This window comes from Danio rerio, chromosome 3 (assembly GCF_052040795.2).
Source record: "Danio rerio strain M-AB ecotype USA chromosome 3, GRCz13ab, whole genome shotgun sequence".
Lineage (NCBI taxonomy): Eukaryota > Metazoa > Chordata > Actinopteri > Cypriniformes > Danionidae > Danio > Danio rerio.
The window spans coordinates 59,908,331-60,037,500 of NC_141023.1; the positions used below are offsets into that span (position 1 = coordinate 59,908,331).

Consider the following 129,170-nt stretch of genomic DNA (forward strand, 5'->3'; position numbering starts at 1 on the left):
CAACGCTCATGCATTCAATGAAACAATCCAGTGGACTCACCAGGATAACAGATGTCTTTCTATATGCGCGTGAATAAAATACAGAATAAGTGTGCTTAAGTAAAACAAGATGTGTAAATGTGTTATTGTTGCTCGCATTCTCTTTCTCTTGTACTGAAATCAGACGTCATATGATGTTTGATCACGTGGCTTCATTCATGAAGGATCTACGAAGCGGCTCATTTAAAGGGGCCGCATATCTATCCATCTATCTATCTATCTATCTATCTATCTATCTATCTATCTATCTATCTATCTATCTATCTATCTATCTATCTATCTATCTATCTATCTATCTATCCATCCATCCATCCATCCATCCATCCATCCATCCATCCATCCATCCATCCATCCATCCATCCATCCATCCATCCATATATATATATATATATATATATATATATATATATATATATATATATATATATATATATATATATATATATATCATTGTATTTTAAAATGATAAACACCTTTTAAACCAATTTCAGCATTATTTATATCATTTATAGCATACATTTTGCCTGAAATTTGCTTTTGAACTTTTAGCTTTTCGAACTTTGTTTGCACAGAAATTGTTGTCATATTTTATTCTATAGAATAAGCCTTTACCAACTTAACTTTAATGTAATGTAATTCCTGTGATGTAGGAATAACAATAATATTTTATTTACAATTATCATGATACAGTATAAGTAAAAGAGTGCAAAAGACTGAGAAGGCCTATGGTTTACTGACAAAAATATTGTTTTAACTATTTGTCTATGCTTTTTTTCTATTGAAAATGTCTGTTTTAAAGTAAAACCTTAAAATAATGGTCCATTAGTTAATGTTAGTTACAACTTAAACAGTTAACAGGGGAGAGCGGGGCACAAGGAAACACTTTTTGGTTTTGTCCAAATAATGAACAAAGTTATGGGGTTAGACAAACCCTATTTTTTGTAAAAACAAAACACAAGCCTCTCCTAAATGAGCACTGAAATTATGATCGCCGGACATATGGTTTCTCTACAGTATTGCCAAAAGCGCCAGGAGTAAAAATTTTACTATTTACCCCACCTGCAGGGCAGGTTGTAACACATGCATAATTTTACACAATTTAAATTGAGTTAGGCGACGCAGTGGGTAGCACGTTCGCCTCACAGCAAGAAGGTCACTGGGTCGATTCTCGGCTCAGCTGGTGTTTCTGTGTGGAGTTTGCATGTTCTCCCTGCGTTCGCATGGGTTTCCTCCGGGTACTCCGGTTTCCCCCACAGTCCAAAGACATGCGGTACAGGTGAATTGGGTAGGCTAAATTGTCCATAGTGTATGAGTGTGTGTGTGTGTGTATGTGTGTATGTTTCCCAGAGATGGGTTGCCGCTGAAAGGGCATCCGCTGCGTAAAAACTTGCTGGATAAGTTGGCGGTTCACTCCGCTGTGGCGACCCCAGATTAATAAAGGGACTAAGCCGACAAGAAAATGAATGAATGAATGAAATTGAGTTACTTTAAATAGCTATATTTCCTCTGTAATTTGCTCATTTTTTAAATTCTACATAGTGCAGTTTATTTATTTATTAGATGAACACATTTGAATTTATTTGCATTATTATCCATTATTATACAATGCATTTATTGGCATTATTAGCAATAAATAAAAATCAATAAAAATATATTAAAAACATTTTAATATAAAAAGTTAATTAACATTACATTCAAAATTAAAAAATATATATTTTTTCTTAGTTTAATTGGTGTCCAACAGTGTGTGGCTTAATTGTAACACCCTTTTACAACTAACCCCTCTGTGTCATGTTTTCCTCAAAACTGGCTAGAAGTCACTGTGTGTTTCTTGCATGTTTCAAAATGGTTTCATCTTTAACCCAGAAGACAGTGATCACAACAACATAAGGTTTTACGTACATGCTTTCACAGATTTTTTTAAAATAAAAAAAATACCCACTATAATAAAAATACTTTTATGCTGCAAAAATGGTTTCTCCTGTACTTCTCATCTAAATTTCGCCAAACTTTTTCCCTAATTGGCAGGAAAACGTCTGCTGACACTTCGGTAAAAATCTTGGAAGCATGCCATGGTTAACCCTGAGCAAATACCTTAAAACTCTGTGTTATGTTTAACCCCGAGTTACTTTGTGCCCTGCGCTCGGAGAGTATGGGTTTAACCAGCATCCTGGCCAAATTTGCCTACTGGCCTCTGTCCATCATGGCCTTGACCAAACTGATAACCATAGTTAAGTGCGAGCTTAGACTTCATTCGTTCATTTTTTTTTCGGCTTAGTCCCTTTATTAATCTGGGGTAGCTACACCGGAATGAACTGCCAACTTATTCAGCATATGCTTTACACAGTGGATGCCCTTCCAGCTGCAACCTATCACTAGGTAACATCCATACACACTCACTCACACATACACTACGGGCAATTTAACTCACCCATTTCACCTATACCACGTCTTTAGACTTGTGGAGAAAACTGGAGCACCTGGAGGAAATCCACACAAACATGAGGAGAACATGCAAACTCTACACAGGAATGCCAACTGAGGCTCAAACCAGCGACCTTCTTGCTGTGAGGCAATTGTGCTACCCACTGCGACACCATGGTGCCTATGAGCGTAGATTGGCAGGGAAATCAAGAGCTTTGCTTTCAGCTTAGTTCCTTGATTACCACAACAGATCTGCCTGTCAATCTCCCGTTCAACTCTTCTCTCAATTGTGAATAAAACTCGAATATACTTAAAACTCCTCCACCTAGGGCAAAGACTCATTATTAATTATTATTGTTATTTTTTTATTAATAATAATATTATTATTAGTAATAAAAGCAATAATGACTGGAGAGATAATTTCAATTGAAACTACATCCAATAAGTAATAAATAAATGTTTAATAAATAAGTATTTAACAATTTAACTTTTTTTTTTTTACAATTAATAAATGAACAGAATAGGTTTATTTAAATTATTAAATAAAATTAATACAATAAAAATTAAAACTGACCCCAAACATTTGACTGGTAGTGCTGGTATTTGCTAAATGGTTGAAAATTTTCCACTTCAAAAAACAAAAAACAAAGCGACCTTTAATTGGCAATGCACAATAGCAGCTTTTATTAACACTACATGTAAAAAAAAGGTCTCATTGCATTTTAATATTTTTCTCTCTCAAAATGTGCCATTAAGAAAAAAAAACATATGGAACATTAAAAACATGTAACATTATAAAAGCTACATTTGGAATATTTCAGTTTAAAACTGCATGCATTTTCTGTTACAATGATGTATATGCTCTGAACATGTGACCAGCATCAGGTCTAAGAGGGACATCTTGATAGTACAAAACACCTTCCTTGGCAGGCATATGCCAACAGCCCATATTTTATCAATCATTCATCCATTAAAAGTAAGAAAATAAATTAGATAATAAAAGTTTCCTCTTTAACAACATTTAAGAAAATAACCTTAAACCTAAACCACGCTATCCAAGAGAGTTAAATCATAAAATCACATCTTGCTGAAATAAGCTCAAAGAAATGATGGATTCGCAAAATGCAGGATGATAATCAGTTTTCATCTCAAAATAAAAAAGAAAGTTGCACAGCAATGTAATGAGATGGTTCTGTTAAAGACACCAAAGGAATAGTTCACCCCAAAAATTATTTCTGACTGGTATCAGAGAATCTTATGATACACTATCTGTCAAAAAATTTGATTGATGACAGCCCCGCCCCTTAAGGCGGGACTTACGAATTTTCCCACTCCTTTCATATAAACTTTATAATTCCAGTAACTAGATTCTTATCTATTTAATTAAATTAAATAATATATTTTAATTCTGGTAATAAGGTTCTTATCAAACTAATTAAATCATATTTCCAGTAATTTAAATGTAATCAAACGAAAATACTAAATTTATTGTAATCTGAAAATAACGGTAATTGTATTCTAATCAAATCAATTAAATTATATATTATAATACTTATATTCTAATCAAATTAATTAAACTAAAATATAATATTGATAATTAAATTCTATCAAAATGAATTAAATTCTTTCTGTAATTAGAACCATTATTATATTTTGATTATATTATTATAAATATATTATTTAGATTAAAGTGTTAATATTATTGTATTATATTAAATTATGAATATAAATATATTACTTTATTTTATAATTAGTAAACTGTCACTATAAACATTTCCTTATGTTTAACCTTATACTTTTCGCGGTTTCTGTTATTAGATCATTTATTATACTATAATTAATCAACTATTACCATAAACATTTACTGTTCAGCCTTATACTATTCTGTGTTTCTCCTATGTGTTTGCTGTATGTGTGCGTGTGTGTGTTGAAAAGGTGACAGCCGACGCTTTGTTTCAGTAGAGCTTAATGCAAACAATAAATAAAATAATTGCCTACGTTAAATTTTGTCCCTATAATTTATTATTATTATATTCTATCGCACTGTGTTATCCAGTGGCTTTATGTGTAACATATGTACAGCATTAACATGATTGTTTATCATATATCATATAATACATAGAATATAATATAAACAAACAATTATACAAAAATCTATTTTTGTTTTGTTTATGGAAAAACTGAAATATGTTATTCTACGTTATATTGATTTCCAGTTGTATTGGATATCAATGCACTATGCAATTTAAGGTCGAGAGTAATTTTTAAACATATTTGACATCTCTCTTAGTAATGACTATCAAACATTTTAATATTATAATAAATTAATTATGTTTGATTACATTTAAATTACTGGAATAATAATTTAATTCGTTAGACACAAATCTAATTACCGGAGTTATAATATACCATTTAATTTATTTAAATAGATAAGAATCTAATTACCGGAATTCTAAAATGTATATAAAAGGGGTGGGGCTTAAAGCGGAAGTCCCAGCTTAAAGGGCAGGGATGTCATCAATCACATTTTTTGACAGATGTTATATCATAAGACTCTCTGGTATCAAAAAATGTCCCACATATCCTGTGCACTATATTTTAAATCAACTTAATAAATGATATCATTGTACGCATCAAAATTAAGCATAGTGCTCTGTTTACTTCTAATCTAGATGCTATTTTGTGCTCTCATGATTGCAAAACTCTTTGGCTTAATTGATGTAAGGTTTGTTATGACATGTTCACACAGAATATTTGAATGAAAAGTAAGAAATGCATTATTTAATAATGATTTTAAACTGAACGCATTCCTCACATAGACATTTAATCATTTCAAAAGATTAATACACGAGTCCTACTAACTTTTTTGTAGTTGTGCGTCTTTGATGTGTCTGGACACAATATACAAAAGAGTGTGTTAAACATTCTGGTTAGTATCTACTATTGTGTTACACGCACGCACGCATAGACGGAATGTGAACATGAATAAATGTCATGCATCATTTTCGGTCAAACTATTCCTTTAAAGGCTTTCAGCAGCAAAAGTATAAGGCGAAACCTTAAACGTTAGACTCTCATCAGGACCAAAACGCACAGCACAGTGTCATTTAAATAGGCACAATGGCCACTTCAACCAATTATCAACCATCAAAGTATGTACAAAAATATATATTGAAAAATAAGTTCTCTCTCACCAAGCATGACTCATTGCACAGTTGGATTCTTGTGTTCACTTCAAGTGTTTACCAAAAATCTCTCGCCTTCCAATCACTTTCAAATGAGAAGAAACGCACTGACACACTACAGAGTTTTTGCGGGCACACCAATGAAGCCCAAACCATCTTTCTCAAGCAGGATCATGACCTTTTCAGGGCTCTTTCAGATGAGAACCGCTGTCTACATTGAGCGAGTAAGGCACTAAAATGGTACGGTAGCTATGCGGGACAGAGCCCAGGCACTGCAGGCCCAGACTACATCCACACACAGACACTGCTTTTCCCTGGAATGTGTCCGGAAAGGTCCATCAGTCATTTGGCACTATGGAGCTCCAGTCTTCTCTGGGCCCGTCTGTGTGTGCTCTGAGGGTGCTGCCATTTCAGACAGTGCATCTGGTAATTCATGCAGAGATTCTGATATCTGACTGGACGATGACAGGCCTGAAGGCTCTGATGCACAGCTGTGCTGTGTGGATGAAGTCTGTGGCACACACTGCATTATAGTGTGGTGTGCAAGCAGTTCAGACACATGGTAGTAGGGCAGGAAAGATCGCTCCACAGCACAGTACCGCATGGCCAGGTGTGTGTGCTGCAGAAGAAGAGGGAAACGGGAGGTAAAGTAGAACACAAATTCATCAGGTATGGTTCCCAATGTCTGCTGGACGTCCTCCGGTAATTCCCGGTAGTGGTGTTTCTACGAGAGAAAAGATTGAATAATTCACAATTTGTTAAAATAGACCATCTATTTTATTTAATAGTAGTTTTTTTTCTTTGCTACACAACATTTCTAGAATGTTAAAAACAGAACCTTCTATGATGGTTATTTTTTTGTATTGTCAATATATATTTAAATTAAAACGTACCTTATTTCTCATGGCACGTAATAGATCTCTGACCGATCCACCTTTGTAAGAGCGAAATTTGCGTAGATCTGTAAAAAGGAACACTAAATCAGAGTGGTTGGCAAAGAAGTTTTACATGAAATCTTATATTAAAGAGCCCCTATTAGGGGTTTTTGAAAATGACCTTCCATGCAGTGTGTAACACAGCACTAATAAAGTGAAATATCCAGCCAAGGTTCAAATCTGAAAGTGCACAGTGTTTAAAACTATTGATTCATCTTTAAAGGAGTAACAAGTCTTTAGCCGTGTTGGCGTGACATCGATACAGAACTCAAGCCCCGCCCATTTGGTAAGTGTGCAAACCTGGGAAAATTGAAACCTCCGGATCTGCCCACAAACACTATAGCAGATCTCAGTTGAATCAAGTCGCATAAATGCTGTGCTCTGAAGTGTAATCGAAAGTTAGTGTTATTTTTCCTACCCAAACATGTTCATGGATCAGTTTCTTCCTCCATTTCACAAGTGTAAATAAATGCGATTAAAATGGCTGCCTTCTTGTTTTCTCTAGCTTGCCATTTATGTATTGTGTTTTGTTACTTGTAACCGCTTGTACTGTATCTGGTTAACTCTTTATATTCTCACATCACGTCCAAAGCCATGTTGAAAATGCAACGCGTGCTGCTTTGTTTACGAATTTCAACGCGTTTGTGAGCTCACAACCTACTGCCATTTGTCATCAATATGGCCACCGTCAGCTGTTCCTACACATGTGCAGCGGTCAAGTTTCAAAATAGTTCAGCTTTTGCCACTGTGTGGATTAATACTGAATGTATGTCTTCGTTTTTACCTATGGTTAAGAATAGAGCAATATGCTGGTGTTTAACTGCACTGCTTTAATGCACTCCTACATTGGGCTCACACATACAATCTACACTCTGACTACTTGTTGATAAGCCATGCTGGGCATTTCTTTCGGTCTCGTGCTGAATGCAGACAACCAATCGCAACAGACTGAGTCATCGGAGAAATCAGTGCAGATTAGCATTGCACTAAGGAGGGGTTTAGGAACAAATGAATCGCATGAACGAATTATATGGGAGTCACTGGGATAATTAGGTAAAAATAAATACATATTATAAAATATATTTGCATAGATATTAGCCTGTTGTTGGAGACACCTAAAACCAAACTATGACCCTTTTTAATGCATAATAGAGGCTTTTTAAGAAAGAACACTTGAATAATGGATTTAACTTTTAAGTGTTAAAACAATTAGAAACTAAAGTCAGCAAAAATCCAGAGCTCACCAGTCTGTAGAGGCACTGTGATATGATCCCTCCAATCACCTTTCACCACCACCCGTCCTCCTCTCTCTAGTTGTCTCACGATTGGTCCATCTAATGGCTCCTTCTCAATTCTATCGCTCACATCCTGAGAAACAGAAACAAAAATTGACATTTGTCATGACAATTAACTTTATTATTGTCATAAAGTTTCCTGTGATCCACCTACAATATTATCATCAAAGTGTGTCAAAATTAAAAACTAAATGTCCATTTCTACCCTGTTTTGACCCTCTAAATTGAACATGGTCCAGACATGTCTCCTGTAAGAGTTCAAAGTAAAGGACCTCTGTTTTGACTGGGTAAAATATTTGCATATGAAATAAATATCACAAACAAGCAACCTTTGAAACGGGATTATGACTCCAATTAACTAAACAAGGAAACTGTGGACTGGACAGTAAGGGCTGCACAAAATATCATTTCAGCATCGATGTCTCAATGCGAGCATGTGCAGGATTGTTAATGATCAGTAATAATGAGTAAAACTGTTGGGTAACGTGTACTTACTTTTTGAGTACATTTAAAAATGTGTACTTTTAATCTTGCTTAAGTAAATTATTTCTTTGCTACATTTGGCGGCGTTCCTAGATTAATGTCAAATGATAATAAATATGATTCATGACTTGTTTGCAAATATCGCGAGACACTGCATTGGAAAGGTTGTGTTGCGAGAGGTTGCTACAGAGATGAGTGTCCTGCTTTCGGTTAGAGCACGTGCGCATATGTTGGAATGATGGCTGAAGTGGAGGAAGACATGCTAGTTTATACTGCGGTCATGCAGTATAACAATGGTGTTTATATATATATATATATATATATATATATATATATATATATATATATATATATATATATATATATATATATATATAAATATGTGTTTGTGTGTAAAGTCAGAATTATTAGCCCCCTATATATTTGTCCCCAATTTCTGTTTAACAGAAAGATTTTATCAACACTACACATATTTTAGCCATGATGACAGTACATACTATTTTACTAGCTTTTTTTTCAAGATACTAGTATTCAGCTTAAAATGACTTTTAAGCTAGGTTCATTCGACAAGTTAGGGTAATTAGGCAAGTCATTAAGGATGGCTTATTCTGTAGACAATCAAATATTAATAAAATGTTTATTTAAACATTTTTAAAATGTAATATTTTAAAAAGAAATTCACAGGAGGGTGAAAAAATTAATATATGTATGTATATATATATATATATATATATATATATATATATATATATATATATATATGTATGTATGTATATGTATGCATGTATGTATATATATATATATATATATATATATATATATATATATATATATATATATATATATATATATATATATAGTTGCATACCGTAATAAATTCCAAATTCTCCTCCTTGCATTTAGATCCTTAAATAGCCTAGCTCCCTCTTATCTTTGCAACACACTTGTCCTCTACATCCCTACTCGCTTACTACGTTCCTCTGACTCTGGCCTTCTTGCTGTCCCTTGGTACCACCTCTCTTCAATGGGGGGCAGATCATTTAGTGTCATTGTACCAAAACTTTGGAACTCTCTACCACGCTCACTTTGTTCTGATAGTATCAAAGAATTTAAATCTTTACTTAAAACTTACCTGTTTTATGAATGTTACACTTCTGATTTGATAAACTGACCACTTTGTTTGATCAACCTGTACTCTGCATATTTGACTTCTTGTATGTTTGTGAACCTAATCTTGTCCTAATGTCTGTTCTACTATCTTTTTGTTACATTTACTGTAAAGTGTCCTTGAGCTCTGGAAGAGCCTTATATAAATAAAAATGTATTATTATTATATAACACACTGTCTGTGTTAGGAAGAATAACAGACGGGTTGAGCTCAAAATAACACAAAATGCGTTATCATTATCTAGACACATAGGTGTGTTAAGAAATAACACAGGTTGTGTCCGATTTCAGAGCTTATTGCCCTGTGACCTATTGTTTTTTTTACTAATGAATCAATGGACGCCTCACAGCAAGAGGATCCCTGGTTCGAGCCCCGGCTGAGTCAGTTGGCATTTCTGTGATGAGTTTGCATGTTCTCCACGTGTTCGTGTGGGTTTCCTCCAGGTGCTCCAGTTTCCTCCACAAGCCCAAAGTCATGCGGTACAGGTGAATTAGGTAGGCTAAATTGTCTGTAGTGTATGTGTGTGAATGGGTGTGTATGGATGTTTCCCAGTGATTAGTTGCGGCTAGAAGGGTATTTGCTGCATAAAACATATGCTGGCAGTTCATTCTGCTGTGGCGACCTCAGATTAATAAAGGGACCAAGCCGAAAAGAAAATGAATGAATAAATAATGAATCAACAAACCTGAAAGAAATGCAGCTGTTTTTCAAGACTCCAGAAAAAGGGGTGTTTCAGCACTCTGTCAGCCGAGGGTCTCTTCTCAGGCTCCATGTTTAACATCTGTTCAATCAGGTTTCGGGCCACAATACTCTCTGCATGACACAGCAGGGATAAATACATGATAAAAATGACTGCAAAATACATTTTAGTCTAAGATGAGCTGGTGCTTTGTAGTGCAAGAGGTTGCGTGGTGGTCTTACCATGTCTGTTAGGATCTAAGTGGTCCAGAGAATAGGCACCAAGTAAAATGTTTGCTTGCCGTTGCAAGGATTTTCCAAAGGGGTGGAAGCCTTCAGATACCACATAATAAAACACACATCCTGCAGAGAAGATGTCCACCATGCAGGTCTGAAATATCAGAAAGAGGCCAAAATGTCATTATCTAGCTAACCAACCTTTCTAGACTACTCAATCGGGATTGGGGCAATTGATGCATTAAGAATTTTTGTCAATTAGCAGATAAACAGTTCATTGCCACTGGAAGCCAGTTTCATCTTGCTTGTGACTTTGCACCTCTATTGTCTTTGATTTCTACGCAACATTGCATTGAGAGAAAATTGTTACCTGACAACGTCTGAAAATATGGACAAATGTAATTATTTCTAACATTATCAGGAATTCAATTGAATTTAATTATGTGTCATGCACTAACAATGAACAACATTTCACAACATGAACACTAATATATTTACAAGTTGTCTCAACTAAAGTGTGGTCATACTAGAGCTTGAGCTTGGAAAATTCTGCTGTTTGGCGCAGAAAATGGTACAGGATAAAACAAGACATCAATTAGACATTGATAAAGCAGGTAATCGCTCTGTATTTTACATTTCTGTACAGAGAGGTCAGTTCACAAGCTTGATCTTTCGGATGCAGCAATGTGCAAAGCTTGTCACACGAGGGGCTCTATTTGAATGATCTTGGCACAAAGTCTAAAGCGCAGGGCACAAAAGCATTAAGGGCATGTCCAAACACACTTTTGCTATATATTGCGCCAGGTATATGATAGGGCCCGAGCTTGCATTTCAGATTTGTTGCATTTCCATGAATGGAAGTCAACGTATTGTGCTAAACATTGTATTGAACAAACACAAACAATATACAAAAAGATGTGTATGAGTTCAAATGTAAAGAATCATAACAAGATGGATAGTTTTTAATAACTATTGTTAAAAATATAAACCTTCCATTACAGTGTTACTAACGATTGAATTCATGCACAAAGTGTGGCCACTTAATAAAGGTTTGATGTCAATTATTTAAGTCTTTGCATGTTCCTTCTTTTACCTCTAGATTCCACTGATCAGTGAAAACAAGATAAGACGGTGATCATTTTAAAACGCATACATTTTGATTTAGTTCCACATGACATCTACATATTCTATCCTCTAGCAGTAAAAAACAAAGCATTATGAAAATACACTATTTTATTTTGGAGACTCTGGTGTTGGGTTTTAGTGCAGACAAAGTGAAATTTAACCTTTTGAAAAGGAGAGCATGGCTATCTCTCGTCTTTTGGACTACTGTGAATCATTCCCTTATTTGTCCATTGATATGACCTATACACAAGCAGTAGACTTTTGCATGGATGGCAAGCACATACATGCGCACATACCCAGTGAGCATGACCCATCTCAGGCATTTTAGTGTGTATAGTGTGGATAGAGAGCATTTTTCTGGAACTCAAAATAAATGCAAGTGTGGATGAAGAACCTTTTTTTGTGTGTGTTTTGAGCATGAATGGGTTGATGGTGTAAAACTGATACACAGCTTGGTGTTCGAGCTCTTACAGGGTTGTGCTTTGCATCCTCACTGAGTACTTCAGGAGCAATCCAGCCCTCGGTGCCTGGCACTCCTGACTTCCTGCTGAAGCTGTGTCTGCCCACTGCCAGCTTCTTACACAGGCCGAAGTCAGAGATCATGGCCTTCACACGTCCATGCATGTTCGGCATTGACACCAGGATATTGTGTGGCTTCAGATCTCTGTGGACTACCAAACCAAGAGAAAAATATTAATGCTGCATCAAAAATATAAGTAAAAATAAAAGAAATATTATTACGAATTATTTAACCACAAAGGTCTGTCTATTAAAAAAAATGTATTACAGATAATATTTACCTATATTAAGAGAATGTAAATGAGCCAGTCCAGACATGGTTTGCTCTAGCAGTGTCACTGGCTCCAAACCGTGACGGTTAAAATCCTTTCTTTCCACATACTAAAAGTGAATAAACAAAACAGTAAAATAATTGAGCTAAATAACAGTTACAGTGCATCCGGAAAGTATCCATAGCGCTTCACGTTTTCCACATTTTTTTATGTTACAACCTTATTCCAAAAGGGATTAAATTAATATATTTCCTCAAAATTGTACACACAATACCCCATAATGACAATGTGAAAAAAAAAAATTTTAAATTAAAAAAATTCAAATTTTTAAATTGTTGTAAATTTATTAAAAATAAAAAAACCTGAAAAATCACATGTACATCAGTATTCACAGCCTTTGCTCAAGACTTTGTTGATGCACGTTTGGCAGCAATTACAGCCTCAAGTATTTTTGAATATGATGCCATAGCTTGGCACACCTAACTTTGGGAATTTTTTGCTTATTCCTCTTTGCAGTAACTCTCAAGCTCTATCAGGTTGGGTGGGAAGCTACACTGTACAGCCATTTTCGGATCTCTCCAGAGATGTTCAATAAGATTTAAGTCTCAGCTCTGGCTAAGCCAATCAAGGACATTTGCCGAGTTGTTGTGAAGCCACTCCATTGATATTTTGGCAGTGTGCTTTGAGTCATTGTCCTGCTGGAAGAAGAACCGTCGCCCCAGTCTGAGGTCAAAAGCACTGAAGCAGGTTTTCATTCAGGATGTCTCTGTGCTTTGCTGCATTCATCTTTTCCTCTATCCTGACTAGTCTTCCAGTTCCTGCTGCTGAAAAACATTCCCTCAGCATGATGCTGCCACCACCAGCATGATGAGTGGTGCCTGGTTTTCTCCAAATGTAACACCTGGCATTCACTTCAAAGAGTTCAATTTTAGTCTCATCAGACCACAGACTTTTGTTTCTTATGGTCTGAGAGTCTTTCAGATGCCTTTTAGCAAATTCCAGGCGGGGAGTGTCTTCCGTCTGGCCACTCTACCATGCAGGCCTGATTGGTGGATTGCTGCACAGATGGTTGTCCTTCTGTAAGGTTCTCCTCTCTCTATAGAAGAATGCTGGAGCTCAGACAGAGTGACCATCAGGTTATTGATCACCTCCCTGACTAAGACCCTTCTCCCCTGATCACTCAGCTTAGATGGCCGGCAAGCTCTTGGAAGAGCCCTGGTGGTTCCAAACATCTTCCACTTATGGAGGATGGAGGCCACTGTTCTCACTGGAACGTTCAGAGCAGCAGAAATTTTTCTGTAACCTTCAGCCTTGTGCCTCAAGACAATCCTGTCTCGGAGGTCTACAGACAATTCCTTTGTCTTCATGCTTGGTTTGTGCTTTGACATGCACTGTCAACACTGGGCCCTTATATAGACAGGTGTATGCCTTTTCAAATCATGTCCAATCAACTGAATTTACCACACGTGAACTCCAATTAAACATCACAAGAATGATCAGTGGAAACAGAATGTACATGAGCTCAAGTTAGAGCTTCACGGTAAAGGCTGTGAATACTGATGTACATGTGATTTTTCAGCTTTTTTATTTTTAATAAATTTGCAACAATTTCAAAAAAATCTTTTTTTTACATTGTCATTATGGGGTTTTGTGTGTAGAATTTTGAGGAAATAAATTAATTTAACTCAATTTGGAATAAGACTGCAACATATTAAAATTTAGAAAAAGTAAAGCGCTATCAATACTTTCCGGATACACTGTATATTTTACAAAATTGCATTTAACAAAATGTTGGTAGCATTTGAAAAAATAATGATCCAATAGTTAATGCTAGTCTACATGAACAATTTTGAACAACATGTATTAACCAGTTCAACATTTGCTAATGCATTTTTTGAAATCCATTTTTAAAATGCATTTGAAAACAAATGTATTTAAAAAGTTCACATAAGTTAATGCACTTTGAGTTAACATGAACTAACAATGGACAGCTTGATTTTTTGAACTACCATTAACAAAATGAGTAAAATAAATACTGCAATAAATGTATTGCTCATTGATGGTTCATAGTACATGCATAACTAATAGACCATAAAAATAAACAATGTATGGTAGATTGTGGATGCTTTGCAAACTTTTGCATGAAGTTAAAAGTCCATTTGTAACTCTCTGAATTAAAGGGATTTAAATTTATATTTTATTAAATCGTGCTTGGGAGGCTCAGTGATTAGCACTGTTGCCTCATAGCAAGAAGGTCGCTGGTTTGAGTGCCAGCTGGATCAGTTGGCATTTGTGTGTGGAGTTTGCATGTTCTCCCTGTGTTCGCAAGGGTTTCCTCCGGGTGCTCCGGTTTCCCCCACAGTCCAAAGACATGCACTATACAGTTGATATCAGAATTATTAGCCCCCCTTTAAATTTCTTTTTTTTTAATATTTGCTAAATAATGTTTAACAGAGCAAGGAAATGTTCACAGTATGTCTGATAATATTTTGTTCTTCTGGAGAAAGTCTTATTTGTTTTATTCCGGCTAGAATAAAAGCAGTTTTTTATTTTTTAAGAACAATTTTAAGGCGCTCAATTTTTTATATATTTTTCTACTATATATATATATATATATATATATATATATATATATATATATATATATATATATATATATATAATTTATTTATTTTTTTTGATAGTCTACAGAACAAACCATCGTTATACAATAACTTGCCTAATTACCCATTATTTACTGTCAACATGGCAAAGATAAAAGAAAACAGTTACTAGAGATGAGTTATTAAAACTATCATGATTAGAAATGTGTTGACAAAATCTTCTCTCCGTTAAACAGAAATTAGAAAAAAAAAATGAACAAGGGCTAAAAATTCATGGGGGGCTAATAATTCTGACTTCAATTGTAGGTGAATTGAATAAGCTAACTTGGCCGTAGTGTATGTGTGTATTTGAGTGTGCATGGATGTTTCCCAGTACTGGGTGGCGGCTGGAAGGGCATCCGCTGTGTAAAACATATGCTGAATAAGTTGGCGGTTCATCCACTGTGGTGATTCCTGATTAAGCCGAAGGAAAATGAATGAATGAATAAATCATGCTTGATAACAGGGTCATCACATTTTGTCAGTTCAAGCAAATTACTTGGATTGCCCTAAAAATGTATATGTTAAGGCAAACATGGAAAATTATTAGAAAAGTGGATGTTTTTATGATGCAATATTTTTAGATAACGTAATTATACTTTACAGTTTGGCCTCATTTGTTAAAATGTACTTTGTTAATATTTGTTAATATAGTGAAATGTATGATATTGCAACATTCATTGCGGGCTCTCTGACCTGAAACATCAATGAAATGTCAGGTGGTGTGTCTCTCATACCTCTTGTAATGTGGAGTTGCACAGTTCTATGGCGATGTACTGAAACTGGCGATCTCTCTCAGTGCAGAAGTAGCGAATCACATTTGGATGCTCGTCTGATTCACGCAGCAGCTGAACCTCACGGTCAGCAAAGCTAAAGCATTCTGGGAGAATCCTCTTCACAGCCACTGGACGATTATCAAACTGTCCCCTGAAATTATACAAAGAGAAGATTTTTCCACTGTAGAGTACAAACATACTATACTCGCACAACCAAAGATTAGTAATTGTGTATATAATGTACATAAAGTTTGTATACAATGCTTTGAATAGTTTTTATATTATTATTTAGATGTCAATTCCAATGCTGGAATTTTCCGGAAGACAGAATAATATGGGAGATGGGTCTGAAATACGGGAGAGTCCTGGGAAAACAGGAGTGTTGGCAGGTATGGGACAAATCTAAACTTGTTTTTATAAAAACAAGTTTAAATATGCATATAATAAATAATAATATGGTAACATTAGTTAATGAATTTACTAACATGAACTAATCATGAACAACACATGTACAGCATTTATTAATCATAATTTAACATTTACTAATGCATTATTAACATCCAAGTACATGCTTGTTAACATTAGTTAATGCACCATGAGTTAACATGAACTAACAATGAACAACTGTATTTTCATTAACTAACGCTAACTAACATAAACAAATACCGTAGTAGATGTATTGTTCATTGTTTGTTCATGTTAGTAAATGCATTAAATAACATTAACTAATGAACCTTATTGTAAAGTGTGACCAATAATACTAATAATAATAACATTATAAAACAGCAAACTGTCATGAAAAAACTGAAAACTGCCCCCCAGACATAAAGACATGGAGGTAGGGGTTTTGTATATTTATGTAGAAAATAATATTTTTTGTAACATTTTATCACTGTAATGTGGAGACACTGGAGAATTTTTTTTTAATTTATACTGCAAGCACAACAAAAAAAGGTTGTTCACTTTCCATTTTCTTTAATAACAAAAGATGCTAACTTACGGATTATTAACAGAATAAATAGATTGTTCAATTTGATTTAATGACCAATAACATTTCAAAATACAATTCATTAAATCTCATACACAAAATATGTTTTGCATAAATTATTCATACACTGACAAAACCAAATTTCAAAGAGCAGCATGATCGACTGCACCTCAAAGAGCATCCCATTTGCTCTCACTCTCTATCTTTTCATAAAGGCTGTTTTGGTAAATAAAAGATTATAATCGCATAATTACACTGCAAAAAAGGCTTTTCTTACTTAGATTTTTTGTCTTGTTTCTAGTCCAAATATCTAAAAATTCTTAAATCAAGAAGCATTTTCTAGACAAGCAAAACATATTGTCTTGTTTTAAGAACTAATATGCTAAAATGAAGTGAGTTTCTCCTCAAATCAATCTAAATAATCTGCCAATGGGGTGAGCAAAATAATCTTGTTTTTCAATTTGTGATAGATTATTTTGCTCACCACATTGGCAGATTATTTAGATTGATTTGAGGAGAAACTCACTTCATTTTGGCATATTAGTTCTTAAAACAAGACAATATGTTTTGCTTGTCCCTACTCCTTTGAGCTAAAGAGAATTGGGACACCACTACCCCTTCACGGGCACGAGCAAAACCAGGGATAGAGGTAAGGGGAAGGGCAAAGGGGTAGAATTGGGATTGGGCCGAAATCCCTGTTGGAAGCTTTTAAGTATATTTGGGTATTTTGAATGCAAAAAAACACAATTGTATTGTTTTCTCATATTTATAAAAAAAAATATATATATAAAAAATGCAAAAAATAAATAAATAAAAACTTTGCTATAGCAGAAAAATCTTTTAATGTAAAATAATCTACAGCAGGCTACATGACATGGCACTTGTATGTAGGAATGGGACGATAACCGTTTTCAAGGTATACCATGGTTTGGAAAAGTCAAGGTTTTTAAAACTGTCAACATTGTCTGTAATACCGTTCCTAAGGTATGTGTAAGAGTTTTTATTTACATTTTATTTACATTTTTTAGGACAAAAGTATCTCCAGCAGGAAAAATATCCAAAGACGCCGTTTTAAATTGTAAAAAAATCAGTTTTTGAAACAAATGAAGACAGCAGAAGTCAATAATTAATTCAAAATATTTTAAATCTTTCAAAAAATAGAATATATTGTTTTCAAAGGGGAAAAAAGTATGAGTTTTTTAGCCAGACATTTAAAAAGAATATATTTTAGAGCACTGAACACAATACCGTGATACCGGGATATTTTTATCCAAGGTTATCATACCGTCAGAATCTTACCGGCCCATGCCTACTTGTATGCACTGTTTTGATTATGCAGTGAGGTGGGAGCCCTGAAATTACTCTTGCGGTGGCGCCTACACAGTTTGCACAGCGTCACTATGTTACTTGCCTGTAAACAATAGTTCCTTCAGCACCATGTCCAAGTACATTTTTGGGGTTGAAAGTGATGTTTCCAATTCGGACAATGTTGGATTCTTCCTCTGTAATGAAAAGATAAGTACAAGAGTAAAAAAAAATAATAATAATGATAAAATGAGATGCGTCATGTGTTGTGTTTACAGCACTGACCTGTATCCTCATGCTCATTGGCAGAATGTCCGGTCTCACACTGGGATATGTTTGAATGGTTGGATGCACGGGGGGTGCCATTAGGACTGCTGTGGGTGGAGCTCTCTGAGCGGGTACGGGCTGCCTCCAGGAAGTCGCTGTCAGGGGGCAGATCAGTAGGCGGCTGGAAAATGAGCTGCTGCCGCTGCAAGAGCTGCAGCTTCTCCTCCATCTGCTGCTGAAACTGTTGATGCTGCAACTGCTGCTGCTTATGGACACTCTGATCAGAACACAAAACAAGACACATGTTTAGACAGAAATATAACAGTACTAACTATAACAAAGAAAATGACTCATCCAAAGGCTTGTAGGTGAAGTGTTATTCAAGTTTGTATATGTTTAAGATGCGTTTCTGCAGTAATAATGAAGACGGTGCTTTGGTTAGTTAACCTAAGCAGCTGTGTCATTATTACTGCAGAAATACCAAAAATAAATATTAAACATATAATACATGTAGCTTCTATTGCATTATTACTGGAATATTTTGCAACAAAGGTGATTGTGATTTGTTGCATCGCTCAAATAAACCCATTCTTCCCAACATTCAGTACTGCTTCATCATGGCACTGTATTGACATGCTGTGGGTAATTCAGCTTGCAAAATCATATAGAGCTAAGGTGCAAATAAAATTCCCCTCACTGGCTAACTCTGAACTAATTTAATGGTCGGATCCCTTTTGAGTGTGTTCACCTTGGGATAGGTGATAACGAAGGCCACCCAGCCAGCCAGAAGGAAAGTGCAGAAGATGATGGTGGCCATGTCCTTCAGCATGGAGTCCACTGGAGTTTCCACTCGTGGGACACGGCCAGGCTTCTCCTGAAGAGAGGACACAGGGGGAGGCAGTGGACTGTTGTCTTCCATTCCGCTCTCATTCACTTTCTGGAGAAAAGCAAAACATATCTGCTAGCTTATATCAGGGATTAATACCATAACAGTTTCAAAAGGCATTTATCACTGTATATAGTTGAAGTCAGAATTATTAGCCCCCCTGTTCATTTTTTCCCCAATTTCTGTTTAACGGAATGAAGATTTTTCCAACACATTTCTAAACATAATAGTTTTAATAACTCATTTCTAATAACTGATTGATTTTATCTTTGCCATGATGACAGTAAATAATATTTGACTAGATATGTTATCATGATTTTATCTCATAGTGTAATAAAATGAGACTAGACCTGAATGGGTCAAAAACCAAAGAAATGCTTATCAACTTTGGCAACAAACACCTGCTCTACAAAGGGTGCTAATCAATGACACACTGGTAGAGGTTGTGGAGGAATATACAGTTGAAGTCAAAATTATTAGCCCCCTTGTTTATTTTTTTCCCAATTTCTGTTTAATGGAGAGAAGATTTTTTTTAACACAAGTCTAAACTTAATAGTTTTAATAACTCATATATAATAACTGATTTATTTTATCTTTGCCATGATGACAGTAAATAATATTTGACTAGATATTTTTCAAGACACTTCAATACAGCTTGAAGTGACATTTAAAGGCTTAACTAGATTAATTAGGTTAACTAGCCAGGTTAGGGTAATTAGGCAATTTTTTGTATAACTATGGTTTGTTCTGTAGACTATCGAAAACAAAAATAGCTTAAAGAGGCTAATAATTTTGTCCTCAAAATGGTGTTTAAAAATTTAAAACTGCTTTTATTCTAGCCAAAACAAAACAAATAAGACTTTCTCCGGAAGAAATAATATTATCTGAAATATTTTGAAAATTTCCTGAATCGGTTAAACATCATTTGGGAAATATTTAAAAAAGAAGTAATAAAATTCAAAGGGGGGCTAATAATTCTGTCTTCAACTGTAGGTACCTAGGAACAATTATTGACAACAGGTTGAAATTTGATCAAAATACACATACAATTGTTAATAAGGCTCATCAAAGTTTTTATTGTGGAAACTCAAGTCTTTTAATGTAGAGAAAGTTATTCTTAAGACCTTTTACAATTCATTTATTGAAAGTATTTTGTCCTTTTCCTTTATCTGTTGGTTTTCTTCACTGTCCATAAAAAGCAAGAATCGTCTTCAAGGCATCGTTAATTTGTGTTCAAAGATTTTGGGAGTTCCCCTTTGAAGTCTTGCATACTATTACGAACAGCAGGTGTTGAGGATGGCACATAAAATACCAGGAGACAGCACACACACCCTAAATAAACATTTTGAGCGGATGCCCCTTGGTCGACGTCTAAGGACAATAAGATGTTCCACAAATCGTTATAAATTTACTTTTGTGCCTGAAGTAATTAGGTTATGTAATAAATGTAGTTAATCGATGGACTACTATTTGTATTTTGAACTTGCTGTTAAGTGTTGATGTTTATTGTGTTAAGTGTGTCATTCTTGTTATACTATATGTAAAGCACCACCATGTAGAAATGAATTGCCCCAAGGGGATTAATAAAGTTTTAATAAAAACAAAAACAAAAAGTGTTCAAGACACTTCTATAAAGCTTAAAGTGACATTTCAAGGCTTAACTAGGGTAATTAGTTTAACTAGGCAGGTTAGTGTAATTAGGCAAGTTATTGTATAACGATGGTTTATTCTGTAGAACATCAAAAAATATAAATCTTAAAGGGGCTAATAATTTTGACCTTAAAATAGGTTTAAAAAATTTAAAACTGCTTTTATTCTAGCCGAAATAAAACAAATAAGACTTTCATCAGAAGAAATAATATTTTCAGACATTCTGTGAAAATTTCCACGCTCTATTAAACATCATTTGGGAAACATTTAAAAAAGAAAAAATTCAAAGGGGGGCTAATAATTCTGACTTCAACTGTATATGTACTTTCAAGCACTTTAAACCCAGTTACTCCATTCCATTTAAAGAAGAAAAAATCAATGTGCACAATAAACACTTGCAAGTTACATGTCCAGATTTCTCATCACAGGTATTGTTTCCAACAAATTTTGACTGTTTAACTTTTCTTTCCTTTTATGAAACATCCAGTATTGCTACATATTGCCTCATACGTATACAAAAAACTGTGCCAGGAAAACGGGTACCCGAGGTGGGTTTTGTGGATCTGAAATCAGAAGTGTCAGTGAGGATAATACTCTCACCTCTTCAATGGTCTTTTCCGTGGCAGGGGGAATAACGTTCATGTTCTGGCGGGGAATGCTCTCTGGAAACTTCTCCAAGAATTTATGGTGAGCATCAGGCGGCATCTCGTGATGCCCTAGAAAAGGGAAACACTGCTGTTGAGAAAAGGTTCATGACAAAAAGGACTTCTGATCCTACACTACAATTAAAACAATTTGTGTATGTATATGTTTTTTTTTTTTACATCCAAAAAATATATTAAAATATTTTTAGGATTCAGCATAACAATAAATTGTATGCCAAAAAAAAAAACTGTCTTGCACATTTAAGACAATTAATATTCGATGACATAACAAACTATTAAATGTATTGTTTTCTATATACTTCCCATCATTCTTCAAAATACTCATTTTCCAAGATGTGTTTATAATTTAAAATCTACCATTTCGGATAGTCATTTTTAGTCTTTTACATTTTTTAAATTTGACAAATCTACTGCTGAATGTTACAACATTATTTTTAATTATTTTTATCATTATTATGATTATAGGTAGATGCAATACATTTTATATGTGCATAAAATCACTTTTGAAAGTTTAATTTGGTAATATTGTGTTAATTAAGAATTCTTCCAATGTCCAAGACAAAAAAACGCATGCTGTAAAATGTGTCCACTAGAGGGCATAGTTGTCAGAGTTCTTTGAGTGCAGTACAGTACAGTACCGATCAGGAGCAGAGAATTCCTCATGAAATTGATGCGGTTCCTCTCTTTGAGCGCTGCATTGAAATTCACCGTGGTGCTAGGAGTGATAACACACTCCTGTTCATCTTCCTCACGTGATCCCTGGTTACCGGGGCCCTCCAGCATGGGAAATGTCCGGCCTCGAGGCTGAAATGCACACGTGTGCACATTTAGCAATGCGCATGCACTAGAACACATTTAAGAATCTCTTCCTGAACAGACCTAAAATGTTCTCAAAATCACTACATTCGCTATCAGCATTCTAAATGTGGAGCTAATAATATGCCAAAAACAATCTGAATTTGAATTGTTCATTTGAATTATCGACGATTGTAATTTAATAAATCAGAATTTTTATATGCCATAAATCTTTATCAATTTTATTATTTTGAATTTGAATTTTCAAATTTGAATTTGGATTTCATAACTTGAATATTGAACATCTGAAATTTAAGACAACTAAATTGTTTAAGGCTGAATTTTTATAGACGTATTTTCATACTTCAGATATTTTGTGTTCTGAATTCAGACAGCAGATATCCAGTTTGTAAAAACACAGACTCAAATTTTCAAGATGAAGAAATTAACAACATCAAATTCAATATCCTAAAATTCAAAACCAGAAATTCAGATTGTGAAATTCAGATTCTGCAGAAAGTAGGTCAGGGGTCAAATACAGGGAAGAGTAGACGATCTCCGAAATGTCAAACTAAGCATTTTGGCCAATCATAGAGCTGCATGAGTTTACTAGTGTATGTGAGGCTCAGGAGGACACAATTCTTCTGCAAACCGACTATCGGGGGTCAGCTATTTTCAGTAGTTTGTGTGACAAATATATCAATGCCTAACTGAACCATATATTCATATATTTAATTCAACAAAATTTCATTTTGGCCAATCATAGAGCTGCATGAGTTTACTAGTGTATGTGAGGCTCAGGAGGACACAATTCTCCTGCAAACCGACTATCGGGGGTCAGCTATTTTCAGTAGTTTGTGTGACAAATATATACATGCATAACTCAACCATATATTCATATATTTAATTCAACAAAATCTCATTGGTTAATCAAACTTATTCAAGCTTTCAATAATTTGAGGGATAAAGAGCTGATTGTGACCTATACTGAAACCTCTGATGGGTTATTTCAGCAGACACAAGCCTCTTACATCTTTAAGTCACATTTAAGGCCTTTTCAAGCTCTTCCCAGGTGCATTTTCAGCAGTCCCAGCATTTTACAACTGTGGTAAATGACATCACACACTTCTTCATTAAATTATATAAGATGCTATTTGTTACAATATTCTATAGTACAACATAGCATATAGTATAGTACTTTAAGGAACATTTATGCTAAAAGACATTTGAATTATTAAATAAAGTATAAATTATCGCTTGATGACTCCAAAATCTGTGCATCAAACTTAACACAGTAGGCTTTATTATAGTCAGACTAAAGCCCAGATGTGACCTGGTTTAAACTGAGAAAAGTTGCACTGTGGTTGCTGCCTAAATCCTTTACTTATCAATGTGCCTTAAGAAACCCAACCATGGAGACCATACAGTAAATGTATGAGGTATACTTAAACATATATTTTAAGGTGTTCACTGAAACTCACCACAACAGTAACTCCGTCATGCACCAGGGAGGGAGACGCATATAGACCAGAGGAGTGTTTCCCCACGTACAAAGTGGACCTGTAAGAATACCAACCAGAAACAGGAAATTATTTATAGTTTGTTTCTCAAAATCATCTATTCTGTCTGGTAATAGCCCACACTTGACGAGGTTCTCAGGTTTAGTCGCACAGACCCTGTAGATCTGTGGCTGACACAGAAAATCTGCTCTAAAAATAGTTCAACAAAGAGAGTTTCTGTTCAAAGCAGGGTATGGCTACATAATATACTCTGTTGGTTATTGTTTTTATAAAATATATTTTTTTTTTCAGATAGGCTTTTGTAAAATTAAAGTTCAAAATGGCTTAAAATGGTTTAATTAGTTTATATTATACTGTATATTCCTAAATTGTTATAGCTTTTGTTTGTTTTATATTGGTCTATTTATTGTTTCTATTCTATCCGATTTTTGTTTATCTTTAAATGATTTCAATATAGCTTAGGCTATTTTATCTAGATCTGTGAAATTGTGTTGAGTCTACAAAAGTGGACACATATTTTTTCAAGATTATGTCTTTTTGTTGTTTTCATATGTTGTTTATATTCTGTATATTTCATATGCTCGAGACATCAACGGAGCTGAATCAAGCGCTCTTTTGCCTGGTATCTCACACAAAAATACATAAGTTTAAACATACATGACAACTGAGAGTCAACTGAAAAAAGCGGTTGTTCCTTGCTCAACCTAATGGCTATTGTGTAAAGCACAAACATTTTCTTTTTTTATGAAAAGGCAGTCTTTGCAGCTGCAGTACTGCGCGTGAAGAAACGCATGTTCTCAGGAGCCACACTTGTACATACAGTACTACCATTTTTTGTGTCGAACACAGTATCAGTACAGTCTTTTTCTTGATTGGTCAAAAAATATATACACACCCCTATTAACTTGCTATCCAGTGTTAGAGTTAGCCTGTGTTTAACAAAAATAAATATTTTCACAGTATTTATTTTATTTTTCATCTATAATTATTTTTGAATGGCTACAGATAGGGGTGTTTTGTTGTGGGTTTTTTGGAGCCGACTCCGATTTTCGAATCATTCACTTAAAATAGCGCAAGGATTAAATATGCTGTATCATATCATGCTTTATACATGGAGTTCTCCTCTGGTCAGACAAATTATCAGCATAAAGAGATAGTTCTCCCAAAAATAATTACCATTTTCAGTACACCCTTCACTTGTTTCAAACATTTATAAGTTTTCTTTTTTTTAAATTAACAAATAGTGAGTACATTTTAATCTTTGAGTAAACTGTCCCTTTAAGGCCTGTGACTGTGTGAATGTTTCAATATTTCACATTTTAAAACATCCGGCACAAGATATTTTTTGTAACTTTAATAGAGATTAAATAACATACAATGAAGACTCTGCAATGTCGATTACTATCGATCTCTGATGTACCTGAATTGTGAATACCTGAAAACTATAATTCACTTTTATCTTTACTATGTTTTATCTATGCTTGTAATCTATTTGTTATAAATTATTCGAGATTAACTCCCCTACAAAATTCCCCAATCAATCCAAATAAACCTGTTAAATAATCTGGCAAAATTGTATTCACATCACAATATATATCACAGAAATATAAAATATCGTAATGTCAGATTTTTTTCAATATCGCACAGCCCTATATCAAGTATACAGAAATTTGTTCACTAATTTCCATTACTCTTCCAAAACTTTGAGGGTTTTTCTGTTTTTCCAAAACTTTTTTAGGCCTGGAAAATGCCATGTCAAAATGTCCATGACTCTTCTAGGTTTTCCACGACCGTATGAACCCTGCTAGTAAAATATCATGTACTGTTCATCATGGCAATGACAAAATGGCTGTATATGGCTAAAGTCAACGTGACCTCCATTGGCACAAAGCACAGTTGTGAACTCAGTAGCCTGCTCTGAAGTAAAACAGGCTTCTATCAGCATTTTCCCCAGTTTGTCTTTAGATTTTCATCAGTTGAACGTCCCTAAATGTAATTTCACCTTTCAGGACCAACACAAAGATAATTCAATTTGAATCATCTTTATTTCTATAGTGCTTTTTACAGTGTAGATTGTGTCAAAGCAGTTTAACATGAATAAAAAAACATGTTGAGCAATTCAGGTAGATAATTTATATGGTCAATTAACCATTACTATTGAAGGCCAAAGACTTTTACGTAGCAATGAATCATGTTTGAGAGAAAGAGAGAGATATTTTTTATTATTATATTTATTTATTTATTTTATAAGTCTATATATTTAGTCTAGCCTATATATATTTTTACTACTACTATTTACTGTGTTTACTGAAAAGTTCTAAACAGAAAATGCAGGCAGCTCATCTTAGAATTTCTCGAAAATTTCACCCTGCTTCGCAAAAACAGGATGTGGCTTAGATATTGGAGATGCAAGAAGAAAGTTAAACCATGTGTGTACACCAAGTGCCAAATGAGAGTAAAATGTGGTTTCGGACAGATTTTTGGTTTTCTTTTAAGTATAAAGAACACAAAGAGGTGTCATTAAAAAAGAGGTGAGCATTTGATGACAACCATTGTAGATCAAGATAAAACTGTTGCTTTAAATAAATCAATAACAGTTTTCAGGGAGTGTAAAATTTGCTTACTGACAAGATTCAATAATTTAAAATAACTATACATAACCAAATAAACAAACTGATGCACCAACTGAGAAATCTGCTAAAAAGGGCCCTAGTAATGGACAACTCCATAGGAAGAGTGAGCAAATAAACTCACCAGTCACTAGGGCTGTAGAGCTAAAACATTGAAAGATTTCGATGCTTTCTGTCCAGTGAGGACTTCTTCATGCTTTTATCAGCAGCAGGATGGATTACTGTAACGACATCCTCACTGACCTTCCCAAAAAGACAGTCAGACAGTTGCAGCTTATCCAGAACGCTGTGGCCAGGATTCTGACCAGAACCAGAAAATCAGAGCACATCACACCTGTCCTCTAGTTTTTACACCGGCTCCAAGTTACACTCAGAATAGATTTTAAAGCATTATTATTTGTCTAGAAATCACTAAATGGCCTAAGACCTAAATACATTACAGTTCTGATAAATTAATACAAACCTAACAGATCACTCAGATCATTAGGATGAAGTAAATTAGAAATTCCAAGGGTTCAGCCAAAGCAGGGTGAATTTGCCTACAGCTACTATGCCCCTCGCTGCTGGAATCAGCTTCCAGAAATGATCAGATGTGCTCCAACATTAGGTACACTCAAGTCAAGACTTAAAACACATCTGTTTAGCTGTGCCTTTAAATGAGCACTGTTTATGTCTTTCTTTCCTTTTTCATTCCTTTATAATTCATTCCCGTTTATAACACATTTTAATCTGATTTTAATCATTTTTATTCTTTGATGTTTTTATTTTTATCTCATTGAATAATCTGATATAAAGTTCATTTTTAAAAGCAATGCTTAATAAAATAATTACATTAAAAAATGTTTTTTATTTAGGATAAAATGTAATAAAATTGCACACATTATTAGCTGCATCAAATAAACTAATTTGTGTTGAATTAAACTGTAAATGTTACATTAACTGACATTTAGGCTTTTACAACATGTGGGTAACCTACAAACATCTTATAAATGTCCCCGTATTGATTTAGAATTTTGATTGACTGATAAAATGTGATTATTTGTGAAAAATTTGTAATTTAAAAAACAAAACAAAAAAGCCATTTAGCACAGTCAAATTTACAAAACTAACAGATTGGTATTGATATTAAAAATTCTATGAATTAAGAATTCTATGAAATTTCTATGACTAAATTCTATATTAATCCACTCTTATTGGACCAAAAAACTTCTCATACAAAAAACATAGAATATTGCCTAACCTAGAACACTGCCTTGACAGATGTTCATTTAATCATTGCGGTCAGTCAAGAATTTTGGGCTAATACTTGATAGAAACCTGTCATGTGAAGGCCCCGTTTTAAAATTGCATCTGTAAAACTGTAATTTTTCCATCTTCCATGTCTAATGGAGAAAAGCTTGTCCATGCTTTTACGACCTCTTGATTAGACTATTGTAATGGGTTATCAGGTGGTTGCAATGCAAAAACTTTGGCTGGTTCAAAATGCAGCTTCTAGAGTGCTTTCTAGAAACAAAGAAATATGATCATATTAGTCTGGTTCTCTCAGCATTGCATTGACTCCTTTTTTTAAATCTTATTGACAACTTATAAAGCCCTGAATGGCTTCGCTCCCCAGTTTTTGAGCGAGCTCCTGCTGTATTACAGCACCTCATGTCCACTATGCTCAATTAACTTCTAGAATTTCAAAATTGACTGTAGGTGATAGATCCTTCTCATATCTGTAACCTAAGCTCTGGGACAGCCTTTCTTGCACAGTTTGGAAAGCTGACACACTCTGTCAATTTGCATATACCAGGACTAAATACACACGTCTTTGAACTTGCATACACACAATACACAAAGTGCTGTCAGGCTGCATTAATCAGGGCAACTGGAGCTGGAAATGCTTCCCAAAAAACACTGTAATTTCAATGGTGTCTATGCTCACGTTAGTCCACCTGTTTCGCCTTTTCCCAAAACTGACCCAATCAGCATGCTGTGGATTATGTGGATCGGCCTTTATCAGTGACTTTGAGCTAAAATTTAAGTGGCATTTAAGCTAAACTGGATTAAATCTGTTTAAATTGACTACAACTACATTCTACCACTACTCTCCTGCTTGCCTGACTTGCTGGAATGTTCCACAGTTTGAAATATTTTATGGCTTTTTATTCTAATTCTTTCATCTACATTGTAAGAAGTTCTACATAAACAGACTTAAAATAAAAGGAGTTAAAGGGGCTACTTACAACAGTTTATCTTTGGTTTTCTTTTCTCGAGGAAATGGATACTTCCACTGTGTGATGCGGCCCACCTCTCCTGACATGAACGTGAGGTAGCGTAATGTTTCAACAGCAACATTGGTGTGTGGGACTTTGCGCAGTCCCTCACGCTGCCAGATATAGACTGCCACCACAGGGGAGTTGTAGTTCTGAACCCACTGCACGTCTCCAGACTCGCTGTCCACTGTCACCACTAGACCATCGCCATTGGACACAAAGTGGGCCATATCTGTGAAACAAAGAAAACAATGTTGTGCTACAAAAGAAGAGCGAAAGGGTTTCCGGCTATATAGTGATCAACATGGCTGATTTCTCACTGTATTTGGTGTCTTCATCTGGAAGGGTGAAGGCATAGTCAGAGTAAGTAGCATTCCAGCGCAGCTCTCTGCTTTTGGTGTCATACATAGTGATCGTGTATTCTGAAGAACAGCACAATCAACAGATCAGCAGATTTAAAGTTTGATACTTAAGAAGATTAACAAGTATCTTTGTTGTTAAAATCTTATTTTGAACATCTTTACATTTGTCAGAAGGCACAGGGTTTCCACTACATTCACTTGTCCATGGCGGGCGCCAAGCCAAAATTGATCCCGCCACGGCTACATTACAGCTTTCCATTCAAAACATTCAGTCGTGTTTTTTTAATAGCGGGTGATAATCGCAGTATCTCATCAAAACCTATTAAAAGGTAAGTGAATTATAATCGTGCAAACTTTTCTGTAACCGTAGTAGTGCTGTGCGTCATTTGTTTAACCCTTTAAGGTGATGTGCTGACTGACTGACTTGCCGACTGACAGGTGTGTGATGCCAGCAAACACAATGTATAGCCGTTTCACTTTACTTCAGCACATTAATACGGCTCTGTAAGTCTATTGGAGATTCCTAAATATTCCTAAATATTCCTAGCAAATCTAATAAATGTTGGAGACATTGTTACATAAACGCACTAAATCGCACTTCAGCAGCGTTTACTTGAAAGCGCACAAGAAGATCTTCGCTTGAGCAGCGTATATTTGAGGGGACGTGCAAGATGTGCAATTTTGTGCGATTGTCACGATTGACATGCGTAATCTGAACTTCAGCGGATATTCGCGCCATGTTAACCAATCAGGATCTTTCTCTTGTATGGGCATGCTTATGACGTAGCGTCTGTTATTGGTGTCCCGGGGGAAAATCCTCCAGCCGACACCGGACAACAGTTGATTAAACTGGGCTCGGCTCAGTTGGAAGCACCGCTGAAAGCCTCCATCATCTAGGTTAACTTTCTAAAGGAGTTTATGAATTCACAGAGCTGGGTGCACCTCTGAAAGGATCTAGTGGAGTCAGACACGGCTCCAAATATATTGATGCTGTTTTTCAGGTTTCATAAAGCACATAAACATAGCTATTCTCTCAATAAAATCCATGTTAGCCATTAAGAAACGAAGCTACAGTCATCAGGCGGACAGAAGCCCCGCCTATGATGCGAATTCGTGTCCATTGCTTAGTGATTTTCATGCGCGAATAAAGCGGATTTGACACGCGAATGAAGCGAGTAAACTCAAAATGTTCAAGTGTCTATTTACATGCGATTTATCCGCACGTACTGCGTCTGATGTGAACACAGCATTAGGATGTTGATGTTGCCGTCCACTCTGCAGATCTCTCGCGTACCCCCATACTGAATGTAACCCCTATCCATGACTTTTCCTTCACCAAACTTAACTGATTTCTGTAAGAATCTTGGATCCATGCATGTTCCAATAGGTCTTCTGCAGTATGTGTGATGACTGGGATGCAGTTCAACAGATGATTCATCAGAAATATCTACCATCTGCCACTTTTTCAAATGATCAACTAGTGGTCAAGTTATTCTTTTTTTGCTCATACAACTGGGATCGACAACAAAACTTTGTCAGGTAGTGCAGATTGTCACCATGAATTGTTAAAAAGAATCAAATATTGGCACGATTGTTCACAAAGCAAAGACTCAGACATCATGAGAGCATGAGCCTTTGTCTATGGGCTGTTTGACATGCCTTAACAGGCTAACGCAAAACACTGATGTAAAGCTCATCTGAAAGACTAAATGTGGTGAAAATTAATTTAATAATAAGAGTCTATATCAGACTATATCAGACTAGAATAATTCTCCAGCTGTTAAAGAAATGGCTTCGGATAACACTTACTGACAAAGTATAACACACAAATGCACTAATGCATTACTATTTACATTCATTCATTGTCTTTTTATCTTAGTTTATTTTATTAATCTGGGGTCGCCACAGCGGAATGAACCGCCAACTTATACAGCATATGTTTTATGCAGTGGATGCCCTTCATAGCTGTAACCAATCACTGGGAAAAATCTATGCACACTCATTTACAGACACACACTACGGACAATTTAGCCTTCCCAATTCACCTGTACCGCATGTCTTTGGACTTATGGGGGAAACCGGAGCACACAAACAAGGGAAGATCAAGCAAACTGGCCTAGCCGAGGCTCAAACCAGCGTCCTTCCTGCTGTGAGGCGATCGAGCTGCTCACTGCACCACCTTGACACCTTTACTATTTACATTACTCCATAAAAATGTTGTACGTTTTAACAATGTTTGTTAGTATGCTATTGTTTATTATGTGTTGTGTAAAAACAACAATACTCTACTGTATATAGCTAAATATACAAAGCAACAAATGCTTAACTGGAGACCTCTCTTGTCTTTTTAGAGTTCAAAATAATTTTGTAACAAGAGTTGCTTTTGTATGAAACACAAATACAGCCTCTCTATGAACAAAAGTGAATATTAATCTAAATACTAAAATATTGCATCTCAACAGAATTATTACTAACACATTATTGTAATGACAATTAGTTAATTATTAAGCATCATTTTAAAAAAGCAATACCATAAAAACCCAGCAATAAAACTTAGCAATCACTGCATTTTTACTTTTAAACCAAAGCATTTCTACTTGTGGAGTGTTTTTTTTCAAGCTAATTCAGACATACAAGCACAGATGATTTGATTTGATATTAAAATCAGGTATAGATTGTGTTTTACCTGTGCGGCCAAGGTAAAACAGGGACGAAGATGGACATAACATCTCAGCATAGGAGGAAGTCAGAGTCTGCTTCTTTTCACCAGTCAGCAGATCCACAACATACCACACATCCTGCTTCTTACCTACAACCACACATCAGCAAAAACATCACATACTTGGACATGGGGCTAAATGCAGTTTTCAATGTTCAGTCCAATATCAGCTCCATCTGTGATAATTCTACTCTACGTGTTCAATATGTAATAGAAATATAAAATGATTCAATATTCAGATTTGATCATCACAAATCCAAATAACTCTTACCACAGGCTCTATCAAAGGAAAACTACAGCATCACAACCTCATTCAATGAAGTTACAAACCAGACATTCTCTTATGTAAAGCACTTTGAATTGCCACTGTTTGTGTGAAATTCATTCATTCGTTTTTTTTTTCGGCTTAGTCACTTTATTAATCTGGGGTTGCCACAGCAGAATGAACCGCCAACTTATCCAGGATATGTTTTTTACACAGCGGATGCCCTTCCAGCAGCAACCCATCTCTGGGAAACACACTCATACACTACGGACAATTTAGCCAACCAATTCACCTGTACCACATGTCTTTGGACTGTGGGGGGAAACCGGAGCACCCAGAGGAAACCCACACGAATGCTGGGAGAACATGCAAACTCCACACAGAAACGCTAACTTACCCAGCCGAGGCTCGAACTAGCGACCTTCTTGCTGTGAGGCAACAGCACTACCTACTGCGCCACTGCGTCGCCTTGTGTATAAAACGTGCTTTATAAATAAACTTGCCTTGCCTTATCTCTTACTAACAAAAACAAATATTCCTTGAAACCAAAGATGATAAAAATAAGGAAAAGTAAATGTAATAATATTGGCAAAATCGTATTAATAAAATAAGGATACACAATAAAATGACAAATACATACGATATAAATAATCATACAATTAGAGGTGCAGTAGGTGATCTGCCAGAATGCTAGCATTAGCATAATGGCTTGGAAATTTTACGACCCTCCCCTGCTGTCCAAAGCCACGCCTCCTTAAGTCATAAACGTGCGAATGCGCACTGATTACATATAAAACTAGATCATGTCATTCAGCAGTTAGAAAACTCTATGGAGACGCACACTTTATCAAGCGTAGTTGTTAACAGGCCAGTGAGTGCTGGATTATATTATATTATTATGTTATTATATTATATTATATTATATTATATTATATTATATTATATTATATTATGATTCACAGGCTGTCACTGATCAACAATAAACAAATAGGTGAATATAAATCAAACTTCACCTCAGAAAAGCTGGAAAAGCACATTTACTGATGTTGCGTTATTAAACTAAATAAAAATGTTATCACAAAAAAAGGAGTGCTAAAAACTTCTTTAAAATATTTTTTTTAAATGTTTTGCATTACACTTACCCTTACGTTACCAAGACAATAAGTGACTTTTCATTTTCAATTTTGCTCAATGATTCTTGTACATCGCTTGTTACATTCTCCTTTTACACTTGAACAACTAAACGAATGCTCAGGTCTATTTAACCGACTATATCATCAATGCTGTAAAAGGTACTCCATGAACTTTAAAATATCTTTTGCCGGACGTTTTGAGTGGCTGAACAACACTTCCTTGTATATAAACCAATTCATAAACAACAACAATCTATATCAGCTTTGTGTGGCTAAAATAGTTTTAAAACATACCTGTCTAAAATAAATACTTCAGCAGCAGCCGGGGAGTCACCCTTCAGAGCATTCTTTTGAACTGCATAACGTCACTGCCCATCAGCATGCAAAAGTAATTCCGACATTTATTCAGGGTTTAGAAAAGTTTTGGTTCTGCATTTTTAGAAACAATCTTGCTTTTCATGCATACAAGGCCACATTGGTCTTTCTGAAAGAACTTCCGGTTGATGCAGAGTTTGCCTCATGTCTCTCAGTCAGCAGTAGATCCGTAATCTTCACGTGTGCGCGAGTTATTTGTCGGTAAGACAATATTTAATTGGATGAACATTTTTAGTTTTATGCCTTATCCAGAATATGAAAATACATATAAACACATTTAGATCGTTTACTTTAATCATTACTATTGCAATGTGAAGAGACTTTCAACCAGCACAACAAAAAATGTTTCTAAAGACAATCACCTACTGCACCTTTAAACAGTGATATAATGAATAACTCAATGAAGAATAAATAAAAAAGCATTCATTAAGCAACATATACACAGGTTGCTATAAAGATCCTTCATCTTGAGGGTTGAATGAAATGTGAAGCTTGTATGTTTGTTAAAGCATATTACTTTGCACATTTTGCACTAAACTCAGCTTTGAAATAGTTATATTTGAATATTTTACATGCTCCATGTCTTGATTGTTCTACTTTTAGTAATCAACAAAATGCCAAGGACAGTACAAAGGCATAACCTTTTAGTGCTCAAATATATTTAAGGTATATTTACCAAGGTTTCTGCAGGTTTCACCGAGTTAAATTTAAGACTTTAAGACATTTTTAAGATCATTATGAATAAAATTTTTGACTTGTAAAGCGTTAAAGGCTAAGGAATTTTTCAAATGACCTAGATGGAAAAGATTACTATTAGCCTTATCAAAAAAAAAAAAAAAACTTTTAAACAAATGTTATTGTAAAGAAAATAATTACACCATTATCATATATAGTTAAAAATTACCTTTTTTAAATAAACGTTTTATTGAGATGGATTGGTGGTGATTGTATGGGTGTTGGCCACATTGGGTTGCAATACATGAACAAATAAAAATTAAGACCTGTTAAAAAAATATTTCAGACCTACAACACAATATTTCAGTAAATTTAAGACTTTTTAAGGCTTAAATTTTGATTTTGGGATTTAAGACATTTCAAAACAAAAGGGGTTTTCCTACATGCTTGCCATTTTCACCTTTCATTTTACCCTTTATCATCTTAAAAGACCAAAAGTCCACAGAAAACTGATGTGACATGGGTAAATGTTCTCTCCAGGATGTGTAAACAGACATCAACAAGTCAGTTCAAACACACCACATGTTTATGCTTCGAAACACGTGTGGCTTTGAGTTCAAACGAGGCCATTTCCTGTGGGTTACACTTTTTTACAATTGCAACTTAAATGCAAACGAATAAACAGTTAATAAATCCTTTAGAGTGATTAACAAGTAATGAGTTTAAATCATTATTTTACCTTTATGTCTGCAGTCTGATTTAATCACTGTTTGGCCTACTCCTTATGGGTTGGGAGGGTGTTATTTGAGGTATAGCTGCCTTGTGATTATGCACCCTTGATGGTTAAGAAAGGGTGGTACAGACAGACAGTCTTGTGGTGTTTGTGGAGAGATTACAAAACAATCCACAGTACCACCCCTCCTGCAGTGAGGCTATTAGGAACTGATCAGTTCCCCAATTTCTGCCACAACTTCAGGGTAGTCTAATCGTGTTCAAAATAAATCCCCCACTCACTCCGAAGGGCAGATACCCTGAAGTGGGGACTTTAATAACCAGACTTTAAGCAAAGAGCTTAGAATGACCAAGAGGCAACACTCAATATAATGTTCCACTGCCACAGCAGCGCCCAGCAACAGCCCTGGATTCCGCCATTTTGGAGTGAAAGCGATCGGCCGTCCATTGGATCTCATTACTGTCGCGATGGCAAGCAGCTGCTTTGTTTTTTATTTATTTATTTAAAATGCGCATCAAAACTGAGATACAACCTGAAAGACGACAATACAACACTTATTTTCACAATCATCAGCATTTTTAATAGTTTATTTTACAGACTTATAATATGCTGTTGTTCTATTGGAGTTTTCATTCCAAAATGGCCGCCGCACCCTCTAGTGGCTGTTTCCTAAATTAAACTTGAGTGTCGCCTCTTGGTCATTCTAAGCTCTTTGATTTAAGTCAGGGGTCACCAAACTTGTTCCTGGAGGGCCGGTGTCCTACAGATCTTAGCTCCAACCCTAATCAAACACACCTGAATAAGCTAATCAAGGTCTTACTAGATATACTTGAAATATCCAGGTAGGTGTGTTGAAGCAAGTTTGAGCCAAACCCTGCAGGGACACCGGCCCTCCAGGTGCGAGATTGGTGACCCCTGCTTTAAGTCATTTGCATAGACTTAGCAATAAAAGACAACATCATTTATTTCACCCATTGTATTGTTATCATGTCAGCACTAGGCAGCAACAACAAGAATTCTCTTTTTTGAACCCTGCAGTTATAGTCAAGTAGACTATCATTAACCTCAGATAAAACACATTTATACCTCATATGAAATGCCTGGTGAAAATGTAATACATCACAACAACACAAAACAACCTCTTTTTATACTTTAACTCAAATTCTCCTGCTATATTTAGGTTTAAAATTACTTGTTCATTTGTTTGGACATTGCTTGGAACACCATCTCCTTCCAAGCGTGCTCTTCAAAAGTGCAACTACATTTTGGAATTCACCCCAAATCTCTGAGACTGTCGACAAGCAATTGTAAAAGTGAGGTTTAATTTACCCATGTATAAGATGCCATCAGAACTGCGACAGGGTGATGCCTGAACCAGCTCAGGAATGGTAAACGGCAGTTTCTGCAAAAATAACAAACGTTAGAGTCATTTTTATATTTTTACAGAGTATATAAAGGAATCAGAGAATGAAATTCAATAGCCTTTAAGACCTTTTTAAAGACTCTTTCCATAGATTTCAGGACCTTATAACGACTTAAGTTTTAACCGGAAACTCTGGCGAGACTTTAACTTACAGTATATTCACTATATTAATGTAAGTAACTAATCCAAAGCTAAAACATTATTTATATACTAAATAAAAAGCTATTAAATCTAGCTAATTCAGCAGGTTGGCGCCTATAGAACTGCAGAAATAACGGTGTTGCTACTTGACCTCAAACGTTTCACTTCAGAATGAGATTGCCATTTCTAAAGCTAACTTTGCTAAACATAGCACCATCAACTTACAGAGAATGAGGAAGTGCTTCATGAGAAATGAAAAATACTCTCACCGTCAATCCTTCATTATTCTTTCCTCCGAGAGAGTACAAACTGCCATCATTGGGATCCGGGAGAAATGCAGGCCTATGAATTCAGAACAAAAGATCAAACAATGTATTCAGGTTTGCACGATATGTTCGAAGTTTGATGTTGTTCCAAACCAGAATTCTGTTGTTTGTTTTTTTAAAGTTCTCATAGAACACAAGAGGGCACTAAAAAGTACTGTTATATGGACAAGAGCCTTGAAGATTTCCAAAATGATCTTTAAGATTATTTGAGCCTGATTTATCAAATGAACATTTGACAAAAATATTGGGCATACAGACATTTTAACACAAAATCAATATGGATGTGAGTGGTAGCTGTGATGGAATCTCACGCCTGGTCTCAGCTTGTATACGCAAGTTTTTCATTAAGCATAAAAGGTTTTCTTTATCCATTTGGATGTCTAAAAGTTGACTCATGTTTTCTTTTATTTTTTGTTTATAGTTCAACAAGTTTTTTTTTTTTTTTTTGGAGCAATTTGTTATTTTTTATTACATTAATATTAAGGAATATTAGGCTTTATTACATGGCTGTCTGATATACTCAATTCTGATTGCTCTATCAAGCCCTTCCAATGTATTTTATTCCGGGATAACAACTGCTAAATAACACAGAGTCATCCAGGAACTTTTAATCACCTTGACTGTCAGTGAATTTATTCAAATCTATATACTTACATCCACACTCATATATATCTGCTTGTCTGTCACGCTGCAGATTTTGACTGTTTGGTGCAAGAACAACACGTAGGGTAATATACACTTTACTTGGGAGGTTTTGCTAAGTTTTGTTTTACTGTTTGGCATCATCTTTTGACTGAATAAAAGTTAGTGTGTACTCATTCTGTTTGTGTTCCTCTACGATTTGGTTTTATTAAAGAAAGAATAAACTTTGACAGCTCAGAACAATCTTTTGTGTCAGATATTTATGTTTTGTGGCAAGTAGCTGTAATGAGTGAAAGGTAATACTATGTAATATATATTTTAGAAATGTATAAGTATTTATTGGGGCATTATTCTGTCAGACATTATTCTGCAATATCAACCTCCTGGATGTAATTTAACCCTACTATATTATAGGTCTGCTTATCAATTTAATTGTTTGAAACGTGGTTAACAGTTGTTTTGATTCATGCTCATTTCAGTATTTATAATACTGGCTGGCTTATAATGACTGAGGGCAAGTGAAAATTTTAATATCGCAGAAAAAAGGGAAATGAGCCCTTTTTGAAGTTTCTATAAATAAAGGAAAAATAAATTACTTAAGTTGGCTGAATTTGCATGGTAACATAGCAAACATTTATGACTTCATTACGTTCCCTTTTACATAACTGCCACTGATAATTCATCTGAAGATCAGTGTTAATCTCACTCTTGGTCAGAGAAGTTCCTCTTTTCGGCCAGGTTACATATAACCATGCTGTAAACTTGAGAGGTGAGGCGTCTAAAATGTGAATATTTAGGGCGTACTCACACTATGTACAGTTGGCTTGAACCGGGCCGAAACACACTTGTCCGCCCTCCTGGTTTCCGTTTTTAATAATCTTTGACAGTTTGCGTTCATTGAACAGTGACAAAAATGAACAAATACACAAGAAACAGTCCCTTAAAAATCACGTCTTGTCTTCAGTTTTGCGTTTAGGCGCACTTTGCACTCACACTACAAGCATACCGCTGAGCCCAAGTGAACCGCGATCTGACACATCTCTTTCAACCTGGCCAGGGCTGGCCAACTGAACCGCGCCTAAGCCCGATTTAGAGCACTCACACTTCTCAAAGGATCAAGGAAACGGGCCTGGGCATGGTAGCATAGTGTGAGTGCGCATTTAGGGGTGTTGAAGCAAGTCGAACAGTTGGAGTGCGAATTAAAATGACGTGTAATTATATAAAACGTTTTATTTGGAAGATGTAATGTCAATATAATGTAAATATTTACAGTTAAAAAAACAAAAAACTGCACAAAATGAAACAAAACAGCAATGTTGTGCTCACTGGACCAGAATTGGGTGGCTTGTCTGTCAGCATCTAGACTGACTTCTTAAAACCAGAAAGCCTTTAATAGACTAAAGCCTCATCTACAGGCTTTACCAATTCAATGAGGAGAACTTAACAGTTCATATCAATCTAACAAAATAATCTTGTAAACACTCAACAATAGCTAAATTTGCCAAATCAACAATACAAGACTCATTAACAAAATGAAAGCAGCAGCATATAAGTCAAGTTTCACAAACTAATTTCGAGAGAAGCATGTGATATGATTGATCGCGGCTAGTCTCTCATCTTTGATCATTAGTAAGCAATCAGATAATTCCGACAACACATTATAAATAGCCAGTCTAGCATTACTCCCTTATCTTTGTTTTTTTAAAGAATCCCCATCCAACACATCTCCCACTTTTCCTCCTTTAATAGAGGAGCTCTCGAGAACTACCTCAGACCCCCTTAAATGCTTATTGGCCAGGTGGGAGCCCTGGGCTCAATTATCTCCAAGCTCAGAGTTCTCTCCCAGGATAGCATGCCAAACCTGCTATTATCATCAAGCAATATGTTAGTGTGAACTCTTGAAATGGTAGTTCCTAAGAAAGTGATGTGACGGTAGCCTAAAAACGTCATGTGCACTGGACTATGGATTTTCGATGTACTGACTGTGATCCACAAGGCTTAACTGCAATTGATAACTAGACGTTTTGGCTGTTTTTGTTGTTTTTAGATGCAGTGAAATCAAACTAAAATAGTTACGTAAATGTTGATACAGCAGAAACAAATTAATCTAAACACAGTCTCCATAACACTTTCTGAGGTGATGTTTGGGACAGAAACCTTTACTAGTATTCAAACACTTTATGATCAATGCACTTTAAATGAAGCGAAAAGAATTTTAAACAACCCATATCCCACTTTATGATCTTTTACCTTCTGGTAAAAGATACAGAACCTTCCGTTGGAAGTGGAGCAGACTTAAAGGGCACATAGGTTACCCCTTTTTCATATATATTAAGTCTTTTGTGACCCCAGAATGTGGCTGTAAAGTTTCAGCTCAAAACACCGATCAGAGTATTTATTATAGCTGTTTGAAGTGTCTGTATTATAGCTGGGAAAAGGTTGTTGCTGTTTTTTTGCACTGGGCCTTTAAGGCTAGTCATCCCCGCCCACCGTTTCCACGTGCCTGTTAGCAGCATGCCTCAATCGCCGCCCTCGGCTGCCTCAGGAAGCAGATCTCACAAAACGTTTGTGAGAAATACTACAGTAAGAACTTTACCAATCAGTATTTGATGCAAATTTTTGTGGAGTTGCAACAATGAGTTCACGCACACACAGCGCAGACACACACACACACATGGCGCAGACAAATAGCGTAGACACACACACATACATAGCGCAGACACGCAGACACACACACACACATAGCACAGACACGTAGCATAGACACACACATACATAGCGTAGACACACACATAGCACAGACACGTATCGCAGACACACACACATACATAGCGTAGGCACTCAGACACACACACACACATAGCACAGACACGTAGCGCAGACACACACACACACACATAGCGTAGATACGCAGACACACGCAGACACACACACACACGCAGACACACACACAAACACACAGAGACAGTGAGTAAGAAACGCGGCTGTGCTGATGAAGTGAATCTGAAGTGAATCGCTGTACTTCATTACACACGTGCACACGTTTTAAAACATGTTAAACTTGTAAAACTCACTCTTGATCACGTCTGATGATGACTGATGATCCTAGCAAACTGAACAGACCTTTTATTCCCGGTTGCTTTGCGCTCGTCCTGTCTTGTTGATATAATTATATGCATTACTATGAAGACATGTTAATGCGCCCAGCTGTCAATCAATATTGCGGTTGATCTGTAAACCGCTTCAATTGGTCCACCGTTTTTATGTTATTAAATTTGAAAAAAAAAAGGACTGGGTGTGTTTATATCACCTCAATATGACAGTCTATACAATATACTTACACACATGTCTGTCCAAACAGCTTTAAAAGTAGATTTTTCACCATAGGTGCACTTTAAGAACTCCTTTATCCCAGTGTTAATCAGACTGTTGAACACTAATCAATAGTGTGCATATGTTTTTCTTGTATGTAATCCCTTCACAGGGTTGCTTATTTTATAATTTTTATTGTGTCAGAACTTGCTGAAGTGCCCTGTGAGCCCAGAGAAAATTTGCCCTTATGGGACAATAAAGTATAGGAAAAAAAAAATTTTTTGGTAGCTGGTAGTGCACAGAATAATTGAGACGGACGTGTGTTTTAAAGTCCAAGATTAAAAATCAACAGATGAGCCTGCGACAGGTCTGACAGTCAAATGATGATTTATTTCAGTCGCCACATTTATCAACACGATTGCCGGTGTGATGGGATTTGTCTGCATATGAATATTTCAAAAATGTATTTGTGTTCTCAGATCTGCGTTCTTTCTACGTTGAACTGATAAATGAGGCCCAAAGTGTTGGGAGTTTTAATCAGTAGTTTTGAGAGATAAAAGACTGAACAGGAAAAATCGTGCTTGTGCAGCATCTTGCACAGTTTCTGTTATTAGTTTTAATGATGCACAAACTCTGTGTAAATAAATGAAAGAATACTTACTCTGACACGTGCGTCGGGACTTGTAAAACAGGATCTGCATTGAAAATGAAAAGTTTAAGAATTATACATTTCTTTACATGTAATTGAAGAGATGAGCAAACATGAAGACAATGCAAAGCAAACAAAGATTTGGGAGTTCACAGATATTAATCTGTTTAAATAAATGATTTCATTAATTCGTACTGCTCTCAGGATATACTCTATTAGATATGACCTTAGTCAAATGAATATACAAGTTATAAGTTTGTGTCACCATATATATATATATATATAGAGGGCTTAACATGGCGAGGCAGTGGCGCAGTAGGTAGTGCTGTCGCCTCTCAGCAAGAAGGTCGCTGGTTCGAACCTCGGCTCAGTTGCCGTTTCTGTGTGGAGTTTGCATGTTCTCCCTGCCTCCGTGTGGGTTTGCTTTGGTTTCCCCCACAGTCCAAAGACATGTGGTACAGGTGAATTGGGTAGGCTAAATTGTCCGTAGTGCATGAGTGTGTGTATGAATGGTTGTGTGGATGCTTCCCAGAGATGGGTTGCGGCTGTAAGGGCATCCTTACTTACCTTACTTACTTATCCATATTAAAATTACTTGATTTAGAGTCATTTTACTTTTTGTGTGTCGTGTATGAGCTTGCTCAATAATCATGAGCATATGGGTCAGGGTTTCATATATTACAATAGTTTTCATAATTTTCAGAGCCCAAAATGAAGGATTAACCCAATTTATCTCTGACCACACCATACATAAACAGTTCATTATTTCTTAGCCACAAATCTCAAATGTGTCAAAACAAGCAAAATAAAGCTGAATACTATACTTGTTTTTATTTAACAAAAAATATGCACAGTCATTTGCCCTAAAGGTCCCAGATCACCAGTTAACTACACATAAATGGGGAGTTATTCTCCCAATAAAGCAATGTTATTCTAAAATAAATTATAATTAAACCATATTAATGCAAAAGAAAGCAGGTAAAAAAACATACTGTGTGATAATGAAAGGATGATCACACACACACATGGTTAATGATGTGATAGACCCATAAATAATCTGTTCAAAGAATGGTTAAAGTGAAAGCAACTGGCGCTGCTTACAATAAGTCAACTCTAGAACTCTTGAAATCAGCAAGACTGTAGGTGCATTTTCCTCCCTTTTTGTCCAGTCTATTTGTAAGAGAACCGATCGCATCAGTTGTGTTTCTAGACACAGTTGCTTCACAAAAGGAAACGGGAGCGTGCATGCGTTATAAATAGTCGCGCGCATCACCTTAGCTGTTAGCGCTAGTGATTATCCTCTCACTCGGTATTCACCTGCTTTGCTCGCGCGAAGTTGCGAAAGCAATTATTTTTGTCAGTCGTGTTGCTTCTCGATCGCCTGTGCATGCGTATTTGACCATCCTTATTGTCGAACCCTGCTTTTAACAATTATTATCTTTGAAAATTATTTTCAACCAGCCAAAGTGGCTAGTGGGAAGTGTCTGTCTTACCCGCCACTGCGCCGAAATCTACCCGCATTTGGCAGGTGTTAATGTAAAGCTCTGTTTATATATATATATATATATATATATATATATATATATATATATATATATATATATATATATATATATATATATATATATATATATAGTACAGGTTTTGACAGGTCAGGTATATAACAAATGTGGTTCTTTACATCACAATTCAAATGAAATAATATTGAATATAGTGCAACGGCCGCTAACATAGGCTGCAGTCATGTAGCTCCAGCATGTCTGACTTGCTTAGCCTGTTCAACAGGTTTACTTAGAAACAGGTGAATGAAATGCAACCTAATTCACTTGAAATATTGCCCCTCCCAGTTTTTGTTAATATAAAAAATCTTGCAAACAAACAACTTTGCAATTACTAGTAGATATATTTCAGCCTGTATGAACAGATCTTTGAATATTGTGTTGCGCAATGGAGAGCCTTTAATTCAAAAGCTCTTAGAACCACAATAATACAAACCAGTAAACAGTGCTGGTGTTAGCTTCCACAGGCTACCAGGGCGTACACTGTGAAACAATTTGATCTCATGATACACCAGTTTAAAAATGGATAGATCTTTTAAGCAAGATGCATACCTTCTTTCAAGGTCCATTTGATGGTTCCAGATATCTTGCTGACAGCATGAAGGTTCCCATCTAAGGTGGACACAAAGAGCAGACTTTCTGGTACAGACACTGTACTACTGCTGCAGAAGCCCTGCAAGAACATGCAAAAAAAAAAAACATTTGAAACACAACATTGCAATAGAATTTTAAAAAATAAACAAGCGATAAACCTCACACATACAGTCTGAAGAATGAGCATTCAGACAAACACTAAATAATAATCCAGGGACAGGCTCTACAATGGTTTAAGTCATACTTAACTGACCGCTACCAGTTTGTGAATCTTAATGGACAGCCTTCACAAATCTGCCCAGTAAAGTATGGGGTGCCTCAAGGATCAGTTTTAGGCCCTTTACTGTTTACAATTTACATGCTACCTCTGGGAGACATTATTAGAAGACATGGGATCAGCTTTCACTGCTATGCAGATGATACTCAATTATATATTTCCACTAAACCTGACGAGACGTCTGAACTTTCTAAACTAACTGAGTGTATCAAAGACATCAAAGACTGGATGACCAACAATTTTCTTCTCTTAAACTCAGACAAAACAGAATTATTACTTATTGGGCCTAAGTCTTGCACACAGCAGATCTCGCAACTCAATTTACAATTAGAGGGATACAAAGTTAGCTTTAGCTCTACTATAAAAGATTTGGGTGTCATATTAGACAGCAATCTAACTTTTAAAAACCATATATCCCATGTCACAAAAACTGCCTTCTTTCATCTGAGAAATATCGCTAAATTACGAAATATGCTATCCATCTCAGATGCAGAAAAGCTAGTCCATGCTTTTATGACTTCGAGACTGGATTACTGTAATGCTCTATTTGCTGGCTGCCCAGCATCCTCTATTAACAAACTTCAATTAGTACAAAATGCAGCAGCCAGAGTTCTGACCAGGTCTAGAAAATATGATCATATAACCCCAATTTTATCCTCCTTACACTGGCTGCCTGTTAAATTTCGTATTGAATTTAAAATATTACTTCTCACCTATAAAGCTCTAAATAATCTAGCTCCTGTTTATCTAACCAACCTTATGTCTCGCTACGAACCAACTCGCTCTTTAAGATCTCAAAATTCAGGGCTTCTGGTAGTACCTAGAATAGCAAAATCAAGTAAAGGAGGTCGAGCCTTCTCTTTCATGGCTCCTACACTCTGGAATAGCCTTCCTGGTAATGTCCGAGGCTCAGACACACTCTCCCAGTTCAAAACTAGATTAAAGACCTATCTGTTTAGTAAAGCATACACTCAATGCATCACCTAGCGGGTTCCACACAGGCTTCTGCATCTTGCTTATATACACGATGAACAGCAGCTACGCTAATTATTCCCTTTATTCTCTATTTTCACCTGGGGATACTCATCCCGAGGTCCTCAGATTAGGCGGAGTCACTGATTGGATCCAAGACCAGCGACGTGATGATCCCAAGGATTCCATATCCGGGACCAGGCCATATCCTGAGCTGCTGCTGCGCTGATGGTCGTGGGGAGTGGAGAACATGTGTCTGATTACAGCGACGCTCCAGGGACAGACGAGTCTTCATTGAGGCCATCTTCCAGCATAAACCACGGCGAATGAAGTTCTGCACAAGACTTTTGGCCAGCGGAGAAATTAAAATGGTCGTGCCCAACTGAGTTTGGTTCTCTCAAGGTTTTTTTTTTTCACTCCCATCAGGTGAAGTTTTTTTTCCCTCTCCGCTGTCGCCACTGCCTCGCATGGTTCAGGATTGGTAGAGCTGCGCATCGATGAATTTGCTCTTCAGTGTTTGAACTCTCAGTAATGATTAAATCACACTGAACTGAGCTAAACTGAACTGAACTTAAACACTAAAACCTGAACCACACTGTTCCAGTTACTATGACCATTTATGTGAAGCTGCTTTGACACAATCTACATTGTAAAAGCGCTATACAAATAAAGCTGAATTGAATAATAATAGCATACACATTAAAAACCAAGAGTATACATTTAATTGAACATTTTCTATTTTCTTCCTCTGACTCAAAAATAATCAATAAGTATGGCTTTGAATAAAAAAATTGGATGGGTTGAGGTAGGGCCGGGCGATTTGGCGTAAAATCAAAATCTCGATTAATTGAACATTTTACCTAGATTACGATTAATAAGCGAGTACTTTATTTATTTATTTATTTTTGCCCTCATATTTCACTGACAGGTTTTGTACAGTATATGCTCACAAATTAAAAGTGAGAGATTTCTAAATGAAGGATGCATTACTTGTTTTTAAAATAATTGAAGATAACACATCCTATCCACTATCAATAATTATTTATTGAACATAAACATTGAACAACTGAAATTAAAACACTCATTGCCTAAAACCAAGTCACTTTCCTATAAAAAAGTGAAACTTAATAAATTAGGACTTTTGGAATCAAAATAAGTAATTTTCAATGTTTTTCATACTAAAAGTAGAAAAAAATAAGCAATATTACAGAAGCTATTGCTGCGCCCTAAATCGCATACTTATGCACTATTCTACACCATTTTGTAGTATAAACAGTGCAAGTAGTGTAATAAGTGCACTTTAATTACCCAGATGATGCACTCATTCAGCTGGTAAAATGTAGTGTGGAATGATGGACACTTCACACACTCAACGAGCGCAGGTTTGCTCATGTAGCTGAAGGAGCGGAGCTATCGGGCGCTTATGTTGGATAACTTTTATTTTTTTGGATTGTGAAAGCGAAATTCTCCTAAGAGAGTGATTATAGCGCCTCACAATGGTGAATGCGGTTATACTCATGGCAGGTGTTATTTGATAATTCGGTCGTTTATTTCACTGATTTGGCAACCGTCAAACGTCATCAGGGAAACGGTTTAAATTTCCGCCTAGTAAAAAACAATAGTGCTCCATTTGGGATGACACTACATATAACATATACTATACTGTTAAGTGTGTAAGTGCATAAGTACATAGTTTGCCATTTGAGACGCAGCTTATATCTCTTCTAAATAAAATAACTCTTGCATATCCTGTAAATAACATTGCATTCTTTGCATCTTCTATTAACTAATATTTGCATGTAAATAATAATTTTAATGTAATGGAAAATATGCAGACTCAAGGCATCTCAGCGCAGCTTCTAATCATCACCAATGTAGTGCAAAGTAAGGCTCAAGAATGGGGCCATTGTCATACTTGACCAGAGATCAGATGTGGCTGCAGAAATATAAATTCGTCTCAGCCTTTAACAGAGCAGGGTCACGTGACTCCACATGCGGTAGGGAAAGTATTTTAAAAAATCGTCCTAGAAAAATTTGATTGATTATATGTTCTGAATGTCGATTCAAATTAAAATGGAGCACTAATGTTTTTCACTAATGTTTTTTACTAAGCGTAAATTTAAACCGTTTCCCTGATGACGTTTGACGGTTTGACTTACTCACCATTGAGTTTGACTTACCATTGTGATTTGTATGCCAAAGCTGAGTGGCCTTCTCTGTATGTAAGAAGGTACACCCACTAGATGACTCTACAAGGCTCTTCTGGGACTGGTGCCTTCTTACCCATGTTCCCTTCTTCATAAGTCTAAAAGACAGTATGCCCTACACTCAAGTGAATCATATCATTTGACTGTTACCTGGGTTCGAACTGAAATAGGCAAGTGAGCCTTTAGTCACGCCGCCCCCTCATCCTGGAATACTCTTCAGCTTGAACTAAAGATATCTGAGCTCATCCCAATGGCATCGTTTCGCTCTATCCTTTTAAACAAACAACAACAGTCCATTTCTCAATGTATGTGTTTTTAATATATTGAAATGTGGTAAAGCTGGAGAATTGAGCTGTATTTTAATATTATATTAATTTTCTATTTATTATTAATATTATTACTTTTTTTTATTGTGTGTTGCAAACCTCTTGGCCAGGTCACCCTTGTAAATGAGATCTTGATCTCAATGGGTTTTTATCTAAATAAAGAAACATATAATTGCACAACCCTAGCCTGAGGGCAAAAAAAAATGAATTTAGCAAACCACCCCTTCAAGTGCCACCAATGTATTTTGCATTTACATTCTACCCATCCAACACTGGTCTGACTCTGAAGAGACAAAAAAAAGCACTTAACTGAATGATACTGCTGAATTGTGTGTGAACAGGCTCTTCATTCATTTTCTTGTCGGCTTAGTCCCTTTATTAATCAGGGGTCCCCACAGCGCAATGAACCGCCAACTTATCCAGCAAGTTTTTACGCAGCAGATGCCCTTCCAGCTGCAACCCATCTCTGGGAAATGAACAGGCTCTTATCTTAATATATTTTTGGACACCAAACGTTAGTTGTTACCAAGACATTCTAAGTAAAACCCTAATTTAACGTTGAAACTTGCACAAGGAGTCTGAAAAACCCTCACCACTATGACATGGAGGTGGTCAATACACCAGCAGATAAGATGAACAGGAAATTTGTCAGCAGTATTAAATGCGACCCCATCTTTAGTTTTGTGCAGTCCAAAATTTTATCATTTGCATGTTCATTTGTTTTCCCAGTTAAAAGCTCAAGTGATTTTAAAGCACTCAAGCACATAAAGCCACAAAAGACAACTCAATTTACTACTTGCACAGCGTCTGACAGACAAACCTAAAGCATGTGCTCATGGATGCACTGCATTTCTGTGGCTTAATCTGCTTTAACTGCTACATGCACACAAAATATGTCACTGCTTTTGAGTTTTTTTTTTACTTTTGAAGCTTTAATTAGTGTCAGTGCATTTCAATTCATACAGTGCAGACTATGCAGCTTTAATTCATATTTCAAGCGTTTAAAAACACTGCTTTTGTTCATAGTTAGTTTCTTATTTTATTACATGCTTTATAGAGCTTGCTTGAGGACTTTTAAATTTATTAGGCTCGTCTTAGTTTCTGTTCGTTATAACAGGCGAAAAGCATTATATGATTATGGTTACAATTTCTTATAACTTTGACAATTCAAAAAAAATACAATAATCAAATTATATATATATATATATATATATATATATATATATATATATATATATATATATATATATATATATATATATATAATTATTTAATTCAAAATACAGTGATTACATAAAATGACCAGACCAACCAAAGTTAATCAGACCTCTAGACAGCCAGTTTACAACGCATTTCTCAAAAAACGCCCAACCCTGCTCATCTAGAGAAACTAGTCTTAGTGTGGGTGCAGGTTTATTAAATCAAGAGCTTGTATACACACTCGTCTGCTGAAAGTCTGTTAATGCAGGTTTAGTGGCTTTAATCTGACGGTTGGTGTAACTGGAGTCAGTTGGAGTCCATGCAAACATTACACACCTGTGAGATCTCTCACGGCCTCACACAGACATGGTCACCAACAAAACACAGAAGCAAACTCTTGGTTTCGGGAGAGAACAGAAATCATCCATACATCTGCTGAAACCACTACCACCACCCTCTCACTCCTCTGATAATAAACAACCATCACAATTTTTGAGAGCACTGTTTTACATGAAAGTTTCATGAAATGCTCCAACATAATATAGATTTTTTTTTAAAGAGAAACTATTAAACAATAAAAAGGGTCATAATTTGGTTTTAAGGGTCTCCAACAACAGGCTGATGTGCATGCAAGGTCAAAAAACACTTTCATGGTCTTATAATATGCATTTATTTTTACATATTTATTCCAGAGACTCCCAAATAATTTGTTCAGCGATTCATTTGTTCCCAAACCCTCCTTAGCACGAAGCTAATCTGCACTGATTGGTCAGATGGTTCGATTGGTCAACAGCGTTCAGTGCGAGACAGAGTGAAATGCCCACCACAGCTTTTCAACAATATTGAAGTAGTCAGAGTGCATAGTGTATGTGTGAGTATATCTGCCAACACTCCTGTTTTTCCTGAGAGTCACCCGTATTTCACCGTATTATCTCCCACCCTCCTTCCGTTTTGTTATTTATGCTGGAAAACTTCCATAATTTCAACCGTCCACCTTCCCGCAGGTCACCAACATTGGTATAGGATCTGATTGCAGTGGCGGCCCGAAACACACTTCATAGTAGTTACTAACACCCTAGTACACACTACCCGGTTCTAAACAGTGTTATTCTGACACCTCACCCTCGAACCTAACCCTCCGGGTCTCCTGGATTTTCAGGGACAACTGTTGGCAGGTATTTGTGTCAGCCCAATGCAGGAGTGCATTAAAGCAATGTAGTTAAACGCCAGCATATTGCTCTCAGTGTTTCCTCTAGGATTTTTTCCAGCTTTGGCGGCAGGCCTTTTTTACACAGATCTACCAACTACCTGCCACTATTTCAATGACCAATGTCGTGAGCGCAACAAGTTGAGATCGCATTTATGTAATAGTCTACGAGCATGCAAATCTTTTTGCTTGCGCGCCGATTTCCTCTGCTCATGCACAAATCTTCTTGCATGCCCCCTCAAATATACGCTGCTCAAGCGCAGATCTTCTTGTGCGCTCTTGAGTAAACGCTGCTGAAGTGCGATTTAGTGCGTTTATCTAAGAATGTCTCCAACATTTATTAGATTACTAGGAATATCTATGAATGTCTCCAATAGACTTATAGAACGATATTAATGCGTTCTGAAGTAAAGTGAAACGGCTTTACATTGTGTTTGCTGGTATGACGCATCACACACCTGTCAGTGCGCCAGTCAGTTAGTCAGCACGTAACCTTAAAGGGTTAAACAAATGATGCTCAGCCAGGGCCGGAGCAAGCTGAACTGCTGCTCTAGGCAAAGGACGGTCACGCCGCCCACAACCCTAAGGTGAGGGGGGGGAGCTTTCAGCTCTCTCTTCTGCCGCCCTAGACGCGTATATAACTGATGGCGCGGGGGATGAGGGTAGTGTCGCGGACGCCGCCCTCTCTATTCTGCCGCCCTAGACGCGGATATAACTAAGGGCGTGGGTGGTGAGGGTAGTGTCAGGGACGCCGCTCTCTCTATTATGCTGCTCTAGGCGGCCGCCTAGGTCGCCTCTATGGACACGCCGGCCCTGCGCACAGCACTACTACGGTTACAGAAAAGTTTGCACGGTTATAATTCACTTACCTTTTAATACGTTTTCGTGCGATACTGCGATTATCACATTAAAAAAAACACGACTGAATGTTTTGAATGGAAAGCTGTAATGTAGCCGTGGCGGGATTAATTTTGGTGTGGTGCCCTGCCATGGAAAAATTTATGTAGCGGAAACCATGGCTCTATGCTTTAACGTAAATAATAACAATGACACACATTCGGTATTAATGCACACAATGGCAAAAGCTGAACTATTCTGAAAATTGACTAAGTAAATGTCCAAGTGTAAATCTACTGTATTTTTATTCTACCGAGAAAGTCACACACATTTTGGGGCTACATATTGGAAAAGTTAGTAAATTAGCAGGAATGTTTTAATTTTTAGTAAACTATTCCTTTAGGTTCAGCTCTATTCATGCCATGTGTTCACTAATGTAGGCCTATACATCGTTGCCTGATTCTGAAGGCTTTATAAAGCATGTGATTGGCAAATTTAACCATATCTTGGACTTCCACATCCTCATTCCCCTTCTGCACAGCAGAAAAGGGAAATATGAGAAAACTATTTTAACAGACAATGGCTATGTTGCCATCCACCTATTTTTATGTGCATTTTGGAAATGCCACAATGCGCATAATAAAAAAAAATGCACATTAAAAGGTATGCAAATAACCGAGCAGGTTATACTTTGTTTTTCAATAAGAAAGGAAATACAAACTATGACGGAAACACTTATACTAAACAAATTCCAGTATGCGCAAAAAAAAGTAATGTGTTTTTGTTGTAAGAGATGATGTGATGATAAAATGTGTGTGAATGGACAAACCAGCAGGCTGAGCACATTGTAAAACAGCCGAAATGTTGATTTGCTCATTCTAAAATTGCCTTTACCATTTTAGTATTATTCATTTATTCATTTTCTTGTCGGCTTAGTCCCTTCATTAATCCGGGGTCGCCACAGTGGAATGAACCGCCAACTTATCCAGCTAGTTTTTACGCAGCAGATGCCCTTCCAGCAGCAACCCACCTCTGGGAAACATTTCAGTATTAATGTTATTATATTATTAATTTTGCAAAAAACAGAAATGTGCGCACATCTAGAAAAACTTGAAGGCAGGTGCACGATCAAAAAACAAACATTAGTAGCAAAAGATTCAAAGTAAATCGGCACACTGCCACTTTAGCTCTCAAAGAAATTTTTTAATGTCAATATCACAACGTTTCGACCGACATGGTCTTCATCAGGTCCTGATGAAGACCATGTCGGTCGAAACGTTAAAATGTTTTAAGTATACCTAGTAAGACCTTGATTAGCTTGTTCAGGTGTGTTTGATTAGGGTTGGAGCTGAAATCTGCAGGGCACCGGCCCTCCAGGAACAAGTTTGGTGACCCCTGTATTAAATAAAGAAAAGATTCACGCAGCTTCTTCTATCCACAGCAAATTCTGTTTTTACTTTTGGTATTTGGTGCCAGTTAATCATGAAGTGACAATTGTGTTCTCTTTGACTCATTAAATGTAAATGCTGCTTTATTCGTAAATCTTTTATGCGATTTTCCAACACAATCTCACGGCAACTCGTAAAGTTTACATTTCCAGTAAAGTATGAGGTGGCCTTATAATCGCATGTTTTTTTGTTTACTGGGCTATGAATGAAAACTGCTCTCATTAACGAGGTAAAATGTTATGTATAGGGTGGAGAGTAAAGCTGTCAATCACATCGAGCAGGGGTGGCCAACCCTGTTCCTGGAGAGCCACCTTTCTGCAGATTTCAGTTGCTACCCATATCAAACACACCTGAACCAATTAATTAGGACCTGAACACCACATGATAATTACAGGCAGGTGTGTTTGATATTGGTTGCAACTGAAATCTGCAGGAAGGTGGCTCTCCAGGAACAGGGATGGCCACCCCTGATATAGAGCAAACCTGCATACAATATTAATCTACTTTTTTAAGAGGTAATATCCATGTGTATTTTTCAATGGAGTAATCTGATCATTGCAATCATTAGCAATGTGTATTGTGTGTTGCTTATAAGTTTGTCTGTCTGTCCTCAAAGTACTTGTACACTCATAAGTGTCTGTGTAATTAATGTAAATTAATGGTTAGGGTTTCTTGTATTTGGCATATTTAAGGTGACAATTGTAAAGATAGAATAACGTAATAAATAAAAATAATAAATCCAATAATGAGAGATTACATTGAGATAGCCTTTTTTCATTTTTAGACAGTGAAAACACTTAATAATGAATTTGTGTTCATCATAATTGGCGATTCATTCTGCTGTGGCGACCCATGATAAATAAGAGACTAAGCTGAAGGAAAATTAGTGTGTCAGTAACAGTGCTGCCTGTCTTCTGCCTGACTTTCTGCCAATGGCTCTGACATGTCGGTTCTGCTCTGTCTACGCACACTGCTTACATATAATTTTGATAAGAGTCCTCTACACACGCTGCATTGAGTCTGTCAGCGACCATGTGCTCTCTGCCACAGGTCTACTGCAATTATGAGTCACCCATTTCCTGTATGCTACATGTCCATTTAATGGAGTGATAAAGAGTCTTAATATATCATCAAACCTCAGAAAAGATTCAACAGGTTAGTAAATTTCACAATTCATAAAGTCAGTTTCCATTTCTGTCACAAGATTTACATAGTAGTGCTACCCTGACAACAAACTATAAGGAGAAAAGTGTGGTGAAAATGTATTTATGGTTTATCTCACTAATGGCATGCGTGTGAAGACATTCAACTGACAGACCTACATTACTGACATACAAAGGATCCTGCATTTATATTCAATATTCCTCATGTGAGTCAACCCTACTGCAAACCTTTCATCTACATTTCCATTATTCTTAATTTTATTTTGATAAATATATAGCACCAAGTCAATGTATGTGCATTGTATATATTATCAGACTGAGGTAAAATCATTCAATCATTCATTTTCTTTTCGGTTTAGTCCCTTTATTATTCCGGGGTCGCCACAGCGAAATGAACCGCCAACTTATCCAGCACATGTTTTACGCAGCGGATGCCCTTCCAGCTGCAACCCATCTCTCGGAAACATACTCATACATTATGGACAATTTAGCTTACCTAATTCAACTATTGCGCATGTATTTGGACCGTGGGGGAAACCGGGGCACCTGGAGCAAACCCACACGAACTCTGAGAGAACATGCAAACTCCACACAGAAATGTCAACTATCCCAGCCAAGGCTTGAACAAGCGACCTTCTTGCTGTGAGGCGACATCACTACCTACTGCGCCACCGCGTCGCCATCTGAGGTGAGGTATTATTTTATATACAGGGGTTAGACAATGAAACTGAAACAACTGGTTTTAGACCACAATAATTCATTTGTATGGTGTAGGGCCTTCTTTTGCGGCTAATAAAGCATCATTTCAACCTGGGAATTACAGATACAACTCATGCACAGTGGCCAGAAAGGTTTTAAACCATTCTTCTTGCAGAATAGTGGTTAGGTGACTACGTGAATTAAATTTTTATACGTTTGCTTAATCATATTAGGATCTGGTGACTGTGCAGGACATGGGAGATTACAGATTAGATCAACGCCACTTTCATGGTCGTCAAACCACTGCGTCAACATTCTTGCTGGGTGTATTTGTGCACTATCATCCTGATACACGCCACCGGATACAAAGCTTGAACCATTGGGTGCACATGGTTCTCCACAATGGTTTGGTAGTCCTTGGCAGTAACGTGCCCATCCAGAACAAGTATTAGGCCTTGGGACTGCCATGATATTGCAGCTCAAACAATGACTGATTTATTACAATGCTTCACTGTGGGAATGCAACAATCTGGATGGAATGTTTTTTTAGGGTTCTCTACACCGTAACTCTTCTGGATATGGGGTAAGACAGTGAAGGTGGACTCAAAAGTGCCCAATATTTTCACTGCTGGCATTAGCACAAGTGACCAAAGGTTTGGTTGGCTATAGCAGCCCAGCCCTCTTCTTCCTCAGGCATCTCAGGAGGTTTGGAATGAGCCCCCACATCCTCCGCTCATTCTACACCTGCACTGTGGAGGGCATCGTGTCTGGCTGCATCACGACCTGGCATGGAAATAGCACCAGCAGCAATTACAAAGGCCTATATAGGATTGTGTGAACTGCGGGACGCGTAATAGGAGGTGAGCTTCCCTCCCTCCAGGACATCTGCACCAGGCGGTGCATGAGGAAAGCAAAGAGTATTATCAGCGACTCCAGCCACCCAAGCCATAGACTTTTCTCTCTGCTACCCTCAGGCAGACGGTTCCGCAGTATCCGATCACACAACAGCCGACTGAAGAAAAGCTTCTTCCCTCAGACTATCAGGCAGATGAACACAACACACCCGACACAGACTCTTCCATACCCCTCACTGCACACCCTCAATATGTAGCATGCACTGCACTTTAACCAATCCATATTTGAAACAATGCTGCCTACAACTATGTGGACACCTATTCATTGCACATATCCCCAGCTCCCAACGAATAGTTTTGGTGGAAGGAGGAGTGTGTGCATTTACTTCTGCAGTGAGTTGTGCAGCTTTGATTTTATGTTTTCGGATACAATCCAGGTTAGCACCCGAGCATCCCTCTCAGACAGCTTCCTCTTGCATTCACAGTTACTCCCGTTGGATGTGGTTTGTCCTTCTTGGTGGCATGCTGGCATTACCCTGTACACCATGGCTCTTGATACATCACAAAGACTCACTGTCTTGGTCACATATGCCCATAATGTTGTATGCATTACAATATTTTAAGCAAAACTGTGCCATTACTAATTAAACCTTCACACTGTGCTCTTACTGATAGAATATGCAATCAATGAATAAAAGATTGCCCAACAGGCTGGTCAAATTTAGCCATCACGACACACGAAATTAGCCAGTGTTTCAGTTTCAATGTCCAAACCCTGTGTGTGCTTGTGTGTGTTTTCCAAATTTACTTTAACTAGTATTTCAAAGCAGACAATATGAACAGGAAACATCATTCATCTATAAGCGATATCACCATATGGACTCAAAAGTACTTTGGCAAACCTTTGTCATGTACCACAATACATAGTTACATCCACAAATGCCAGTTAGAAATGTACTGTGCCAAAAGAAAGCCCAATGTTAACAGTGCCCAGAAGCATCGTCGATATCTCTGGGCTCTGAGGCATCTGGGATAGACCACCACACAGTTGAAATGCGTGCTGTGGTCAGATGAATCAGTATTTCAGTTATTTTTGAGGATTTTTTTATGGACGCCATGTGCTCCAGACCAAAAAAGAAAAGCATCATCCTGACTCCTCATCAGCTGCAAGTCCAAAAGACAGGGTTTGTCACGGTATAGGGTTGTGTCAGTACCCTTGACGAAGGTAACTTGCACTTCTGTGGTGGCACCATTAATAAAGTACATACCCATGCGTATTTCAACAAAACAATGGAACACCACATTCTGCACACATTACGAAGTCCTGGCTGCGGAGGATGAGGATACAGGTACTTGACTGGCATGGCTACAGTCCCGACCTGTCTCCAATAGAGAATGTGCCACGCATTTTGAAGCTCTAAATGCAACAACAAAGACCATATACAGTTGCCCACCTTAAGACTTGTTTGCTAGAAAAGCGGGACAAAGTTACATTTGAAGCACTTCATCACTTGGTGTCTTTAGTCCCTAAATGTATTTTAAGCGCTGTGAAAAGGAATGGCAACCAACATTACAAGTGTTAAATGCTTTACACACGCACACGTTTGTTTTTGTGAAAAGTGGGGACATTACATAGGTTTCCATTCATTTTATACTGTCCAAACCATAAATTGTATTGCCCTCACCCCACCCTACCCCTAACCCCAACCATCACAGGAGACTGTGTGCAGCTTTACTCTCTGATTAAACTCATCCTGTAGGATTTAAGCAATTTGAGAAATGAGGACGTCACCAATGTCCTCATATTTCACCTCCTTTTTGTAATACCTGTGTCATACCTATTTCATTATATATATTTGTGTCCTGATATGTCACAAAAACACGCACGCACACACACACACACACACACACACAAACACACACAAAGTCAAAATAAATTTATAAATGACTGCTTTCTTTATTTATTTGCAGTGACATTTTTTTTAAACTTAACTGAATCTATTTTAATTTACTAGAACTAAACCACCATTACATCACTTCTCTTCTGGCAACCTGATATGTAATGTCAACGATTTCTGTAAATCACACAGTATAACGGTATATTACTGTATTGCAGTTATGCAGTAAGTTACTGCTTTTTAAAGTTGTATTGTGAAAATTATTTTATATTTTACAGTGAAGATATACATACAAAATTGTAATATACAGCAAGATAAATGGTGCCGTAGATGTAAATATACTGTAGTTTTGCTGTACTTGATTTACAGTAAGTTACTGGAGAACTGATGCCAGCAAGTTAATGTATTTTCTACAGAAAATTGTTAACTGTGCTTAATATATTCCACAATCTGAAATACTGTTGTGGCCTTTTATTCATACTGTAAAAGTGCTGTTTTCACAATCTACGTTGTAAAAAGTGGTACAGTAATAAAAAAATGAATTTCCACTGTCAGTCTGAGACTAAAATTCTGTTGATGAGAAATTTATTAAGCTAAATGTAATCTGTATAATATTTGTCTTTGTCTCGAGGTGTTTAAAATGGCTTAGATCTAATCTAGTATGGACTAATGACTCGTATTAATTTATAGGAATGACAGTAGTGTAATACCTAGTAAAATAGATCTGCATATTTACTATCACAAAACAAGGCAGGACAATAAAGTACAGAAGGATAGAAAACCTTGTGTCTAAATGGGCAATCAAGACATGATTCTGAAGGATATATTTGACCCACATTCATGCCAGAAACGTGACAACACAGAGCAGCTTTACATCTTCAATGGCAAACAAGCTACTAACGTTATACATTAGTAATAAAGCAATGGTAATAGGGCCACAGGTCAAAGTAATCAGAGATCAGGAGGATTGTAAAAAGTGAACACAGCTAGACTGGACGATCAGCTACCAGTACTTGACAGTTTAAAATGCGGCACACACATAAAGACACGCGTTACGATGATCAGAGATAAAGAGCGTGTTGATCGATCAGTAATATTTACACTCACCATCAGACCACTGTGACTCCACCATATCAACGCAGTTATAATCCACACAAGAGCCCTGCTGCACACTCCCCACGCCATCACGCACACATATAAACGTTTGATGAGATTACGGCAAATGTGTTTGTTTAAAGACAGTTTACTGTTTCATTGTACTACTGAACAGACTGGCTCAATGCGTTTATCAGCTCTCTTCCTCTTACTACTCCCGCGCATGCTCACATAACATTGAAGGCGGAACTGTCATATGACGTCACATGATCTTGGACGGGAAGTCTTTTCTATAAGTTTTTGCGTCTGTTTTTGCTGTATTTGTAAATTACTAATTTATAATAAAATAAATAAATTCATTCATTTTCTTGTCGGCTTAGTCCCTTTATTAATTTGGGGTCGCCACAGCGGAATGAACCACCAATTTATCCAGCAAGTTTTTACACAGCGGATGCCCTTCCAGCCGCAACCCATCTCTGGGAAACACACACACACACACACACACACACACACACTACAGACAATTTAGCCTACCCAATTCACCTGTACCGCATGTATTTTGGTCTGTGGAGGAAACCGTAGCACCCAGAGGAATCCACGCGAAGGCAGGGAGAACATGCAAACTCCACACAGAAACACCAACTAAGCCGAGGTTCAAACCAGCAACCCAGCGACCTTCTTGCTGTGAGGCGACAGCACTACCTACTGCGCCACTGCCTAAATAAATAAATAAATAAATAAATAAATAAATAAATAAATAAATGGTTGCAGACAGTTTCCGAGTTTGTCAACAAGATTGTCTAAAGTAAAGTATATTTTTACCAGATGGCTCCAAAGAGATTTTTCAATTCTAGGCAGTCTACTTAACTAAAATAGATGGATTATTTAGATTTGTGTACCCCTCATTATTTTTAGCAGTAGATAATCACATTTACATTTACATTTAGTCATTTAGCAGACGCTTTTATCCAAAGCGACTTACAAATGAGGACAAGGAAGCAATTTACACAACTAGGAGCAACATTGAATGAGTGCTATAGGCAAGTTTCACCTCTAATATAGTATTAATAACTTTTTTATTGATTTGATTTGGAATAATAAACCTCACAAATTAAAGAAACATTCATACATTCATTCATTTTTTTTCAGCTTAGTACCTTTATTCATCAGGGGTCACCACAGCGGAATGAACCGCCAACTTGTCCATCATGTTTTACGCAGCGGATGCCCTTCCAACCCAACACTGGGAAACATCCATACACTCTTGCATTCCTACTCATACACTACGGCCAGTGTAGTTTGTTCAGTTTACCTGTACTACCACATGTCTTTGGATTGTGAGGGAAAACGGGCACCCTGAGGAAACCCACACAAACACGGGGAGAACATCAACAGATGCCAACTGACCCAGCTGGCTCGAACCTGAGATCTTCTTGCTGTGGGGCGATCATGTAACCCACTGCGCCACGTGACGCCCAAAACTAGCCAAAGCAAATCCCTTTCTTTTTTACTTGCGTTTTCCATACTTTCCCAACTCTTTCTAATTTGGGATTGCATTATTATTATGTTATTATTATTATTATTATTATTATTATTATTATTATTATTATTATTATTATTATTATTATTATTATTATTATTATTATTATTATTATTGTTGTTGTTGTTGGGCGAAGCAGTGGCGCAGTAGGTAGTGCTGTCACCTCACAGCAAGAAGGTCGCTGGTTCGAGCCTCGGCTCAGTTGGCGTTTCTGTGTGGAGTTTGCATGTTCTCCCTGTGTTCGCGTGGGTTTCCTCCAGGTGCTCTGGTTTCCCCCACAGTTCAAAGACATGCGGTACAGGTGAATTGGGTAAGCTAAATTGTCCGTAGTGTATGAGAATGTTTCCCAGAGATAGGTTGCGGCTGGAAGGGCATCCGCTGCGTAAAAAACTTGCTGGATAAGTTGGCTGTTCATTCTGTTGTGGCGACCCTGGAGTAATAAAGGGACTAAGACGACAAGAAAATGAATGAATGAATGAATTGTTGGAGTTGTTATTATTAATATTATTATTATCTTAATTAATAATGTAGCCAGAGAACTAGTTTTCCCATCAAATTATATCAATAACACAAGATAATTGGGTTACAGTTTTTTATTTTGTGGGTGGATTCAATTCTAACTAAAAAGTAGGAAGAAGTAGTGAAGAGATTGCAGTTTTTCCAATCTAATCAAATGAACAGCGTTCTTAACTCGTTAGAGACGCCTACTGGTCAAACCTGTAGATGCAGATGAATCATGCATAAAATATTTTTATCCAATTGCACTCTTGTACAAGTTTTTATTTTTATTTATATATAATCCGTCAAAAACATCAGCTAAGACTCACAGGGCATACCATTAGATGTTCTGCATTATATGGGGGCATACTGTTTGACAGAGGGCACAATTAAACAAGACAAAAGAAACTTATAATTACTTTATTCCTTTTAATTACTCAACCGTCAAAATAAAACGCCTACAAATGTTGCTAGGAAACAGATTCGAGATGATGCAAAAAAAAAAAAAAAACATAACAGAATGTTGGTGTCGACCTCAGTAGCCCGCGTGGTTCACAGAGTTCATCGCCCTCTATCGGAGAACAGTGTTGATGTAACGAAGCCTTGTTTGTACTCGTGTCATTTTGACCTGGAGATTTTATTTTGCCCGAAAATTCTAGTTAATGTTATTCGTTGGAAACTTACCGACTTTGGTCACACAGAAGATGTCTATTGGTCAAATTCTGTAGGGGCCAGTGGCGCCCCCAGAAGATTTTCTTAGGGGTGGCCAGAAGAGGCCACCCCGAATCTTGGGGTGGCTCACAAAAAATAATGAATTCAGTGTAATGTTCTGTTTTTGTTTCTGGTAAATAAAATAATGGGGTTTAATTTATTATTTAATTACTTTTGAATATTTGCAATTTATTCCTTGAAATACAAGTAAGTACACATGTCAAATAAAAATCAACATTTAGTTTTAAAACACTTTTCATAAATATACTTTTCGGTTATTTAATGAATGAAAAATAATAAATGAATTAATAAAACAAACAAATACAACAGTAACACAATAATAACTGTATACACAAACACTCACTATAGACCCTATAATGTCGTTTATCCGTATTCCTTGAGCCAAAATATTATTAAATGCAGCTTCTTCTATTGATACACTTAAGCTAAATATTAAATCAACATTTAGTGGCTGCTATTTATTTGTTTGATTATTGAAATATTGTGGAATTTACGTAAGTACATTTAAATTAATAATCAGCAACAAAATCTTAATGGATCAACCGGAGTTACAGGGGTGGCCGTGGCCACATCGGGCCAACCCTTTGGGGCGCCCTTGACTGTTTTATCTTGATTATTGTTGATCATAATCATGGAAGTCACAATCGAAACTGAATTTTGATTTACTGAAATATACTGAATAAATTGCATTGCCCTGGTTAAAAGTATTACACTGAACTCGTTGCGAACTTGAGTGCATGTGTAGGTTACTAAGGGTTGAAATGGCATTATTTTATTTCGAAGTCGATTAAATTATTGGTAGGGACATTAATTGGTGGATCTAGGTGGTCCATGCCAATTCTACGCTCTTGATACAAATTATAAAAGGCGAAATTATAGTTGTTTTTTTTCTGTCATTGTCACTCCACTCCGGCACAGTTGGTGGCCGTAATGCACCCAAACGTGGGTTAGCCCACCGCCGATAAACCACAGAAGAAGAAGGAGAACAAAAAGTCGCTGCTGGCTGCTCGTCCTCCCTCACACCACAAAGCTTGCTTCATTGAGCTGTGGATCGCGGAGTCTCTGTATTGGAAGGATCTCGCCGATTTCCTGCGAAACTGTTTCTTTTATTTGTTTATCTTAAAGGTCGGGTGCAGTGTACTTCCCGGGAAGAGCAGTTGTTTATATTGTAATGCATTTTTTGTCTCTCATCTCCTTTGGTAGTTTGAGTACTTAAAAGAATGAAGTCCACTGGGATCGACATTGTGTGCCGACAAATTTAGGTATGTTTGAATTCTCAAAAGCAGGTTTCTAATTTTTGCAAGGCTGTATTAATATCGGAACCGTTCATCCTTTTTACTCAATTTATGCACGTGGTGTGCTAATATATTGCGCTCATGAGCACGTGTTCGCAGCGTGACTGATCTCATTCACTGAGGATTGAGGTAAAGTTGGTTGTATATTCACACTTTCAGACTTTCTCCTTAATAATATAATTCCTGAAAAGTATTATTTCTTTTTGGGCAAATTTTGAATAATCAACTCCTATTATGACTATGAAAGTACGTTGTTCACAGTCAAATAAGTAGTGCCAAAGTTGTTTTCAAGTTGTTCTTGCATGTGATGTCACCAAATATTCAAAGTAAACAATATAGGGGAGCGTGTCACAAGTTGTCATAGATAATAATCATTTTCAGGGATTATATTATTGAGGAGAGAGTCTGAGTGTGAATATAAAACCAACTTTACCTTAATTAACTGAGATATTAGTGTTTTTCTAAGTAAATTATTTCATGTAGAATTTTATAACACTTAAGTGATGTTCTACCTCTCTTTTCAGGTTGTTTGCAGTTGCAGTGGACTACATCGAGATTCTATTTGGTGTTAACCAACTTGGAAACAGACCAATCAATCTAACAGGGTAGTTCACCCAAACATGAAAATTGTAAATTAACTTTTCAAATATTGAGTTTCTTCTGTTAGAAATAAAAATATGTATTTTGAAGAAAGCTGGAAGCTTAACTATTAACTTCTATAGCAAATAAAATAAAAGCTATGGAAGTCAATTATTACATAATTTCAGCTTTCTTCAAAATTCATCTTGTGTTCAAGAGAAGAAATTGAAACCAATTGATGTTTAGTAAATTTTTATCTACTATTCCTTAAGTGTCTTTTGATCTCAGAGTTAACTTGCTGTTATGACATTCATTGGAACAGGTTGAGGTTTGTAGTTTTTACACTGTGCTGTTAACTTTAATGCTTAGTGGTTAATTTAATTGCATTTTTTTTTTTTTACTTTGTTTGTTATTGTATCTGAACAATTCTGTTTGTCTTGCTGTATGTAATAAAGAAAATTGAGCACTATATTTGTGAATGGTAATTATTACACTCTATAAAGCACTGTCTTTGAACCTGTGTAGCCCATCCATGGCTCAACGGGCCAAGCAACAGTGCAACAGTAAAGGGTTGTTATAACTGGAGCCCCTTGGCTTTTCTTCCCAAGTTGCTCTTTTAAAAGCAACCTACAAATGACGTTTTCAAATTGTTAGTACAATTGAGAAAAAACAAACACCACAACTGGAGTTATTTTGCAAAAGCCGTTGATCAGTTTCTACACACAATCATGTTGTCTGTATGGCCAAACACAATATTAACATGAAATATTGTGCAAAAGAAATAACAATTGGTAAAGCCACACTAAAAACAAACAGCGAATGGCAACATTTTAGCGTAAACAATGATACAAAATAATCACGTTAAAATCAAAGTACATCATATTTGGAGTAGAGTCCAAAACTCTGGTGGAAAAAGCAATTTATGTTTGCTGACACCTTAGTACCAGCTAAGATACAGACCTTGTCATGTATGTTGGCTATAAAACACTTCAGAATTGTCAATACCTCCTAAACATATGATAATGGTTGAATGTCAAAACTCATTCATAGAATTGATGGCAAAGGTTACTTGCCAATGATTATTCAACAAAAACTACATGATTTAATACACCACATGATCTTGCAAACAGAAAAACAATGAAGAAACAAAGCAACCTGGCAATGAACAACACAGATATCATCACTTGTATAAGCCAAAGATAGACGAAAATGCTTTGTACATTCAACAATCTTCTCCACTTGCGCACAACATATGAGCTCATCTGTATTGAAAATAGAATAGCACTTATTTTGAGCACTGATCTGAAAATATGATGCGAGGTCTAGCCCAGTGGTTCTCAATGGTCTTGCTTCAATACCCAGATTTTACAAATCCTGGAATATTTTAAAATGACTGTGCAAAATAATTTTAAAGACAGGTTAAGCAGGAACATCTACAATTATAGTTCTTGACTGTAACCGTCAACAATGGGTCAGCGCAAGCTTTTTTGTTTTAAGGGAGTAACACCATAGAGTTCTGTGCAAAAGTCTTGATTTGTCGTTTAAGCAGTAGTATATTGATCATGTATAATTACCTCTCTATTTTTTTACTTCAACATAATTGAGATGAAGTCTATTAGACAAATAAGGAAAATAAATAAAATAAGCCTTAATCAAAAGATGAAATTGGAGAAAATCTGTTATATTTCACAATAGTGTCTGCAAAACAGTTCACATTTTGTTTAGTGCCCTGGAAGGTCACACTAAATGCTGACTTTTCCCACAAGAAGTCCTTGTGTTTATATATAACTTTATTTTTTTCCATGTGTGTATTTCTTTATGTCACACTTTAATCACACTAAAGTTTAAGCTAGCAAAATTCTGTCGTACGGTGCTGCGAAAGGGGGCAGGAATGAAGAAGATGATTAGACATTTAAATAAGCCAGCGATTGGTCCATATTTAAAATTTCTGTCCAGAGTGGATCAGATAGACGAATGTCTGCAGCAATGCCTCTTCAGCCTTTCCAAAACGCTCCGTTTTTGGGACTCGAAAACTCCGGCGTAGTGTGAACGGATGACGTAACCACAGCAAAACTTATGCAATTTAAAACTAAAACGTATTAGTGTAAACGGGGTCGCAGTCAAATTATGCGACTTCGCAGGTCAGAGTTCACCAAGCTTGAACTTTGCAATGCAGTGAACTGCGAAACTTGACGCACGAACTTGCGTTTCCAGTCCAGTCCCCCCCCCCCAGCCATAGGTAGGCCCATCATTTATTTTATTATATGTAAATGTGTGCAAGTTGCTATATTTTATATAAATTTCAGTAATGCAATAATATGCAAATGTTTAAATGTCTTATATACAATACAATTTGTAAAGTAATATTATATGTCTTTCCGTGTGTTTTATTCAGATGTATTATGTGAGATACCATTTGTAGCTTTTTATACCAAACAAGTGGTTCTAATTGACCCTTCACTAAGCCACACCCGAAAACCGCCACACACCAATCATAGCTTAGCAACCGTAGTTATGTGCAGGAGGTCTGTCAAGCTTTCGAGCGAGGAAAACAAGCCAAAGCTTATGAATATGGATTGTGCAAACGTATCCTAAAAGTTTGGACAGGATGGTGGAATTTTTTTTCCTATCCAAAACCGAAAACCCAAGGGGAGAAATGCCAGCGTGGATCAAGCTCTGTGAGGGGCGCTAAAAGAGCAGGGTTAAGTTGGTTGTATTTTCGATATTCCTGACACATTTAATGATAGACGGCAATAACTCACACACCTCTTACTGTAAAAAGATCTAAACTGTGTTTCCTACAAAAATACAAAGCAGGTTATGTTTCCCAGCTGTCTTTCTGTTTTCGCTCGATATCATGAGCACTGCTCCATTTAAACCCTTTTTGGCAAAAAAAAAAAAGAAAAGAAATCAAGGTTAATTAGTTAAAATTAGATTATTTTAAATGTCACCTATACTGCAGTGCATGAACTAAGCTGTTGAATGGTCAGTGTATGAGGCGGCTAGGCTAAGCTAGCTTCAATTTTGATTAATTTCTAATCGGTTGCATATTAAGTTGTAAATATACCCTCGTAATGCATACTGCAGTCCTTTTTTGTCTCGCTTTCTCAGATATCTCACCTGTTTGCCAAAAATGACCAATTATATCACTGGAAATGTCTGACACTGGCACATATTGTAATAGACATGGCAGGCAGGAAAACTAGACGTAACAACTAGGTGTAACAAAGCGTAACTAGGCGTAACAACAGTAACTAGGAGGGCGGGGCTTAGCGTAGGGTCAATTGGATCCTCATTGTAATCCTTACAATTATGTTTTTTTTTGTTTCCTGCTCATATACTCTCAAAATTATTCCACATAGATGCACTTTTTTTTTTTAATTATGCGCAGAAAAAGCGAAACAGTCCACAGATTCAGTTTGGCCCTAGTCAGGATATTAGTTTGCACTCTTAATATACATGCATTCACATATGACTGTTAAATGTCTAAAAATGTGAAAGCCTCCTTATGTAATGTTTACCACCAATCTTATTTTACCCATTGAGTTACCATACAATACTCTTTAATAGCCAGTAAGAATTTCCCAACAAACAGCCAACACAATGGTTTTAATCCTGTGACATGCATTATCCCCTTTTATTTAAAAATCCATGTTTCGTCATCTTAACTATTCACGTTAGTAATTTAGCCAGTGAGAACAGACCTGTGACCCACCATTTGAGAACCACTGATCTATGCCCACTGCAGAGGGGCTTCTGATATCACGCATAGAAAGCTCTTGAACAGGCTTGAGAAGGGATCGCTTGGGGATGAGGGGGTTTTCGGCTGGTGTCCCCCCTCAAGCACAGTGAAATTGATCTAATTGCATAATCAGATGCCACACAGAGGGCTCAGGCAGCAGTGAATGGAAGAGGATAATTGTGGTACTGGTAGGTCTGTTGTGTCTAAGACATTATTTGTTGGTAGACGCACATGACAATCATGATAAAAATCATAAATGGATGCAAATGTCCCCTTCTGGCTTGTTGTTTCAGTTAAAATGTCTGGATGCATCCATTATTGATGCTCTGTGCACCCCAGGGATGCACAATTTCAAATAATGAACTCTGAGGTGGTTTGCAGGCACTCTGTCTCACCAAAAGTCCAGTGAGAGCCCTCGAATAATAAATCGCGTGTGGCCAGGCATCAGGATACTGCAGGAAGTTGTTTAGGTACTGCCATTCAATCCCTGGACTTTTGGTAAGTCAGCATGTATCAAACAGAGGTAGCGCGTACACTTCAACTCATGGGCCTTTCTAGGCTCTACACCGTCTTTTCACTAGTTGTTCGACATTCTTTATCTAAGCATTTTAGTACATCACCAAAACCTGTTTGAGGGCCTACAGCGTGTGCCTTCATGTGGTCCCGACCAAATCAAAAGCAAGCAAGCAAGCAATATCGTCCTTTCTTTTAGTTATGAATGTGTTCAGATTTTTCACAGCTCTGTTCAATGGGCAAGGTGGCACCTGTAATTTTCAACTCTGGTTAAGTCTTGCCCTCATGGTATTCTTTTTTGTTTTGTCATTTATAAAGAAACATATCTTCACATGTCCTCGAGAGATTCTTTAGGATCCAAGGTTTCTTCGTCCCTCAAGGCACTGGCATTGGAACGTGTGTCCATGGCAGAGTGCATGATAGGCAGCCAGACATCATCCATGTTTGGCATCACAAATATTTTCTGCATAAATGGAAAGAATTGAGGGTAAAGAAATTTAAATGAAAAGGTCAGCAATGTTTGGTGCTTAAACAATTTACTACTGTATTAGATCTGGTCTAAGAAATTGTCAAAGTATTTGACTGCAAATTTTACATGTACTTTCTAAAACAAAACCAGTTACTCGTATTAGTTGGCAACTATGAACCTAAAGCCTTAGCAAACAAATGCCATAAACTAATTTGTTGTTTTTTTAATGCTATAGCATTTAATGGTTGTGCATTTTAAAGGTGCAGTGGGTGATTGTCTTCAGAAGCATTTTTGTTGTGCTGGTTGAAAGTCTCTTCACAGTCTAATAGTAATGATTTAAGTAAATTATCTAAATGTATTTTTATATTTTGGGTAAAGCATAAAACAAAAAAAATGTTCATCCAATAAAATAGAGTCGGACCGACATCTCTCTTAATTCCGATAAGTAGCCCAATCTGTCTGTCAGCAAATGCAGATTTGAACAACTGCGCAGGCTTTTGTACGCAGCTCCGCCGATTGACGCGCGTTCACGAGAGAGGGAGAGAAAGCACGTGCACGATCGGTAAAAACCTGCTGAATCAAAACTTTTTAAAAACCTGAATCAATATTGGAGTTACCTTTGCATGCTGGAGAAAGGATGACACCATTTCTAAAGGATTTCTCTTAAACAGGTAATGTTCTGTTTTAAAACTGGTTAAGCTTCACGCAAAGCTGATGTAACGTTGGATGTTGTTGTTACAAACAGGTTATATCTTCACAGAAGTGTTGTTCAGCCACTAAAATCTTCCGATGAAAGATTGATAAGGCTTTTTTCAGTTTCATAAGGGACCTTTTACAGCATTGATTATGTAGATTTTAATTAGTTTAACAACAAAACACAAGTAAATAGCGCTATTTCGCCTAGTCTCTCCATATATTGTTTACCATGCAACTCTAAATATTCGCTCTGAAATAGCATGTCAGTTTGGCTTGCACGCCGCCAGATAAGCACTAGTCGCTTTTAACACATAAGAGAGGGTTCTTTTGATGTGCTCGTGTTTAAGGAGGCGTGGCTCTAGACGGCAGGGGAGGGACTGTGATTCTGAGATTTTTAATCAAGTTGTTAGCATTGTGGAAAATCACCTACTGCACCTTTACAGTGTAACGGAAATGCACACAGCATATCTGGGTCCAAATAAGTTATCATAGCTCCAAGCCTAATAACACTAGTCAACATGAAGTGGACCAAAAGCATTTATCAAAGTTGTTCTGAAACCAATAACAATCCTTACATTTATATAGCGCTCTTCTGGACACTCAAAGTGCTTTACACATTGGGGGAATATCCTCATCCACCACCAGTATGCAGCATCCACCTGGAATATGCGATGGCAGCCATATTGCGCCAGACCGCACACCAGATTGGTGGAGAGAAGACAGAGTGATGAAGCCAATTATGACATGGGGATTATTAGAAGGCTCTAAATAGACAGAGGCCAGTGGGCAAATTTGTCCAGGATGCTCTTTTTCGAAGTACATACTGGAATTTTTAACGACCACAGAGTCAGGACCTCGGTTTAATGTCTCATCTGAAAGATGGCGCTCACTGAGCAGTATAAAGTCCCTGTCACTATACTGGGGCATTAGGACCCACACAGACGAAAGGTTGGGCGCCCCCTGCTGGTCTGGAAACCAAAACGACACCTGTTCTTGTCTTATAAACAATTTTGAAAAACCCATTTGATCAACTTCAGATGTTGACTACTGTATACTTCTATTGCATTAAACTGACAATAAAGTGTCATATGAAATGTTTTTGTTTTTTTTCATTTTTATTCCCTTTCATAAAAGCATCTGCTAAATGATCACATGCTAATGTACATGAATATCCACATATGTTTACCTGAAATTCCTGATCTAGTTTTTTTTCTATCCAGTCTGTCACATGGGCAAAAGTAACCTCCCTTTCTCCCAGTTTTGGCCGAGCTTTCAGTTCCAGACGAGGAGGCCTTCTGAAACCATACCTGCAACAAACCAATATCTGTCTAAGCACATGTTCGCAAAGCACTATGAAGACATATTCTAGATGGATTATTATTTATTTTTTTGAAAACCCATGGTCTAGGAACAGGTTTGGACAATGCATCCAAGTATTTGTTTGTTAAATTTAAGTAATATACAATTTGTTTTATTAAATGCCACAATACACAAATATTATTGTCCCTAATAAAAAAAAAAGCTTTTTCCAGGATATCCGCAGGGTCTTAAATATTCTTAAATTTCACAATCCAAATTTTAGGCCTTAAAAAGTCTTAAGTTCACAGAAATGTTGTGTTGTAGGTCTTAAATCATTTTAAACAGGTCTTAATTTTCCTATGTCCATGTAAAGCTACCCAATCGAACCAAAACCCATTCAATCACTAACATTCCATCTCAATAAAATGCATAAACTCTTAGTTATTAACTCTATATTTTTATACATATGATTTAATTATATTCCTTACTATAGCATTTGTTTTTATCTTTTTATATTTTAACTGGGCCATTAGAAAAAAAACCTTAGTGTTTAGCCTTGTGTAAGTCTAAATCTTTTATTCATTATTCATTAATGGTCTTGAAAAGGTCTTAAATTTGTCTTGATGAAATCTGTAGAAACCCTGATTTCTTTAAAATAATCTTATATTTCTCACTTTCTTAAAATATTACAAAAGTCATCTAGTAAAGATCTGTGATTTTTATCTTTGCCACACATTTTAAAATTGAATCTCTTCAGGCTCGAGTAGCCCAAAAAAACATAGAAATATGACCAGCAGATGGCATAATAGCAAAGTTGAGGATGGCTAAAGATCAGACGACAATTCCATGCAGCAGCAATTTGAACTAGAAGTTAAATAATAGGCTTTACCATATTCTGTCTGTTGGAGGTGGGGGAATGTTAACGGCAAGTGTTCCTTGGCACTCCTGGACCTCCACCGTCAGGAGCAGCGGAGTATTGGACACTTCTTCGATTTTCTTTTTAATGAACTCAGTCTCTGTGGCTTTCTGGAAATACTTGGATTTGGCAATCTTGTCCACAAAGCGCATGATTTTGCTTGGTTTGTGTCCCCCAACAAAACTGTGAAGAAAGTATGCAGTGTTCTACAAAGGTTTATACATCTTTGATTCATAAACCGATTCTGGTAGCATCTAAAATCAAACTTTCCTATTATATAACAGACAAACAAATCTCTTAACAAAAATGCTGAAGGTGTTCAAAAAGTAGTACACAAAATAAACACATTCATACAGAAGTACATAAAAACAACTTAAGAAGTGAACTGTAAATACTTATTTCAACTCTGTCTCAGTACTTAGCATTGTTGTGTCAAATGGTTATGAAGTACATTATGAATTACACTGCATCCAGAAAGTATTTATATCGCTTCACTTTGTCCGCATTTTTTTGTGTCACAGCTTTATTCCGAAATGATTCAATTAATTTATTTCCTCAAAATTCTACACACAATACCCCATAATGACAATGTGAAAAAAGGTTTTTTAAAATTGTTGCAAATTAATTAAAAATAAAAAAACTTTAAATTTTGAATATGATGCCACAAGCTTGGCACACCTGTCTTTGGGAAATTTTGCCCATTCCTCGTTGCAGTACCTCTCAAGCTATATTGGGTTGGATGGGAAGCAACGCTGTACAGCCATTTTCGGATCTCTCCAGGGATGTTCAACAGGATTTAGGTCTGGGCTCTGGTTGGGCCACTCAAGGACAATCACCGAGTTGTTATGAAGCCACTTCATAGATATTTTGTTGGTGTGCTTTTAAGTCATTGTCCTGCTGGAAGATGAACCGTCGCCCCAGTCTGAGGTCCAGAGCACTCTGAAGCAGGTTTTCATTCAGGAAGTCTCTTGCTGCATTCATCTTTCCCTCTATCCTCCTGACTAGTCTTCTAGTTCCTGCTGCTGAAAAACATCCCCACAGCATGATGCTGCCATCACCATGCTTCACTGTAGGGATGGTATTAGCCTGGTGATGAGTGGTGCCTGGTTTTCTCAGAACGTAACGCCTGGCACTCACTCCAAAGAGTTCAATTTTAGTCTCATCAGAGCAGTGAATTTAGTTTCTTATGGTCTGTGAGTCCTTTGGATGCCTTTTGGCAAGTTCCAGGTGGGGAGTGTCTTCCGTCTGGCCACTTTACCACACAGACCTGATTGGTGAATTGCTGCACAGATGTTGTCCTTCTGTAAGGTTCTCCTCTCTCCACAGAAAAATGCTGGAGCTCAGACAGAGTGATCATCGGGTTAATGATCACTTCCCTGACTAATGCCCTTCTCCCCTGATCACTCAGCTTAGATGGTTGGCCAGCTCTAGGAAGAGTCCTGGTGGTTGTACCTGAATGTACCTGAGCTTAATTTTTAGAGCTTCTCTGCAAAGCCTGTGAATATTTGGAACACGTGATTTTTCAGGTTTTTTATTTTGAATAAATTTCCAACATTTTTTCACATTGTCATTATGGGGTATTGTGTGTAGAATTTGATTGAATTAAATTAATTTGATCTATTTTGGAATAAGGCTGTAACATATAAAAGTGGAAAACTTGAAGCACTATGAATACTTTCCAGATAGTAACCAGAAGGAAAATCTCACCCCTCCACCCCTGGGATTTCAGGCACTTCAACAGTATCTTCTTCATCAGAAGATCCTGCACTTGATGACTCTTCATCACTGTCGGCCAGGAAGTAAGTGCGGGGTCTGGATCTAGTGCATGCACAAAAACAAATAAAAGCTTAATTGGCTTTTTAAAATGATTATAACATGTTTTCCAAAAGCAAGGAAATGTGCAAAGCTCCTGCTACACACCTGCACTACAGCTGAAATGGTCCTTTACATAGCTATTGCACAAAGAGTTGTTTTTTTCACAACAAAGCTACAAGCTCTGTTTCAAACCCCAGTGAGCTATTATACTATGTCATCTTTTACATGTTTCGGAAACAAACCATTATGTACCACTCATCACTATCACAGAATGCAATGTAGCATTTAATCAAGGGCTTGGAACAGAACTTATGAAAGCACATGCAGACCATAGGGGATGTGGTGATGTTTCAGCGGTGAAGTGTTTATCTGCTACACTTTAACATATGAAGTGAAATTTTGAGAAGCAGAAAAAAACATTCAGCGTATAATGAGAGATTTCAGAAAAGCCCTGATTCAACTTACCAATAAAAGTTCACATCCATATAGTTATGAGTCCAGAGGAAACAGCAAAAAGAGTAAATGATAAATTCAAAAGAAAAATAACCCATCAAAAAATAAATAAATAAATAAAAAAAGACAACAATAACAGCATTTCACAAAAAAAGCAAAAGCTTAGATATTTGATTCACATCATGAGGAATATCTGAGAACATACAATGACAATTTTGAATGAATTGTCATCCATACTCTTACCCTTCTTTCCCCTGTTCCCCAAGGCCTTCTCCCTCCTTTCCCAATCTGGTCAGGTTCATTTTGGTTTCAAGAGTCATGAGAAAGGAACCATTGTAGGATATCTCCAAGTCAAACCAAAGGCCTATAAATGGAAAGAAAAAAAAAATGGATTTGGTCATTAAAAAGAGTACTAAAAAATGGTGTCAGCTCCATTTTACACTTCGAATGAAACAACTCAAATCACCTTCCTAGAGTATAACAAGCACTTCACAGTTTTTTATGGCTATTTTTTAATATACGTTCTTAAGCGATCTTGTGTTCTTATTGTAACATCATCATCAAACACCAAAGTTCAGTTCTAAAACTAGACCGCAAGAACAGAGGACGCGTGACTGAACTCTGATGCATCCATGCAGACTCGAGTGCAGTACTCGCTTTACAAGTCATTGCCACTGTATGAAGCAGGCGAGAAGCGCAGCATATTTATTATTAAAGTTCAGACATAACTTAGTTATCTCAGAAGTTTCCCTAAATGAGACGGTAAAACTAAACATTGACATAAAAAGAATAACAAAAGCATAAACATAATAGGGTGTTTATTTGCTGAAATTCCTATTAAAATCAGTTTTATTTGAATTGTGCAAAGTACATTTGAAAGGCTTTTGTGAATGTTATACATATATTGAAAAGAGATCGATGTATTGAGGATGTAATGCTGAAATAATTTCCTGTTAATAGCATGTGAAGGTCACATGATCATCTGGAAGATCGCAGCATCTCATTTCTCAAAGGATGCGTTCTGTGTTCTCAAAGTCTCCCGAGTTTATTCTTTTGAGGAAACTTGGCAAGAATGGTTTATAGAAAAACACGAGTCCGTTCTCTGCATTCTTGGAATTGAGAAACAACCCATTTCTCCTTAACAAACACACCTAATTCAGAGCATCAGCTCATGTTTTATGTATTTTAAACTTCTATGAAATACACATATAAATTTTTTAAACTATTTTACTATTTTCCCCAAGCGTATACAACTACTACTGTACGAAAATATCAGCATTTTGTACATACTTTCAGTATTACCTTTGCTTGAAAAGACCCAATCTAATCCTGTTTATATGAAATAGGTCTGCTCCCGAGCAGGTTTGAGCTACCAGATCTGTTATGACAACAACTCTCGCATGAGTTTTAAAGAACAAAATGATCTTGATCAAATCATCAATATCCAAATCCAGCTAATTGAGTGATCCATGTACGAAGAACGAACCCCAGGAACAAAAAGTTATCCATCGCTGACACTGATTTTTTTTCTTCAAATTATGGCCAAAAACAAACTACTTTAATTTATGCCTTTATACACTAAATTGCAAACGTTGTGCCCTGAATACAGGTTTGTGTGCTTGTTTATTTATTGCCACAGCAGAAACCTACTGGCTACTTAATGGGAAGTTCAGAGATCTAATATATAAATAAATTAAAAAAAATAAATAAATAAATAATAATAATAAAAAAATAATAATAATATATATATATTCATTGATTTTCTTGTTAGCTTAGTCCCTTTATTAATCCGGGGTGGACACAGCGGAATGAACTGCCAACTTATCCAGCAAGTTTTTACGCAGCGGATGCCCTTCCAGCCGCAACCCATCTCTGGGTAAAAAAAAAAAAAAAATATATATATATATATATATATATATATAGAATGTAAAATATGATATTTAACTTATTTTTTTTTCACTCACAACGAATAACTTAAAAATCATCCTGGGGAGATGATTTGAAAAACATCCATAAATCTACTGTCAGTAAAATATTCTTGCCTAAAAACCTTTAAAGTTTTACAATCTAGCAAAACATGGAAGGGAGTTACATATTGGTGGTGCATTGTTCTTCAGTAGTTAAGTTAAAATAGGTCAAAAACTTGCATCTCATTTATACAGTTTGGCGCCTTAAAACAAATGTAGCTTTCGTTCACATTTCACAGATTTAAAAAAATTAAAAGATCTACACCCAGCATGGGTTTACACTGATTAAATGGATGCAGGAGTTGCTAGCAAACCCCTGGCAATTTCAAAAGCCATCCTGTCATGATGCGCACTTCCTCCTGAGCGAGTGAAAGGTCAGTGCTTGAGTTTGCTACACCCTGATTGGTTCAGAAACACACTGATCCTCCAAGCTCAGCGGTCTGCTTCCTAGATGACGAATGAGAAGTTTAACAAGCTGGCAGGAGTCTGGCTATTTACCAGATAACACACACTCACTGAAGCAGTGACTGTAGGGGTGCTGCGCAATCAGTACAGAGCATTAGAGCATAGATATGACTTGACTGTGTCATTGAGACCACAAAAAAGATTGTTTATGACCAGACTCTTATTTTAATTAAGACATGAACAAGGTCATCCAAAAATGTGACTTCTATATATTTTTTGGAAACAATCTGTTAAGATGTAAAAGCCATCAGAAGATGGGTACACTGTGGTCATAAAGGGAATGACGTGGTTGGCAACAACACTCAGGTAAGCTCTGGCATTAACATGATGCCGAATTGGTACTAATGGGCCCAAAGTGTGCTAAGAAAATATCCCCTACACCACAGGTGCCAAACTCAGTTCCAAAAGGGCCGCAGCTCTGCACAGTTTAGTTCCAACCCTAATTAAACACACCTGATCAAACTAATTGAGTCCTTCAGGCTTGTTTGAAACCTACAGGTAAGTGTGTTGGAGCAGGGTTGGAACTAAACTGTGCAGGGCTTCGGCCCTCCAGGAATTGAGTTTGACACCCCTGCCCTACACCATTACACCACCAGCCTATACTATTGATACAAAGCAGCATGGATCCATGCTTTCATATTGTTGACAACAGAATTCTGACCCTACCATCGGATTGTTGCAGCAGAAATCGAGACTCCTCAGAGCAGGCAACGTTTTTCATATATTCTATTCATCAATTTTGGTGAGCCTGTGTGAATTGTATCCTCAGTTTCCTGTTCTTAGCTGACAGAAGAGGCACCCTTTGTGTTTTTTTGCTGCTGTAGCCCATCCGCCTCAAGGTTGGACATTTTGTGCATTCAGAGATTCTCTTCTGCATACCTCGGTTGTAACTGTTACTGTTGCTTTTCTATCAGCTCAAACCAGTCTGGCCATTCTCCTCTACCTTCTGGCATCAACAAGACATTTGCACCCACAGAACTGCTGCTCACAGGATATTTTCTCTTTTCAGACCATTCTCTGTAAACCCTAGAGATGGTTGTGTGTGAATATCCCAGTAGATCTGCAGTATCTGAAATACTCAGACCAGCCTGTCTGGCACCAACAACCATGCCCCGTTCAAAGTCACTTAACTCCCCTTTCTTCCCCATTCTGATACTCAGTTTAAAGTCCAGCAGATCGTCTTGATCATGTCTACATGTCTAAATGCATCGAGTTGCTGCCATGTGATTGGCGGATTAGAAATTTGCGTTAGGTGTACCTAATAAAGTGGCCGGGGAGTGCACAAGCATCAATTTAAACATATATTTATTTCATAAAATGATAAAAATGAAGCAAATAAACAGAAATATCACCATAATATACTAGTTAACTGTTAATTGGTAAACTTAATTGTATTATTACTTTACATGAAACAACTGTAATCTTTCAAAAACCAAACAAAAGAGCTTTCATTTAGGTGAAAATCCACATGGAAGCTTCTCTTTAAAAAATCCTCTTTCTTTTTTTAAATACAGATTTATATACACTACTATGCATGTTGTCAGTGACTCAAACCCACAGGTCTTTTTCTGAGGGTGTGTGGACAGTACAGCATACTGAGTATTCCCACACACGCACGCACGCACCCACCCACACACACACACACTGTAGTACTGGTCAGGCCTTACCTTTGTGATCTACAGAAGGTTTAGAAGAGCTGAGGATCTTGGGAATGGATATTCCCATGTCTAACTCAGTCAGAGTCAGCTCATTCATGAAGTATGGCAGCTGAAATAATTAAGACAAAAATAAGTTCCGATTTTAAAATAAAAACTTCGAGTCTGGTCTGCATCAGTACTCACCCTAATCTTACTCAGCTTTTTCTGGATCTTTTTGGATACCACATCTGCCCAGTATTTCTCCCTAAGAAAATCCCAGAACATGCGACCCAAAAGAGCATTGATCCACGCCTCTGTTTCAGCGCTCTGTTCACAACTTTCTGGAAACTTTGACAAACAAAACAGAAAATATTAATTTAGACTACAGAAAACCACGGCTAATTTCATTGTTTAGTGGTAACGTGGGAGCAATTCACAGTAGATATTGATACAGTTTTTACAACATCCTCAAATATTTCCTCAAATTGTGCCATAAAAGGGCAATGGATGTAACCCTGATTAAGCACGTTTTCCCATTTACATGGGCAAACAAAAAGATCACAACTGAAACCATATGTAATGACTTAGTCAACTAACTGAACATGGCCCATACAATGGTAAACCTTAAAGGTCCCAAGAAGTGCTTTATAATATGCATTTTTACTCGATGTTTGACGTAAATCTCAACCAAAACACAATGAGAGGGTGGGACAAAGCAGTTCCTCCCATTAAAAAAAACAGCCAATAGTGTTTTGTTTTATGACAGCTCTGCCAGTGAGTGCATCAAAGGAAAAGCAAATGAGAAGCATCTTGGTTATGATGTGATAAGAAACTGACATGGGGTGACATGAATAAATGATGAGGTGAGTGTTTGATGGCGGAGTCATCCGACACAAATTAGGCCCTTCTAACATCTGAAAAAAACTTTCACGGGACCTTCTAACATTTAAACTTAGGGAATGTGTTTTATGATACAGGTTACACTACTGCACCCTCACTCAACAATGCCAAAGTCTAAATTTACGAGTTCAGTCATGTCTGCCTTTCACACAGTAATAACAGTAAATTGCAGTATTTTTACTGGAACAAATTTACTGGTAAAAAAACCCCACTGAATTCTGGCAATTTACTCATTCTGGCAACTCTACTCATTTTTCCATTACCTGAGGGTCTATTCTCACAAACTCTTCATGTCAATTTACTAGAAAAGTTTGTATGTGTGAAAGGGACAATTGACAATTTGACAGATCACTAAGCCACACCCTAAAACTGCCACACACCAATCGTGGCTCAGCAACTGTAGCTACGTGCAGGAGGTCTGTCAATCTTTCAAGTGGGGGAAACAAGCAAAAGCGTTGTGGATATGGATTCTGAAAATCTAATACACGGTATTCAAAACGTTTGGACGGGGTGGTGGAATTTTTTTCCTTTCCAAAACTTAAAACCCAAAGGGAGAAATGCCAGCGTGGAGCAAGCTGTGTGAGGGGCTGTGTGAGGGGCTGAGGAGCAGCACAATCCAGTCATATTTCCAACTGTTTCAAGCTACGAATATTTGAAATGACATATCAACAGAACAAAACAGAGATGTGATCACAAACTGAGCACTTGTGATCAATATACTTCACCCTCAGCTGTTTTTCAGTAATTTATATCCCTCATGTCCATGTCAGAGCTACAATTCACCAATGTTTCAAGAGTTCACACTTAGCTGATGATTGATAATAAAGCTAGTTTGGCGTGCTGCCCCGGGAGAGAGCCCTGAGCTTATAAGATCCTCGAGCCCTGGGCACCCTCCCGTTGCAAGGCGAGAGGGGGAGTTTGAGCTCAGGTAGATCTCGATGACTCCCCCTCCTGCTTATTGTAGCTAAGTGTCAGATATGGATGCTGAGAAGGTGTACTCAGATTTTGGCTAAAATATTTTGGATTAATTGTTTAGGGTGCTTGTTTTGAGCTTTGGGAGGAAACCGGAGGACCTGGGGAAAAACCCACGCGACCACGGGGAGAACAAGCAAAACTCCACACAGAAATGCCGCCTGGTTTGGAAAGGAATTAATCCAGGGGCATTCTTGCTGTGAGGCAACAGCGCCAATCGCTGGCCACCGTGACACCCATTTAAAAGGAGGCAAAGTAGGGTTGGGTGAGGGGGTTTCTTCAAGATGAAGATATTGAGATAAGAAAAGTCTGGTTATTTATAGTGCGTTACGGATCGTCTGATAGGATAATCAGTCATTAGCTAAAGTTGAAACAGCTGTGAACAATCATAAGCACATGATCCTCTCGAAATTTGTTTATAAATAAACTTCACAATTCGTCAGCCTTTTGGAGATTTAGTCATTGGTGATGATGTTATAGCGGGTTAATGTCTGCTTTTATATTTGGTGTCGGATTATTATTTGCTGGTAAGGAAAATATATTTGTTCACCTCTGCTATTTATGCTTTGATTTGCATTTTAATGTATTTATTTTTCCACTTAACTGCAAATTAGGAAAGAAACGGTATAAAAAGCACACAAACATACTGACAGTTATAGGTCCTGCACATTGTTATGGGTCAGTGATGCTAATAGTTGGCACAAATCTATCAGGCTAGGCTTTAGCTTCAATTTTGGTTCAATTATTTTCCAATCGGTTGCGTATTATGTGGTGAATATACCCCTGTAATGCATACTGCAGTCCTTTTCTGCCTGGCTTTCTCAGATATCTCACCTGTTCGCCAAAAATGACTAATTATATCTCTGGCAATGTCTGACACCGGCACATACACATTGTAACATACATGCCAGGCAAAAGCTTGACAGGCATAGCAACAGTAACTAAGGACAGCGGGGCTTAGCGAAGGGTCAATCGAGTCAGATCAGTTGAGGTTTGGTGTTAAAAAAAGGATGAAGGCTTTCAGAAATAAGTGAAAGGTTCGGTGGCAGATGTTTTGGAGTAGCACCTTTTTAGTGGTTCCAGGACTGCTTCCAGCACTCTGAACAGGGCTCGTGGTAGGGCTTCCAACTGATTGGCTGACATATTTGGCCATATAGACGTTGTATTCCAGAACTTTCTGTTTGACACTGGCACCGAGGTCTTTTTGTTTGGGATGAGACTGGAGCACTTCATCCAGACTGCCACGGCTGCTGCTGCGACTGTGAGACAGACAGCCTGACAAGAGAGAGATCATGGTGATGACGCTAATTATTCTTTCAAAACACGAACAGAAATGCTTCATCTGTAAATCATGGACTTCATTGCTATAGAACAAAAATACCCTGATCAGAGTTGAAGCTCTGATTAATTAAAATGCCAACCAAAACAAACTCTGGATTTCAGAACAATCTTTTAAATTGGTCTTATTTAAGATCTATTAAATGATTTGAAGAAAGGAATATTTGTAAAGATGAGTTTTAGTCTTACTTGTAGGCAGGCCTGAGGGCTTCTTGGCTTCGGATTTCAGTTTAGATGCAAACAGCATCCTTCTGAACCATTCTTCTTTATCTCGTCCTGTCCTCCCAAAGAGGTACAGCACAGGTTCTGTGTGCAGTCTCTTAGGTTCCTCACTAGTGCTTACTATCTCAGCCTTGTCTCCGGCTGTAAGGGTCTTCTCCTCCATCACCTCTGTTTTTTCTCCCTGGGCTTTGGCAAGGAAATCATCCTGCTTGGCCAGCTCAATGCAGATGGGATACTTCTTATTCCACACCCTTTTCCTGGCCAGGTTGTTAGGTACCAGGTAGACCTGTAATGCAAGAATTCTTAATTTGTTTAAAAAAATACTAAAATGAATTTTAGATTTTAAAAGTTTGGCGAAACAATGTTATTCAATAAGGAGGACCAGGAGTGACGAATCAAATTTACTCATAGAAGCATAAAAAAGGTTAACAACAGAGTTCATACGGTCATGGAAAACCTGGAAAAGTCAAGGAATTTTGATATGGAATTTTCCAGGCCTGAAAAAGTTTTGGAAAAACAGAAAAACCCACAGTTTTGGAAAAGTCATGGAAATTACTTTGACAGATATCTGTATAGTTGAATTAGGGCTGCACTATATTGAAAAAAATCTGACTTTACGATATTTTATATTTCTGTGACGTACATTGCGATGTTAACACAATTTTACCAGATGATTTAACAGGTTTATTTGGATTGATTGGGGGCATTTTGTAAAGGAGTAAATCTATAAATAATCTATATTATTTAATCTTTATCAAAGTTACAAAAAAATTCATGTGGCTGGATGTTTTAAATTTTGAAATATTTACGATATCGATGCTGAAATGATATACTGTGCAGCCCTAACTTGAAAATAGGTTAGTTGTCTTTATTTTCAGTTCTTGGCCAAAAACTTGCTCTCACATTGTTATTGCTGTGTTAGCATTATCAAAATAAATTTTCAAAAGATATAAAAACTCATTTAAACAAAACAGATTGTTGCGTGTTCTATGACATGCTGTGATACATTTAAACGTCATTGTTTTTCTCATTATTTATCAGGTAGACTTTACATGAAACATTACATCATGAAAATGTACTTGAAAGTTCTGAAAAAATCTTGGAGAATTCATGGAATTTTAGTAGTAAATATGTGTATGAACCCTGAAACAAATAAATCTCATTTTAAATGGTATTTTAAGAGTTCACACTTAGCAGACGATTGATGATAAAGCTAGTTTGGCGTGCTGTCCCGGGAGAGAGCCCTGAGCTTATAAGATCCTCGAGCACTGGGATCCCTCCCGTTGGCGAGAGGGGAGTTTGAGCTCAGGTAGATCTCGATGACTCCCCCTCCTGCTTATTGTAGCTAAGTGTCAAGATATGGATGCTGAGAAGGTGTACTCAGAGTTTGGCTAAAATATTTTGGATTAATTGTTTAGGGTGCTTGCTTTTGAACTGTGGGAGGAAACCGGAGGACCCGTGGAAAACCCACACGATCATGGGGAGAACGAGCAAAACTCCGCACAGAAATGACGCCTTTCAGGGGCATTCTTCCTGTGAGGCAACAGCGCTAATCGTTGGCCACCGTGCCGCCCGTTTGAAAGGAGGGAAATTAGAGTTGGGTGGGGGGTTTCTTCAAGAAGAAGATATTGAGATGAGAAAAGTCTGGTATAGTGAGTTAAGGATCGTCTGATAGGATAATCAGTCATTAGCTAAAGTTGGAACAGCTGTGAACAATCATAAGCACGTGATCCTCTCGAAATTTGTTTATGAATAAACTTCCCTTAATGAAACAATCCAAATGTATATAATTGTGTTTTAATCAAACAATACATTTAGAATTTTTTTTTAAATATATTAATAAATCAAAATTTAAATCTGTTTTTTTTTATTCCTGTTTTAATGGGCTGACTAATCAAACAACAATATTGTTATATTAATAATATATTAATTAAACTAATTGAAAGCACATTTTAAATGGCTTTTAAAAAAGCGTTCAGCAAAGGCTTTTCCTCTCTTTGTTGTTTAGCAGATTGCTTCTCGTTATCCGTTTGTCAATCGAGTTAAAAAATGCCATTGTGTGTTACATTTACTAGGTTTAAGGTGAAAATTGATTGTTTGCTTCCAGGCATGTACTGACCAATGGCATTTTTGAACTCGATTGACAAAAAGATAACGAAAGGCATTTGGGGGAAAAAAAGAAAAAGCAGTTGTCAAATACAAGGGGAGAAAAGCATTTGCAAAAATATAAAATGATTTATTGGTTTATTTTTTAATGCTTGTTTTAAAACAAGAATTAAATACTTAAAATTGTCCATGTATTTACACATTTAAAGGTAATTTTATTTATATACTTATTAATATATTTATATTTTTATGTTTGAATTATTAAATTGATTTATTTTATTTTTAAGTGTCACTTCTGGTCCTCCATAATTCCAATGAATGATTAAATTAAATGTTGCAGAAGGATGTAGATACATGAAGGCATTTGAATATACAACAAATTATGCAAAAACAATATAAAGAGAGAGTGTTTACCCAAAAAACAATAAAGACAACATTAAAGTTAAGACAAAGATAAGACAAGTTTAAAACATCTTGAAAAAAGCAGCTATTGACATCAATAGTAAGAACAACAACAAAAAAACTGTGCAAATCAATGGCGTTTTGTCCTCCAGCATTCTTCAGTAGACCTGCTTTAGTGTACAACTACAGAAAAAAAATCAAACAGGTTTGGGACAAGTAGAGGATGATTAAATGAAAACAGAATTTTAATTTTTGGCAGAAATATCCCTTTAACACTTTAATTTCAAGTCCTTTTTTTATTTTTTTTTGACTTGTATTGAAAAAATAGTAACAAAAACAGTATACCTGGTCTCTGTGTTCAGTTAATAACATTAATGGTAATTAAGAGTAGCTTTAAATAGTGTTACAGATGAAAAACAAAACAGGTTGTATGTCACACTCACCTTACTGTTAGTGAGATCATAAATTTTTTGGCTAACATAGGTGACATCAGGTTTGAGTTCACTGAAGGTTGCCCGACGGGGGATATTGCGGTTAGGTTTGGACAGTCGCAGGACAGAGCCCTCCAGACGCACATACACAGAGTGAGTGAGTGTGGCGTGATATGTCTCAGGGTCATAACTGCAGATCTCATTCATCCAACCCTGTGTGTATACAAGCACAGACATTTATAATAAACTTTTTTACAACTAATGTACTTTTTTTGATACAGTTCCTGGTTGTTGTGTTGAACATTTCTGCCTATTTTTGTGTAAAACTGCTTTGACTCAATCTGTGTAGTATCAAGAACTGTTGAAATGGTGACAACCCAAAAGGTAAAACAAGCGAACATAGCAACCTGCAGCTTTCACCTTTTCAGAAATGAAACATTTCTTGTTAATCAAGCTGTGCAAGGTAGGAATAAACATAAAAGCACTGTTGGAAAACAGCAATGTTTCGCAATCCTTTATAAATAGCGTGATTATTTCATTTATAAATCCGGATCTGTTCTGGGCATGACTGTATAGAAAATAGAACAGAAAAACCAAAAGCTTTCATTTAATAATGCTTGCAAAGACCAACTGAATATTTAGTGAAACTAGTTGAGCATTTAATACTTAACTTATAATATCTAAATGGAGAAATATGAACAATTCCAGCGTTATGGATGTGACATTTGCAGTAAAAATTCAAAGCATAAATTCACATAGACAGTAAATGGTAACATTATATTGAAACATCTGTTTTCATTTTACAAAACAACTAAAAGTCAGTATCAAATATCAAATGTCAAAAATCAATCTGTACACATTTTTTATAGTTTGAGGAAAATAAACAAGCGTTAAGCATGTGACTAAAAAGTATGCAAGCTTATAGTCTACAACATACTTTGTAGAAATTCAGTGAATTAACTTTCCAACCCAAAAGAAACAATGCTCATATAAAGCTGGATTTATACTTTCGGCTGGCGCCGCATCGCGCACCTCCGCTGACTGTGTGCGCACCTCACGAAACGGACGAGGCTTTTATACTTGCCGTGTTCGCCATTGTGATATTCTTTAAAACGACAGGGGGCGGTCAAAAGGAACTGACCATAAAATCAGTTGGATAAACAGAGAAGTAGGACGTTTCCGGAACTACGTCATATCATTAATTTCATTCAAGATTTTAAAACAAATCATTTTTATTATTTCTATAAATTATTTGAATGATTGTAAGGATTTTTATAATCATTCAAGATTTTTTGTAATCAAACTTTGAAGCATCACTTGCTTCTGTTCATATCTTGGACAGTTTTACCAATTAAAGCTTATTAAAATATTAATAACAAGAGAACATTTGATTGTTCTACAAAAATATTTTTATTATGGCAAGAATAAAATAAAAAAAAGTACACTCACTAAAAAATACAGATGTTATTTTTTAGATTTAGCCCACTCCACAATTCACACATTACTGTCTGGCTAGTTTCTGTTCTATACTTTTGATAAAAATACAATAATAGTCCAACATTCCTGACCAATATCACCAATAAAGCCTAGAAAATCAGGGCATCAGTATATTGTAAACCGATGGGTTCAAATAATCCTTTCCAGTTATCAAATAAATAATTTGTTCATTAAATTTAGTTTTGTAACTATTAAGTTGGTTTAAATTCAAAATTGTAACATAAACATTGGTATAAAACCTATGAATGGTGGAAAAACATATTTCTGTAATTCTGTCGCTAGGTCTCCTCTTTTGGCTTTAACAAACCTATCCTTCAGGTTTTTCCAAAAGTTTTAACAAAAACTTTCCTCCTTTCCAATGGCTGTTGCAATTTCTAGCCAAGAATTAATGATCATCTGGTTATCTATAAGTTATAATTCACTTCCCTTTTAATACATTTTGGTGCGATTACAACACGCTATTTAAAAAAAAATGACTAAATGTTTTGAATAAGAAGCTGTAATGTAGAAGTGGCGGGATAAATTTTCGTGTGGCGCCCACCATGGAAGAATGAATGTAGTGGAAACCTTGGTGTGCCAGAGCGCAGTTCACTTAGGCTCAATGCTTGTAGTGTGAGTGCAAAGCGCGCCTGAGCCCGAAACTAAAAACGAGACGTGACTTTTTATTGCCCGTTTCATATGTATTTATTAATCATTTTCATTGTTTAATGAACGCAAACTATTGAAGATTATTAGGGCCTACTCACACTATGCCATCCGTACAGTGCCCAGGCCCGTTTCCCGGATCGTTTGAGAAGTGTGAGTGCGCTGAATCGGGCTCAAGCACGCTTCACTTGGCCGGCCCTGGCCCGGTTGGAAGAGGTGTGCCTGAGCCTGGTTCACTTGGGCTTTGGCACGGTACGCTTGTGTGTGAGTGCAAAAGCCCGAAACTGAAAGCGAGACGTGACTTTTAAGGCACTGTTTCATATAGATTTATTAATAATTCTTACTGTTCAGTGAACGCAAATTGCTGTAGTTTATTAAAGACGCAAACCCCTCACTGCACGACAGCTGCGCGCCTTCAGCAAACCTCCTCATTCCTGCAGCACGAGGGCTTTATGATTGTTTATGAGCGCCAAAAATGGCGGATCTGTTCGGCGAAATATCTGACTGCGTGTCCCTGCATCTCTAAGGACTGTTTGGCGAAATATTTGACGGCATATCAAACGACTGAAACGATATAACTAGAGAAATCTCAAATGTGCTGCTGAGTGAGAGAGCGCTTCTTACTGAACAGCGCAGCAGCGATGACGTAAGCGTGCCGAAGCCCGTTTGTGGTGTGAGCGCGGGCCGTCGGGGGATACGGGAAGGGGGACAAGCGTGCTTTGGCCCGGTTCGAGGCAACTGTACCTAGTGTGAGTAAGACCTTAAAGACGCAAACCTCACACTGCGCGTCAGCTGCACCTTTGGCAAACCTCCTAATTCCTGCAGCACGAGGACTTTATAAATGTATTTGAGCGTCAAAAGTGGCTGATCTATTAAAAAAATGACATAACTAAAGAAATCTACACTGTGCTGAGCGAGAGCGCTTCTTACTGAACAGCGCATTAATAATGATGTAAGCGTGCTCAGGCACGAATGCAATGTGAGTGAGTGCTGTCGGAGGAGACAGGAGGGGGGACAAGCATGCTTCGGCCTGGTTCAAGGCAACTATACATAGTGTGAGTACGCCCTAGGAATGTGTCAAATGCAAATGGACAAAACATTTGCATTAAACTGATTGAAATTTCAACTCTTCAAATTGCAGACTAGACCACTGTACCAGTATCACCTTTAGGCAGCAGGGTGGAACTCACCTTGTAGATGGCTGGTTCTTTGATATCCAAAGGAACCCTGTTCCATTGGTGTCTTCTACTCAAGCTGCCATGACGGCCCCAAGATGTTTTCTGTCTTGCCGACAACCACACCACCAAAATTGCCAGCATGAAACCCGCCGCCACCCCCATCAACACCCAACACACATAGGAAGGCAGTGGCAACACAAAGTATCCATAAACTATAGATATAAGAAGAATCAGTCCATTGTGAGGTACTCCCGGAGGCTCATCTTCCTCTTCCTCCTCCTCCCCTCCTTCAGTCGGTTCCTCACTGCATCCTGCTGTACTCCCTCTTTGTACTAGGGATATATGAGTCTCTTCTCCATCTAACTCCATATCAGTGCAGAACTCAAAGTCTTCGGTGTAAAGCTCACAGAAGTCTTCATCTTCCTGGCGAGCGAGCGTTGACATAAAACACCGGTCCAATCCTAGCGAGGGTGACCTATGGAGAGGCAACTCAACAGTTGCACTCTCGACAGGGCTTTCATTCTCCAGATCTTCCTCCTCCTTGATGCAGTAGTTATTGTTGCTTTCTGAGTGGCCATTGAGGGCAGACAGGTTAGAGAGTTCAGAGGCGCTGGAGGAAAGGTTTCTGGACCGGTAAGACACTCCTGCAGCCGTAGATGAGGAAGAGTTTGCGCTCACACCACCGGGTTCCTCGCCAATGATTTTGCTGAGCAGCTGAAGGGGTTCACACATGACCTCTGAGAGACGGCGCTTTGTGTCTTCAATGCGTGCTTCCACTTCCTGGACTTTAAAGAAAGAACGGCTATCGGGGGAAGTGAGGGGGGATGAGGGAGCAGTTTTGGAGTCTCCACTGCCACCAGGAACACGTGTTTGGGTGAAAGGTTTAAAAAGATGCAGATTGAGCCTCGAATCTGGGGGTCGAGGAGTTGACGAAGGCTCCTGCTCAGGTCGAGCAGTGTCTGTAGACAAAGATTTAACTAGAGTCTTCATCAAATGGCGGTGCCTTACCGACTGGGGAGCAACAGTGGGAGCCTCTCTAGACTCTACCTCAGAGGAAAGTGACTTGACTAGGCTGAGAAAGGGCTTAGAAGGTAGGGCCTTAGCTGGTGATGAGCTGGAGGAAGCTGAATGGGTGGAAGGTAATGGGGGAGTTGACCTTTGCTCAGAGGGCCATGAGAAACTAGCAAGATTAGAAGTAGCCGTGCAGCCCAGGCTAACAGAGGGGTGCTGGATAGCTAAGGCAGAACTTTGAGTTTGGCATGACATTCCTGTAACCATGTCTGCTCCCAGTCCTTCAGAAAGAAGCTCCTCGCTGGCTTCCTGAGCTGTGACTATGCTCTGATCTTCAGTTTCAAGGCCAGAAGGGGAAACAGCTAGCCTGTAGAGCTCCTCTTCCTCCTCCTCTTCCTCATTGCCCTTGGCAGAAAAATGTATGGTAATGGTATCTCGGGAGAGCGACCTCTGCACCTGCACCTTACGGGCTGCTGAGGACCGAGAAGAGGAGGAAGACGGAGGGCTTAGCGTGTCTTCATGGCTACCACCCTTACTGGTCATGGCACCATTCAAAACAGCTCACAGCCTGTGGGAAAAGAACAGAGAATGGTTACAAGTGATACACACTCATACAAAATAAACATGAATTGAATTCTTACAAGTTCATTGAGAACAAAACATTTCATAATTTTCAAAGACTGTGGCAGAGGATTTTTACACTTATAATCGCTGATGGTGTTTGGTGCATTGGCTTTGGCAAGTCACCTGGCTTAATGCAGTTATTCATTTGCAAAATGACATTATTTAATGGACAGAAAAGTTATTCTGTTGGTTGCTTAAAGAGTTCATATGCAGCTCATGACCGTGTTTTTGTGTCTCAGTGTACAGTAAATGCCGCAACAGGGTTAAATTTAAGACTTTAAGACATTTTAAGACCATTATGAATGACATTTTTGACCCATAAAGAGCTAAAGGCTAAGGAATTTTTTACATGGCCCAGATGGAAAAAACTTAATTCATTAAATAATAACATAATAAATTATTAAAAAAATATTTTAGATTTTATTTCTTAGCAAAATATTCTAAATATTATGTAAAACTTGTATTCAAACCCTTTTATCCCCAACATAAACTTAAAAAAAAAAAAATAAAATAACGAATTTTTAAAAACTATAATAAACTAAATCTATGCTTAACAGTCTGTCCAGGTCGGTGTCCTCAGCAGTAAATACATGAAGCACTTTTAAACAAATGCTATGGTAGGTAAAATAAGTCCACCATTATGATACATAGAGTTAAAAATGACCTTTTAAAATGAAGTGAGGACAGACACACTGAGGAAGGCTTTGTGCCGAAACGTCTGTTTATCTGTTATCACCCGTAAAATGTAAGAAAAAGTAAAAATAAAAACAGTACGAAGCAATCAAGTGCGAATCATTACCTTCTTTTGAATAATAGTAACGATCAGATTAACGCACCAAACCAAAGAACTAAAAAAAAAAAACGCAAACGCGCAGGACAAACTTCAGTAACTCTGCACATATAATACATCACCCAAAAATGAATACTTTACATTTCATTAGAGCAGGCATTAAGTCTCTCAAAGTCATATGCATCACAGTAATCACATTGCATTTTTGTGTGTTTTTGTTTTTGTTTTAGAAGGTCAACATTTGAATTGAATGGACACACAGATCAAATTTATTTCCTGCTAAAATGTGATTGTTTGTGTATAAAGAAACAAGACTTTTTAGATTTGGGGTGGCAAGAGGGCAAGTAACTGAGGTTAAGTTGGTTTTAAATTCACAAATTCATTCAGTGGCAACTAATGACATGCTCCCTGTATTGTTTACCATAGAGGCAAAGTTGGTTTTAAATTCGCACAATTGTTCATTTAGAATTCTCTATATTGTTTACCATGTTACTTTGAATATTCAATTGGAATTAGCATGCAAGTATGACTTGCAAGTATGACAACACTGTTTATTTGACCGTGAACATATGTTGTACTTTGATCATTTGCTGCTAATATGATTACGCTATTTAGATTTTGTAAATAATACTTTTATTAAATTATATTATTAAGGGAAAAGTCCGAATGTGCGCATATAATGCCAACTTTACCTCTATTTGTTTACCATGGTACTATGAATATTTGGACTGAAATCAAATGCAAGTATGACTTCAAGACAACATTAGCACTATTTATTTGACTGTAAACAATGTTGTTCTTTGATAGTCATTGGCTGCTTATATTATTTCACTATTTAGAAACTGCCAAGAACACTTTTCTGAAATTAAACTATTAATTATTTAGGAGAAAGTCTGAATGTGTGAATATAAAACCAGCTTAACCTCACTGGGCAAGTAGTAAGATTTTTTTTCTTAGTTTTTAGATGAATTTTCCCCTTTAACAGACTGGTTCAAACTACTGCCGTTTATCAGTACAACGTAAGGCATGACACACATTCATGCCGGTCTTGTCTGATCACCCATCAGGCTACACAAGTCATGTAAGTATGCTTGCAACAATACATGCTTAACCAGTTTGTGCCAGCCATAAATGCAACATTCCACTTTCAGGTGAGTCAAAACACAGCTTTATTTTTAAATATACTCACACACACAATTCAATAATCTAAAGACTAATTAAGACTTTAGATTATTTCAACCTGACAAATCCCAAAACAACAGACTCACCAAAGAAGAAGATTACATAAAGCCAAAGCTAGACACCAGTCAAAGGAAACATGTGGACTATGCATACGCAACAGACCTAATGACACAAACAAGGAACACCTGAACACAATCAAAGACAGGAATGAGGAACAAAGGGGACAGGAAACAATGAACTGGACTGGACTATGAACAGGAATAAACTTCAAACTAAAAGACATCACATAATAAAAGACATAGATTTAAAAATGAACAAAAAACTACACCAAATAGGACAACACAGTGCCAAAACCAATTTAATATTATTTAAGAGATCATAAAGAAATAATATAAACCATTATCTGTTGACATATAAAAGGTTGTTGTGTTCTATTTTGTACTAATGTGCAGTGTTCAGCTGTGGAGAATCATAATCTCTGCATATTCAATTTATAAGTGACCTTAATTAATCTTAATCTGTACAAATGTATAGATATGTACTAGTACTGATGTTCCCATACTGTCTATGCATCTGCATAATCAAGCCATTGACTGAACAGTCACATGCACAGCTCTTTTAAGCAGCATGAGAACTGTGCAAGTTAGGGATTCTGGGAAGATCTGCGGTTATTGTTATGCATAGTAAATGAGGTGTTTATTAAATGTTATCTTCTAGTATCACTTTCTTAACACATAAGAACGGGATATGTGCTTTTCATGTTCAGTAATGTTGAATGTTTCATTGCTTTTAGTAAATGAAATAATGTGGCAGTTACGTTACATTAAAGGTGTCCAAAACTTGCAGTTTTTTGTACTTACAGTAAGTTCTTTTACTAGATGGTTTAATTATTCAGGGCTTCAAGGGATAACGGCAATGTGTGTGTAAAAATTTGTTATGAGGGAAATAGCAATCGGAGATGTCAAACCTTCTCTTTAATTATATATATAATGTAAAAAAAACTGGAAACAGTTTCCATATTTAAAGGGCACCGATTTTACCACCTCAGGGCTCAACAATAAGGACTGCCCATTGGCCCAGGGCCAGCGTGAGAGACGCTTGGGACAGTAGACAGGATCATTACTGGCCCGATTGGGACAGTACTGCCTTGTCACTAACATTTAATTTGTCTGCGACTATTAGTCAATTGCGTGCATTTTAAGTTTGTGCTTTTAGGTCTTTAAACAATACCTTGTCTGTGATGTAGTAAACAACATATTTCTTTAAGGTTCCTCTTATCTGATTTGATGTTTTGAGCATGCTATTTTTTTCCATAACCTGGTAACAACCAGAACAGAGAAGAAACAGCAACATGGCGGCAATATCAAAATATAAGGCTAAAAGAAAATGTCTGTTTCTAATGTCTTGGAAGCAGACATTTACATGTGAACAACGTGACCAAAAAAATGAAGTGATGTTTTGCACAGTTTGCCGTCAGTTTGACAAGTCAGCCCACCTTTTGTTAAATAATTTCGAACTGTAATAAAATACCTCCACATTTTCCATACTACTCTTTTTGTTTGCATAACACTTTGATTATTTTTTTTTTTAAGTATTAAAATTGTAAATTCACAAACTTTATTTTTGACACATTATTTAAAATATGCGGCTAAAATATAGCTATTAAGTTCTTTTTTTTTTTTTGGTGGGGCCATTGAAAATTTTGGCAGGGCAGGTAAAAATCTGAACTACTGGCCCGATCAGACCAGTACAAAAAATCCTTAGCGTTGAACCCTGCACCTTTTGAAGATTTAAGATAAGTCGTTGGCAGAGGTGGGTAGAGTATCCAAAAATCTATACTCAAATAAAAGCACAAATAAAACATGAACCACAAAATACGGAAAATATGATTCATTTACAGATATATTTATTAGTGTACACTGTATTGCTGGGCATTTGTGGCTTAAGATCTGGGACAAAGTCCACTTATCGCTACACCAAGCTAAGAAGATAAGTGTATTTGTTAAGTCAACAAAGGCACACTGCAGTCAATAGGACAGCTGGTCAGTACTCCACAGGGAGTGGAGTGTAATGTTTAATACGATAAACTAATGAAGCTTTAAACCAAAACACACTTATCATGCCAAAAAAAGCTTCAGTATTATCTGTCTATTTTATCAGATCTGAGAAACCAACTAATCATCTCAATCATATTTTTACTAATTACACTGGAGTTATTTTCCATATATCTAATGATCTCTTGGGTTGACTAAAACCGTCTTAAGAATATATAATAAAGGCAAGCTTTGAAGAAAGAGTATGCTGCACTGGCAAGAGAACCGTTTGAAGTACTTTGACAACAAGGAATGAAAGGGAGCAAAAGAGAACGCCGAATTTAAAGCTGATCAAAGCAGTCAAGGGCAAAGCACTAAAACAACGACTGCAAAGAGATGCATTTCCTCAACTGGGAGACAGGACGCAATTAGGGTACACAGCCAGAAGCAGCTTCATCGGTCCTTCGTTATGGGTCAATGTTTATGTTCCTCATACTCTTCATAAAAACATTGCACACTATTGACTTATTTGTCCATTACATCGCAGACATTTTTTATAAGATGTCCCAATAGTCCCACAGAATCTCTATTCACTGAAATATTGTATCTAATATTAATATTTGTAATATTGGTTAGCACTGCACATCAAAAAGGTTGCTGGTTCCAGTCTCAGCTGGGACAGGAGGCATTTCTGTGTGAAGTTTGCATGTCAGAGCCGCACTATTCTTAAAGTGACAGCGCGCAATTTTCCTGCTGCCGCCTGTTTTTATCATAAATCAAACAACAGATGGAGAAAATCCCTCACTGCTCTTGACTGAAGGACTTTTGTAGTTTTTATTTCTTACAGTGAAAATGCTTAAAGCACGGCTTGTTTCATATTTTTATTCTATTGTATTTATTTCCCTTTCCTCATTCACAGGGAGGAAAATAACTGTGCATATATACAGTTCAAGTCAGAATTATTAGCCCTGCTGAATTATTAGCTACCCTTTCCCCCCAATTTCTGTTTTATGGAAAGATTTATTTTCAACCCAATTTTTAAACATAACAGATTTAATAACTCAGTTCTAATAACTGATTTCTTTTATCTTTGCTATGATGACAGTACATTACATTTTGCTAGACATTTTCAAGATACTATTATTCAGCTTAAAGCGACATTCAAAAAGGCTTAATTAGTGTAAGTAGGCAAGTCTTTGTATAACAGTAGTTTATTCTGCAGACAATCAAAAATATATATTGCTTAAGGGGGCTAATAATATTGAACTATTAAAATAGGTTTCAAAATATTTAAACCTGCTTTTATTCTAGCCGAAATAAAACAAATAAGCCTTTCTCTATATTATAGGAAATACTGTGAAAATTTCCTCTGTTAAACATCATTTGGGAAATATTTATACATAAAAAAAATTCAGAGGAGGGCAAATAATTTTTACTTCAACTGATATTGGTTTTGAATAATCGTGATTATGATTTTCCCATAGTCGAGCAGCCCTAGTTTCCTCTAGGTCGGGGGGGTCACCAATCTCGGTCCTGGAGGGCCGATGTCTCTCCAGGATTTAGCTCCAACTTGCCTTGACACACCTGCCTGGGTGTTTCATGCATACCTAGTAAGACCTTGATTAGCTTGTTCAGGTGTGTTTGATTAGGGTTGGAGCTAAAATCTGCAGGACACCGGCCTTCCAGGAACAAGTTTGGTGACCCCTGGTGCTACTGTTTCCCCCAATGTCCAAAGACATGCGGTGAACTGTGTAAGCAAATTGACCGTAGTGTACGTGTGTGTGTGTGTGTGAATGAGTGAGTTTCCCAGTGATGGGTTGTGGCTGGGAGGGCATCTGCTGCACAAGCAGACTATGCCAGAGTAATTAGCAGTTCATTCCACTGTGGCGATGTTCGAACCAGCGACCCAGCGACCTTCTTGCTGTTAGGCAACAGCACTACCTACTGCGCAACTGCCTCGCCACCTTGGAATTAGACAAATTAAAAATAAGCATCCATGCTACATGTACTGTATTTAGTACCAAAGTCCCTTTAAGGCAAGTCATTTCACTCGGTGGCCATCTTTGAAATGCATTCTGGCATTCTGTTTGAATGGGGAAACACCAAATTCTCCAAAACTGTTAGCCAAGCTTACGATTATATATTTGGAAACACCAATAAAATTAAACAACAACCGTCTCATAAGTTTCATTTGTAAACCTCCAAATCAAACAAAATGGCCTTTTTTTTCAAGTTGACCTAGCTAATGCGCATGCGCACTTACTAAACAAAACTAAACAAGATCACGACAACAACCTTATTTATGCCCATTCTACACATCCTCTAAATAATGCTTCATCAGATCGTGCCGCTCTTCTGAAGTAATTCACAACTTGTTCTTGATGCCGACTATCCTCCAGAAATGAAAGTGACTCTTTGTGGGTATTTTTTGTAGTTGCTGTCATGTGATGTGCATTTGACTGTACCTCGCGTTTGTGTCAAACAGATTACAAAATCAAACAGCTTTTGTTTTCATACTCACTGTTACCAAGTACAGTTGGTTCATTTAAAAGTAGAGGAATTTTTAGCTTTATGTGGATACAGTTCTTATGTCTGTGAAGCAAGTAATCGCTGAGATTGTGTGAAGAGTGTGTTTGTTGACCACATAAACAGTTGTTAAAGCACACATCTGGTCCGAGCTTCTCCCCTCAAAAAATGTCAGACTACAGCGAATGATGATTGGTTCCTGTACTTGTAGGTGGGGCTTCATTTGCTATACTAACCATTACAATTTTCCCCATTCAAAACTATATAAGTGACTGGTATTGTGTATCTTTGGTTGTGTCCTTGTTCAAATTATGATTAAAATGCATTGTTTGCGTTAATTTCAAATGGCTACATGTTTGGTTAAGTCCAGTTCTTCAGATTTTTAAGCTTTGGTCTTACATAAAAAATCATCATAATTTGCCAATTTGCTTAAAAAAAATTTTTTTCCCTTCTTTTTATCATTATCAAAGAGTTTACCTTTCCCCTGAGTTTTGAATTACCACTGCCAATTAATTATTTTAATGTCAGACTTTGTTGTAGTTCAAGTTCATAAAACCCTCTGTAAAATAGCTGTAAATCTTTCGACTAATCTGTGCACTTCCTGAATAAAGTTTTTGTCTAACGTGAACACTGTCCAACTGAATCAGAATCATGTACCCAGCAGCCCAGTAGTTTGTTTTGAAAATTCAGTATAGCGTTTATTGATGAATTTTGAGAAAACGTCTGATGCAAGCGCTCGTCATAAATGGAAGAATGATGTAAACGGGATGTCATGTGGACATCTCCCTGAAAGAAAGCAGCACACAAGCACAGCGTGAACGAGAGATGGGAGCAGAGAGAGGGGTTTATAACAGCACTACAATGCTGATTTGAAATACTGGCATAGTTTCAGCATTCACATTCAATTAATGTGAATGCCCGGTGCCAGTATCAGGAGACAGCGGAACAGTGCAACCAAACACCAGACCCACAGTTATAAACACTGACATGATGGAGAAGAATGTCTGACTGAGACATTTTTGTGTTTATTTCATTTTAAAATGAAAATGCCTTGTGAATGTTGGTGTATTTGTCACAATTCACTGGTACACAAACAGGATCTATCTGTCTGTCTGTCTGTCTGTCTGTCTGTCTGTCTGTCTGTCTGTCTGTTTGTCTGTCTGTCTGTCTGTCTGTCTATCTATCTGTTTATCTATCTGTCTGTCTATCTGTCTGTCTGTCTGTCTATCTATCTGTCTGTCTGTCTATCTGTCTGTCTGTCTGTCTGTCTGTCTGTCTGTTTGTCTATCTATCTATCTGTCTGTCTGTCTGTCTATCTATCTGTCTGTCTATCTACCTGTTTTTCTGTCTGTTTGTCTATCTATCTATCTGTCTGTCTGTCTGTCTATCTATCTGTCTATCTATCTGTCTGTCTATCTACCTGTTTTTCTGTCTGTCTGTCCGTCCGTCCGTCCGTCCGTCCGTCCGTCTATCTATCTATCTATCTATCTATCTATCTATCTATCTATCTATCTATCTATCTATCTATCTATCTATCTATCTATCTATCTATCTATCTATCTATCTATCTATCTATCTATCTATCTATCACTAAAGCTGTCTAACCTTGGCTTAATATCAGGTCAGTGATGATTTAACTTTAACCAATCAAATCAGAGGTGCCCACACTCTGTCGTGGAGGGCAATGATATTCAAGATATTTAGCAAAGGAAGTAATGTTACATAATACAAAACAAATGAAAATACAAGTCTGAACTAGGATTTGACTGGACGGTGATACGTGGTCACTGTATTTCATGACCAGGTTTCTGACTCATGTTCATCCTTCAGAGCATTTCCTTCCATTAAGAAAAAGAAATGCCAATTATATTTTGATTGTAATGTATTTACCATTCATATTTATTAAACACATTTCAACGCTGTCCACAACAATAAAGATTCACCCAAAATAATGAAAAATACAAACTTCTTTTTTTTTTTTGTTAAACATTAAAGAATAATTTTTGAAAAGAAATCTGAAAACCTGTACCACTGACTTCCATAGTAGGGAAAACAAACACTGAAAGTCAATGGCTACAGGTTTCCATCTTTCTATAAAATATCTTATTGTTCAACAGAAATAAAAAAAACCTAAACAAGTTTGGAACAAGTAACTGAGTAAATAATGACAGAATTTTCTGTTTTGGTTGAAATATCCCTATAAAGACATATTAAATATATAAATTTGCTAGAACCATTTGCCACCAATTTAACCATTTTTTTAATATTAATTTTGACTCGGAAGAGAAAAGGTAATTTCTTAGCTTAGGTCTACACTCTGACTGACAACAATATTATCAAATACACTAAAAACAATTAAATAAATCTACAATAAAAGCAATCCATGTTGTATGTGTGTTTTCATACCTCATTTAATGATTTACATCTCTACCATCAGCAGCTAAACATTACACGTTTACACTCTTAGCCTCAGGATAACTTAGCAAAGTTTAACAGCAGTAATACAATACTTACTGCCTTATTTCCTGCTTCATCACAGACTAAACCTTGCCATTTGAGAAATGATTATTTTGTACTCAATCAGTATATGATTATCAACCACTAATCGACACTTTAGAAATATTTTTATTATAAACAGTTAACTATGGTGCTAGCAATGCCAAGGTTATGGATTCAATTCCCAGGGAATTACAAGCAAGATCCTTGTACTCAGACTCAGACTCAGATTTATTATCCCGTTAAGGAAACCAAAATTGCAACAAGGTGCCATAACACAAGCAAAGTTCCATGTACACATTAATAAAATATTACCACACAACATCCATACATCAGTATGTAGATACATCCCCCTCCCCCTGGACTCATTTAATGACCTAATGGCCACCATTATAAAAGAAATGTCCTGCAAATAGGAACCCTAAAACGACGTCCTGATGGCTACAGCTGAAATACAGAGAACAATGGGTGATCCGGGGTGCATAGGATACCCTGAGCTCTCTTTAGAACATAATTATGGTAGATTACCATTGGACCAGTCTGGTTAAAACCAATGATCTTGCCTGCCACCTTCACCAGGCTGCTCAGCCTGTTCTTGCTTGACACTCTCAGATTACCGTACCAAGCTACAATGCAAAAAGATAAAATAGATTCAATAAATTGTTTATAAAACAGCTTCATCATAGAGGTACATACCTGAAATGATCTAAGTTTCCTCAGAAAAAACAGTCTTTGAACTTTTTTATAGACAGCCTGGGTGTTAGGTTGAAATGTCAACATATTATCAATAACGACCCCGAGATATTTATGTGTGTCAACAATTTCAATTTTGTACTTTCAATTCAACTGGATAAAAGTGCCGGCCAAATTCATAAATGTAAATGTCATTCAACTGGCATCTCGCTCCCTTTAGCATCAGTTCTTAAGATCACTGACATGTATTTCAATAATTCCTCCTTATCATTCATTCATTTCCTGTAAGCCCACGCGAAGCCACCTGCTTAGGTAACTAAGAACACCTCCTCTTATCAGACAAGTGTTGAGACAGACGATCTCATGTATTATAAAGAGTGCCCCAGAACAAAAAAAATTCAGCTTCTGACACACATTTGTTATCAACGGGATGGATTATTTGTCAAGCCAACATATGCCAAGACTGATAGGAAATAGGGCTGCACAATATATTCAAATATCGCAAATGTGCATCTCACAATACATACATCACAATGGTTTGCAATAAATTAAGTATCTTTGTGTACCTGGCATGCCACAAGTATACCCCCTCTGAAAGACTTGACAGAAATCAGGTAATTTAGTTGATTGTCAATGCACATATCTGAAACCAAGCAGAGCGGACATCTTGTTTTTTTTTTTTTTTTTTTTTAAACTAACTGTTTTAATTTGGTTATTAAAATGCTGCATGACCGAGCAATCAAGCCATGTTAAAAATCAACAAAAACCCGGGTATACTTAAAACAAAAATAAAGGATAAACTGAAATGATCCCATTTTAAATCAAATCCAGACAAAATTAAGTTCTTCTTGAGTTCATACTCAGGAACGCAGTAATGTACAGTAATGTAATTCATTGATTTAGGACCTCATTTTACGGCCAATACAGCATCAATTCGCCTTGGGAATGACAGATACAAGTCAGGGTGTTTTAACATTTGGTTCATTTGCCTGGACCGTACCCAAGTTCGATTGTCCCCCCTTGCCACCTTCTCAGCTGGTTTGTGTTCACACTGTCTTTTTTCCTGCTGAACCCCGGTGCGCTTGCGTCATCGAACTTCTGTTTTGTTTACGGCTGTTGCTAGGTGACGGTCACAAAAGCAAATCGCCAAAATGGAAAGACGTCCACACATCGCAGTCAAAAATATTCTATAATTATTATATAAAATTATTATAAAAATATTATAAACGTTCAGAACATAATGTAGTGTCTGCAGAAGCTGTGTTTGGAGAAGACAAGCAGATACTATCTCTGTGTTTGCTCTGGCCCAGTCCCGCTTGTCCCCAAGGTGCAGTATGTGATACACAAACACACACGATAGTTTGTTGTACTGTTGGAGGTCCACTTCCATTATTTGGTACGATTGCATTCACACTAGAAGTGAACAGGACCAGAGTTTGTGTGAACCGTACCCCAGACCCCCTCTTTCAGGCAGACTCAGGTATGGTTCATGGGTGCGCACTCGAGTTCAGAAGACACGTTCCCGTGTTAAACGTACCGTACTCTGACATCAAATGAACCTGGGTGTGCACCAAAAGTGCTAGTGTGAAAGCACTCTCAGTGGCCAGAGGTATTTTGAGCCATTCTTCTTGCAAAATAGTCATTACGTGATACTGATGAAGGAAAATATTTCCTTACTTCCCCAAACACCCCAAAGTGGCTCAATAATATTTAGATCCGGTGCGGGCCATGGGAAATGTTCATGTTCATCAAATCATTCTGTCACCAGTCTTGCTGTGTATTGGTGCATTATTATCCTAAATTATTATTCTAAAACACGCCACCACTTTCAAGATATTATGTTTGAACCATGGCATTTTATAATGAGCAGTGTTTGGCAAGCTACTTGAAAAATGTAGTGAGCTATGCTATTAGCTACTCTCCTTAAAATGTAGCTTAACTACACTAAAAGCTACCCCCTGGGAAATGTAGCAAGCTAAGCTAAAAGCTACAAGGCAAAAGTAGCTCAGCTACATCCAAGCTATTTTTGCCATTTTTATTTTGAAATCGAAGCAACCAAGTCAATCATATCTTAGTGATCAATAAAACTGTCAATGAAACATGAGGCAGAATAGTTTAGTTCAGTTATTTACTTTAAATAATATGCTGTACTAAACAGAAACACATTATAGTATAACAGCTAAAACAAAAAATCCAATAAAACAGGTGTTTCACATTTAAAATACTATAGTAAAGGGATTTTTTAAAATTATATATATATATATATATATATATATATATATATATATATATATATATATATATATACACATGTTATTGCATCTTAACATCAAGCAAGTTTCGGTTGGCGACATTGCCAACCAGAGGTGGCAGTAACGCACCAAAAAGTTTGTTGTCGAACACCGTAAAACCGGAAGAAGAAGAATTCCTCATTCTAGCCGGTAAAGTCTAGGGCTGTTTCTCAATTCCAAGAACGGACTTGCCTTCTTGTGGAGATCGGTCTTGCCAGGTGTCCTCGGAAGAACGAACTAAGGAGACCACGAGGACAGAGAACGCGTCCTTTGAGAAATGGGATGCTGCATTCTTCCTGATGGTCATGTGACCTTCACGCGTTTTAAATGGAAATTATTTAAACATTACAGCACTCAAACAATGATTTATTGTTTCCCCCCAAAATATATACTTTGCATAAAAACATTAGAAATATACTCTGCACAATATAAATAAAACAGATTTTAATACGAATTTCAGCAAACAAACAACTCTTAATGTGTTTATTCCTTTATTAAGATGTTCATGGTAATGTTTACTTTCACCGTTTCATTTAGGGAAACTCCTAGGGTAAACAAGTGATATCTCTGAACTTTAATAATAAATCTAAATAAAATGCTGCGCTTCCCACCTCCAGTCGCAATGACTTCTGGGACTTCCAGAGCGAGTTCGGTGCTCAAGTCTGCATCAGTGGTCCTCGATATCAAGAACACATCCGGGAAGTTTCACGCGTCCTCCGTACTTGCGGTCTTGAGTACTGGAACTGAACTTAGGCAGCTGATGATGACGTTGCACGAGAACACGAGGACCGCTGAAGAACGCATATTGAGAAACAGCCTAGATCAGATATGCGGCCGACCGGAAGTGCACTATGCACATTAATAAAGCAGCATTTTTTTATAACACTGTGTAACAATAATTTATATTTTTAACGTAATGTGAGGGTAGGGTTTAGGGTTGGGGTGGGGGTAGGCATTTAAAAAGAAATTTTATTGGGTTATTTAATAGATAACATAACTAATACTCGGTACAACAACTGTTTTTACATTACTGTGACGGTTGCGTTTAGGGTTGGGGTGGGGGTAGACGTTAATAAAATAAAACAAATGAGATATTTAATAAATAATAGAAATAATTCTCGTTAACTTCCGGCCGCAAACGTATCCGCTCTAGCAACAACCATTCTAGCCATCATATAAATTTACTATCACTGGCTACACACTGGCCTCACAGCTCCGTGAATGTCGGTGCCGTCACTTATTGATCCGTGATCTGTAAATATAGATTGTGTGGACGCTACTGCGCTACTTGACTGATAAAATAGCTTCGCTACTGAAAAGCTATTTGATTTAGAGAGTAGCGACGCTCCTGCAAAGCTACTGAGAAATATAGTTAAGCTAGTAACTTCACTACTTGTAGCAATGCTACTGCCCAACACTGATAATAAGTGGCTAAAAATGGTCTTAAAATGACAATAATATCGTTTATCACAATATATTTTGGTGCAATATATCATACAACACAAAATATATATTATGATAGGCTTACTCATTGGTGAACTCCCAGTGCAGGGATACAACCACACACTCTCCCATTCACACACACTTGGTCATTTTAGTTAATCTAACATTTACTTATACCGCAGGTTTCTGGACTGTGGTGCAAACCGGAGGAAAGCCACACAGATATATGAGGAGAATATGCAAACTCAACCCAGCGAGTGTCTTGCTGTGAAGCAACAGTTCTAACCACTGAGCCACTGCACCACCCATTAAAGTACTTGTGAAGCATTAAAATATTAATAAATGAGGAACAAAAACGTATCTAACTGCTAGAAATGACCCTGCTTTGTTTACACAATCAAATCTCATTAGCGGTTAAATCTGAAACTACGCAATCAGTCACAAGACATAAGACTTGCCCAATGACCTCTTAAACCAAAGATGACGTAATGGTTTTACATTTTAAACTGAACTTGTTATATGAGCATGTTGATCTCTTTTGCTTTAACTACCAAATAATTAAAAGATTCCTAAATAAGAAATCCTGACTTCAGAGGGCTTAAAAATGTGTAATTTTTTAAATGATTTATTTACTGAAGTTGTATCTGTCTGGTTATATTTTGTGATTTATACAGTTAATCTTGTCAACTGCCTAGGTTAATGGTTAAGGGACGGTCACAATACACATTTTGTTCATTTGACTTCCATTCATATGCATGCAGACACTGTGGACAGGAAATGCAAATTCTTCTCAATTTCATTGCAGTCCAAAGTTCACGGAAGGAGTACTTTACTGTTCCATGCAAATTTGGATCATGTGAAGACATGTGACCAGTAAAATATTGGTGTGACCAGTTACTCGAATTAAAATAACACCAAGTCTAAAGAACAGCAGTGTTGCAGTAAGGGTCGGTAGACTGCATTGTGAGAGTATTAAATGTGGAATTGTGCTTTAAAAAACATCCCACAGAGTGTGACATCCTATTGCAACATTGGAATGCAGAAATATTCTGTGCTTTAGGGTCACATCAAGGCTGGTCACCAACTGTGTTTTCGTGGTTAAATAAGAAAGACAAAGGAAAGTGAAACAAGAACCAAACATTAGCCAAGAACAAAAAGCCAGGACCAGAAATATCAAAAAAGCTTCAGCGTTTTTTTTTTTTCCTTGAGTAATTAAATGTAACAAATAAATTACAGAAAGTCCATATGCATTCTTTATTTAACATTTAGAATCATATCTTAACAAATGGATCATACCCAATATACCTTGTATGACTCGAAATGGGGGTATCCTGGCTGAAAGTTTGTAGTTCATTAATAGAGTTTTAATATGCTTTGGCTTACTGACACCTCATTAGCAAGAGGAGGCTACTTTTTGCACTTGACAATAGCCCCTTTAACACATACAGACCTTTCCGGAAAATTACCGGCAGTTTTTCAGAAAGGTCTGTATGTGTGAACAGACCCTTTTTGAAAATTCCGGAAAGAGAAGTTGTTATTACTGGTAATTTGCCGAAATGCTGCTCTGTGTGAACGCAGAAGGAAGATTGCCGGAAAGAGCACGTTCACGTCTAGAAGGCGCTGACATGAAACATCTACTTTAGCCAATCAGAACAGTCACATTCACGTCCATGCGGTTTATGAAAATAAAAGCTTTTGAATATTTTTCCAGACACATTTAGCTGCTAGATGTTAGTCAAATACAGTGTTGCCAACTTAGCGACTTTGTCGCTATATTTAGCAAATTTTCAGACCCCCCTAGCATCAAAATTTTTCAAAAATGCGACTAGAGACAAATCTAGCAACTTTTTTGGGTGTTACCGGAGATTTTTATAGACTCTCATGTGTCTGTACTGTACCCTTCCTACTCTTCTCAACAAGCTGCGGATGATGCCACCTACAGCAGCCTCTCCCACCTGCAGCTTGAGAGTAGATCACTCCTCTGCATACAGAAGGCAAATGATTCAGCACCGCGAGTGTGAGGTATTTCCCTTGTACAATCAAACCGATCTGCTTCTCTTTTGTTTTGACCATTTATTCTTTTCTTGTTCACAATCACAGATATTTTAGTGACAGTTTCGAAACTTGTCTGAGTTTATTACGTCTGAGAGACTACTCCACATTCATTACACATCTATACTGATATACAGTGTTCAAACAGCAATAAATTTAGTTAAATTGACATGCATATGTAAAGTGTAGTGCAAATATAAATACCGCTTTATTAACCATAGGCTATTAAACAGACTGAAACGCTTGGATGTGATGGTTTCACAGCTTAGCGCCTTTAAATAGTTGGCAACACTGGTCAGATAACATTTCTGTTCCTTCTTAATGCCAACTGTGTAAAAAAAAGTTATCGATAAAATGCTTATGATAAGCCGATGTTTGTTTACCTTCAAACCTGCTGTGTGTGCACGTAAAGCAGCCATTGAGCACCAGCACACACACATATTATAAACATCTCGACTTAGAATAGTGTTTCTCTATATGTTTTTATCGAAGTTGTTCACAATCCTTATCCATCCACAGAGTTTGCAATGTAGTCAAATGTTTACAAAATACAAAGCCAGAGCTCATTTCTGGTTAATGATGTCAGAAGTTACCGGTATTTTGGAATGGATGTGTGAATGGTATTTTCCGGAAAATTCCGTAATGCACTTGTCTGTGTGAACAGCGCTTTTTTGAATATACCGGTTGAGTTGTTTTTATTTAACGGTATCACTGTGTAAAAAGGAGCTAATGCTTATTAAAATGTTTTTATTTTTATTTTTTACATGTTTGATTAACTTTTCTAGTTTCAAACCCTACTGAAAAATAAACAAATTCTCCAGCAGCTATCGTAAAAATAATCTAAGATCAATGCAAAAAGAGTTTCTATCACCAGAAGACTGGTCAAAGGGCAGTGGCTGTTAAGGATTAACAAAACACTTTCTGGATAACCGCACTGCTATCGCAACCAGGACAAAGACATCACTGTTGTGAAACCACACAGAACATGACAAAGCAGACAACCCAAGATGCAGACCTGAAAGTGGATTGTGAACATAATCAGATGACTAATCTGAGCAGAACAGAAGCAGATAGAGTGAGACAGATGCAAAAAAACAGACCATATGCAATCAACACTCAGGTCTGGGCCCACTTTTGCTCTGCCATGACTGCATTTATTATGTAATAAAACACACATACTTTGCTGTATGGTGCTACAAATAAAATTAAAAGAACATACCCGTGATAAGAGAAATGTGAAGTGTTATCACACTGAGATGTTTTAGGAAAAGAGTAGTTCTATGTAATTCTAATAAAAATATGTTTGCAATTAAAACAAAATTTTACATGTTATATTAAAGAGCCTCTTATAGGGGTCTCCAACAACAGGCTGATATGCATGCATAATTATCCCAGTGACTCCCATATGATTCGTTCAGTGATTCATTTGTTCCCAAATCCCTCCTTAGCGCAATTTTAATCTGCACTGATTGGTCAGATGACTCCGTCTGTTGTGATTGGTCGACTGTGTTTAGCGTAAGACAGAGAGAAATGCCCAGCACAGCTTATCAACAAGTAGTCAGGGTGCAGAGTGTATGTGTGAGCCCAATGCAGGAGTGTATTAAAGCAGTGCAGTTTAACACCAGCATATTGCTCTATTCTTAACCATAAAGAAAAACAGTGACGCACCTTCAGTATTAATCTACACAGTGGCAAAAGCTGAACTATTTTAAAACTTGACTGCCACGAGTGTGTAGGAACAGCTGATAGTGGCCATAGCAACGACAAACAACAGTAGATCGCGAGCTCTCAAACGCATTTAAATCTGTAAACAATGCAGCATGCGTTCCATTTTTAACAAAGCTGTAGACACGATATGAGAACGAGGCATCCATTTTAATCGCATTTACTTACAATTGTAAAATGAAGGATGAAACTGATCCATGAACTGTGTACTGTAAAGTTCCTGTCAAGCTCCGACAAAGTCCCACACATCAATAGTCTTTTCTGATTATCTTCCTTTAACAAACAGCATACAAATCCCTAGTTGTAAGCGTGTAGATTGCTGAAGCACTCATCAGAAAAATGACAGGAACACAGCACAAGGCTAGAGCTGTAATGCTGAGGTATTTTTGCAAAAATAAACTTTACAGCCTTAGGTTTGGATAGGGAAAATAACTCTAACTTTCGCTCACACTTCAGAGCACAGTGTCTTCACGACATGATCCACTCGAGGTCTGCTACAGAATTTGTAGTGTTTGTGGGCGGGGCTGGCCGTTTTCAAATTTCCCAGGTCTGCGTACGCAAAAAATGGGCAGGGCATGAGTTCTGTATCAACGTCATGCCGGCACGGCTAAAGACTCGTTACCGTGTCGATTCTTTTGAACCAATATAAGACGACTCTTTTATAGATGAATTAGTTTTAAACATGGTGCACTTTCAAATTTAAGCCTTAGTTGGATATTTCACTTCACTTAGAGCTGTTACACACTGCACGAAAAACCCATAAAAGGGGCTCTTTTAATTACGCATTTATGTCTTTACATCATGGACTAAAAAGTCATAACATGTTAGTTGTAAAGTACGCTTGACCTCCAGAAACACAGTGCCATTGTGTGTCTGTAAGCAGCAGTCATAATACGCCAACTGTGTCTAGTTCTGAAATACAAAGTCGCTTCAGAGGAAGAGAATGTCATTAAATTCTGAATGATAATCTGATTAAAAAGGCCTTGTTTTCTTAATAAATGCAAAATAAGACATGGGATATTTATTCAAAAGCAAAATAGTGCCAATAATAATTTTAGAATATTTGTTTTATTTAAATAATGTTTGTTTGTTTCTTTCTAATTGGACATCTCGTCTTTTATAAACATCCCACAATTATACATGATAATACTGCTCCGCAGCATCACACTCGTCTTTTGTAAAAAAAAAACATACTGGGACTGCTAAACGAAAAGCAGGGAATGTGACCTGAATAACAATGAATATTTTTTTTAATTATGTATTGAGGATGAGAAAACGCTGTAACTATGGATACCCTGAGTGAGATCAGTTTCCCCACAGGCTCAGGTCTATATAATGAGCTCATTAAGTGTATATGTAAAGAGACCTGATGAACCACACAAGTCCATTGGTTAAGGAGAATTAACCACAAAGTAATCCCAAGCTAGTCTGTAATATAATTAGTTTAAATACTTCTTAACAGTTAGTTAAAAGTAGCCTGTAGATGTATTTACTGCTATATGAACAGGGGAACATTATATGAAAATATGCAAATGATTTTATAACACCCTACCTTAGACATTACACATTTTTATATGAGATTAATGTGATAAAATCACTTACCAAACATTGGTTTGTCTAGGGTTATATCGGCAAAATGCTGGTTGGTTTTGCTCACTTATGTTCTGTTTTCCTATTAAAGTTTAACCAGAAAATACATGTCATAATTGCAGTATCCATAAAGCACTGTTTACACAAGGCAAACAGAAGGAGCTCCTTCACCAAGTTGTATTAGTTAAAGTGCCTCTATTATGCTATTTTGAATTTAACCATTCATGCAATGTGTAATGTAGCTGTTTTTGAATGTAAAACTGCTAAACTAAATTTGTAAAAAGAATTAAGCACAACAAATAAACTTACAATCTGAATCTGAACTGCCAAAATAAATCATCAGCGAATCCAGGTTTACTTTTGCAATAGTCTACACATCCAAATTTAATTTGCATAATGAACAAACCACCAACTATTCCAGCATGTTTTACTCAGCGGATGCCCTTACAACAGCAACCCAGTACTGGGAAACACCCATACACTTTCACATTCACACACACACTTGCACACTACAGCCTATTTAGTTCATCCAATTTACCTATGGCGCATTTCTTTGGACTGTGGGGGAAACCGGAGCAACCGGAGGAAACCCACGCCAACATGGGGAGAACATGCAAACTTCACACCAAAATGCCAAATGGCCTAGTCAGTACTCAGGAACCAGTGACCTTCTTGCTGTGAGGCGACAGTGCTAACCACTGAGCCACTGTGCTGCCATATCAGATCATGTCCACAAAAAAAAATCTATATTTAAGTCACTTATCTGCTCTGTTAGTCTGAGACAAACAAAAATAAACAGAAAGAAGAAAGAATGAGCTTCTTTTTTTACAGACAATAGCCACAAACATTTGAACAGTAAAATCAGTGTCCATCATGTACGCTGGATTTAGAAAGAACTCTGAAAAGAGGGTGAGATATTTTTCCTTGCTCAGCTTTGTAGCCTTTAAGATGGATTTATACTTTTGACTAGCGCTGCATCGTGTACCTATGCGGACTACGCGAGACCTCACAAAATGGACGAAGCTTTTATACTTGCTGTGTTTTTTGATATTCTTTAAAACTACAGGGGGTGGTAAAAAAAAAGAAACTGACCGTGAAGTCAGACGGAAAAACAGAGAAGTAAAAAGTTTCCGGAACTACTTCATATCATTAATATCATTCAAGATTTTTATACAAATTATTTTTTATGAATTATTTTTAAGATCAGTCAAGATTTTTCATTTAAAGTTCAAACTTTAATACATCACTTGCTTCTGTTCATATCTCGTAAAGTTTTACCTATGAAAGTTTATTAAAATATTGATAATAAGAGAACATGGGTTGCTCTATAAATATATTCTGTATTATGGCAAGATTAAAAGCAAAAAAAAGTACACTTACTAGAAAATACAGATGTTTTTTTTATAAATTTAACCTGCTCCAAAATTCACACATTACTGTCTGGCTAGTTTCTGTCCTCTTCTTATGATAAAAAGACAATAATTGTCCAACATTCCTGACCATTATCAACAATAAAGCCTAGAAAAACAGAGCATTAGTATATTGTAAACCGATAGCTTCAAATATTACTTTCCAGTTATCAAACAAATAATTTGTTCCTTAATTTTAGTTTTGCAACTATTCAATTGTTTCAAATTCAAAATTGTAACATACACTGAAAAAAAAATTAATATATGATTCCTTGGATTTACTATAAAATTTTACGTTAAGTGGTTGTAAACAATTTCTTTGTGTTGAATTTAAAAAAACAAATTAAGTTGAACATTATTAAACTTAATTTGTTTGTTAAAATTTAACACAAATAAATTGTTTGCAACAGTTTTGCATGCAACACTTTTTTTAGTGTATACGCCCTTGTAAAACCTATGGCTGGTGGAAAAACATGTTTCTGTAATTCTGTACCAGGGTCTCCACATTTGCCATGACCTCTTTTGGCTTAACAAACTTATCCCTCAGGCTTTTCCAAACTTTTAACAAAAACTTTCCTCCTTTCCAAAGACAAGTTAATAAATTAATTTATGTAACCACGTACACTGATTCTGCATATTTGACTAATTGCTTGACTTCACTTCCTGTATTGTACAAACTTATTGTACATTATACTTTTATAATGGCCATTACTGATTATTAAAACTGATAATCAGTTAACCAGTTCAACTCCGCGGACCCGGTACAGGGTCTGTGACGTCATCGACTTCCGCTTTAAGATTTCAAGGGCTAGCATTGCACCAGACCCCCTTATGTGGTTTCGTTTGAAAGTTTAGAATCTATATTTTATGCACATAGGAATCACTTTGGTTTTTTAATGTAATGTGCATAAGTAATACTTTATATGTCTGACGTGTTCCAAACACAGTGAATTATGTTTGATCAAACAAAAGAATAGTGATATATGAAAATAATGATCAATCCCTCTGGCTTGTATAGCACCTCTCATCAGTTGGAATACAATAACTTTTGCGTAGATTTTGGTAGAGACATTTTTCTTTTTTCCTATGATTACAGACATGTGCAGGAACCACCAAAATTGATTACAGCACGCTAGACCACACAGAACCTAAAAGGTACACTTTCAAATTTGAGTTTTTAAAAAATATATATATACAAATAGCGTCTCTTTTTTTTAGGTGTTTAATATAACACAGTCAACATATACAGTTATTATAAACACTTTCAATAGTGTTTTTTATGAAAATTCAAAGAGTTTTCTTTAAAATGATACCAAATCTTTGCATTTACACCTCTGCATGTGGATTTGAGTAGCTTTTAAACTTGGGTAGACAAAATCCAGATGGAAATCCCAAAATAACAGCAGAGTTTAACTGGTTAAAAAGAGAGGTATACGTTTTATATTTTCCAATAAAATTGAAAAGAGGAAGTTATGTTATTGACCTTATTCTTTAATGCGGAAGTACGCTCGTTTTTAAATTGTTTTATAACTTCCGATTCAGTTGCTTATTAGAGAAATGACTCAAACTACTTGCTCTACAGACAAGTGTTAGTACGACTATACGGACAAAGCAGATGAATATAATAAGAAAATATCAGTTTGCAACATCAAGCAGCATAATGAGCTGTTTTAAATGTCTAAAAATGAAAGGAAGTGAATGAGACCGGAAGTCTCTAGCCAAAAATAATCAAATGGCTGTGCCTGCTCGTAAGCAAAGAATAAGGTGAATAGGCTCCATTTTGTTATAAACATGCATACAGTAAAGATGAAGGTCATATAAATAGGTAACTATATGAGGCCTTAACATTTTTGATGTTAAAATGAAAAAAGGCAATACCTTACATCATTTTATTTTTATGTTTTCATTTTATTGTTATGAATGTAGCCATGGTGATGTGAATGACGTTATAAAGTACACTGCCCCCTTTAAAGATGTACCCGACGTATCCTCAGGAGTTTGTTTTCCATATCAATATTGCTCTGAATTTACAAGTAGGGCTGCAACAACAAATCAATTAAATCGATAAAAATTGATTACTAAAAGTGCTGGCAACGAATTACATAATCGATTCGTTGTTTTGTGTGACACGAGGACGATTGAATATTTAAAAAACACTTTAGTTCAGCGTGGAGCAGAATGAACACCGTCTCTCTCGTGCACTGATACAGAGTTCACCACCTCAATAGCCCCTTTCACACATACAGACCTTTCCGGAAAATTGCCGGCAATTTTCCGGAAAGGTTGTATGTGTGAACAGGTCCTTTTTGAAAATACCGGTAAATTCGTTCTGGCTATTTTCCGGAAAGAGAAGTTTCATTAGAACACCATTGAGAAGTTTCACACTGCGCTGTGTGAATGCAGAAGGAAGATTCCCGTAATAAGCGCGTGCACGTCTAGAACTAGCTGACGTGAGACGTCTGCTTTAGCCAATCACAACAGTCAGACGCATTTACGTCCGCGCGGTTTGTGAGGATAAAAGCCTTTGAATATTTTTCCAGACACATTTAGCTGCTAGAAGTTAGTCAGATCACGTTTATATGTTCTTCTTAATGCCAACTGTGTAAATAATCATCGATGAGATGCTTATGATAAGCCGTTGTTTGTTTACCTTCAAGCTTTGCGTGTGCCTGTGGAACAGCCTGTGAGCGCCTGCACACGCACATATTATGAACATCTCGACATGCGAAAGTGATCCTGCGAAAGTTGTTCACAATATTGATCATCCACAGAGTTTGTAATTTAGTCAAATGTTTACAAATACAAGCGCAGCCGTTTAAAGCTCATTTGTGGTGAATGATGTCAGAATTTACCGGTATTTTGGAATGGATGTGTGAATGCTCTTTTCCGGAAAATTTCCGTAACGTCCTCGCCTGTGTGAACAGCGCTTTTTTGAATATACCGGTAAAGTCTTTCCGGAAATTTTCCGGATATTTACGGGTATCACTGTGTGAAAGGGGCTATAGACAGGTATGAGGAGGAACAGAGTTCAACAGCAGGGTAAATCACTACTTTTGTTCTATTTTAAAGTGAGGACTGTAAAGTCCCTGGTGCTGGTGTTTTTACTCGTTTTCTAGCATCTAGACAAGCATGATAAAATATCGCTAGCTAACGAGCTTTGGTGCTGAGCCAGAGAAAAACGTATCATATTATCACAATTATGCAGTGTTTTAACAGCCTAATGCTTATTTTATGTTTTAGACATGTAAATACACACAAGTACTAGTAAAACAATACATTTAGAGTTTGTAAAACACACAAGAAAGTCTTTGGAAGTCTAACAATCCATTCAAATATAATTTGCTGATGTGCTTTATTCATATCAGATACACATAGTGAAAATAACTATAAAGTTGAATCCAGTCTTTTCTATGTTCACCAGCAACTTACTTGCATGTATTTTGGGAGTAATTGCGGTATATCACGTGACAAACCTGACATGTTGTCAAACCTGACGCGTTGCCACGGAAACATTTAGGTTGAGCGTTCTTAAATATAATGATTGCCAAACAAAACTGACTCCTGGTTCAAGAATATATTAAACTTACCAGAGAAAGGGTTAATAACAGAAGTAAAGCAGCAGTGATATAGTTACTTTGCATTGCAAGACTAAAGACACTTTTTATTCACTCGCCTTTTTTTGGATCATTCATTTTTCCATCTGTATAGCTGCACTGCAAAAAAGCTTTTCTTAGTCATTTTGTCTTGTTTCCAGTCCAAATATCTGAAAAATCTTCAATCAAGTCTAGACAAGAAAAATGGCATGAGAAAGTTAAGTGATGCCTAAAACTTCTGTTTGAGATGATATCTCATTCATTCATTCATTTTCTTTTTGGCTTTGTTCCTTTATTAATCCGGGGTCGCCACAGCGGAATGAACCGCTAACTCATCCAGGACATTTTTATGCAGCGGATGCCCTTCCAGCCGCAATCCATCTCTGGGAAACATCCACACACACACACACACACATTCACTACGAACAATTTAGCCAACCCAATTCACCTGTGCCGCATGTCTTTGGACTGTGGGGGAAACCGGAGCACCCGAGAAAAGCTCACGTGAACGCAGGGAGAACATGCAAACTCCACACAGAAACGCAAACTGAGCAGAGGCTCGAACCAGCGACCTTTTTGCTGTGAGGCGACAGCACTACCTACTGCGCCACTGCATCGCTGGATTGAAAACAGGACAAAACTACTATGTTTGTTTTTTGATTTTATGATTTTTATTATTATTATTATTATTATTATTATAATAACAGCTCAGGGATAAGCTTTTTTAAATAAAAGATTGGAAATGAATGCTTTTCTTGTTTTGTATTTTCATCCCCCTTCCCCCTTCCACACTGATACAGAAGCAGCAGCGTTTTAAAATGAAAACGGCCTCTTCAGTGTTTTCAAAACGCTCCATTTTCAGGGCTCGGAAACTCCGGGGTAGTGTGGTTTTAAAACGAAAACGTATTAGTGTAAACAGGGCCTTAGGTGCATGCTGGACAAATGATATAAGCTAAATACAGTAAGTAAAACATACATATAACCAGCAGCCATGATTAAACATACAGCACCAAATAAAATGTTAGAAATACAATCAAAAAACGCTGTATTCTTTCAGTTACCCCCTTTTCCGTGTATTTTTTAGGGGTTTTAACTTTATTGGGACAGGACAGTGAAGTCGAAAGACAGGAAAGCTTGGGGAGCAGAGAAAAGAGGACTGGCAAAGCACCTCGAAACAGGAATCAAGCTCAGGTCGCTATACTACTGTGTGCACACTAACCGCAAATCTAATAGTGCAGACAGTTTCCCCATTTTTAAATTGATTTAACCTATAGCCATGAAAATACTGTTTAAGCCTTGGAGGACTGTTTAAAAATGTAGAGCCTACAACTTGCAAAAACCCATATTAAATCCAAGATGTCTAACGTACTAATGGCAAGAGTTAATGCTAGTCATTTAGAAAGCTGTTGTATGCTTGATTAAAAAAAAAATAGTTTTGCTACATGCATTGTGCAAAAATACAGCAGAGCTAAGTATCATAGATGTGAAGACAAAACCAGCTCAGCTGATTAATTTCAGAGAGGTACCTGGAATCAATACAAATCACAATTTTAGCACTTACGTCGAGACCTTGGCCACATTCAGTCTCCATCTGCAACCGTGTCTGAGCATGGTGTCATGAATCACTTCAAAAGCCTGCAGATGGCAGAGACACACAACACTGCATTATTGTTCCATATTTTTGTCATGTGCTACAATGATTGAAAACACAGTAAATATTTGCTGATGCTCAACATGCGGGATTAAAACAATTGCAACGGCTGTATATGACATCAGAGTGAAAAATATATGGATTCATTTCGTACAACTTTAAATGTCTTTCAGAGCTTGAAAGTGATAGCTTACTAAGATGTTTCTAACATGAAAGAAAGAAAAACAGCTGAAACGTTCTTCCAAATATTTTGTCAGGTCAAAGATGACAGAATTTTCTTTTTAAAGAGAGTACGCTCATCTGAAAAAAATGTGACATTTCAGACATGTAAAAGGGCTGCATGACACAGTAAAAACGGACATTGTGATATATTGCTTTTCTGCAATATATTGTGATATGAATACAGTTTCACCAGATGACTTGAATAGCTCGTTGATTTTACATTGATAGCGATGAATTTGTAGGGGAGCATATCTGCAATATAAGAAATTGCAAGAATACATAACACAGTAGAGCAAAAGTGAAGTTACAAATGAAATACACAATGGTTTCTAGTTTTCTTTAGAGTCTAACGGCAGTCAGACACCAAAGTTGAATAATCAAAAACCACTATACACTCTAAAAAATATTGTTTAGACAAAACAAATAAAAATTAACGCAACAGTTTGCATTAATATATTCAAGTTATGACAACATCTGACAAAATGAGGTTCAGACAACAAACTTTATTATGTTAGCTAAATCTTTTCCTCTTCAATCAGAGGCATTTTTACTTAGCATAAACTCCATTTTTTTAAGTTGAGAACTCAAAAAAATAAGTTGTTTCAAATAGTTTTTTAAATTAAAATAGAAAACAAATCCAGTGTTTTGTGCGTAATTGCATGTTTTTAAGTTTAGAACCTCAAATACATTAAGTAGCTGTAATTGTTTAATTTTTTGTTTTATTTAGCAAATTTACTGTTCATGCTTGTATGAAATACATTTAACAACAGCATTTTTGTTTTTCAGTAATGTTTTTTTATAAGACAGGTTTTTATTGTTTTACAAAACAAAAACATGTAGTGTTGCATATTATCAGTATAAAAAACAGCAAAAAACATCAGTGTGTGGAAAAATACAAAACAACTCCATTAGTGTGGAAAAATTGAGTTATCAACCCAATTTCTTTGGGTTGCTACAAGTTAAATATTGTTTAACAGTAAGTGACATTTTTGTTTACTTTTAAATTAGCCAAATTTTTTAATTGATGTCATTTTCAATATTTTCCTGTTTTGAAAACTTAATAAAATTATTCTGGCAATTTAAAAGTTTTAATCTAATCAGCATTTTAGAATTTTTAAGTTACAATAATGTATTAAACTATGTAGTGGTAACAGACCTCTTGAGTTATTTTTTTAGAGTGTAGTATAGTCATTTTTTGTTAACTTAAGCTTTCTGTTTCCCTCTCCATATGCACTAGACACTTTTTTACAAACACTCCAGGTAGGCATGGGCCGGTATATGTTTCTGAAGTTATGATAACCTTGGATAAAAATACCACGGTTTTATGGTGTCACATAGGGCTGCATGATTCTGGCTAAAATGTGAATCAAATCAAAAGATTTTTTTTTATTTAAAATTGAGATCATGATTCTTTCTCACGATTCTTTAGATGTAAAATAAAGATTAATATGAGTAGGCTTTTATTATTGTTAATTCTCAAACATATCAACACCTTGGAATTATAAGGTTCTATCTGCGTTCTGAATGATTTTGAGATATTGATATTGACATCTTCGAAGAACTCATGATCTGCCTACATTAGTTTTGTACTTTTAGTATCAAACAATAATTCAACTTTTTAATACTAAATGTGTACAGAGCAATAAATGACCAATCAGGAAGCAGTATGCACACCAGCTGGTAGACGCTTTACTGAGTGCTCAGTGTTTCAGGCATTCTTCAGTATGTTCAGATGTGCTCTCAGTGCTGCTTGGCCTTTTTGTTCTGGCGTGTTACACACGCAGGTTAACATGCACGCTGCTGAGAGCTCTGTTTTATTATTGTCACTCAACACATATAAACATACAGACAACATGCAACTCATGCAATTTTTATGAGCTCTGCACATGTGCGTGTTTGACACAGCAAATAAAGGTGTATTTCAGAAACAACATCTGTGTCTTTATGCAACTTTGTGGCTGCCGTCAGTCAAATGTTCACAGAAATGTACTGCAAGTTGAAAGAGAGGGGTCCAGTCAGCTATATGCAAAATTTGATAAGCCCTCTTAAAGCTCACCTCTGCATAGAGCACCAGTGTCAGACAGGTTCAGGTACATTTTATAGTTTTAGATTCATGATTTTTTTGTTAATATGGATGGAAAAATATTCTGACACAACCATGCATATCAACACACCCATCTAATTTCTGAAATAAATTGACATTTTTGCTGCATTTACACTGCAGATCTTGACGGTATATTTCAGTTGAAGTCAGAATTATTAGCCTCCTGAATATTAGCAACCATTTTCCTCCCCAACTTCTGTTTAATGGAAAGAAGTTTTTTTGTTTAACTTATTTCTGAACATAATAGAATTATAGCTCATTTCTAATAACTGATTTATTTTATCTTTGGGTTTCAAAACATTTAAACATTATTTTATTCTAGCTAAAATAAAACAAATAAGCCTTTCTGCAGAAGAAAAAAATATTAGAGGAAATACTGTTAAAATTCCTTGCTCTGTTAAACATAATTTGGGAAATATTTATAAAAAAAATGTTCTCAGGAGTGTTATTAATTTTGACTTCAACTGATAATTGCTTTGAATAATCGTGATTATTTACAATTATGACCAAAATAATCGTGATTAGGATTTTTCCCAAAATCGAGCTGCCCTACTTATTTCTCTATATATTACTTCTTATACATATTTCAAACTACTAAAATGTCAATAAAAGTCACTTTTTGTTTAGATAAAAGCTTTGCTTAATTAAAAGTCGACAGAGCAGAGATCAAGAGTTTTGTTATTTAAAGTGGTCATTATTTTTTTAGATTTGAATTAAACAGGTACAGCGGGAACAACGGTTTCAAAACAAATGGTATCGGTGCATCCCTAAAAATCATATTAGCAGCCATTGCTATCAAAGTACAACACTGTTTACAGTGAATCGTAAAGTGCTAGATGTGAGAACTTACATGCAATTTCAGACTGAATATCCTAAAGTAGCATGGTAATAAAATTAGGGCTGTGCAAAAATATCAATATACTGTCTCCTACGCTAATTTCTTTCACTATAGTCCAACCTGAAGTATCAATTCAAGTTGTGCCAAACAACCACCTCCTCTGCTCCAGTAGATGTTGCTAACTCGCTATCAACAAAACACTAAGTAGTACGGTCTCAGAAGCAAGCAAGAGTGAGCATGGTGGAAATTATAAAGGCGCCTCCAGCTTTTAGAGCTGACGTGTGGCTGCACTTTGGTTTTGATACTATACCAGAGTACTGAATAAGACAAAAAATGCCATTTGCAAGCTTTTCAAATCTATCTTAAAATATTCAGAAAACACTACGAACTTGCGTTATCACTTAACAAAACACCACACAGATGAATTAGCGGCACTGCGACTTTAACCGAAACCTCTTGATTCAAGGCAAACTACACCGGATAACATCATTAACAAGTTTCAGTCTACCTCAACTAACATTGCAGAGTTACCGAAAACTGCATAGGAGGAATGGGACATAAAATGAAAGGACCTGTCGTTGTAACAGACAACGCGTCAAACATGACCGTAACAGCACAGCTGGCCGGCATGTTGCATGTAAAATGTTTCGCTTAATTTTTAATCAATTTACCCGTGTGCGACCAGTTTTCACAGCAAAATGTTCACAATGCTGTCAGTCGCACTGTCAGTTTCTAATAGTTTACTGCATATTAGAGCACTGTGTTCCAGTTTTATGTTTATTTGATGCATTTAATTTTTTTTTACTCGCTTTAGATTTATAAATAGTTTATTTAATGTATTTGTGACTTTAGTGCCATATACATATTACTTAAGTGTTTAATAACAATATGCATTTAATACATTTCAGAGAGTTCTCTGTTCAATCACTCTGTTCAATGGTGTTCTAATGAATTGATATGAATAGGAAATTAATTGGAATTGGAATTTTCGTCTACTACTTTATCAAGTTGTCAATATAACGACACGCACACTAATACAAACTTTTACAATATATCACAATAATTATTGTTGCGCAATATATCGTGATATATTGTATCGTGACCCATGTATCGTGATATGTATCATATCGTGAGGCCCTTGCCAATACACAGCCCTAAATAAAATGATATTTCACAAGTAGTTATGTTGTGCTCAAAACTTTGTCAATATACTCAATCTGTATTAGCCTTTTAAAATTCAGTTTTACTTTTTTACTGAACGCCAAAGTCCAAATGTGCAAATATAGAACCAATTTTGTTTGCTACTTTGCTCATTGTTTTGGATATTACGAAAGAAAACAAGACAATCTTGCCATTCTTTCAATGCATTCCAGTGGGATTTTGATGACTGGTTGTCGAGCTACTGTGAAACTGTGGTTTCTGGGGTATTTTGAAAACTCTAGTTACCAAGGCCACCGAATGACATCCTTATTAAGAGTTATTATTACAATGGCATTGTTAAAAACAATAAACGTAAATTAAATTGTTAAAATTACGGTAGAGCTATCATGAATAAATGTTGTTTACTTGTGGCATGCTAATTGTTTCTGAATGAAATTTTAAGGTAGTAAGGTAAACCCTACTGTTCTTAGAAGTATCTCTGTGTCATGTATTTATCCTGGTAAATGAACACGGTAATTATCAAGCCCCATGCTACTAACGTTACCTCTTGATAGCATCACTCTACTCTTTGTATCTCCTCAAACAGCTGTGTGTCATTGCCCTTTAGCATCTAAAGCAGCAGGGTTATAAAGCACCGATTATAAAGCATCAACAGCTGATGAAATACAGAGGACATCCCCGACACCAAAGATTTGCGGTTGCTATGATACTCGTCTGTCTCAAGACAGGGATGCTGCTTCTAGCAACGACACAGATGATGATGAAGATGATGATGGGCGTGAGCGCGATCTTACCATTACATATCTTCATTATCCAGCCAAAATTACAACCAGAGGGGTATCCAATGTGTTACATATTCGGATGCCCGTCCACAATCGATCTGGACTGTAGATGTTGTCATGTCTGTGTTTATAATCCAGTGACAGGAGCACATCAGGGAAGCGGAGCGAAAATAACCTATTCGGACTCCCTAGACTACACCAATCAAACAATGATCCGCTGTAGCTGATGACACACGTCTTCGTCCACTCACTCTGTGCTGGATTAAAATGCCTGCTGCAAGGGCGTGTGTTTGTTTTGGTGAGTTGGACGAATTTGCAGAATAGAAGCGCCCCCTGCTGATTATATTATATTTATTATATTATATTATATTATATTATATTATATTATATTATATTATATTATATTATATTATATTATATTATATTATATTATATTATATTATATTATATTATATTATATTATATTATATTATTATAGGTGGCGCAGTGGGTAGCCTGTTCGCCTCACAGCAAGAAGGACACTGGTTCGAGCCTCGGGTGGTCAGTTGGCATTTCTGTGTATGGATGTTTCCCAGTGATGTTTTGCGGCAGGAAGGGGATCGGCTGTGTAAAACATATGCTGGATAAGTTGGCGGTTCATTCCGCTGTGGCGACCCCAGATTAATTAAGAGTCGAAAAGAATTAGAATTCCAGATTATATTGGGTGACGTGGTGGCTCAGTGAGTAGTGTTGTCACATCACAGCAAAAAGGTCGCTTGTTCAAGCCTTGGCTGGGTCAGTTGGCATTTCTGTGTGGAGTTTGCATGTTCTCCCTGCGTTCGCGTGAATTTCCTCCGGGTGCTCCGGTTTCCCCCACCAGTCCAAAGACATGTGCTTCAGATGAATTGGGTAAGCTAAATTGTGTATGTGTGAATGAGTGTGTATGGGTGTTTGCCAGTGAGGGGTTGGAGCTGGAAGGGCATCCGCTGTGTAAAAAATATGCTGGATAAGTTGGCTGTTCATTTCGCTATGGCGACCCTGGATTAATAAAGGGACGAAGCCGAAAAGAAAATGAATGATTACTATATTATATTATATTATATTATATTATATTATATTATATTATATTATATTATATTATATCATATTATATTATATTATATTATATTATTCCTTAATTTTCTTGTCGGCTTAGTCCCTTTATTAATCCAGGGTCGCCACAGCGGAATGAACCGCCAACTTATCCAGCAAGTTTTTTACACAGCGGATGCCCTTCCAGCTCCAACCCATCTCTGGGAAATTATATTATATTACATTATATTATATTATATTATATTATATTATATTATATTATATTATATTATAATATATCAGGGGGATTACTATACATTTTTATAATAACAAAATAGTATATACAAAATTATTTTGAAAGTATGGACAACTAAATTCTTAACTATAGCAATTTTTGAGAATCTGTAAAATAATGTCTGTAATGTTTTGTTACTTCTCTATGTGGTTGCTCATAATTATAATTAATTTATAGGTTTTTTTTATACATCTTGCATTTTTACATAATTATTAGTATCCATGATGAAAAGAACTGATTCAAAAATGTTCAGAACTCAAGCGTGTACTTTGAAATGAAATAGCTCTATCTGGTGGTCATTAATAATACCACATAATCTATGTTTTTTTTGTTGTTGTTGTTGTTGTTGCTATGAATAGACTAAATACAGTCGAAGTCAGAATTATTAAAACCCCTGAATTATTAGCCTCTGTTTATTTTTTCCCCAAATTTATGTTTAAAGTAGAGAAGATTTTTTACACCACATTTCTAAACATTATAGTTTTAATCACTCAATTTAAATAACTGATTTATTTTATCTTTGCCATGATGACAGTAACTAATAGTTTACTAGATATTTTTCAGGACACTTCTATACAGCTTAAAGTGACATTTTAAGGCTTAACTAGGTTAATTAGGTTAACTAGGCAGGCTAGGGTAATTGGGCAAGTTGTATAACGATGGTTTGTTCTGTAGACTAAAAAAATGCCTTAAAATTGTTTTTAAAAAAATTTATAACTGCTTTAATTCTAGCCAAAATAAAACAAATAAGACTAAAATATTATCAGACATACTGTCAAAATTTCCTTGCTCTGTTAAACAAAATTTGGGAAATATTTCAAAGCGGGGCTAATAATTCTGACTTCAACTGTAAAACTGTAAAACTAAAAACTAAAACTAACAATAAGAAGAGTTGATGTGCAGAGTGCACGTTTATCTTACTAAAAGTACACAAGAATGAATTAAAAATTTTTTTATTAATGATTAAAATTTTATTTGTCACAACAGTAATTTTCAAGTACAGCTTACCTAGCTGAAGAGCTCATTTGACAAATCAGACAGCAGTTTCTATTAATGTTCATAAAACATGTTTTTATTGTGCATTGAAGAGTTACAAAACATGATCTATGAAATCTGTTTTTGCAAATAAACTTGGTTAAGAAGCTACATTTTTAGTATAAATGTATTAGGACATATTTACTTTTTGATTTAGGCTTATAGGAAATATAGAATTCCATGTTATATACACTCCATGTGGGTACAGTACATAGTATTTAAAACTTAATTAAATAGAAAAGGTGGCTCAGTGGTTTGCACTGTTACCTCACAGCATGAAGGTCACTGGTTTAAGTCCTGGCTCGTTCAGTTGGCATTTCTACGGGGAGTTTGCATGTTCTCCTAGTGATCGCGTGGGTTTCCTCCAGGTGCTCCGGTTTACTCCACAGTTCAAAGACATAATTTTATATGATCTAATTTTGAATGAACAATAATCAACATGTAACTGAAAAGTTATATTCTTTGGTTTTTAAATAAATATAATTTCATTAAGAGCCCAGCCATGAGGGACATTAAACCTTTGTTTTTCTGACTACACTGCAAAAAATACTTTTCTTACTTAGATTTTTATTGTCTTGTTTCTAGTCCAAATATCTAAAAACTTCTAAATCAAGAAAAAATTTCAAGACAAGCAAAACATATTGTCTTGTTTTTAGAAATACTATGTTAATATTGAGTGAGTTTTTCCTTAAAACAAGCAAAATAATCTGTCAATGGGGTAAGCAAAATAATCTTATGTCAAAAAAAAAAAAAAAAAGATTAAATTTGCTTACTCCATTGGCAGATTATTTTGCTTGTTTTAAGGAAAAACTCACTTAATATTATTTCTCAAAATAAGACAATATATTTTGATTGTCTAGAAAAATGATTCTTGATATACAAAATTTTTTGATATTTAGACTAGAAACAACAAAAAAAATCTAAGTAAGAAAAGCGTTTTTTGCAGTGTACTGTCTGAGCCAAAGGGATGCAATTGTTACAGGCAGGCTTTTAAAGAATCTGCCTTTGTCTTTGGGTGATACTTTCAGACCAAAGAAACCCCTTTGTGGATAAACTTGTGTGGTCAGTGACTTGGTAAGTTTATTCAACTACATACCTACTTCATTTGCATGCTTTGTTTAGCCATCTCCGCTCCTCTTAAAACACATTATAGACAGGACATATTCGTCTCAAATCAGACTTGTGATAAAACTCGCAGTATGCAGACCTGTATGAGACTCCAGTAGGCTCTTGCAAACTCGTGGACCTCTTGAAGATGCTATATGACCCCAGAGTAACTAACACATCTAAAGTCTCCTGGACTGGGTTCTTCTCTTTACTTTTTTTTTATTTTTTATTTTACAACAAATAGTGTATTAGTTTATGTGTGAATATGATAGTGGGGTAGTGATTGGAAGTGCATCCGCTGTGTAAAACATACGCTGAAATAGTTTGCAGTTCATTCCACCTTGGCTACCTCTGATAAATAAGGGACTTAGCCGAAAGAAAATGAATGAATGAATGAATGAATAAATAGAGAAGGGTCTGGATGCAGGCACGATGCATTCTGTTCTGCATAGAATGCTTTTAATACACACACCTAACCCTGCCCTAGGACGTCATAGCTCCACCAAGTGCATTGTCTCTGCAGCAAGACACTATTGATTAAATCCCTTGTGATGAAATCAAACAAGTCTTTTCCAATTCCTAGCAACTAGAAAACGCCAGGAAAGATGTATTTTGGGAGTTTTTATAGGATCATAGGAGAGAAAGAACTGAGAGAGAAAACAAACCTGCTGTCATTTGCTCGCATGAAGGAAAGAAAGAAAGTTAATAATTGATGCAGTCCTGTTCCCAGCAGCTCTGTCTCACAGAAGACATTTAGCCGTGATCAAGATCAAAGCCACAAAGTCCCCTGCTGCTGCACTGAAAGGAGGAACTACTGATCGCCTTCCTCTCACCCTAATAGCAGCCCTTTTATGAAGTTAATAAACTGCACACCTCAGTCACACTGCACAGCACAAACGGCTCTATGAACTAAAAGCTCAGCAGAAAGCCACCCTTATTTACCTCATTTCATCTCAACCATCGTTTTATATGTTTATGAACAGTGTTGAGGAAAGATACTTTTGAAAGTAGTGCATTACAATATTGAGATACTCCCTAAAAAAGTAACTAGTTACAGTTACAGTTCATTCATTTTCTTTTTGGCTTAAGGCTCCTACACACCGGGACGTTTTTAGTTTGCGTTAATCGGCAGCGTATTACGAAACATTTTTCAGTGTTGAAACCCAAGCGCTTTTCACTGGCGGCAAGCAGAAGAGTATGCTAAATCACTCTTTTGACGTTAGATGGCGCTGCACAACTTTAAGCTTCTGACACCCGCTTATAACACAGAAGAAGAAGAGGAGAGGAAGTTCACACGTTTGTTTATAAAGTTACTGGTGACTCGAACAAGCATGGATGGTTCAAGCAGCAGCTCCAGCTCTAGCGATGAAGAAATGATTATTGTTCACGGAGCAATAAGCGGCTAAACGTTCATATCCTCTGGGCATCTTCTTCAATGTGCGCTCGCATTGACAGTTTTGCGCTTGAGCGCATCCAAGTGCTGCTTACTGTAACTTCAGCAGCTCCGTGCACGTGAACAAAAGTGCTGATCTAATTGGTGGAGAAGGTTTGGACGCCGCGCGTCAAAACAAAAAAACGAGCATGAGGCGTTTTTTCTTAAATGACGCATTTGCGCCTGGCGTTTTGCGCGTTGGTGTGCACAATCACATTGACACCCTTTATTTTATTACGAGGCGTTAAACGTCGACGGAAAACGCGAGCGACAAACGTCTCGGTGTGCATGGGCCTTTAGTCCCTTTATTAATTCAGGGTTGCCACAGTGGAATGAACCGCCAACTTATCCAGCATGTTTTTACGCAGCGGATGCCCTTCCAGCAGCAACCCATTTCTGGGAAACATCCACACACATTCATACACTACGGACAATTTAGCCTACCCAACTCACCTGAACCACATGTCTTTCGACATTGGGGGAAACCGGTGCACCCAGAGAAAACCCATGCGAACGCAGGGAGAGCATGCAAACTCCACACAGAAACGCCAAGGCTTGAACCAGTGACACTGCGACCTTCTTGCTGTGAGGCGAAGGCACTACCTACTGCGCCACTGCATCGCCATTACTTACAGTTTATATTTTTAATAGTAAGTAATGTGTTACGTTACTGTTGAGTTACTTTTGTATTACTTTTTATTACCTGGCTGAGGCTTGATCTCTTTTAGAACTTGTTGTTTCTTTCTTTCTTTTTTAAATAGAGAAGCTCTGCATTTAATAATGCACTGTATCAAATCAAATCACTTTTATTGTGACATCATCAGCAGCACCTGTACTGTGATGAGTGAAAAGCTTGGGTGCTGGCTCCAGTGCAAAATACAGATTACAGACAGTGCAAATACAACAACAGTGCAAAAGGGTGTGTTAAGTGTCCATCAGCCTGATAGTATGAGGGAAGAAACTTTCTTTCACTCGGCTGGTGCGTGACCGAATTCTGCGTAACCGTATGCTTGAGAGTACCAGAGAGAAAAGTCTATGGCTTGGGTGACTGGAGTCGCTGATGATTCTCTTGGCTTTCCTCATGCACCACCTGGTGTAGATGTCCTGGAGGAAGGGAAGCTCACCTCCTACTACGTGTCCAGCAGTTTGCACAATCCTATGTAGGCCTTTTCGATTGCTGCTGGTGCTGTTTCCATACCAGGTGGTGAAACAGCCAGTCTGGATGCTTTCCACAGTGCAGGTGTAGAACAAGCGAAGGATGTGGGGGCTTATTCTAAACCTCCTGAGACGGCTGAGGAAGTAGAGGCGTTGTTGTGCCTTCCTCAGCACTACGTCTATGTGGGCAGTCCATGTCAAATCCTTAGCGATGTGTTCTCCCAGAAACTTGAAAGTGCTGAATCTCCCCACTGGTATCCCATTGATGGTGATGGGAGTGTGTTCTCTCTTCTCTCTTTTGAAATCCACCACCAGCTCTTTGGTTTTGCGGATGTTGAGTGAGAGGTGGTTTTCCTCACACCAATGCGCAGAGTTTGCACCTCCCTTAGGTAGGCCGTCTCATCATTATTGGTGATTAGGCCCACCACCGTTGTGTCATCAGCAAATTTAACGATGACGTTGGAGCTGTCTTTGGCTGTACAGTCATGTGTGTACAGGGAGTTTAAGGTGTGTAAATTACACCTTCGTTTACATTTTTTTACACATTTAAACATAAATAAATATCTTAGGCTAATGTTATCTGAGAACTTCCTGACCCCAGAGCTAAACATTCTGAATAAACAGACTAATGAAAGCAATGTGTTTGATGCATTTGTACTATTTGTCTTAAGTAAAATCACTGTCTATTGAGACAATTCTCTTTTCCTTTTCTTCGATGCGTTCAAAATACTGACCACATTATCTTATTGACTGCTTGATTCATTGTCGTGTCATGTCATTTTCTTCTGCTTATCCGGGGGCCGGGTCACGGGGGCAGCAGTCTTAGAAGAGACACTTCCTCCAGCTCCTCCAGGAAGATCCTGAGGCATTCCCAGGCCAGCCGAGAGACTTAGTCCCTCCAGTGTGTCCTGTATCTTCGCCGAGGCCTCTTCCTGGTGGGACATGCCTGGAATACCTCCCTAGGTTGGCGTCCAGATGCCCGAAACAGATGCCCGAACCACCTCAGCTGACTTCTCTCAATGTGAAGGAGCAGCGGCTCTACTTCGAGTTCCTCCCAGGTGACAGAGCTCCCCACCCTTTCCATAAGGGTGCACCCTGCTACCCTGCAAAGGGAAACTCATTTCAGCCACTTGTATCCGAGATCTTTTTCTTTCGGTCATGACCCAAGGCTCATGACCATAGGTAAGAGTGGGAATGTGGATTGACCGGTAAATTAAGAGCTTTGCCTTTCGGCTCAGCTCCTTCTTTACCAGAACAGACTGGTACATCAGAGCATTACTGATGCTGCTGCACCAGTCTGCCTGTCAATCTCTTGCTCCATCCTTCCCTCACTCGTGAACAAAACCCCAAGATACTTGAAATCCTCCACCTGGGGTAAGGACTTTCCTCTAACCTAGAGATGGCAAACCACCTTTTTCCAGTGGAGCACCATGGCCTCAGACTTGGAGGTGCTGATTCTCATCCCAGCCAAATCACACTCAGCAGCAAACCGCCCCAGTGCATGCTAAAGGTCTATGTTCGATGAAGCCAACAGAACATTATTGTCTGCAAATAACAGAGATGAAATCCTGTGGTCCCCGAACTGGACCCCACCCTGGCCAAGGCTGCGCTTTGAAATTCTGATCATAATAATTATGAACTGAATTGGTGACAAAAGGCAGCCCTGCCAGAGGCCAACATGCACTGGCAACAAGTTTGACTTCTTGCCGGCAATGCGAATCAAACTCCTACTCTGCTCATATTGGGACGAGACAGAAGGGCTCCTCTGACCCCATGCTCCCACAGCACCATCCACATAATGCCAGAAGGGACATGGTCGAATGCCTTCTCTAAGTCCACGAAACACATGTGGACTGGTTGGGCATACTCCCATGTACCCTCAAGCACCCTGTTGAGGGTATAGAGATGGTCCAGTGTGCCACGGCCCAGACAAAAACTTACCCCAGTGTTGTTTCTATTACCCCAACACTGTTTATGAAGAACATATATACAACCTGTGGTCACATGAGATATCATGAGGATCACACAAGGAAATTCAGGTCATATGAAAATAACAAGCTGTCATGAAAATAAAATAATCATAGAAGCCTGAAAAGAAGAATTTGATTTTGTATTCTTCACTGTATTTTGCTGTATCAACTTCTTAAAACAGCATTCATGTAGAGATTAGTGTGCTGATGTCACAGGTGTTGCCTTTATCACTGGCCATCAGCTGACCGGCCAAAATTGCAAAGCACACACATGGGGCCAAATGCTACTGAGCTTAAGTTTTTTTTTTCTTTTTAACAAGGCCTTGCTTTGTTGTTTGTAACCTTTTGATCTTAAATAAAAGCACAGAGGTGGCCGACATGCAAAGAGAGAGACAAAGTGAGCGCGAAAGAAAGCTTGCTTTCATAATGAATGTCAGCTCAGATAACAAAGCTCCATTTGCATATCATAATCCAAATCTTTCCTGCTCAGATCAGGTGTGCTGTGAAGGAATATTTTTCTTGGTTGCCTTTGAAAGTCTTTGATGTGCACAGCAAGAATGAATATGAAAAGGAACTGCTAGCCGATGAGGTCACATTCGCACTCTCTCTCTTTGCCTTTTCCTTATGTTTTCCAAATGAGAATAAGAATGTACAACACTTTATAGAATAAAACCTTCTGAATGATTTGCATAATGAATTGTTTATTTCCTATAAAACTATAACATTGTTAAATAATAATTGATTTAAGATCTCTTTTGGTGAGTGTGATCAATTGAAATACTTGCCACAAAGCCAGTTACAACAACATATAGAGGAATAACCAACCTACGTCACACATGACGTCACACAGGTTCCCGGTTGCAAAAAGGACTGGTTGGAATAGCAAACATGTTGTGTTGTGCGGTAGGATGCAAAATTCAAAAGTCCAAAACTGGAAAACTTAACTTTTACTGTACACCACACTGCTTTTAATGCCAACTGCAGACATCTTTGACTAAAAGGGAGCTAAAAGGAGTGACGACCTAATTAAAATTGCTTGTATCCAAGGCCTAATTAAACAGGCCTTGTATAGCTCTTGAAGTCTTCTTTTCTTGTCTTTGGCTAGGTAGAACCTCAGTTTTTAGCACTACATAATTTTGAATTTGATAATTATGTAACATTATTTCTTGCACATGACCAAACAGAACAAAATTGTTGGCAACCAAAGACTTGTAGGGCTTTAACATCTCTCTTGTAAAATCACTTGGAGTTTCAATGAGATATACTGTATATGAGATATATGTATATTTGGGGTTGGCTGCTTGGCCATTTTGTCTTATCCAATATCCATTGGGGGGGTGCTATCGTAAATAGACTTGTCAGACAGACGCAGTTCACTTTAATGTTAATTTTACAGAATAACTGCAATAATAATAATAAGCTGTTATAATATGCGGAAAGCATTATGTAAATAATATATATATATATATATATATATATATATATATATATATATATATATATATATATATATATATACATACATACATATATACACACATATATATATATGTATATATATATATATATATATATATATATATATATATATATATATATATACATACATATATATATATATATATATATACATACATACATATATACATATATATATATATATATATATATATATATATATATATATATATATATATATATATATATATATATGTACATACATATATACATATATATATATATATATATATATATATATATATATATATATATATATATATATATATATATACATACATACATACATATATATATATATATATATATATATATATATATATATATATATATATATATATATATATAAATATATATATATACATATATATATATATATATATATATATATATATATATATATATATATATATATATATATATATGTATGTTAGAGATGCGCGGTTGGCGGTTATAGCCGCGGACTCCGCGGATAAACCGCGGATCGGGCGGATGACGTTACGAAAAAATAATATTTTAATTAAATTCGGGCGGGTGGCGGGCGGTTGTACTGTTTTTATATTCATAGCTGGCGCACCAACGAAAAAGCCTAGGACTGACTTCACAGAATGGGAGGAGGAATCGGATACATTAATTCTGGATGAAGTGTACAGAAGTATTCCTCTACAAACTTCCGAATAGACGGATCAGCAGAGGAAAATCTACTTTCCTTTTGGGAGAAATAAGGCCAGGCATTCCCATGACTACAGCACCTTTCCAAGAGAATGCTATGCATTTCAGGAACAAGTGCTGCGAGCGAGCGCTCCTTCAGTGCAGCAGGGCGCATTATAGTGGCTATGCAGGCGCTCCCGTCTGAATCCTGACACTGTTGCTATTTTATTCCTGCATTGTGCCAAGAAAAAATCAAACTAGACCTAAGGTCAGGCATATTAAACCAATTAGCCTATGTTATTTAGGCTACACATATGTTCAATATAAACTTTTGAGTTCGGTCAGCTGATAATTTTACGTTCATATTGGTTTAGCCTATTCTATTCTAGACATGTTGGCCTCGCTTTTACGTTCCGAGGCTAAGGTTATTTTGCCAGAATTTCTTTGTCGCAAATTTAATGGCGTAGTATTTCGTTATGCTTCAAGTTTGAGGTGAATGGGGATGATCCTAAGTCCATGGGTTATTGGGGCACTTGTCATACATGCACTTTAGCCTGGTCAGGTTCGCTCAAAGAGGAATGGCATATCTATTTTTCTAATT

At 36.8% G+C, this 129,170-nt stretch overlaps 3 protein-coding genes, 1 long non-coding RNA gene and 1 other non-coding gene across 19 annotated transcripts in view; 2 read left to right on the forward strand and 3 right to left on the reverse strand.

The window, feature by feature from the left end:
- mafga (MAF bZIP transcription factor G a) overlaps positions 1-172 on the reverse strand; it is a 19,496-nt gene extending 19,324 nt beyond the window's left edge. The window contains exon 1 of one of the 2 annotated variants that reach the window (XR_015479707.1): positions 41-165. The gene's annotated coding sequence lies outside the window, so the exon portion shown is untranslated. Of the gene's footprint in view, positions 1-40 lie in introns of both variants that reach the window. The other variant, XM_087242468.1, reaches the window with a different exon arrangement.
- A 2,946-nt stretch (positions 173-3,118) lies between these two features.
- ern1 (endoplasmic reticulum to nucleus signaling 1) lies at positions 3,119-58,062 on the reverse strand. 7 transcript variants are annotated; one of them, XR_015479843.1, is made up of 23 exons: positions 57,846-58,062; positions 43,609-43,729; positions 41,510-41,543; positions 36,838-36,910; positions 36,334-36,406; positions 31,791-31,913; positions 29,063-29,164; positions 28,713-28,974; positions 23,816-23,894; positions 22,178-22,343; positions 21,475-21,590; positions 19,087-19,275; positions 18,357-18,615; positions 18,178-18,268; positions 15,740-15,929; positions 12,370-12,469; positions 12,041-12,240; positions 10,451-10,598; positions 10,215-10,342; positions 7,828-7,951; positions 6,542-6,609; positions 5,043-6,372; positions 3,119-3,794 (listed from the first exon to the last, which is right to left on the reverse strand). XR_015479843.1 is itself a non-coding variant. In NM_001423672.2 (22 exons), exons 1-22 carry the CDS (start codon positions 57,921-57,923, stop codon positions 6,001-6,003), a joined length of 3,096 nt encoding a protein of 1,031 aa, NP_001410601.1. In that variant the 5' UTR covers positions 57,924-58,026; the 3' UTR covers positions 4,840-6,000. The 7 variants fall into 7 exon arrangements, 1 of the variants encoding a protein (NP_001410601.1); XR_015479842.1 differs by having other exon boundaries at positions 3,119-3,838; positions 4,909-6,372; XR_015479841.1 differs by having other exon boundaries at positions 3,119-3,871; positions 4,909-6,372.
- A 3,566-nt stretch (positions 58,063-61,628) lies between these two features.
- si:dkey-188h10.3 lies at positions 61,629-62,946 on the forward strand. Its single transcript, NR_134972.2, has 2 exons — positions 61,629-61,865; positions 62,423-62,946. It is a non-coding gene; the product is annotated as a si:dkey-188h10.3 (long non-coding RNA).
- Positions 62,947-62,977: 31 nt separating this feature from the next.
- Positions 62,978-63,112, forward strand: LOC137490810 (small nucleolar RNA SNORA50). Its single transcript, XR_015481567.1, has one exon. It is a non-coding gene; the product is annotated as a small nucleolar RNA SNORA50 (small nucleolar RNA).
- Positions 63,113-63,165: 53 nt separating this feature from the next.
- Positions 63,166-118,498, reverse strand: tex2 (testis expressed 2). Of its 8 annotated transcripts, none has more exons than XM_087243449.1 (13): positions 118,369-118,498; positions 113,160-113,233; positions 86,153-87,719; positions 82,833-83,033; positions 79,849-80,167; positions 79,388-79,596; positions 76,654-76,797; positions 76,480-76,579; positions 72,624-72,744; positions 71,820-71,924; positions 70,086-70,295; positions 69,084-69,204; positions 63,166-67,195 (listed from the first exon to the last, which is right to left on the reverse strand). In XM_087243449.1, exons 3-13 carry the CDS (start codon positions 87,692-87,694, stop codon positions 67,061-67,063), a joined length of 3,207 nt encoding a protein of 1,068 aa, XP_087099575.1. In that variant the 5' UTR covers positions 87,695-87,719; positions 113,160-113,233; positions 118,369-118,498; the 3' UTR covers positions 63,166-67,060.
- Positions 118,499-129,170: the final 10,672 nt, after the last annotated feature.

Excerpts from the sequence above, each read along its gene's own strand:
- ern1 (NM_001423672.2), bottom strand. The coding sequence starts at position 57,923 with ATGGCGTGGGGAGTGTGCAGCAGGGCTCTTGTGTGGATTATAACTGCG. Across the intron at positions 29,165-31,790 it reads GTTTTACCTTGGCCGCACAG|AATACACGATCACTATGTAT; the intron begins GTAAAACACAAT and ends GCTGTTCTTCAG. Across the intron at positions 18,269-18,356 it reads CAATGAGCATGAGGATACAG|AGGAAGAATCCAACATTGTC; the intron begins GTCAGTGCTGTA and ends TTTTCATTACAG.
- tex2 (XM_087243447.1), bottom strand. The coding sequence starts at position 87,694 with ATGACCAGTAAGGGTGGTAGCCATGAAGACACGCTAAGCCCTCCGTCT. Across the intron at positions 83,034-86,152 it reads AAGAACCAGCCATCTACAAG|GGTTGGATGAATGAGATCTG; the intron begins GTGAGTTCCACC and ends GTATACACACAG. Across the intron at positions 69,205-70,085 it reads CCTCCAACAGACAGAATATG|GTATGGTTTCAGAAGGCCTC; the intron begins GTAAAGCCTATT and ends GGTTTGTTGCAG.